Raw genomic sequence first — 127,107 nt, forward strand, 5'->3', positions numbered from 1 at the left:
TGTCTTTATCAGAAATGAACTATGGCATAAAGTACCTGTATCTCCCTTAAAGTATGGGGCATGCTGGCACCATAATTCCCACACAGCCCTGGCAAAACTCTTATCCTACAGAATTAAGATATATTTCGCCGGGGTCTTTGGCTTGGTGTGTTTGATTACCATTTTATTTGTATTACAATCAACTCTAAAGCATGCCAGCTAGGGAAAATAGCTGTGCTTTCCACAACATAACCTATTAAGGGCAGAGATCAGCATTACTCAGCTACAACTACTAGAGCCCTCCTCATTTCCTCCCTCTCTCTGCAAGCACACTTCAATTTGGAGTGAGCTGGAACTATTTTTTTCACTATATATATTGAAGACAGACTTGGTGTTTGTATTGGCCTAGGGCCTGACATGGCATCTGTGAGGATGAACCACAAGCATGTGTACTCCAGCTAAGCTGAGCTAGGAAAATGTGCGCCATAACCAGAAACTACCTTCTCCCTGCACCCCTCCATTTCCAAACTGATAGGGCAAGGAGGAAAGTGCACCTCAGGCTTCTCCTTTCTAACTTCTAGCCATGGCTTCCTCTCTTACATCTCACCGCTCTTAACAGGCACACATTGAGACCACTTCACAGTGTTAGGGATGGTCAGGGCTGCGTGAGTGAGCAAGTTTTGTGGGTGCTTTTGCAGGCGTGGGAGGAACATGGAAGTGGTCATAAATGGATGGCACTTCGGCTTTTTTTCCAATAATTTGTGAGGCAACACAGCTAAGCTTTCATGAAGGAGAGAATAATATGCTCCTAATAGGGGTAGTAATTGAGCACATTCTCAGCTAGAGCAAGGAAAGGAGAATACTCCAAGGAGGCAATTATAACTCTATATCCCATTTTTATCCCTGAGTAGCTCTGCCCCTAGCCCCAGCTAGCAGTAACGCACACATTGCAGTAAGCAAAACTCCACTGCATTATACAAAGACACGTTCTGTAGCAAGGTCAATCTGAAATGGTGTGATAGAGCGGTTTGGCGCATAAAGCAGCTAATGAACTGCAGAACCTTTTGACTTGATGGTCATCAGTTCAGATCTCACTCAAGCTGGTAGCAGCCAAACTCCCCCAGACAGAGACTGTCCTGTTCTTGGGCATCTTTCGCAGAGAATCGTGGCTTTCTCACCACTACCTCCAGTGTCCAATGCAAATAACACCTCCCTGCCTGGTAGCTTGCCTGACATGGACAGGTCCTGTGCCAGCAGAGCCTGTAACTGAGCATATTTCAACAGGGACCATCTTATGGTTCTACCTTTGCTGAGAGACATCAGTGGAAGTGCTAGAAACTGAATGTCAGCTGAGACCCAGACTATTTTTCTCCCTTAGTATGGAAAAAGCTCCTGCCCTAACGGTATTTGTGCTGTACCCGTTCTAGGGGCAAACTCAAACGTTATTTTCCAATAAATTCACACACTGATGTAAGGAGGAGATGAAATTTGTGTTAGTATATATGAGCCAAACCTGATTTAGAGTGTAAGGGCTTTCCAAGGATCAGCCACTATAGAGCAAACTAGCCCAGGTTCAGCTCCTGTCCATTAACAGCGATGCTTAGAGCTGTAGAAAGAGATCAGGCTGTAAGGTGGGAATGGCTCCAGTGCACAGGGGTCACAGAGATGCTTGTCCTTGTTTGAGGTCAGTGGGAGTTTCTAGATGCCCAGGTAACTTCCATTTGCAAAGCCATTTACTTTCCATCTGTGCCTAGTAGAAGGTCGCTCATCTCCTGGAGGTAACTCCTCCAAAATACCTTCATTTGCAGTTTGACTGGAAAAACTACCATCGCTTGAGCTCATTAAGCTCATCTGACCAATTAATTCAGTGAAACTAAGTATTTCTTTTGCTAAACCAGCAAATCTAATCTGTGAAAACCTTTTTCACAATATTCCTTGAGACTATATTGATGACACTTAGTATTTGCAGTTCCACACTTAAACTGTGATAATAAAAGTAGCTTTGTGTTGAGATTTCTACCTAGATAAGGATGTATTCTATTTTCTCTGGGTTTACCCAGATGCTGCAAAGCTCTAATGAAAATTTCTTTCCTTCTTCACATTAAAATGTTCATAAATATTTTTCATCCTTACTTCAAAACCTGGAAAATTTCAGATAATTACATCTCTGAGAAAAAAAAAAATTGTTACTATTTTTGAAAAAATCTGAAAACCACTTTATTTTATCTAAATTCAAAATTTTACAAAGATAACATCATCCAAAACTTGGAAAGCTTTCATCAGCTCTGAGACAGATAGATTTATAAACTGTCATGAAGTGGGTATAGTCTGACGGGATTTTTTTTGTGATTGAAATAAATAAAAACTCTTTATGTTTAAGGTTAGCAAGAACTAACTGGAACAGTCCACCTCAGCGTCTGCTCTAAGTAAATTATTAAGAATGTAAAGGCAGATACATCGAGGAACTGCAGTTAATATGTTTCCCTGATACATTCCTCAGTCATTTACACATCCTCTTTTTGTTTAATCATTAAATCAGTCAATCTTTTCTGCTTCATGTGTGTCTAACCTATATTGTTGTATAGGGATCTCATACATTTTTTTCCCTCAGAAACCCTGCAGTGCTTAACAAGACATTTTTATAAATCAAAGAAAAAAAAAACCATACCACGAGAAAAGATGTTTTGTCAGGTTGGCTTTGCTTCTTTGGGAATTTTCTCTCATTTATTCTTGTTAAGAAAAAGTAGTCTACCTAGCTTACTGTGAAGTCCTCTTAACAAATTTCTTAAATGTGAAGGACAAGTAGGATGGTGCTTTTAAGACAGATTCTTGGACAATGTCTGTAAAGGTTGAAATAAAACTTTAAAAAGAAGGTATTTTTTAGAATCATGGATTGAGGAAGGAAGTTGGAAGCTTCTGTCAGCTCAGCGCTTTGTTTGCCAGAGGTCAATGAGGGATGAGAAGATATTAACGCAGCAATTAAATAATGTTGAGTAACGAGCTTTGAAACTTCTGAGCCTTTAAGCTTGCTTTTACTTCTTTCATTTGTTCTGCATCAGTATGAATAAATCTTCTTAATTAAAAAAATCAACATCTGGAACAAACATTCATTTGCCATGTAAACTACAGTGCTCGACAAGTCTTCTTGCCATTTCTGGCATTAGCAGAGGGCTGAGGGTGAGCATGTGGCTGTGCCTGTGCTGTAGCTGCTCAGGGGATGGACTCTATGGTTTTGTCCTTTCGCCCCTTCTTGGGATCATGTTCCCCCGGACCTAATTCTCTAGGGCTTTCTGTTGACTGGCATGTTTCTACCCTGTGCTCAGACAGGTGTGGGCGGCCCTGTGCCAACAGGGGACAGAAGGGATGCAGATGGAATTTTCTGGTTCAGGAGCTGCGTATGGCTTGATTGGGGTTTAGTTTGGGCTAGGTCTGCTGCTCTAGGCTGTGTCACAGCACTACAGGTGGCCATCTGCCCAGCACAAACTGCAAAGTTTATCTTTCTTTCCAGATCTGACCTGCTTCCCCAAAATCACCCGTCACACTTTGGGAGAAGGGTGGCAATACCAATTCTCACATCCTGCCCTCTTGCACTCCCTGTCCCTTGTTCCTGCAGGCCACCGACTCCTCCCTTGCCTTGAGTGTTGAGCCACCACGTGGTGGACTGGCATCAGGAACTGATGAAAATAATGACAGTAACATTAATATGATATGGTGGAAGTGGGACAGTCAGATCAGGTCACCAACCCAGATGGATGTGTGGCCACAGAAACACTTGGCAGCACAGGGTGGCAGGTGGGGAGGTGTGGGCCACCAGCAACCAAAAGAAGGCAGCAGGAAGGAGGGCGAGTCCTGGAGTTGGGTTCCAGCCTTCCAGCTGGATCAGCTTGCTGACTGAGCTTGTTCTTCCCCCAAGTGACTGTTAGACCTCAAACAACAGAGCGAGGGTGGGAACCGACAGCCGGGGCAAAGCAGGACTGACCCTTTCTGAGAGCTGTCAGCTCCACATCAGTCTGCAGCCACCACATTTGCCTGGCTCAGCTCCCTCAGCCAGATCATTGACAAACACCACCAGTGCAGGAGGAGGCCAATTTCAAGGCGGATAATTTAAGTCATCTCTGGCTTCTGGGAGGTACAACCTACCACAGGGTATTTACTGCTCTTCCCTCCATCCTTGTCTACCTGACAGTGGATGCCATGGGTCAGGACCAGGGCTGTGAGGCTCATTGGCAACCTCTTCTTGATGCTTGCCATTGCACCAAGGGCAATGAACAGTAAAAAGGGCTGAAATATGTTCCAATTAATGATGCCCCAATAAAATACCAGCGTACCAGAGCACAGATACGTTGCTCTTGTTTAAAGGAATATATGGAGGTCAGACTGCGGAGAATGAAGGTGTCCTCTAAAGTAAGGAAAGGAATTTCTTAGAAAGGTTCTTTGCAGATACCAGTATGCATCGATACTGGAGTAAGCAGCCCAACTCATTTAAGACTGGGAACATTGTTAAAGAGTGAACACAGTGGATGAATGTGCCATCATGTTTAAACCTCTGCTATCATTAATGGGATGGGAGAGGGGAGGAAGAAAAGACAAAAATGCCCCATTCACAACAAAACCAGTCATTCTTTCTTCCTTTACAAACAACGGGGAAAAGAGGGAAAAGTGCTCTTATGAGAACCTGTATGAATTTCTTGAAGAGGGTGTACTTTAGATGGAGAATAATTAAAATTCTAAGATATTGGGGTTACCAAGGTAACAATGCCACGTTTTGAATACAAAAGCAAATAGATGAATAAGCCAAAGTAAATCATTAATGTGCATCAGTGTTTTTGAGATGGATTGGAGTGACTTACATATTGTAGTCCCTCTTTATTTAATATTTCAAAAGTGTTCTTTGATTTAAAAGCAAACACTTAATAGACCTCTTTTCTAACAATTATGCTCCCTTTTCTACACAGCACTCTGAGAAAAGACTGGTTATTGATGCCATCTAATAGAACAAACACAGAAAGCTGATGCAGTCAAACAGCACAGAGGGGCCTTGGTACATCAAGAAACTTAAAACACCGGTGTTATTTTAAGGTTGCTAATCATCCCAAGACTGCTCAGTTTCTTGCAAACTTGCACTGTTTTCAGCAACCTGCTGAACTCAGGCTTATTTAGTCAATGTGCATTGCACTTTAATTGCAGTGAACAATTTTTGGTAACAGTATTTTTTAACTAAGTTTTTTCTATAATAACAAATAAAAAAGTGGCTATAGATAGGTTGGGGTGGGACATAACTGTTTTCCAAGCAATTTTCCTTGTTTAATACAATTCACTTCAGAAGACCTCTTCATAACTGCATGATGAATAACTCTTAAAGCAAGTTAAATAGTCAATTGCAGATTACAGAATCGTAACTTGGCCTTGACAGGTACTGAACCTCTAGTTGCTAATGGTTGTTAATGATGTTGAATGATCATGTTTTCCCAGGATCCAACCATTGTTCCAACATCTCCATTTTCATCACTATTCTAGTGCCATACTCAAAGTCTGGGCTACATGTTTAGCAGTGCTAAAACACCATCATTCAAAAATGTTTCTAAGACGGAAAAAAATAGAGCTAGAGGAATTAATTCATCAAAGTTCAGGACCAACAACAGAGGTTTATTTCCCAGAAGAAAAAGAATATACTGCACGCTTAATATTATAGAAGGGAATTAAACTATGATCTGTAGTTAGAAAATCTTTGTAACTACTTTCATTAGTCCAGTAGAGAAAAAAAGTTCTTTTCTGGTATGGGAAATGTTAAATCTGTAGCAGTTTATTCAGTGCTGGAGTTTTTATAGTTCATAATGCACATGAATGATTACAAAAAAAATAAATTCTTAAGAATTTAAGTAGTGTTGCTTCCCAGGACTATTTCTGGAAGCTCCCACTTGCTGTACATTATTTGCGTCCCTTCTGTCTTGATACCTAAGTGACAGTGAGTTTGTAAGCAGCTTCTGTTGCAGGTCTGAAGGATGCGGGTACATAAGAACTCTTCTGGTTTCTGCAAATCTGTTAACAGTCTAGTAAAATGTACTTTTCCTTACAAATCTTGACTCTTTTAGACCATCCCAACCACAGCAAGCTCCTGTCACTTCCAGACCTCTCCTGCTACTGGGTGCAAGCAGTTTCCCTGCAAAAGCACACATCTGGACGCTTCTCTCTCGGGACATCCCACTGACCATGCCATAAAGCAACATGCACATATAGAAGAGAGATGGGGAGAGCAGCTGTATGGCTAAAGCTACACACAAGGAGGAGAGGGATCTCTGTCGACCTTCCCAGGGAAGTTCCCATCCGGATGATGGTGCCACACCACATCACTGCTGACAGTTCCCTGAGCAGATTCCTTCCATGGGTAATTAGCTTTTACGAAGCATGAATGGACTAGTTTTCTATCAGGAGACTGAATTTTAGCTGACAAATTAGACAGATTCCCTGAGGCCAGAGTTATGCAGCTTTGCCAGTCTCACTGAAAATGTGATTTATAACAGATTCTTCGGTAGAGGCACTCCTTGCTTCAGGAATGAAGGTGCACACCATATTCAGACTCTTGCCTAACATGACAGTGTTATAAACTTTTGTTTTCTGCTAGGAAAAACTGACTGTTACCTGCTTTTAATCTGTGAAGTGACTCCTCTTTAGTCCAGCTGTGCATGATGGTGTTGGGAAACTACAGTCTGTATTTAGAAGTCAGGCATGTGCAGGTGTAAATAGAATCATAGAATCATAGAACAGTTTGGGTTGGAAGGGACCTTCTCACAGTACAAAATTTCTTCCTAGTACCTAATCTAAATCCACCCTCTTTCAGCTTGAAGCCATTACCCCTTGTCCTAGCACTACACGTCCTTGTAAAAAGCCCCTCTCCAGCTTTCCTGTAGGCCCCCTTCAGGCACTGGAAGGCCGCTGTAAGGTCTCCCCAGAGCCTTCTCTTCTCCGGGCTGAACAACCCCAACTCTCTCAGCCTGTCTTCATAGGACAGGTGATCCAGCCCTATGATCATCTTCATAGCCCTCCTCTGGACTCACTGCAAGAGATTCATGTCATTCTTATGTTGGGGGCCCCAGAGCTGGACGCAGCACTCCAGGTGGAGTCTCACAAGAGCAGAGCAGAGGGAGGGAATCACCTCCCTCGACCTCATGGTCATGCTTCTTTTGATGCAGCCCGGGACACAGCTGGCTTTCTGGCTGCAAGTGCACATTGCTGGGTCACGTTGAGCTTCTCATCCATCAACACCCCCAAGTCTTTCTCCTCAAGGCTGCTCTCAATCCATTCTCCACCTAGCCTGTATTGATGCTTGGAATTTCCCCAACCCATGTGCAGGACCTTGCACTTGGCCTTGTTGAACTTTATGAGTTTTGCACAGGCCCATCTTTCAAGCCTGTCAGGGTCTCTCTGGATGGCATCCCTTCCCTCCAGCATGTTGACTGCACCACTCAGCTTGGTGGCATCCACAGACTTGCTGATAGTGTGTTCAATCCCACTGTCCACGTCGCCAACAATTCAGGGAGTAAGGGAATGTTAGTTTGGGAAGTTAGACCAGATGTAGCTAGATGGAGTTTCTGGCTGGAAAAACAACTCACGAGATTTTGTCTAAGATACATCTCTGGCTTTTGATGATGCTGGCATAAAACATAAAAGCAGAGGAGCAGAGATTGTGGCCTGTGGAGTTCAGGCCCCTTACCTTGCATTAATAATACGAGAAATAACTCACCCTGCATCTTTCCCTGTACTGGGGTGCTGACCAGTGTGAATCCCCGATGCCTGTTACTTCTGAGCACAGCCCCCGGGGCGTGACAAGCCTGCCATGCTGATTCACCCTGCAGGCAAGGATGGCTATTTCATCAGTGCAGGGCAAGCATGGATAAAAGACAGAACTTAAGTTTAACAGACACAAATGCCATATTCTTATTTATCCGCCTTCTCACCCTGCCTCTAAACCAGACCACACAGGAAGGGAGACAAACGAGGTTTTCCCAAGACTAATGGGAAGACCTAGAGTCTTGCGCAGTTGCAGAGTCCCAGGTAACAAAACTCCTGGGCAAGGAGAAAGGGGAAGAGAGGAGTCAGGAGGGGCTTTAGACTAACATAATCCCAGACCCAGTTCTTGCCAACTGAGGCTCCACCTCTGACTCACCACTAGGTTTTCTCCTCATTCACCCCCTCCAGTGAAACTGGTATTTGTATTCAGTGAATATCAGCACTTTTTGAGATCAGAAAGCAGGCTCGCCCATCCCTGACAGTGTCTTGAACATGTCTGTATTTGCACCATATTAATAGTTAATATTTTTTTTATTATTAATTTATATTACTTAATAACCACATGCAGTGTTACTGAAGTACCAGGCACATTCAGAGGCTGGTAAATAATGGGAGGAGAGGCTAATAAAACCCATGTGGTCTAGATCTAGCAAGTGTGACAGACAGATGTAGACACAGTGGGCTGATTTTCTGAGTTTTGGGCTTAAGGAGGACATTACACAAGTGAACAGATGCACAATCCCCTCCTTCAAAATTTTCTTTTATCTCCATGTGAGCAGGGAAATTTATGGCTCCATAGTAAGTCATTACAGCGCGTGGGATTTGTAAATTTAGAAAATCAGAATCCTGTCATGTAAATACAAATAATGACTTTTGCAGAGGCTAAATCTTATAATCAGTACATGCAGAAGGAAATTAGCTAATTTCATTTATATCTGTGGCTGTTTAAGTAAGTTAAGATGGTGTTTTTAAAAAAAAACCACCAATCTATATATCACTTAGCTTTAGTCTACTGACATGATCTTTTGGGAAAAAACATGTAAAGCATTAACGAATCAAAGCTTTAGATACATAATTCGATGCACTTTATGGAAAGCCTTCACATACTGGTTTAAAAGAAACATAATTTTCTTTTTTTTTCAGGTCCACAGTTATGACAGCAAAGTTTCATCAGGTATTTTTTTGGTGTGTTAAGGTTTCGAAATTAAAAAGCAATAAAATATCCTCATAACCAGAAATCTGAAATCTTCTGAAGATATTACTTCAATAGCAATATTTTTTCCCTTTCTTAAAGTTTAGGTTGTGTTGCATGTTTTTTTCAAAGGAATATGACACTGGCATAGGACAATTCTAAGAAAATAAGATCTGAGATTTTTTAACTAGATCTCCATGAGTTTCATAGCATTATACCAAAATTAATACTCACAATTTTCACTACCCTTTTGTCATGACTATTAAACTTTTCTTATAGTTGCAAAAATTGACAAAGACCTAAAGAATAAGGTTCTGGGAACTGAAGTTTCAACCCTTCATTTCTCAGTTCTGTATCCATCAGTCAGTCTTAACAACTCTATATAAATTGGATATGTTTTGTCCTTAGAGATAGACAGATAATGTATGTGGCCAATTCTGAGTTACCAATAGTATCTTCTTAAATATTATTTCTTAAGGTGACATAACACTGGCTTTCACAAATGCTCCAAAACCAAACTTTGTTGGTGTTTGTTTCCTACCACCCAAAATACAAATCCCAGTCCTGTTGCACTCATCTTACACAGCTTATCTGCTGACACAGTATTGTGGGTACAGAAAACCTTCTAAAGCCTTGGCTTCATGTGATTTAGTTAGATCCCGATCTTACTTCTGTGTAGGCTAAATGAAATGCTACAAATTTACCTATCATCTCCTATGATTTTAGTTCACAATAAAGATTCATAGATGCACTGATGAAATTATTTTATATTTCACAAACAGAATTAACAAATTGAATTAACTGAACATCTGCAGTGAATAATATGAACTCAGCATAGTCATTCAGAGATGATCGTAGGTTGAGTTCTGCAGCCCATTATTTTACCTCCACTAGATGTCAGTCCATTGACAGAGCTGGAGGGGTTTAAATCCCAGCTTCATAGTAAGCAGCATGGTCAGGATCACAGCTACAATTCTTCACTTCCAATCACCAGCAGTAACCCAAAATAGGAGATACTCTGAGTCACTATATTGGTTTTTCTTGTTCTTTGCTCTTTTAGCCCGTCTTTTCCCTCCAGCAAATTTCTCAGCATTGACAAGGTCCACCAATGCTGACAAATGGGAGCAGCACCGAACAAGACGGGATTCCCTGTGGGCATTTCCCCTTGCTCATCCATCCATAAGGGGCCACACTTGACACATCTGCTCAGAACTACTTCACTTGTGAGTTCCTTGAAAATATTTAAGTGCTTGCCTTTTTAGTCCCTGCCAGCAATCAGGTGGTAAGGAGCTTTTTTGTTATTTCTGTTCCTTGGTAGGAATATTTATTTTTCTAGGAAGAAGATGTAATTCAAGAAAGTATTCTCACCACTCTAATAGTATCTTTATAAAACAGCTGAAGGAGCCAGGCTGGACTGCAGACTTAGCAGATGAATTAAATTTCCCAAGAGGCAGAATCAGGATAGTATTTCCAGTACACAGGATTTTGGAGGATTTTGCTCACAGATGCTAACCGGTGGCTTCTGCAGCCCTGAAAAGGTAAGTTTCCCCTGTGCAGCTCTACGAACACGATGCAAGCCCAGCATGTCAGGTTTAACGTACATGTGGCGAGTGACTACCCACTGCATGCAAAAGCAGAGTCTGCTTGAACTCCGTCCTGTGACACAGGGTTATTCCATGTATGCACAAAAGCCTGGTGAGCTCAGTATAGAGCACAGGAGTGATTTATGTGCACTTAGTTAATAGCAGCTTTTTGGATGCACCGTTGTCCAGGCTGCTGAAGTCCAGAAAAACTGTTGCTGCTATCAAAACACAGGAAAAGCCAAGATTTTCACATGAGAGACGAGATCCAATTGTATTTGTATGGGAAATCCGTATTATATGGCACAACTTTCAAACTTAGCACTGCTCATGGAAGCATTTTCACATGGGAGTCTAGGACTTAAAATAACACTGGATAGTTTAAAAGGTCATAAGAGGAGACTAGCAACTGCACACTCTCACCTTCACAGTCCTCCTCAAGAATCCTCCTTTCCCACAAAACTTTAAACAAAATGCTCATAACTTATTTCAGATATCCTGTCTCTATGCAGCAAGATCCATTTCTGGGCATGCCTTTCTGTAAACCCGCTGCTTACTGTTATCTTCCCCACATCTATCTTTTCTTCTTTAGTCTCATGATTAGTGCCAAGGGCAGCCTGCCTTGTGGAGAGAGATGTCCTTCCCTGCTTTGTGTATTGCCTGGAGCATCTCTGTCCTTTCCTACAGACACTAAACTGAAAAAATTATTTTTTCCCCTGACACATTGTTAAACTGTATTACTGTCAAATGACACGCAAAACGAGGAAAGATCAGTAACCTTTTTAAGGTTTTATTCAAATTACCTCAGTGTACAGGAAAAATAAAGTCTTACAGAGGGTCTGATAGAGAATGGACTGTATCCTATCTTCTCCTTTATGCATAAATTCTATATTTTGGCTTCACTGACCTCCTTAGTCATCCCAATCCATACTTACCCTGCCTCTCACAAAAATGAGATCACTCCCCATGTGCCAATTTGAATCCTGCTTTAGTGTATACTGTACGATAATAAAAAATAACTCCCTATGCTTTTTATAGGTCTACCTGTCTCTGATATGCCACGTGTCATGGTTTTATACATGTAAGCAGGTATGAACACACATGTAAGCATGCACAAACTGAACAAGGCGTCCACTTCTGTAGTGATGGGTGCTGTGTGCTGCAGACAAAAGGGATCCTGTTGTGCACATCAGACACTGGAGTTCTAAGCAGGTAAGCCCTGTATGCAATGCTGCTCCTGTAACCCAGAAGTCAGTATGGGTTTTGCCACTGTCCTGGTAATTAAATCCCAAATATGGGATTTAATGTCAAACCCTGTAATAGGGAGATTGTCCATCCATGAGAATAAATTTCTAAATGGAATGAGGCCTCTCCCTGGCCAAGGTTTTTGCTTTGCTTGTGCCCTTACTGCATGAGAATTGCTTCTTGTCACAACTGCAAACTAACCAGGAGGGAAGAGGTTGCAACGGTAAGGGAGGGAAGCAGTGGAAAGGCAGGCAGAGAAAGGCACTTGTTAGGATCTCCCCAGGACGCCCAGCCAACTCATATCCAAATTCAAGCAGCCCAAGTGGTATTTTCAGCTGGAGGACAGGAGAGATGGCAGGTGGGAAATGCGTGGAAGGTGCGAGCAGAGACACGTACAGTGTGCATGGGTCAAAATGGGGAAAGGGAGGAGGTGGCAAAATAGTACGAGCTTTTCCTGTATCTTCAGAGGCAGCTGTTGCCAAAGGCAAAGCTAATGGCAAGCAGAGAAAAAATAATCACCCTTCTCTGGCATTTCTTGGTTGATATCATTCAAAATCAGAATGTTGGAGAAGTGCAGAGGTGATGAGCCAGGGCTGGATGCAGCCCTCACACTCTCAGGGCTGACACGTACTCTGCTGATGTGTAAGATGATTTCTGTGTCCCTTAGACACAGAAAACGGCAGGACTATATAAGTTAGCATAGACACAGGCTCCTTTAAATTAGCACCATCCTTCTTACAATTCAGCTGCGTCTCCTGCTATACCAGACCAAATCCCAGCTACAAATTCTATGTTATATAAATCAACTGATACATCAATGAGCTGAAATTGATATACTATGAAATTCCCCAGTTTATGAAGGAACTAGACTTCAAGTATCAGATATCCTAAGTAGCATCTCTCCAATCCAGCTGACTAGGGCAAGGATCGTGCCCTTCCATGCTCATGCAGTTGCCCAATGTGATGATCACAGCATTACAGAATGGTTGGGGTTGGAAAGGAGCTCTGGAGACCATCTAGTCCAACCCCCTGCTAGAGCAGGTTCACCCAGAGCAAGCTGCACAGAGTCACATCCCACAGGGTTTTGAGTCCCTCCACAGGAGACTCCACAGCCTCTCTGGGCAGCCTGTTCCACTGGTCTGTCACCCTCAAAGTAAGGAAGTTTTTCCTCATATTCAGTTGGAACCTCCTGTGTTGCAATTTGTTCCTATTGCCCCTTTTCCTGTCACTGGGCACTACTGAAAAGAGCCTGGGCCCATCCTCCTGACACTCAACTTTAAGGTATCTGTAGACGTTGTTGATAAGATTCCCCTCTCAGCCTTCTCTTCTGCAGGCTAAACATGCCCAGGTCTCCCAGCCTTTCCTCATACAGGAGATGCTCCAGTCCCCTCATCATCTTCATAGACCTCTGCTGGACCCTCTCCAGTTACTCCCTGTCTCTTGAACCAGGGAGCCCAGAATTGGACACAGCACTCCAGATGCAGCCTCACCAGGGCAGAACAGAGTGGGAGGATCACCTCCCTCGATCCGCTGGCCACCCTCCTCCTAATGCACCGCAGGATCCCATTGGCCTTGGCCACACGGGCACACTGCTGATAATGCTGATGCACATGGTGATAAGGCTGATCCTGACAAAAACAATCCATGAAGATGCAGCATAAAAACTTTGTGACGAGCGGATGACAGTTACAAAATTCCCCGTTCACTCTGGAAATTGGACTGTGCCTGACAAATGAGGCAAGAGTATCTGCAGTGACTCTGAGCCTGACAACTGTACAGCAGATAGCATTTCATTTGTATTTATTTCTTGGAAGACACCATTTGTTTCCATGACAAACTGCAAGCACTTTGAACATCTTCTCCAGGGCCTTGCAGGCTTTCTTTTCAGATAGAGGGATTTCTTTCTTATGAAGAATTACATTTATTCCTGCTATTACATAACAAAGGAGCGACACATACATCTCAACATCAAATGCAACCACTCTTTTATGGTTCTGACACACGTTATCATCTCATCTGAAGCCAAACAACCTCTGGAGTTGTTGGCTTGGGACAGCAATAAATATTTGTGGGATTAAGACAGTCTGCACTATCCATTTCATACAGATTCTTCATTGCCCTTGTATATCTCCAAAAAGGTTAAAAGCTGGTTTGTGTTCAGTCTCTGACGGTTAAGAAGATGATACTATTTCCTCTCAGATGTGCTCTTACTCCTTTTAATGTAGGTGTTCAGAATTCCTCATCCAATTACCGTAATTTGCCTGGTGGAACACCGGCATGAGGGTACAGTGTGCTCCAGTGGATCTGCTGTGGGCCTCACTGCTCAGCAACAAAGGCTAATCAAAAGCATTTTCCCAAGTGCATCAATCAGTTTCACTGGATCTTATTAAATACTAGACCAAAAATAAAAGCTTTGGTCTAGAGCTTCAAAGCTCTGTGGCCCAAGTCATACTTAATCTAATACAGGCCCAAAATAAGAGTCAGAAAACTAATATTTATGCCGGGAATATAACATGTTGTGGGATTTGCTTCTTTAGTGTAAAGTAACTTTTTCCAGAGCCCAAATTTTATCTTCTGATGGAAGTTACCTCCAATAAAAAAAGGGCAAGACTAGCATACATGTGATGAGAATGAGCGGCCATCTCTCAACATTTGACATGTGAGGGATTCAAAGTCTTTGACCTCCTTTGCCTCCTGCAGAGCCGGCATTTGCTGAAACAGGGCAACTGACTCCCTCCAGAGACTCAGCTGGGATGGATCTTTTTCTACATCCAGCTTCAAATACCTGTGCCTCAGGAGACTGGCCTACCTCTTAATTTGATGCAGAACTCTTAAAAATAAGTTCTGCATAATTTTCTTTTCAGATGGAGTAATCATCTCTAGGTAGATTGTTTCCCTTCTTGTAGTTCTTTAAATCTGTGCTAAGAAAACCAAACATTTAGGTTGTAAGCCTTCTGGGGGAAAAACCGGATCTTTTAAGGGATCTGCCTACATTCACAGAATCCCACAGATCAGATGAGTTCAAGACATAGTATCTGTGAGTACTCCGGTAAAAATGACTGAATTCTATAACTGATATCCCTGAGACCCTGTAGAACTCCCTTATGAGAGGCCTATCTCAAAGTATTGCATGGCCTTGTTAATAAAGGTGGGTTTGAGTTATGTTGTTGAGAATGAATGAAAGCATGGAAAAACTAAAATGAGGAAACCCAAAACCACTGTGGCTGTTGAAGGCAGAAAAAAAATTCAAAAGAGATCACATACATTGGCAACACTGTTTTTCACAAGGATTCATGAGTAATAATCAATAATGTTGATTGAAGAGGCATATGATGAAATAGGCAGCAAGTCTAAACAGGGTAAGGCTGGCCTGTGGAAATTGTTGGAAGATCTCACCAAGATCAGGACTCTGCTACAGTTGCTAGAAAAAAAGGCTTTTCTGTTCTGCATTGCTCTCCAAGTGTTCTTAAAAAGAAAATATTTATATGTGGAGCTGCTGTATCCTATCTAACCTTGCCCCAGGGTAAGCATGAGTTATTTTTGTCATCCTTTATGTCATTTGGGGTCAAGTTGAAGCCTTAACAATGTACTAGTTTGAATTAGAGAACTAACGCATCCCTTTACTGATGTCATGGACATCTATGGTCTAGTCTGTATTTTCAGATATTTGATCCAAAATATTTTGCAGTTTAATGCATCACTACATTACGTGAAAAACCTGTATACTTAATGGAGTAAAAGCTGGTCAACGGTCACCTTAAAACATCAGATTTTTTTTTAGTTATAAGGTATATATAAAAAATTGTTGCTTATAAAATTTGAGTTTGACAAAAGACAGGCAAAACGTTGGCTAAAAGATGAAGACAGTGAGTTAAACTGGCCTGCTGGACAAACCGCGTCCTTTCCCAAATGGGGTAGGATACAACCAAATACAAAATTAGGTATTTGCAGATAATTTTCACAGAGTACATGTGACTGTCCTGTTGGATTTTAGTGTACCCTACTGCTTCCTTCCCTGAAGCTGTGATCTGCTGGTTGCCCAGACCTACCGCAATCAGTGAGAATGTGCAGAGCAACGCGGTTATGTGCTGAGGCCGTTCTCCTCGCCGGAGTCGTCACTGCTAGGCACAATGCACTCGGCCACAGCCAGGGCACTTCTCATGCTTTGCTATTCTTAGTCTCGAGTTCCACCGCATTTGAAACAAATTACTCTTTATTCATGAACAGGCAATTCTTAAATGTAGTAAGAACTGTTAGATGGAAGAACTTGCATGATTGCAAGGAGTCATGCCTGGCAATGTTTACATACTTAATTTCTACTTGTTATTTGAAGGTGGTTTTGCTCTAGAGCTGTCAAGAACGGATTGGCTGCGCATTAGTAACACACAACGATTACCAGGAAGAGGCCTGGAAATGGCACTTACCAATGTATGAATAACTTTGACAGTAAATGAAGTCTGCCCCGCTGGTAACCCCAGACATGCAAGTTTATTTCTAAAAGGATACAACCCTGGGATACCGGCCATGGAGGGGCTCGCTCTGGGATGGCAGCAAGGATGCATAGCCTCAGGTACCAGGGATGCACCGGGGACTTTAGAAGGTTTTCTGTACCCACAACACTGCGTCAGCAGATAAACTGTGTAAGATGAGTGCAACAGGACTGGGATTTTTATCTTGGGTGGTAGAAAACAAACACCAACAAAGTTTGGTTTTAGAGCATATGTGAAAGCCAGTGTTATGTCACCTTAACATGGAGGAAGGCGTGAATGAGGAGAAATCAACCACTGGTGGGTTTTCCTGCCATACGCTTTCTGTGGGAGGTATTGCTTTCAGGTTCCTTCAAGTACCTTTGGTAAACCGAGTTTAGTTCCAGTTTAATGAAGCTTTCTATAGCATTTGGCTACAATTAGTCCCTTTATCCCTGGGAAGCCTGATTTTTCCCCCCAACATGCATATGTTAACTTTCCCTATGTACATTCAGAACACGCTGAAGTATTTATTTGGACCATTTAAAGGTAAGCATCTGCAAAAACAGACGGGAGGAGGCCCAGACCCCGCAGCGTGCAGCCAGCCCTTACCCCTCTCCCTGAGAAGCGCCGGGGGGGCGGCCCCGCGGGAGGGGGCGAACCGAGCGCAGTCCCCACGGCTGCCGTTTCACGGCGGGGAAGGCAAGGCCTCGCACCCCCGCACGACGCGCCCGCCACTCCCGCCCGCGCCCCCACAGGGCGGCAGCCATTTTGCCGCCGGCCCGCGGGCCAGCCCTGCCCGCCGCACCGCCCGCCAGCCGGGGCCGGGCCGCCGCCATTTCCGCGCGGCGGGGGGCGGAGCTGGGCCGCGCCGAGGCGGGCGATGGCGGCGGCGGGAGCGCTGCCCGCTGCGGCGGCGCGGCTGGGGCGCGCCGTGGCGGCCGCGCCGGGGGCCGGCCTGGAGAGCGTGCGGGCGCTGGCGGGCCTGTTCCGGGAGGCGCAGCCCAGGTAGCGGGGAGGAGGGGCCGCCCGCCGCCACGTGTGCCGGGGGAGGGAGCTCCGGCCGTGGGAGCGGTGGTGCCGGCGGGACTGGGTGGTCCGTGTGCCGGCGGGCAGGGCTCGGCCTTGCTCGCAGGCACTGCCGCCGCTCGGGGTGTCGGCAGCGGGCCGGGGGCTCCGTGGTGAAAGCGGCCCTCGGCGCCCACAGAAGGGCGGCCGGATGCTGCCGGCCCTGCGGTGAAGTCTCTGGCCTCCCCCGTGGCTTCTCGTGTTGGGGTGCCCTGTCCCTTCGCCTCCCCGTTCCCTTGGGGACCCATGAGGAGCTGGCAGTCTGCTTGCACCCCTGTGCCCGCTGCGGGGCCAGGGCAGGAAGGAGAGCTTTGTGTCTGCCAGGCACAGGTGACAGCAGTCGCTGTCCTGGGCAGGTACACTCGGGTGGGTTGTAGCTGTGGGAGTAGCCGCAGTGGGGCAGAACGCCACAGCGGGGCCTCCAGCGGGGCAGGCCTTGCCTATGTGAGGCCCTGCCGGGATGCAGGCCCATGCCTGTGCGAGGCCCAGGCCTCGGGGTGAGGGTGGCGGCTGTAGGCCCGGGTGCCTGAGGGCATGTGGTGTGCAGCGGGGTGGGCTTCGGTGGGAGGAAGGGTTGGATGTGCCTTAGTAGGTTTAAGATAGGGAGAGAAAACATGGGGTTACTGGAGAAAGCAAGGGGCCGGTATGGAGTGTTGCTGTGCCTGTAAGGTCGGGTTGTCTGCAGTACTGCACAGACACTGGCAAAGGTTGGGCATGCAGAGGTTTGGCTGTGTGACTGGGCTTAGGGTGACGGGTTTTGCTCTTCCTGGAAGGTGGGAGGAGGCATGGGTTGGTGTGAAGCTTGTGCTCGCTCCCCTCAACAGTAGCTGTTTGAAGAGCAAAGAAATTAAACTTCTTAGCTTACCATAAAATTAGGTGTTTTAATTCCCAATGCTGTTTTATTGAATCCACACTGAAAGTTGGGGGGCAGGGGGGCGGTACAGGGCGATGTACTTACAAGTACTCTCATGTGATCATTGTGGGTACAGGAGACCTTCTTCTGATGTTCATCTCAATTTCTCGAGGAAGAGAGGAGGACCTGTGTACGTTTTGGCCTTACGTGCAGGCTCTCCCTGTTTCTCGCCTTCCTCCCTGAAACATCTGCCACTGTGATTGACAGAAGAGTAGATATTCTCCAAAATAGCCAAGTTTTGTGGATGCAGGTGGGCTGGAAGAGAGGCACTGTAATTGCCCTTCCAGAAGGACAAAGCTGTAGTGCTACCTTACATCCTATAGGATGTGGCAGAATGGATCTGAGAGCAGCTTTGGCAATACATTCGCCAAATGTAGAAAATACTGCTGTTAGTGCTGTTGAACGAGCAGACATGACCCAATGGGTGTTTGGTACTGGAAGTTGTGCTATTTAGTGACAATTCTTTTGTTATTTTGTGATTGTGCAGTACTTGTGGAAACAAAATAATGTGAAAATGGGAGTTCTAGTGGTCTGTAATTCAGAAGCAAGTAAGGTGAGAAAACAATGCCCCAGCTACAAGACCATGGTGTGGAATTTGGAAGACTTGAATTCAGCTGTGTGCTTTACTCAAGACTTCCAGGGTTTTTGAGCAGAAGACTTGACTTCTTCATGCTTCCATTACAAATTACAAAAGGAAGAAAAGGGCTTTGTTCTATTACCAGAAATATTGTGAAGATAAATACTTTGAAGACTTTTTAGGGACTTACAGGAGTGGAATTGTGTAAGTACCTAAAACATAGAGTGGAAGTCTAGAATTGCAAACTTCTGCATTGTTTGTGTAATTCCAGACTAATTTAGTTATTTTTGGAGCAGGGTTACAGTAATGTTTTTAACTCTCTGTTAACTAGGCTGTTATCTTGTACAGTTTCTGTTTGTAACAATCAAGCACTTGGGTCTTACGTGGAGTGACAGTAATCTTTCTTTTGGCATCAATACATGAATTCTGACTCTCTGTTTTGCCTTATCAAGAAATTATGCATCTCTTCCTTGTCTGAGAGCTGGGCTGTTGTACCCTTTGCTTCTGCTTCCTTTGGTATTCCTGCAGAATACTTGATGCTGAAATCAAGAACAGGTGGCAGCAGCAAATTGTGAAGATCCTGAAACAAAACATAGGAACCAGAAGTTTGTGGAATATCTGCAGAGCAGTTCTGAATGAATTTAAAGTCCTGTTTATGATAGAAGGTGGTTTTTAATCTAAAAGCTACGTAGCAGGTTCTTTGATAGTTTTACAGACTAATATTTAAAGATAGGGGAAAGGTTATGGAAGAAAAATATTTTCCTTTTCAAAAATACATTTTTAATACTTGTAGCTGCTATTTTTATCTTATGTGAATCTTTGTTGTACTTCTGGAAAAAGATTGTTTTTTTTAAAAAGGTGGTTATAAGCATTGCTGTGGAACAGTTAACGTGAAATCATTCTTGACTGATTTCTTGGTATTAGCTAAACACTTCCTGCCCTCCTCACTAATTTGAGGATTTCAGGTTTTGCACAGAAGGATAATTTTAATTGCAATTCCTCTGTAGTGAACACTGAAATTGCAGTGATGTATAAATGTATAAAGTACAGGTGTTGCATTTAAACTTCTCTGAATTGAATCCTGCTTTACCAAACAGCCTTTAAGTAATTCTTTGTTCTTTTAGAATAACTTTTGCTTGTTAAATTTTCTTTTCTGTTTTAGGAAGAGATTTGATTTCTGCACAGGAAGACATGAAGCACATTCATTTTTTTTTTTAAAAGAGTGCAAGAGAGATTTGGAGTTCTGTCTCTCCTCACTGATATTTAAAAATCCACATCTACTTCCACATTCACAACAAGGACAGGCACTTCCTTGTATACCTCACACTTGCTGTTAGGACATGCAAGAGTTTCATCTTTGCATTTTACTGGAAATATCTATGCCCTTAGGGTTTTTTTTTTGCTTTCAATCTAATAGTAAGAGAAAAAGTTGCCACAATGGCTCAGTATGCTTGTGATGTAGTATCTGACTACATCTTCTGTTCTGCTGCATAACTGAACGAGAATAGAGACTTCCAGGGTAAGAATAACTTTAAGATATCCTTTTACCAGTAGAGCACAAGAATGTGCACAAAAATGTTTGCAGCTTTTTTCATTTCTGTTTTGCGAATTTCAAATAATTGAATGTTGTACAGTAGTACATGTCTTGCACTGTCCACTGATTTCTGTATTTTGAAGTTGGGTCAGGAAATAACCGGTTTCATGTGATAATCCACCACATGGCATGGATGAATATAAAGGAAACTGCAGCTGGACTGAGTGATTTTCTATTTTAGAATAATTTCAGTGTTTTAAAACTCAGCTGACTAACTGCTGATGGTTCTACATGGCTTCTTCACTCAGGAGAGAAAACATAGCTTTTGTATGTTTGGGATGAGGCCTGGCTGGGTGCTCCTTTACCAGACTGTAGTTCTTCTGATGTTTAGAAAAACTTGTGTCTGGATGCATTTACCATGTGTACTGTGGTGTGTCAGCCACTGAATCTTCTTTTGGCCTGCATGCCTGTCATGCAGCAGCAGGAGTTGCACCAGTTCTTGTAAGTCGAAAGTTCAAGTCCCATGAGTGTCTTATATCTTGAAAACAACGCCAAATTCCAAACCTTCTTTCTGGTTATGTAAGTGCTGCTTTTTTCTTTATGACTGGGGGCCAGCTCTGCTTTTGGTCCTTGTTGTGCCACTTTGGTACTTTCAGTTCACTATTACACCACTATAAAATGCAACTGCCTCTGCCGCCCCCCCCCAGTAATTCTCATTGATGCTGTACTTGGGGTTTTTTTTAATGTTTTAATGGAGATGGAAATTGTGTAAGTGTATTGGTCTTGATCATCTTGGAAGTTGTGGAATAAAATAATCTATTTCCTGGAGATCTGAAATCTAATGTTGCAGTAATTTAATTATATTTGTGTACACTGTTGTATTTCTTAACATACAAGTGCTCTCCTTTCTTTGTAAATCTATTCCACACCCTAACAGACCTCAGTATTGGATGCACTGTACTGTCAGTAAGATGTTGCTCCAATAGTGTTCATCTACAAGAGTGGTAAGATGCTCAAAAAATGTGAACTGTGTGTGAAGGCTGGGAGAACCGGTTTTGTTTAGTCTAGGAAAGAGAATATGGCAGGATCAGAGGTGGGAGATAGGATAATCTTCGGATATATCTAAGGGTGTTACAGACTGGATGTGTAGACATGGCACTTAGGAACATGGTCTAGCGGTGGAGTTGGCAGTGTTCGGTTAACAGTTGGATTCAGTGCTCATAAGCACTCAGTCTAAAGCACAAAACCTAAGTGATTTGATGGTTTGGTGTATGGGCAATTGTGATAAAGAGTAGGTGGAATTTCTAATTGTGCAAATGTTTAGACATTTGAGTGAGCATCAGAACACAGGTAATCCACTAATGTTTAATCAAGAAATCTTTAAGTTTTCCTTTAGGAAGAGTTTTCTATGCGCACATATTTTGTTCAGTATTACTTTGTTTTATCTCACTCTTCTGTTCATAGCTTAGGAGGTATTTCTTAACCTTATGTCTCAGATCTTAACTTTCCCATTTGATCTTCAGTGCACGATAAGTCTGTTCAAGGAGACTGTATCTGGATTTCTCTTTTCTGACTCTGGTCGGAAGTACTGGATGAGCAAATTTATGAACTTTCCTGTAGCAATGCCATAAACATTTCTTTGGTGTGGCTTCTTTTCACCAGCATGTAGTATCAAAACTGAGTTTGCAATGTTTGTAATGCGTTGCACTCATCTCCTTTCTGAACATAAAATCAGGGGAGAAAGTATGTGAATAGCTATAGTTTGGAAACGTGCATATCTGTGTGGCAGATCATCTCCAGATGCGTGTGTCAGTCCTGGGGAGTCTGGTGAATCTACATCCATTCATATGATATCTTTGTATATGCATATGGTTTTGTAAATTTTTTTGCTAGGTCTTGATACTCTTAAGAAGTGGCATGGTATTTTTTGTGTTGGGGTAGTTGTCTGCTGAAGTGGACAGTTGATCTTCTCTCTTGGCTTTGATTCACACACTTCAGAATGATGCTAGTGCAGCCACTGGATTTCTTCAGGACTTCTCTTTCTCCCTCTGGTGAAATTTGTGGCAGGCTATTTTGTAATGGAGCTTCTGATACCTCCTTCTTTTGAAACTTCTAGTGCTGCACATCTAAACTGTGTTCATTAATTAAAGCAATTCCTAATTCTTAAAACAACATGCAGTGTCATGTATAAACATGCTAGCTATATGCATTAGGGAGACTTTTTTTTTTTTTAACATTCCAAGGAGCTGTTGGAAAGCTGTGGGGAAAGTTAAGGCAACACAAGTCTCCCTCAGCCCCTTTCTGAAAAGGCTGGTGTGATGACAGTGTGCATATATTTTGCTGTTTCTACTTGGAATACCTTGTATACTACGAACAGTTAAAGATTGTTGCAGAAATATCTTTGGGTTTACAATAGGAAGTGTAGTTGTTGTAATAGAGCCTTTTTGATAGCAGTGCATTTTTTTTTTTTTTTTTTTGTTCACTGCAAATTTCTTTCTTTCAGAGAAATAGCAGAAGAAAGTATATTTCGTGACCTCCTGGAAATCCTGACAAGCACCACAAGTGAAATTGAGCAGGCCTGTAAGGACTCCTGTGCATTGGTAGATCTAGACACCTGCCTGCTGCTCATAGCAGAGTGTTTCAGATGTCTGCGGAATGCCTGTGTTGAGTGTGCCAAGAATCAACATGTCATGAGGTATAGTTATGATCCGTTTTAACCGGTACAAAAATACAACCTTCAGATGTTTGTGTGGTTTTATATAGAGATTCTTATTTTACACTGCTGTGTTAGTTGATTTATTAACTGGTATTTCCTGCTTGATGCAATCACTTGAAATAAAGTATGCAAGAAACAAAAATAGCTGACCTATTTGTAGGCCAGTTTGGGGCACTGCTGAATAGTAGAACAAAGTCTTTGTGTCCTTAGTACAAGTTGATTATGTAAATGATTTAAGCCTTCCGTAAGTCTGACTGTGGAACTCTCCTTTTTTCCTCTTTAATTTCTTCTATTTTTTTGGATAACATAGTGAGTAAGTAAATAGTCTTTAACTATCACTTACAGGATTTGTATGTTTTTTATAAGGTGCGTTTCGATTTTTCTGGCACTCATGGCATAGTATAATGTGTAGAATTGTGCGTGTCCACCCTGATATATATACAGGTATACTCGTATTAATAGATAATAAGAAGTCAGTCTGGCTCCTTATTTACCCTCTTTTTTTTGTTTGTTTGCATTTGTTGCAGCATTGAGGGAATGCTTGGGATACAACCAACTGTAATTACTGAAAACCTTGTAGTCTACCTGCTGTTTAAAAAAACCCAAAACAATCAAAAAACCAAACACACACACCCCACCACACCCCCAACCAAAAACCCCCAAAAGAGCAACAAATATCCTTCCCTGTCAAGAACCCAAAACCAACCAATGAAAAACATGCTCCAGAAACATGTTACAAGCTTGTTAGATCACGAAGAATCATTGTGGATTACAGTCTTAAAATTGGATTTCTTGGGACTAGTGAAATTTGGTTTATTGAATGAAATATATTTCCCATTTTGACATGGGAAAAAGTTGCAACTTCTGCGCTGGGGCAGAATTTTGTTAATGCCACAAAAATTGTGGGACTTAGTGGAAGGCATTACTTTTGTGATAAGCTAGATCTAAGTTCAGGCTCTTACCAATTTTGTTGCTGGCAGTGCTAGTACTCATGATCGTGTTGTGGGTCAAGGAACTGGTCTGACAGAATATTTATATGCTTGCTTATAATTTTTTGCTGGGTGGATGTTCAGCCAGACTGGGTTCCTTATTGTAACTTAATGTAGCTCCACAGTTGTTCATGCTAAGTAAACTGGGGGAACAGAATTGTGTGGCTCAGAGTTTGAAGCATTGCCCTTTTCAGTAGCGTGACAAATACAACATAGTTAGAGATATCTGAATTCCATTAGAAAGTGAAAGTGAATTTCTAATGGAATTCAGTTATCCATCCTGTTTCTGGACAAAAGCACGCTGAAAAATTGTGCTGTGTGCTTTCCCTTATTAGGCAGTTAGCATAGTCTTGCTCATTTAAAAAGCTGGATGCTAATAATCCTGCTTTCCTTGAGACTGTGGAGGGAGAAGGCATGTGTGTATAGGAGGTTCTGACCATGTTTCCAACAGCGAAGGACTCAGTGGGTCACTCGTTGGACAGTGTTTTGGCTTTGTAGCAGCACAATTTATGCTCATTTTAATACTGCACTGGGTGCTTTGAGCCAGCTGTGTATTAGCTATGTGTTTGTGTTGATTTTTAAACAGTTGCAAACGTACAACTTGTTTAGGAATTAAGTGTCCTGAACAATCAAAAGTTGGGATTGGAAGGAAAATTATGTGCCTTTGGTTTGAAGTGTGTAGCATTCAGATATTCCAAACTTCTTCCCCCCCATTCCTTCCCACCCCAAACTACAAGTTGTTTGATCAAAATTAAAACTGATTGTTTCTAGGAAAGAATGCAAAGACTCTAAACAAATGGATTGTGTAACAACTTTTAAAATATTGGGGAATATGAGGCCTTGTTCCTTCCAGAGCCAGTTTTTTCTGCTTTGTGTGCTGTGAAGAAATCTGAGGTCTGAAAGAATGGGAAATGTTTCAATAGATTGTATGTCTACCAGTGTGCATGGGTGTATTATATATTTATAAACGTATCTTTAGCTTCTCTTCTGTGTTAGAACTTAATGAGAAAGAATATGTGTGTATGTTTAGAAAACATCTGCAGAAGGCAATTATTCAGCATTCATATGTGATACGATACCTTTTAAGTAACTTATGCATGGGTGTTGGAGGTTTGGTAGAGATGGTATTGCTATGTTCTGAAGTTTCAGCCACCGTCTTGGCTGATCTGTTCTCAAAAAGCTTGACTACCAAAGTACGAGCGAGTTAAAAATCTGAAAACTTCATCTGTTTATACTGTATTCTTTGACTTTGGGTTTTTTTTTATTCCTGTTGCATGCACATCCTGGCATGTATGTTATCTGCCTCCAGGATTGCTGATCTTCAGCTGTAGAATTATTTTGGTGTTTTTTATTCCAAGTGGCTTCACTAATTTTCCTTTACTAACACCATGCTTTTCTGTGTCTGGAAGTATTCAAGGTCAGGCTGGATGGGGCTTTCCACTGCCTTGTGTAGTGGAAGTTGTCCCTGCCCATGGCAGGGAAGGTTGGACTATGTGATCTTTAAGGTCCCTTCCTATCCGAACCGTTCTGAGATTCCAACTATGATTCCTTCTCACTGGAGAAAGGATAAATGATTACTTGACCTTCCCTGCTTCCCTCTGAGGATTTTTTATTTTTCCCTTTGAACTGGCAGTGTTGTTCGTTTGATGGCTGTCACTAACTGCTTTGTTGGTATTTAAAATCCTCAAATTTTATTACTAAGTAATGTACATTGACACTTTCCCTGAGTACTTGAACTTCAAAAAAAAAGCAAAGTTTTTACACAAATAAAGCTGTTTAAATTACAGGAATAACCTGCAAATTTTTAGCATCTGATTTAGAAGAACAGCAAAAAGAGAGGAAAGAGTACTTAGCTATGAAGGTACTGTGTACAAAGTCGTTAATATGCAGGCTGATGCAGTAAACCTGTTCATTTTGCTTCTGATGGTAGTAGTGTAGCTACTGATAGTCAGGCACAGTTAGGTGGGAGAAACTGCTTTTTATGTCAGTTTCTAAAGGTGTTAAAGACTAGTTGACTTCAGTGAAAAGCCTTTTCACTTTATTTGAGTTTATTTCATATCAAGTGATTATTTTTTTTTCCCCAATTTTATAACAGGAACTTGGGTCTCATCTCTACATCTGTCCATTTGATCAAATTGCTTCATGGAATACAAATTAAAGAAGAATTGTTATTGACTGGTAAGGCTGTGGATCTTGTTAAATATATAGTCTATGCTATATGTTTCTTACATGGCAAGTCTTGTGGTGGTATGATGTCACCTTACTGATGCATTTTTTTCATAAATAAGCTTAATTGTATCTTGGATTACAGTTAATAATTGGGAGGGGCTTCTCCTACGCTGCTGTAAAAAAATCTTGGCCCCAAGTCTAGTCCAGTTGTATTTTCCCTCAACTGTTCCCTGTAGATTGTTAAAGGAAAGGTATGTGGAAACTTCTTTAAAATTAACCATTATATTTGAATTGCAAAAAGGAAAAGTCCCTGTAATACCTCCATTCAAAATATGTTCTGAATTTTCACGGTCGTCTTACTTGATCTGAAAACAAAGTGAAATGAAGAGATAGTCCTTTTTTTTATTTATTTGGGTGATGCTTTAAATAATTTAGCTGATTCCAGGAAACAAATTTTGGCTGTGACTTTTTAAAGTAATTTAAAAATTTTTATTTCTCTGCTGTAGTTATGGACCACTCAGGGTAATACCTGCCAAGAGCCTTATAAGTGCTGATTTGAGCAGTGTTCACATTTCCTTAATGTATGAGGCGTTTTGGGGATTTTTTTTATGCAGTGAAGAGGAAATATGACTATAGTATCCTTCCTCCTTAATGGCAGTTATTGCTACCAATTTCTACCAAACTCATTTCACTGGATATTAAGACACTTACAGTAATTCTCTTCATAATCTGCATTTCCTTGTGTGTGCGTGTAGAGCTTAATACAGGGCATTGGATCTCAGTCTTTACCGTCTGTGGTTGCAGAGTAGGGAATATTTGGTTTCTCTTGCTGCTTTATTTCTTTTCACTCACATTACTTGGATGAAGTTTTTACTGGGTTCCTGTTGCTGCTTTTCTATCATTTTCTGAAAGCAAGTGAAACTACTGTCATACAGTAACTTACCCTCAAACACCTTTATGAAGCTGGGAAAAAGAAGTGAAGTCCAGGATACTGTTTTTCCTTTTGCTGCTACATTTGGCTCAAAATGAAGCCCTTCAGGCATGTGATGGTATTATGCTTAAGCCACGTTCACTCCTTCACCCGTTGCTGGAATCCTTTTTCCAGGGAAGGATCAGTGATGCTAGTACAGCCCTTTATTTAGTGTGGGAGGACCAAAACTAAACCCTGTGGGGTGGCGAAAAGAGGGCTTGCTCAGTGACCACGAAGAGGAGGAACTGATAGTATACAGAAGTGGCTTTCAAGCTGTGTCACAGGGTTGGACAAGGAGGACTTGGAAAAGCTATGGAGGGCAAGAATGTCCTGCCCCACAGTTGTGAACCGTTTTGTAGGCCTGTAAGAGAAAAGGAAAAGAGATGGGAGCTGAAATGCTGGTTTTGTCCAGCCGGACATTGTCCCGGTGAGGGTCCTTGACAGCAGTGGGCTCGAAAGGCTGTTCTGGGCAAGTAGACTTGGCCACCTTCAGCTTATTCAAAGCATCAGGATTTGTGGTGTGACAGTACCACCTTTCAGCGGTGCCTCCTAGCATCTGCAGGAGAGTGAGCAGGATGTACCCCTTGTTGGTTACATATGTAGCCTGAGGTTTGCCCTTCTGACCCCTCCTTGGTGGGTTATCATATGCATGTGTGCTGTTCTCCTGCTGCTGGGATTTGAAGAAGCAGTGATGAATGTTGCTCAGCAAAAAAGAAAGGAGAGGATGGAACCCAGCAACTTAACTGGTTCAGGTTCCTTTTCCTAGCCAGAAAATACTGTAAAATCTCTCTGTCACCACTGAAAATTAAGGGGGACATAAAAAGTGTTTTGTGACTATTAGCCATTCAACAAATGAGTTAGAGTTATAACCAAAATTTGATGTATTGTCCCAGGATAGGTGATTTGTTTGATACTGGGTGTAGTATTGATCTGATCAGGAAACGTCTGTGATGAGCATGGCTTAGGTATTCTAAATGGAATACAAAAAATTTTCTAGACAAGCGTTGCTAATCCTTGTTGAGTGATCTGATGAACTTTGTTGCTAATGCCAAGAGCACCAGCCTCTATAGATACCCTTATACAGGGTATACCTCAGAAGTTAAGTTACATGAAACTGTGGATTATTAGTTGTAATTTCAAAAGCGAGACAAATTGGACTTGGATAGCACTGTTGAAACAAAAGAAACCCATGAAATTAGTAAATGTTACTGTGTTTATTAACTATATTTTTGCTTCATGATTCTCCTCATATTTCATACAGGAAATGAGGTCACAAAGCTAGAGTAGCATATGTGTTTTGTTCTAGCAGATAATTAGGTGTTAAGTGGAATATTGCAAGTTGTTCATTTGGATATGCGTTCTGTTTCCTCCCTTAAATGGCTTCTTGGATTTGATGATCTCTCTCAGTGCCTGTTTATATCTTTAAGGCATTCTAAATACCATCATGTTCCTTCCATAGCAACAAAATCCAAGGTTGAAGAGGTACTGCTGTATTGCAGAGTGAACACTAAATAATGTTTCAGTTCATGTCCCTGTGAAAAATTCCCAGAACAAATCATTGTAGGCTAAATAAACTTGAAGTTCCAACATGATTGTTTTTATGAAAAAGAGAGATTGAAAATTCTTTGTACAGACTGAAAAATTAGTTTAACCTGATCTGTGGTATGTTTTCACTCTCTTATCCATTGGTAACTGCCAAGACTGGTAAGTTTGAGTGGTGTGGTAATTTTTGTAGGGAAGTTTGGTGTTGTACAATTTGTAATTAATAAAGCCAGAAATGAAATAAAGTATATATTCTCTGGCAACTACCATGACCAGTGTGGTGGTTCTAAGGAAGGGGACATGATCGAAGCAGCAAAAAAGGAGGTACTGTGTAAAGTGGTGTGATTAAAAACTGTTGCTAAGATTTATTCAATTAAATTCAGATTCCTTTTCTTCATCTTTGCTAGGAGAAATACTTTTTTCAATAGTTCATCTTAAGCTGAAGTGCTATATACATGGTTAATTTGGCTCCTCACTTCAGTGTGTTTATTGAAATAACTCTACTGCAAGTTTTCAGCATTTTTTTTAATCCTATAAAAGGTTAGACAAATTCCTGTATGCTTGTAATGTACTTTTCCCAGCCAGCTGTAGAAAAAGCTGTTGTTTAGAGTACATGATATGGCACTGCGTTAATGGGCCAGAAAACCTGAAGGTAAGTTAGTATGTCTGTCCTGGAATAGCTCTCCAGGTAGGTTTAAAAATAACTAGTTAATTCATACATATGGCATTTGTCCAGCCCCACCTGCGAGCCAGCTATTCCTGTAATAATATTCTCCTTTCTTTTTAATACCTGTATTAAAAGAACATTTTTAGGCCTTTCCTATATGATACTGCTGCAGATAGCTGCTTGTCCCTGCTTTTCTTCCCTGCTTATTTCCCAGGTTAGTTTCAGTTGAATTCCATAGTCTAGTTTCTCTTCTTGTAATTGCTTACAATACATAGTAGTAATTTGTCTTGACCATTTAATATTTTGTAATACTTGGGGAATCTGCTCTAAGAAGTTGCACAGTGAAAGCACACAGCTAGATGAGCACAGGGGTTTGATAGGCAATGATGCTGAACAAATGTTTTAACAATTTATAGCTCTTCTTCTGGGCACCATCAACACTGGTTTGTGACAGATAAGTCACATATACAAGTATATGTGCTCTGTTTTCTTGCTGTTCCAGCAGTCATCCCTCTTGCTCTCTGCAAGAGGTAGAACTTCCCAGTCAAGTAGAGAAAAATACAAGTGCTACACTTCCTGGACAGTATCTGAAAACTGGACTTCACCTCAGTGTTCTTAAAATTATACATGCTGAAGGTCTAGGAAGCAGATGATTGTGTAAGGAGGTACTTAACCTTTTAAATTATGGAGCTTGGATATTCCTGGTGGGAGGACAGACAGGATGACAAATGCTGCCCGCCTCTCCCCAGTTCAGAATTAATTTGAATAGGGATTGAAGATGCAGGAACTGAACCTACTTGTGTGGAAATGTTGCATGCAGGAGGATCTTATATTTCTTCACTAACTGATTTGAGACCACAGTCTTCCAACATACAGCTAATAAGATACTCAAATTTTTACTTTGAGTCTTAGGGGGGAAAAAAAGTCTCTGCAGAATATAGATGTAATGGAATTTTCATAGTACCCTCTCCACATCCCTTTTGTTTTAGGTTTGTTTTGAAAAAGAAAAGCCTTTTTTTTTTATTTTTTTTTTTATTTCCCTCTTGCTGTGGGTACAAAGACCAAGAACACTTGCCACAGGAGCAGGCTGATGAAGTTGCCAGATGAACTTTAACTGAACTTAAGCCAGACCCAGATCGCTTAAGAGCTAAGAAGGGTAAGAAGTAGTTCAGTATGGTAGGAATTGCAGCAATTGTAAGAAGTGTCCTTGTAAGAAGCCCAAGTAGAAAATCTTCACTTCATAGCATGTGTCTCAGTTAGGTTGTAGGGTTAGGATTTGGCTGTTTTTTTTTCTTTTCCATTTTCCTATGCCAAATCTTAAGCTTTCCATCAGAATCTAGCAGCCTTTTGGAAGCTACATTGAGGTTTGTGAAGGTGATGTGATATTTAGATTCCAGAGTGTGAGATCTGGGTTTAGGATTCATCTCTGAAATCTGGAAAAAACTGATAGCTTTGTTTCTGCTATGATAAATTGCAAGCAAGGGCATGCCTGTTTTGAAGCAAGTTTATGTTCTATAGGCTCTGTCCCATCCGATCCTTTCACTGATTCCCACCCTCACCCCATCCTGGACAGGAGCTTTAATCTTTTTGTTTGTAAATAGATCTTCTCAGAACTTTCACTGCTTCAAAATACTGCCCCGATGCTGAAGAATGTGCTTTGAATTCCAACATTAATTGCTTAAAAAGTGTTTATCTGCCAGAATACTTTTCTGTCCTCTAGGACGAAAAGGCACCGAATATCAGATAGCTGCTCTGCATGAAACAATTTTTAGGCAAGTTCTCTGAATGAGTTGATTATCTGCTCTGAGCAGAACTGAGCGCGACAGCACCATATCAGCAGCAGAGAAATTCTGCGCTGTTTGTGTGTGCCTGAGAGAGGTCCTCAGAGCATTGCACCAGCATTCCTCAGTTCTAGGCTGCTGGTGATAACTGGAGCTAGCTGAAAACCAAGTAGTGTAGGTATTGTTAATGCTGTGCTGATGCCATGCCTCTTAAGTTTTGAGGGGTTTTAACCAGGGTAAGCTGCATAAAAATGTGCTAATGGGAGAATGGTAACAGCATATGTTCATGCCAATGGGTGCTCCTGCAGGTCTTAATCCAAATCAGGGTCCAGATGCGCTTACTGTTACACAAAGGTTTAGCTCATTTGCAGCTCTTAATGTTAGGAGGTTGGGTAAATTGCAGTGATGATAAGCTTGAATCCTCAAACAGGAATTTGCTTCCAATTTTCTGAAAAGTGTTCAGGTGTAGTGAAACTGCTACAGATACTCTATTCAGAGCAGAACTTAAAACATTATTTTAAAAGCAGTGATGAAAGATGACTATGTAATTTTTTTTAATACAGCGCTTATTATAGTAACTTGAGCATTTTCTAGTAGGATGTTCAACATGAATATCATGTGTCTAACACCTGTTCACACCTCCTTGAGGGAGGATGTGTGGGAAAATATGGAATATCTTATTTTAAACATTTTTCAAATACTTCAAATGTCATGTACTTACAAGGGAGCTATAAAAATGTTTCTTGCTTTGAGCAGAAGAGGATGAAAGCCTGTGATGCTGTTCAGGTAGAGACAACCACAGTGAATCTGAAACTTTCAGTGCTTTTCCCCTGCCCCTCCCCTGCCTGCCAGGAGCATTAATAGTAACTTGGGTTCAGCTTCAGTCAGTGTTCTTTTAGTACTCAAACGGATTTGGACCTGATCAGCTATCATGTGTATTTTTTAGTTAATGAAAAAGCAATTGCTCTTGGCCCACTGCTGCCTTATGAGTTGAGTGTGGCCTAGGAATAAAGTGCATTGGAAAGTACATTCTAATCTGTCAGTGTGGAAGAGAAGAAGCATGGGCAGAAGAAATGGCAATGAGTGACCTTAGAATTCAGAACTCTGTAAAAATAAAAAGAACATCAGTCTTTCATAGATATTAAAAAAAAAAAAAAAGGCGTAAGGGTGTGCATGTGCTTCAGAAACAAGAAGGAACCTAGACTATATATAGATTCCAGAGATTATATTTCTTGCAAAAGCCAGATAGGGTGGCATCATTTGATCTTTGATGAAATAACAAGGTCTGCAGGAGAGCATCACACGTTTGAGCAAAGAAGGATACTTGATTTCTTTGTAAACTCTTGGAAGGTGAAGGTATACTGTGTTTAAAAAGCCACTGAATTATAAGCTGTAGGAGTTCATGCAGTACTATAAAATCATGTTGATACTTTGTTATGAGAGATCCTCTGAAAAGAAGCAGGGAAGAGATCAGAAATTCCTAGCAGCTGCACTGGGTAGCTTATCCCTTCTAAAAAGTTGTTAATTCAAAGTCACTTTCAAGTGTTTACAGGAAAGGAGATGCTTAATCAAATATTTTTGTTTTCCTGAAGAAGAATCTGAGTAAAGTCGGGAGCTTTGAGGACTTAGGTTTGCAACAGTATTCCTGAAAACAAAAATGAATGGATATCAGTTAAGCGATTTCTACTTCCTCCAGAGAGGCTAGGAGGACTAAGTCTTTCAATTCTGTCCTCAGTCAGTGAAACAAAACATGAGATGTTTCTTTGCTCTGACCTGTTCCTAGTTCTGCACTCAACTGTTTGCAAATTGGAATTGCACTGGAGAACAGAGGCTGGCTAATTTTGAGGGTATAGAAAAGCAGGGGAAGGTGAGGTTCTCAAACCTGCCAAAGAACACTAAATTGATTTTCCTTTATTCTTTTTTTTAAATGGAGCAGCCATGTGTCCTTAACCATTTCTTGATTCTTGTCAATATTTATCTGTCTATTTATTTAATTTCTTCCCCTAGAATGCAATGGCAGCAGCAGCACTGTTACTTTTGGTCCCATTAAAGAGACTGTACCTTGGCAATAGGAAAATGACATGGGTAAATACTCAGACCTCTTCAGGATGCACCTTTGCAGAACCAGTTAGTTTGAAAATCAGAGCATTTAGGGCTTATGTACTGGCATAGGAGTTTAACTGTCTGTGGCCTATTTTTGATACTTTCTTTTTTTGCTCGTACCTTATCATTTGGAATGACTGGTCATTCGGCAACATATTTTTAATTAACAGGAAAGAGAAACAGTTGTCAGCCATAGAACCTAAATAGTCTTTAATGCATGCCGATATTGACTGAAGGAGTCACTCTTTCACCTTTTGTGCTTCTCTTTTATTTCCTGTTCAGTATCTTTCATGTTGCTGTTTTATTCTGTAAAGAATTTGCATTCTGCTTTCACTGCTTTTTGTAGTTCTTAAATCATGTTGCACTTGAATGGTGTAATTTCCAAATTGCCCCTTGTATTTTATATATGAAAAATAAATATTATAAATATGCCTGGAAAGTGTGATGGAACAGCAAATTTTTACTAGACAGACATCATAGCAGAGTGAATATCCAGAGCTCACCCAATCCATTTAGGAAACCATTGCTAAGTTTTATTGCCTATAAACAGAGGTCTCTTACTGTCTGAACAATAAGTGTCTCCACACAGGCTTGGTTGTAGGGATTTGATTGTAATGTGACTACAGTTGGAGAAATGTGTAGCTTTTAAATTGTATCCTGGAGACTTTCAAACACGATGGCTACTAAAATTAAACCAACAGGACTAGGAAGGAAAGATAATCCTTCCTCTCTTCCCACATCGGTGCCCTCTATATTTCTGGAGGAGAAGGCATACTGTTTTGTTGGAGATATTTTGTTGTTGTTGTTTTGTTTTTGAGGGTTTTTCCATGAGCAAATCCTGTAAATTATTACACTGCATGGAATGAGAGTAAGTGTTACAAAGCTTGAACCATTTTCCTTGTCATGCAGGGTAAAAACATCGTGAACTGTTAATAGGTGACATTTGTCAATTGAAGTTCATATTCATATTAGCTTTTTGTTTCCTAAGGGAGAGGAAGTGGGAGAGAGTGGTTCTTGAATGGACCCACAGTCCATGGGGTTAATTCCCGAAAAGCAGCTTGAAAAGTGCATGCCTCAGTTGCTTGGAAAAAAATAAGAGAATTTAAAAATCTGAACTTCCATTTATTTTTGTATTTGGGGTTTCTGTTTGCTTACTGCTAGCATAATTAAGCTACTTATGTTTTACAGCTTAAATAAACCAGATGTTAATTTAAACAGACTTTTTTTAGCCATATAAATAAGAGACAGCCCTGATCTTAAGAGTTGCCAATTTCCATGTATGATCTTTGCTTTGTCAATTAGGCTTTTTTGTATGGGGGATTGGTGCCAGTACTTTGCTGCCACTGTTGAAGTAAAAACTATAATTACATTGTCAAAATAATATTTATAGTATTTTTGGGGAATAATTGTGGGAGTGTGACAAATATATTATACTCATCAAACTTTTATGTAAACATAAGCATAAGTTTTTTATTTGAGTTATTGGTGTTGTTTTTGGCCTTTGTGTTTTTCCAATCTGTAAAAATAATATTGGGATTTTCATGGTCTTCGTAGCAGTTGCAGAGCATATGCCCTAACAATCAGTTGATAGGCTATCTGGTAGAAGTAAACTGCTATTTGCACTTGTATTGGGATTTTGGTTTCATGTTTCCATAGCTTAAGAAAATTCTATGTTGTTTTTTTTTAGTTTTGCTGTCCCCTAATTATTATTACTCAGATCATTTTACTACTTTATGAGACAGGAAAGTTTTAAATAATTGGGTTGTTCTCTTGGTACCGTTTGGGGTTGTTTTGGTTGTTTTGCTCCTTTCTGTTTAGCTCATTAATTTTTTTTTTTTTTTTAATTGAAAGTGAGCCTGAGTGCTTTTGAAAGGTAACTGTGAGCATCTTCCAGAAACGTCTGTGCTAGGAAGCAAGTATGAGGTTTTCTAACAATAGACAGTTGCCCCTTAGCTAGTTAACAGTTCAGACAGAACTTAGGCATTCTTGCTGCTGGGTGATGGTAAATTACCAGAGGCAAAAATACTTCAGCTCTGCTGCTATTTAATACTGCAGTTTAAAGTTTACAACTTGCTCTGTCTGTACTGTGTTTTGGTGAATATTGCTACAGCTTTTTAATGAACTGTCTGCCTTCAGAACATCTACAGCAAGGATTACAGTTGTACAAGCTTCACCCTTCCTAAGCATGCCAACCTGATGCCACCTTCTGTGAGCAGGAAGGTTCTCTTGGTCCTCATAGTTTGGTCCAAAATCCATTAAAGGCTGTGGAAAGACCCTGATTTGGGTGGGCCTTGGTTCAGGTCGTTGTTCCAGGTCTTTGTTCTTTGGCCTTTTTTCAGAAACTACAAAATAGGGAGCCAACTTTTACACTCTTTCAGCTGTCCACAGAGAAAAAGAGCCAAACCTAAGACGAATCAAACTGATGAATTGTCCTGGGTTAGCAAACACTGAATTCTCTTTAGCTCTTGTGTGTGTAGTATTGCTCCTGTCTGCAGTGGTTAACTCTTGCTCCCTGCACTGACAATCCCACACTTTGAATCTTGTGCAGTGTGTACAGGCACAACTAACTGTGACCCGCAGGGTTAGTACAGTGAACTGTATTTATGTGATAGCAGTAACTGTCATTTTGAGTAAATGCCAGTGTTACCATTATTTTCAGCCTGACATGTCTGTGTTCATGCTCATGGCTTGGCTGTGACTTCTGGCATTAATATGGAAATTTTACATATGCCTGAATTTGTTTTTCTTATTTTATAACACCTGGAGTGGAGGGAGGTTTGAGGACAGCAAGTTCAGATCCATGGAAGAAAGGCAGCTTTAGGACCAGGGACGCTATTTAAATGCAACATTTTCTTATCTTAATGGAGGAGGGAGTGGGCCTCCAGCTTACAGCAGGGCCTGGATCATTATTACTACCCTTGAATAACACAGCAACTGTAGTTATGGGATCTCATGACCGAGTATATTAAGCTCCAGCTTGCTGTGTTTCTCCCTTGTTAGTCCTGTGAAAGACCCCTCTTATTTTAAAACTTTTTCCTAACTCTAGTTTAAGTGTCCTACTGAGTATGAATCCAGTGGTTCTTGATAGTGGGGGTTTTTATACCTTGGGCTTGATTCTCTACTTCAGTCCTGATGCTTCTGCAGTGACTGACTGATTTAAGTGGAGCTGAGCTGAATTACTTTATTTACTGTGGACTGCGAGTATAAAAGTATTTTATTGCTGCAGCTCGTTAAGGTACAATTTGAACTACAGACCAGATCCTGCCTAAATGAGATTCATCTGTCTGGTACTGATGACATGGATGGCATTGGAAGAAGACTTTGAAGTAGTGACAAAAAAGGTGATGCTTTCCAACAATTCAGTGTTTGTTGCACTGATGCTCAAAACTCCCCTTTCCATGGTACTCATGGAAAAGATTTTGATGGCTGTACTGGGAGACAGTGACTGTTTCAGAGTCAGTGTAAATCATTTTGCTCCTTCTAGGAGAGAGGCTAACTTGAGCTGATAGCCTTAAGCTTTAAAAATTACTAGGTCAGTGGGCTGTCTTGTAGGTTTCCCTTTTCTTGGTGCTGGTACTGCTTTTAGGCAGTGTGTATAGCTGTTTTGTTTTTTTCTCTTGCTCCTGCAATTTGGAGGCTTTCTAATACAGCCTGCCAAGATGTTGCTGATTTATGACACATGCATAGTGGTTTTATAATGTGGACTGATATCCACTTGGAGCACAAAGGAAATGGGAGGTTGCTGATGCCTATTTAATTAGAATGGGTTTTGGTTACATTGGCTGAGTCTTGAAATGAACAGTGATGCCTATATTTCTGTGGAACTTTAAATACAGTGTTCTGTAAGCTCCCTCCTTCCCTCCTTCCCTCCTTCCCTCCTTCCCTCCTTCCCTCCTTCCCTCCTTCCCTCCTTCCCTCCTTCCCTCCTTCCCTCCTTCCCTCCTTCCCTCCTTCCCTCCTTCCCTCCTTCCCTCCTTCCCTCCTTCCCTCCTTCCCTCCTTCCCTCCTTCCCTCCTTCCCTCCTTCCCTCCTTCCCTCCTTCCCTCCTTCCCTCCTTCCCTCCTTCCCTCCTTCCCTCCTTCCCTCCTTCCCTCCTTCCCTCCTTCCCTCCTTCCCTCCTTCCCTCCTTCCCTCCTTCCCTCCTTCCCTCCTTCCCTCCTTCCCTCCTTCCCTCCTTCCCTCCGATCAGCTTACCTTGCAGCAGCTGCTCGGTGGCCGTTTCCAGCTTCCCTCTATGCCAAAGGCAGGAAGAGGAACTGCTCTGTACCTCGTAACGTGCCACCAGGCTTTGGCCAGGGAAGGGCAGGCATCAGTGGGGCTTGCCAGTTTTATATACTGACTCTTACAGATCCTGTCGTTATTCACAATTACGGGCATAGTGCAGGTCACATGCTTCTACCCTGTCTCACTGCTGTGATGGAGGAGAAGAGATAAGGGGATACATTTATTGTAAAGATTTACATTCTTACAGGATATGATGGGATCTAGGTTGGGTTTGATTTTCCCAGCAGAGACATTGCGATCATGAGATCAAGGTGGGAAGAATGGGGCAAACAAACTTTAAAGCTGACACCGTCCTAAAGATAAGCGTCCTAAATATAATGTAGAGGGAAGAGGCTTAACTGTTTTCACATGTACTGAGAGGAAATGCCCCTACTAGAGAGTCTCCCACAGAGGCCCAAGAATGCTGTACTTCTTCCTCCTGAGAAAGTGAAGATGGAAGGGGGTTGGAAAGGAGCCAAAGGAAGTTCTGGGCAAAGAGAACAGTATGAGGCATCTGTTTGTCTCTGAGTAAACTGTCACCTGTTTGGATAAAAATCCAAATACTGTATAATTGTGTAGAAGTTCACCATGGCATTCTCTCAGCCTTTTGATTATCATTGCCATGGCACAACTTCCAGGCTCTCCAGTTACACGAGCATTCTTCTGGTAGAAAAGGAGAGGGCTGTCTATAAGCGTGGCTTTCCAGTCACATGCTACAAAAATATTTTTTTTTCCATTTTGCGCATCCTTTTTTGTTAGCAGCTTTGGGCTTGGAGAGAAGTGCCTCATGCCTATCCTTAGCTTTTCAGTGAGAATTTTAGGTAATACTGGCCGTGTAGAAAGGAAAAGTTGCAAGATTTATACCAGGAGACATCAAGTTCTTTCCTTTTCTTCCATCCTCTGGGCATATGTCACGTGTGATACAGAAGAGACTGTAACAAGGCAATGAGAAGAGGCAAGCTGCCTTTATAGGTATAAAAAATATATAAATAAATGGTAATGCCCCAAAATGTGGATGATATAACTGTTGCTGTATAGTAATGTGGATATGCAAGTAAAAATACTAAATGTAAGTTTATTTGTTGATCTCTGTCTATTGCAAAAGGACCACAATCCGTTTATTGGGCAGATAGGGAATATAAATGGTCCAAGGTGGGGGAAAAAAGGTCTGGTATCCTTTCCACAGACTTACAGAAAAAGATCATTTAGCTTTTCTAGGGAAAATATAAGCTCTTCAGTGGAAATTTTGGTTTATATGAAACAACATCCACAGTATGCTATCAAAAATAATTGGAGAAATTTGCTCATAATCATGGTTAGCATTTTACATGTTAATAATTTTTTTTCTGTGTTTTGGTTTGTGTTTTTTTTCCAGACCTGTACAAGGTATCATGTAGTAGTGTCTCATATAGTTAGATACCACGAATAACACATAGTGGGTGGCCAATCCTTTTTGTTGTTTTTTTTTGGTTTCCTGGCATGGTTTAAGTCCAGATTGAGACTCCCCAGTACTCCAAACCTGCTGATTTTGCTACAGCAGGGTCTTTAAAGAGATAGTGTCTGTTAGATTTAGGCGTGACTTATAGGTTGATTGAAGAAAAAAGATTTTACATCCTAATGCATTCAGGAAGCTTATAAATGCAGTTCCCAAGTCTGCAAGGACTTAGACATGTTTCACTTCACGTAGGAGAGTACTCTCTGGCATGTGTTTTTGCTACTTGTGTGGATGTAACAGGAGTCCTATTTATTATGCCTTTAGACTTTAACAGATAATTTATTAAAGAAATGAACACACTTATGATGAATACTTTCTAAAAATAAAATGATTCAATTAAAGTACCAGAAGATAAAGTGAATGGTCCTGTTGCTGTATTTAATAAGCACTGCTAACGCTGTATGAATTTGACTCAGTATGAAACTGATCTCATGTCAGGCAGTAGGCTGTCAAACTGACTTTCTAGTAAATGCACAAACTGACTTTCTAGTAAATGCACAAATAAATTTTTTGAATCTACCATGATGAGATCTCATTAGAACTTAGTTTACATCAGAGGCTAATTTGATGAGTGGTCTGATGCTTTTTTCCGTCTTCCTTCTAATTCATTTGTATTTCCACATTTTTAATAGCATGGTGGGGATTTCTCTTGCCTTTGAGTCAAATCCTCCTTTTTCGTCAGAACAGTGTTGATATTTTGACTAGATGTTGATCTTCCAAGAACAGAATGGTTGTTGAGTCAGTGCATATAATGTTCTGTTAATGTTAGAGCTGACATTTTTGAAGGGAAAGAAAGAAAAATTGTGTACTTTCGTTTGGAGGTAGAGGAGATGAGGAGTGGGAACAGAAACTTACTAAACACAACATTCTTGGTATTCCACAGATGATAAAAATGGGTTACTAGTCTGCACTGCAGCAAGTGCAGTGTGATCAAGGTGGAAATATAATCGGTAGCAAGACGTTCATTTTATTTACAGAAATGAAGTACTAAGCACTATTTTAATAACTGTAAATGACAGAGCCCGTATATATATTGTGCATTCAATTTGAGTAGTCTAGACAGACTATTTTCCAAGGAAAATACGTTTTCATCAGTATTTGCGGTATGATTCATGGTGGTGAAGAGGCAAATAACTCTTTATGACTGGAAGTTGCTTTAACTCGCAGCCACAAGGAAACAAGTCAATGACCGGATGATAGTGGTGGAAACTAATGTTTTATAGTAATAGAGGTCTACACCTTATGCTGAGTTGAAGGTTTTATTTTTCCAGGGATGGCAATATAACACAAAACATTCTGCCATTGTTTACAAACAACCAGGGGTGGTCTGTGTAATGGCGTGCAGTCCACAGTTTAGGTTTGCAAAGCTTACAGGCAACTTAAAAGGTGTACAAGCTGTTGGGAGGCTGTAATTTGGTTTAAGTACTTGTAAATCTTTGTGCATGCTTCCCCCCCAGTGTAGAGGGAGCATGCCAGCTTTATCTTTCATGCATAGTTAATGGTTAACAAAGCATTAAAGAGAGATATGCAAGTTCACTAACCTTGTGTTTGCAGTCTGGCAGGTGATGTTGTACAGCTTAGCTTTGATTGGATTTATTTTGTATCTCTATGTAACTCCAATAAAGGCAGAGGATTGTGCTTATGACTATCTCTGCTGTCTGCCCCAAGTAAAAAAATGTCTTTTCATGACTGTTGTTAAGACTCTGTAGCTGAGGTCAAAGTGATTTTTCAAAGTGATTGGTGAGCAAGTTCACAGGCTCCTCCCGTTCTTGACGAGGGAAAACGTAGAGGAATTTGGAAGATAAATCTGATTATTGTTAACTCTATCAGCAAAAAAACTCATCTTCTGTAAGGAAGACATCAAAATGTGTATGAATATAAACATTTAAATAATACACACTACAGCAAAATATGTTTTACAATAAGGTAAAGGTTGTGTGTAGACATGTAATCAGGAAAGACAGTGGAGGGGACAGATTGCAGCTGATAGAGGCCTACCAGCAATAAACTCTTCTAACTTTAGTACTGGAACATCAATAGATTTTTTTGTAAATATTATCACCTAACCACGTGGAGCCGAAAGAAACAATGTGTTATGTTTTAAAATCATAATGCTTAATATATTTGTCATAATAACTTCAAGGGTTTAAGTTTTCATCTGATACACAGTCTGATTCAGCAAATGATACTGTGTGAAATGATGTCTTTGTGAGGAGCAAGACACAGGGCCAGGCCTGTGAAAGGTTCGTGTGTGTCCTTCAGACCATCTGGGTAGTACTGCAGTATAATTGTGAAATGAAAAGTGTGTGCTAGAGCTTGGTTCAGTTAGCATGTGATGGTAAGAGATTGAAATGAACAAATGGAGCTGTGGTCTTGAAGGTACTGAACTGCTGGAGTGCGTTTAAGCCATCCTCATGCAGCACCATAAAGTGTCAGCTGCCTCACCTTTTGCATGGGTGGCATTGAGCGACTCTAAAAGGTCATTTTACATGTAGCCAAAAATTTAGGTACCAGAAGTTTCCCCTTAAACACATTACCTTATTGTATAAAGAGGTTATTTTTGTAGAACCTAGAAAACTCTCCATAGCCCATTACAGGCTGGTTATGAAAGCAACATGTAATCTGAGTATTTGCATTTGCTAAAGGACATCCTGCTTTTATAGGAACCATTGACAACTCAATGGGGAAAAAATGTCTTCAGCTCTAGGGTCAATCTATATATCAGAAGTTACATCTTAGTATGTGTAATTTGACAGTGGTTGACCATCAGGTTAAAAATAGTCTTGCTGACCACACACAGTGTGATATTTTTTAAATTAAAATTTAGCTGTGCTGATAGAATCATTTGTAAAAGTCAGTGCTTATAGACAGCAGCAGCTATGGAGTGGATTAAGATGTTAAATAAATCAGTCCTATGGAAAATAATACTTTTTTATAATTATGAGTAATGTTTCCCAAATACTAGCTAATGCAGCTGGAAAGAATACTTGACAATTTATTTAGCTTCATAAAGATCTGTACGTTTTCAGGGAAAAAGTGAAATAGTCTTAGGGTTTTTTTTGTTTAATTCTTTTCTGAAAAAGAGGAAGAAAAAAAAGGAAAACACATGGCTTATTGAATGGATGGCAGCAGTTGCATTGTATTGTGACAGAGCACATAAATTGATTGGACAGATTGTGAGCTGCTGTGTGTAGTCTATTCTCAGCATAGCTCCGTTAGTTACCTCAGACGTTTGTAGTATCACATCTTTTGAATTGCCAAGATTCATCATGTGAGACTATACTTGCATGGGGAAATGTTGCATTATCAAGGCATCTTTTTCTGCTTAGTTGTGAATAGATACACTAACTTTTGTCTCACAGATTATTTGCTTACCCATATATTGATATGTGTCCTTTAAAATAAAAATGTTAACCACTACTGTTAAAAAAAAGCACTTACAGATGAAGCTGGTTTATTTCCATGGTACATCCACAGAATCGTGCCCTTTTCTGGGATCCTTATTGCTTGTTCAGGACATCAACGACTGAACAAGGGCAGTGTTAGTTGCTTTCACAAAAATTAAGACTCCAGTGTGTGATGGCTGGAGAACTTCTAGATATTTATTATTGTATTGCAAATGTGTTCATAGCATTTCATCCTTGTCACAGTAAGGATGGCTACTTTTAAAAGATCTTTAACTTTTTATATATATATATATATATATAGTTTGTAATATTTTTTGAGACCTTGATCTTTTAATGACCAAGGTGTAATTGATAGCTGAAGAAGATCAAGCAAAATTCAGGTAAATATTGGAGTAAAATCAACCAACCTCATGTGTCTCTGAAAGATCTTTCTCATAGTAGAGTAGGTAAGGAGTTCACTAAAAGAGCTAATACACTCTTCCTAGGAGTGACTGCCTTGTTAGTTTTTTCTAGAAGGGAAGTATTTACATAAAATGTCTGCTAGAAGAGTTGCGCGCCCATGCTTGCTGTCCTTCAAAAAAATTCTGAGTCAGCAGGATGGGAGCCAGATGGATGGGAGAAGCGTAAGCATAACGACAAGCAGAAAATAATAAAAAAGTGCAGATGTGCAGGGAGAGGGAACAGAGATATTAAGAACTAAAGCATAAAGGAGGACATGATTCAAAATACATTATGGAGAGGACATACATATTTTGGGATTAAAAAATATATATGGAAAAAAAAATTACTATTCCCTACTACCAAGTGACCTTGTTTTAGACTTGCTTTCTTTTTGTTCTCAAGAGGACATATGCCAAGACCTCTGTAGGAAATCTGCCTGCCAGCTGGCACAGCACCTTTCAAAGAGACCTAATTTTATATTTGCAGAACCTGGGAATATCAGCCACCTCCATCTGTAGTAGGCTGCTGTTTGTAATATCTGTTAAACTGCATTATAACATTTAATTTTATTTCTTTTCCAACCTATCAATAATGGCCAGGCTGTTGAGAGCTGTCAATAGGGCCAAAGAATTGTTTTGATTTTGTGACGTTTGTGGGTTCATGCTTTTTTTTTTCTCATGAATTATGTACTGGCTTTAAGTTTTCAGGGTTAGAAATGAGAAAGTACTGAGCACATCATCATATTATATAATGATTTGTCCGGCCAAATAGAATTTAATGTGGCTGGCAAGGGAACAGATTCAGTTCTTTTGCTGTGGCTTTACCTGCTGCAACAAAATTTTCAAGCTGTCTCTGGCCAGCTTAGGGAAGGTGTCAGGGGAATTCTCTTAGCAGTAGGCAGAGCTGCTCTTGCGGAGTTCAGGTGATGACAGGCAGACTATTTGTGTTGATTTAATATGACAGGGAAAGCCACCTCAGGTCTGGAAGAGGCAAAATGGCTACTGCTATGTGGCAGGCACTTGTTCAGCATGGGTCTGCTTCAGTTTCTACTGACTGTAGCTCCAAGCTTTCATTGACTTCAGCCTGTCTTAAACCTTGACAGTCAATTAGTTCTTGTAATCACTGGTAACCAATGTTTCATATTTGTATAAGTCTGAGGAAAAAAAAATGTTTGTTTTGGGTATAACTCTAATACATAGCGTACAAATTATTCTAGAAGAGAATGCAAGTATTTATGTACAGTAGCAGTGAAATACTCTGCCCAGAGCCTAATTGAGGTGGACTCTGCAGTGCATAGCTGTAATACTGAAGTTTTGTCATTTATATGAAATTTATTAGTGTTTCTTTGAATTCCTGTTAATATATTTTTCTGGGTTTTTTTCAGCTCTTCGTTGTAGTCTCCAGTTTCTTGGAAACATTGCAACAGGAAATGGAGATTCCCAGAATAGCATTTGGAAGTGCGCTTTCCCAGATCTCTTCTTGTAAGCATGGATGCGGGTTTTTTTTCTAATGTAATTTCTGTGGTTATAGTCAAATCTTTTGTACATGATAGCTGTGCTTCCACTAGCACCATGAAGCTTTGAAAAATAACTTTGAGAATGGGATGGTTGAGACCATATCCTGTAGATGTTTTTTTTGTTAGTCAACTGCAGGGGTCAGGACCTTTAAAAAAACCTGCTTGTTCTAAACTAACAGTAAATTGATTTCATTTAACAGAAACGTGAAGAAAACTATTTAAAAGTATGGGCTTCAAACATAAGCTTTATTTCAGATGTGTTTTCAAGTAGTTATATTACTTTCCAAGAACACAGCTTTTTCTTTGTCCACTTTGCTGCTGTGCAGACCTGTCAGTATTTGTGGGTAAGCTGGAATCTACGGAGGTGACTTAATCTTTGTCTCTTGCAATCATTTTGCTTCCCCTCCTAACCTCCCCAGAATATATTTCTGGAGGTTTGATGACATATGTGTAATGAAATATTACATAAATGATTTTGTGCAGATGCACGACAATATTGTTTATGAGTTTGGCCAAATTTTTCATAGTGAGCTAGTAGCAAAGACACATTCATTCGATTTGATGACCATTCTGTGTGTTTTTGGAGCCCACTTGTCAGCACTGCATATAGAAAGCCCTTATGATAAGAGAAGCAGACAATTATTATGGTTTCACCCAATTTTAGATCTCCAGTTAGCTCAAATTGAGCATTAGTTTTGTAAATTGCCTGTTAAGTTTGACCTTCACCTAAGAGTTGGATGTTTTTCTTTGCAGATGACTTCTGTCCCTCTTAGGCAATGACAAACTCATGATCCTCTAGAAGACAGTAAAGAACAACAACTCAACAAGCTGAATGCCACTAGTCTGTTTTTCCAGGCTCGGTTTTAACATGCTGTCTTCACTCTTCTCTTTAAAGGACATGCTTAACGTATAGTGATGAGAAAATTGTTGCCTATTGTTGTATGGTTCTGTTCACCTGCCTTAATTCGGAGAAAGTGAGAGAGCTACTGGATCCTGGGAACTTGGCTGTGGCTCTTCATGTCCTGAAAGTCTACAAAGAGCAGCTGGAGTCTGAGTGGTCGTATGTATCTTTAGATTTATTTTTTTCCCCTCTTAATTAGGTGTTTCTCTAGTGCAAATCTCTGTATTAAAATATCTAAATTTGTGACACTGCTTAGTAGTAAATGAAGATCTATTCAGAAGTTAGTAATTTGGTATTATGTCCAGGCTACTTTCACTGACTATTTTGATTGCTGCTAAAATAAAACTACATTTTTGTTGAGGATATAGACAGGAATTTTAAAGTCATGGTCTAGAATGCAAACGAATTTGTATTTGTATGTTGGTTTGTGGGGATTTTTGAAATAAAGTTAACACAGAAAATGGTCTTACAGACTTCAGTTAGTGGGTCATGCTAGGAAGACTTGTATGACTAATGGTCGTGAGCACTAAATAAAATGTAGTGGGTTTTTTCTTTTTTACAGGTCTGTTGTCTAGTGCAACATGCAGTCATTTTTATACCATAACAGAGGTGTTTTGTTTTGTTAATATTGCACGTTTCATTTTTGTACTTTAAGAGCACCTAATCGGTGGTTTGATGCCAATGAGGTTTGGTGTTTTGTGCTAATGGGCACTCTTGTAACTATTGCTGTCAGTTACACATCTGAGAAATTCTCTGCCCTGCATCAGCAAGGACACGCGTTCAGTTAATTGTTACATCATGCATTCCAGGGAGAATAAAAAGGATAGTTTGTATGTTCTTGTAGCATTGTTTTGAAGGTCATGTTTAAATTAAAAACTTTAATTAGGAAGAATTATTGGTGTTTTACTAGCTATTTGGAAGGTCTCTAAACACAGTTAAGATGATTGAATGCAAAGCAAATGCCATTTAATTGTTTGCTTTTGTACTGAAAAAATAGTTTAATATTTGTTAGTGGCTGGGTTTTTTTCATAACCAGGTCAATTTGCTTAGGACATAAATAGTTTTCAGAAAGCAAACTCAAAGTTTGATGGGCAGGTGACCAGACTTTTTCAGAAGTGACAAACTGAGTCTTTAGTTTTGCCATCTGTCAATATAAACACGTGAAAGATTGCTTTTCAGATAAATATCTTGATTATCCTTCTTTTTCTTTGTATTGAAGATATACCGAAATGAATTTTGACTGAGATAAGAAAGCCAGGGGGAGCTGGAAGAGGTTGTCATGATGTTAAATTTATATTTTAAAGGTGATTGCAGAATAAATGCAGTATCCAAATAAATGCGGAGGTATCAGTTTCCTCGATCTTTGTCATCTGAAGTGCATTCTGTTGATGTTACAATGAAAATATCTTACCTCCACTATGAATGTTTGTTGTGGCTGGGAAACTGTCTCTCTTCAGCATACTCTTGAAATTAAAAAGGGGCAAACTTCTATACAACGTGTAAGACCATGATGAAGGAAAAGAAATGGGTAGAAAAGAGGAATTCTACCATAAGGCACTTGCAGAATGTTTGCCCTCTGATTCCTGTCAGAACCTGAGTTCCTCATAAAGGGAATATACAAAAAAGCATTGGAATATCTTCCAGGCATTAATTAAATAATACATTTGGGGTTTTTTCATGGTACTTTATCATTGCCTAGTTAAGTCTCAAACTGCATTAGCGGTTTTCCCAACTGAAGGAAAAAGTAACAAGTTTGTAGTATAAGCTTCTTGGCATTTTATACAGTCACCTTAAACTGAAGTATACATGGAAATCTTTTAGTAATGTTGGCACTGTTTTCAAGTCAACACAAGTAACATGCATTCACAAGTGCAAAATCTAAACCAAAAACTGTACTGCAACAGTGCAGTATCAGACATTGAGTAGGTATTCAAATGGTGTTACCTTAGAAATGGCAAAGATAATTCCTTGCTAGGAAGGGGCTGATTTTTCTGTCTCTTTGTAGCTCCAGAGCCCTTTTGTGATTCATCTTGTTCCCATTTCCCCCATTTCTTGATCCCAACTTCATTTTTTCTTCTTCTCCATTATTTTTTTTTTTTTTAATATCTCCCATCTCAAGAAACACATTTACTCTCTGGTTCTCCCTCATATTCATCAAGAAAGTGATTTCCATCCTGAAAGAAACTATCATATTTATGTGTTAGAATACTTTTAATATCTTTGGTCTACTTGGTGCAAAGAGGAGGTAAGAAAGTAACATTTTCACATACTTTTTTATTTAAAAAAAACCACCTGAACACATTGGTGTAAGAAGTTTATTTTTTGTATTTTCAATGGAAATCTGCTAGCGTGTACCAGCCCTTATGCAGCACTGATTTAAACAAAATCGATTTTTTTTCCTGACTTTAGTTATGATTTTTCTTTCTTTTTTTTTTTTTTCTTTTCCTCTCTTCCAGTTGGCCATAGGTCAGTATGTTACACTAATGTAATGCTTTTTATCTTAGACCATACATGCATCTTGTGAGCATGTACTGCATGGTGTATTTCTGTGTAGTGAAGGGTTTGGAGGAGCCTACAAAGTTAGTAGTCTTGATACAAGTAGAACAATCATTGTAAAGTCTTGCAATACCTTTTTTTAATTTTTTTTTTTATTCCCTCCCCCGCCCCCCACTCTCAAGAGGTTTTCTCTTGTTGGCAGTACTAACACAGCATGTATTTCTTAGGCAACAAGTTGTTCTTACTTTAGCTTTAATTACAGAGGGTATTTGTTTAATCCTATGAATGACTACATTTTCACAAGGTACCTGCAGCTTGTGTATTGGATTCTTCTTTGCATTTTGCTTTCATTTTCCCATTTGTAAAGCACATACTGTAAGAGTGTTTTAAGAGTATTACACCTGATGTCACACAGCTGAACCTCCCAGTCCAAATAGTCTTCTTTTTTTCTGAATTATTAGAATTGGTTTGTTTTGAAGGAAGTCTTGAGTTGAGTCTGAAAGCCTGTTTCTTTTATTAGCATGAGTCTTTCTACTGTGAGATAAACATGGATGGTGTCCTGGTTTTGGCCAGAATGGAGTTAACTTTCTTCTTAGTAGCTGGTACAGTGCTGTGTTTTGGCTCTGATGGGAGAACAATGATAATAATGCACTGATGGTTTTAGTTGTTGCTGGGTATTGTTTATATGAAGTCAAGGATTTTTTGGTTTCTTGGGCCCTGCCAACAAGAGGGGTGGAAGGGCACAAGAGACTGGGAAGGGACACAGCCAGGGGAGCTGACCTGAGCTAGCCAAAGAGGTGTGCTCTACTGTGAGATACAATCATGTAATGTAGTGATACCTTGTGTTGCTTGCTTGCTTGCTGTTTTCCTATTGCTGAGCAGCAGGAAGCAAGCTAATCAGCTCTTGTGCTGTCATGTCCTGCCTACTCGAGCTGTTTTCTCTGCTGGTTCAACAAATGTAGGGTAAAGCTCTACAGATGTCAGCCACATTGCATCTATTTTCTGTAGGAAACTGTTGGGAACTTTTTACTGCTCTCCATTTACTAGCATGAAGTGCTGCTCTGTTCCTGTGATCAAGCAGAGCAGGCACTGTCCAGAAATGGCTAACAAATACTTTGCTGTGAACAGAAAACAGGATTTCTTGTTTTGGTAGAAGTAATGTTATTCACTTTGGCTGTGACTTGTCTTGACTGTAAGATAATTTCTTTTTTTTACAATAGGTGAAAATCTAAGGTTTGTCCTTGGGTCAGTGTTGGTCCTGACATGTAGTAACGCTGTCTCTTTAGGACAGCTTTTGAAATTGTCAAGGTTTGCATGTGCCTTGTGCTGATAATGCCTGTTCTTTCATTAGAGCCTTCTATTTCTAAACTAATTTTGGATATTGAATGGATTACAGTTTTCTGCGACTAGGTGTTTGAAAGAGAGACACAGTTGTTGCTGCTTTGGCGATATGTTTAGAATAAGTTTAGACTCTGGTATATTGCTGCTTTTGGTTTGGTGTCGATTTTTATCATCACATATAATCTTCCCGTTTTTAACTAATTCTTGGTTCATTACTAGAACACTTCGTTTCCCCTCCTCATCGCAGATCTGTGTTACTTTCTGATCAGAAGAATACGCGTGAGAGATAGTTAAGTAAAAGTGCATGAAAAGGTTTCTGTCCCTTTTCTTACAAAGTCAAAGCTAAGCTTTGGGACGCCTCTCTGGCTGGACCGTAGAAAAAATATTTGGTCAGCAATTCATTGAAAATTTGGAGCTGTACTTTAGTTCTCACTGAAGTACATACCACTAGGATTGCTTAAACGAATTTACATAGCCGCGGTATTTGCAACAGAGCCAGTACTCTGTTGTAAAGATTTGGGTCCCTTGCACCACAGCTAACAAAGTGCACAGCAACCATATTTAAGCAGCTGTGATGGCATTATATGGTTAGAGCTGAAATACAAACTGTTCTTATTTCAGGAGGTTATTCTCGCCACTGGACTCACAAATTACTGAAACTAAGATGTTCTTACTTTTAAAGTTAAAAATATTACTTAATTCCTGCCTACCTTCTTGTCTCTCAGCTGGAGCATCCGGTTTCTTATTACATGAATAAGAAGTGAATGCCATATGTGTTTATTCCTCTTGGCTGGGCTTTCTTGCTATCAAATGCTGCTTTTAGGTATTGAAAACCTTTTTTGAATAACCAGGCGAGTTTTGGTTATAGCAAAACTTTTATTCACTATTTTATTCCCTTTTATTGTGCACTGAAATTTATGACTTAATGTTCCACTAAGTTAGTATCCAATGAATTCCACAAATAAACACTTACAATGCTCAAGTTATTTTTGCAATTGCTGCCATGAACTGTTAGGACAGACAGAGGACATCCAGGGCAAATATTTGAATTTAAGTCCACTGGTTGAACTGTAGTCTCTGCCATGGGGTCCTCACTACTCCTTTTGGCTAGCTCATGTTGAGTTTTCTATTCTTCACCTATCACAGGAGGGCAAGCACATCTTTAAAGTCTTTTTTGGTGAGTTGGCAATTCATCCTCTGTTCGTGATCCCACATTCATGGTTAGAGTCCAGTTTTCCACCTCCAAGCTGGAAAAGTCCTTAGGGAAGGTTCAGGAGGAATCTCTTTCCAACTGTGACGCCTTTGGATTTTCCCTCCAGTCGCACAGCAGTTCTGTAGGGAGTTTTTGTCAGAGGAAATGTGAGATTATTCTGAGCAGTACCTCAGCTCCTTTTTTAGAAGCAGCTGTGGGTAGCAAAACTTTTGCAGTTCCTCTGTCTGCCATAAACCCCTCTCTTAGTTAAAGAGAGCAGAGGAAGCATCTTTAAAGGCAGGATATAGCTTTTTAGAACTTTCCTGTTCATTTGCCTACTTTTCAAATCACAAGACATTCAGTAGAAGACAAGGATTTTCTGCAGGGGAAGAGGGAATAGCTGAAGTGTTGGCTATGTTTCCTGAGAGGGGTGAGTTAAGGGAGATAAGGCCTCAGTTTAGCAACTTCTGAGTCTAATCAGTGGTGGGAAGCCAAGCCATCCACTTCTTAAGCAGTTTTTGAAACAGAGCTATTTTGCAGATCAGCATAGTAAAATTTTGAGACTGTAAGCACTGATGCATTTTTTAAGAGTTTGTGATTGACAATGTAACAAAAATTGCCTCAGAACTTGGAAGAAAGGGAGGTAACAGTGCAGTGGTGTGCATCTATGTGTGTCTTCATGAGTGTACACTTTTTGTTATTTTCTGTGGCATGCTATGAGCTAAGAATAGGTAATAAATTTAAAAAGGAAGTCAGTTCTATACGGATTGCCCTGGTCAAATTTTGTATTCAGTCCTTGTATGATCATACCTGTTTATTCAGACCATCTGGTCTGAAGGCTCATTTCATTAAGCCTGTGGTTACTTGTAAGCATCATTAATTGCTACTATCTTTGAAATCTGTGAAGTTGCAGAATGTAATTCACACATTTAATACATACTGTCTTGATTTAAGAACTGATAGCTCTTCCTCTTGCTCTTTTAGAAGCTTCATTCTCTAAACAGCTCCAAGATTTTTGTTAATGTTGCTACCTTTGCCATCTTTAATACTAGAAGCTGAGTGGCTTTTAAAAATAGTATTAATTAACATATATTAGACAATGTATTTTTAAACTCCTTCTAAACTTCTAATCAACACAGCTCCTGAACTTGGTTCAGGTTAGCAATCATGTAATCTTGAATACTAGGAGCTCTTCCCAGTTTGCTGCTGCTGGTCTAACTCCCAAGAGCAATGATCTGAGGAGGCAGATTGTGTATCTCCAGCTGAGGTTCTTCAAAACACTGCCTGCCTTGGCTGTATACCCCTTTGTTTTGTAGCTTTTGGCTAAAATCTTAGAGCAATAAGAAACTGGAAGTTTTCAGGACTGAAAGCCGTTGAAACTTACCTGTCTTGTCCTGAATGTTTGGATCTGTAGTTGGGCTTGCAAAGTGCCCAGAGCTTCCTGCTTTCAGAAAGTTTCAGGGAGTATGATGTTACAGAATATACTTCAAAGCATATGTCTTTGCAAAGACACTGGCTCTGCAGAAACAAGTTAGTTTCCTTTCTGTGATTTGATTTATGGCATACACTAATTAAATGATCCTATCTCCTTGACAGTTCTTTGCTGTGCAGTTGTCTTCTAGAAAACATGTTGTTCTTTGCAATATGCAGCTGCTACCTAGGCTATTAGCTTAAGAATACCCTCTAACTTTGGTGAAAGACTTCCATGCTGCTACAGCCTGGTGCATGGGTGACTGACCATTCCTGTCCTGTTGTTAGTCCTGAGACTGTCCTTTAATATAGACTCGCCCTTTCAGGGGTTGGTTACGATCTGTTGCTTCCAGCTTGCCCTGCTCATGATTGCCGTTGTGGGATTAGCATTCCCTCTGAAATACTGCCTTGCACATGGAAGGTTTTTAAACCTCTGAACTTCAGTTCTGTTGCTTCCACCTTCTTGTGATACTTTTTTTTTTTTTAGTATTACTTAGTTCCTTTCTATCTCTTCCCTAACAGCAGAAGATCTGTCTCTTAAACTGTGATTGGTTTTTCTGCATGATGCATCATTTGTTTCTGCTTCCTCCACCCTTATGTTTTCATCCTCTTTCTATTCAAAGGGATGAGCACAGTTTTCAAGCCCTCGTGAGACAATTTATTTCTGTGTATCTTCCATCTTTCCAATATACCTCTGTAATGGTGTGCTGACATACTAAGTTGAACATATCTTACAAATGTAAGCAGATATACTTACTCCATAAGCTAATTCTCTTTTTTCATTGCTGCTTGCTTTCAACAGTTGCTGCCTACCGAAGGATGCTATCAGGGAGTCGGTCATATCCTTCATTTGGGAAACAAAGCTGCAATACACTGTTCAGTAACTGAAATGTATTTCCTACGCACTCTATACCAGGGTCTGAAGAGTCCAGAGTTCTCTGTAACAAACTCCTTGCAGTTCCAAAGGAAGAAGCAAGCAAAGCAATATCCTGCATCATATGTGCATTGTGCTGAAAAGGCAGTGCCTTTTTTGTTTCGTTGTGTTTTTAGTAAAAACTCTTTCTTAAAACATGCAGAGCACTATGCCTTAGATCTGGCAAATTGTGGATCCTTTACAGAAGTCATTCCTCTGTTTTCCCACACATCCACATCCACTCCCTTTTGGGTTGGTATTAATCAACAGCAGAAAAGTGTGTGACAGTTTAGAAGCTACTGTATTTAGAAGAGAAACCAGCACAGAATGCCACACGAGGTCTATTTTAGAATATTGAACCTGCAAACATATGTGTTTTGTAAAATAATTAGGAAAAAGTAGTACAAAATTACATTATAATTTATCCTAACCGCGACCAATGTGTATTCTAAAAGCTGTTTATTTTAGAAATACTTTGGTGGTTCCATTAGAGATGAGAGTATAGCTTGTGTCATCAGTTTTTCCAAGCGTGTGCATGGGGCAGCGTAGCTACTATGGAAAGAAAAAACAGGTTGTATTTTTGATTCCTAAAGAGCAAGGAACAAAAATCCTCCATTTTAAAATAAGAGCCATAATAACGTTTTTCTGGAAGCCAAAAGAGTATTAAGAGTGTGGTCAGCTGTTTGGCATTGGAAGTAAGATTTTCTGAACATCCACTTTCTCTTTTTGAAACCACAGCTCAATGATGACTGTAAAGATTAGGATGTCGGGCTCCCCCTCCCCATTTTTTGCCTTTGGTGATTTTTGTCCTGGCTTATGGAAAGAAGTGTGGACAGAAACTAGTGCTCCTGTGGCAAGGAGTCTCGCCCATGGGCACAGATTTAAAGGCAACGATGGATCTCCTCAGTAGAGTGCTTGTTGCTTAATTGGTATGCATGTGGTAGAGAAACCAGAAAATGTGACTTTTTTTTTTTTTTTCTTTTCATTTTGGGCTGGCAACTCTCTCTCCTCTTTGACAGTTTAGGGTGTCCCCCACCCCCTTCTTGTACTCTTCAGTAAGTAATTCTTTTTTTTAATTCCAGGAAAGTTGGAGTTATGTTGCAGGTTCCAAGTTCAACTGTGGTTTTAAATAGTAATGACAATTGAAAAAGTTTCCTTAATTGTAAAGATCTGAGCAGCTTCTACTTTCTCTTTGCAGTAGCAGTGTCTTGGCACAGATGTTCTCTTGTCTTTCAAAGCCCAGTCTCACATGTTTGTCTTGTCACCCTTTCTTGTATATTTTGTGGAGAAGGAGGAGCAAGAAGTGATTGTGTTTCTAATAGTCTTCTAGTTTTTTCTTGTTACCTTTTATGAAAAAAAAATTCCAACTTCACACGTAAGTAAAAATCTATTGTTAGTGCCTTTCAGATGTAGCTATCAGATTGAATGGGAGTGTCTTCTGAATCAAAGAAATGTTACAGACAATCTGAATTCAGTCTTCTAAACCTGAGAGTTGACTTGGTGACCAGTATCGTGGCCTGTAAGGGGGATGCATTCATTATGGGTAATGCCTTTTGAGGATGGCAGGATATTCACTGTTGTGCTTGATTCAGCTCAGGAGAGGAGTATTGTGGTCCTTGATAACTTTGGGTTGAGCCTTAGTATGGAAATGTGTTTCCTTGTTCTTTTGAGTGCTGGTGTTTGGGGTGAATTACCTAGTTTCTTTGATCTTTGTGACAGGGCATGTGTTCCTTTTGTTAATAAATAGCTTTATACTTGTTTCTTAGTTTTGGTAGGGTGCATATTTTCTTGTACAAGGACAAAAAATACCTCTGCTTCTAATATATGTTCTGGTCCCAAACCATTTCTCATGTGGCATAATTGCTTTTTTAGCATCTAAAAAGGCTGGTGATTATGGCTTTGAAAGGTTAGCTGTCTTAAGTTTGTGGGTTTTTTTCCTCCAAAAGTGTGGATGATTTGTTGCATTTGTTTGTTAAACTACAGTAAACATAGCTCTTTTGTTCTTACTCAATATTTTGGACAGAGTGACATTATTTTAGGATGATGAAAAATGCTTTTGGTTTTGAGATTGGAAGAGAAGTTTGCTTATCAAATAGAAAAAGACATGATGATTCTCTTCTAAAAAATTCCTGGGGGTTTTCTTCCTCATTTTCTGAGACTGAGGACACTGTTCTCTAGACTTTTAATGGGATCAAATCAACTTAATATTGAGCATGACATTTGATTATAAAGTTGATTGCTTACACCCGGCTTTGATTGGAGCAAGCTTAGTGGTCATTTGAAATATACTGAGCACAAATGTAGCTTATACTGTTTCATCTTGGCTTCTTCTCAAGTTCAATTTGGTACAATGCAGTCCTTGTGCTGTTGTAAAGTCTTTGAACTGAACATCTCCTGTGTTTATCTACTATGTAAGCACTTGATTTTTTTAGGATTTTAGCCAAACAGTTTTTAAAAAAATCAAGAAAATTGGCATATTTAACACTGTTCATTTGTTACTGTGTTACGCTTGCATAACAACTTTAATTTTCACCATTTCCTTCGGTGAATTACAGTGGTCCTCAGTATATCCCAGTGGTTCTACTGTTGGCTCCCAAAGAGAGTTTAAATCTCCTACCAAAGCCTTTTGTGTGCATCTGAAATGCCATATACAGTTAGTATCCCAAAGCTGAAGTCTCTTTTTATTTCAGAGTTGTGGATGGTCTTACTTTTCCTCCTCTTCTCCCCTACCCCAAATGAAAAACAGGAGAGCTGAGGGCTAAAGATACACTTAATTTGCTGCGCTCTTGCTTAAATGCCACCAGAATTTCTGGGCATGGTAGCAAGAGCTGAAAGTGCTTTACTGCACGGCTGATTCTGTTATCTCTTGGTGATGCTCTTAAAAGATATGCCAGTGCTCTATTCTGTGTGACACAGTAATGCAGGAAGTGGATAAGGTAAAAGAGAAACTTAAATACAGAAGCAGAAATTTCTAAGGTGTTACATCATGTCATGAAACTAAAAGTGTTAGAAGGATATAAAGAGGTCTGTGCTCTTTCATAAGCAGAAACGTTATTCTGAAATACTGCAAACTCCTCAAGCAGTAGAGGTCTAGTCCACAGAATGTGAAAGCGGTGTGTGAATAAATACAAGAGTGTAGACCCAAGTAACGACTAAAATACAGGACTTTCACTTTGCAATAGTAATCACTAATGTGCACCTAGTAACATTAGATCTTTTTGTGATAATTATCGATCTCTTTTTTTAACTACAAGACAAATAGTCAAAATCTCCTTGAAGTAATTTTAGTCAAGAAAATTAAGATTTAAAGTCTTAGTTCCAACTGCAAAATTGAAAAATCAGACAAGACTGTTTCCTTAAAAGCACTTTTACTGTACTTCATTATCAGCTGGATGGCTTGTATGCTGTGAATTGTCAGTTCAGGAACTGTAAAAGTGTTCCCCTTGACTACCCTGCTGATGGCTTGATTCATTTGTTAATGATTGAGTCTGTGCTGCTCAGTTGGAATACATTTGTGCTGTTGACTTTGGGGAAGTCTGCAGGTTCAAATTTGTGTTGAGAAACTCTTGAATCAATGTTACACTGCTCAGAATGCCAGAAGTTGATGATTCCCTACACTTACACTAATTTTTTTTCCTTGAATGTGTGTACAAATGCATTAAAAAAAAAAAAAAAACCAACAAAAAAACCCCACTGCACTAAATAGTTTTTCTTGTCCCTCCCGCTCTTAAAAAACTCTAGTTTACAGTAACTGAACCAGATGCTGGCTAAGTCCAGAGTTACTGTTAGAAATATAATAGCTATTAATCTTTTGGACCTCTTGTTCTCCTATTTTCCCAATTGTCATTGAGCATTCATCCAAAAAATACTTTATCACAGCTGGAAGGCTTCTGTGTTCTATCTTTCTGTTAGCTACGTAGTAGATCACAGATACACAAAATAAAAAGCTGTCAGCAAAGTGAAAAAGGAGGAGGAGGTGGAAGGAATATTGAAATCACTTGGTTTTCATATTATTTTAGCTATTCTTTCACAGTAGCTTCATCAGCTCAGAGGATACTCTGAGATTTTTTGACCTGTAATTATTTTATGTTTAATAGTTAGACATGCTGCTTTAAAAATGCATAATTTAGTATGCGTACACCTATGCAACATATATAACACTCTCAGTACTCCTAGGAATGTAATTTGCAGAGAAAAATATTTTTACATACTTTGTTTTTTCCGCATAATGCTGCAGGTAGGTGCTTGGGTTGAAATTAAATAGCTAGCATCTGCTGTTGACTGCTGTGAATGGTGCTTGGGAAAGTGATTGGTGTAGATACTGGCTTTAGCACAAAGGTAGACTGACCATACCTACCTGGCTTGTAGAGTAAGGAGTAAAGTTTGGTTATCAGCTTAGGTTCCTATTACACAAGGAGGGTATTTTTTGTAAGTTGTGAACAGTGTTTTGCTGCCTTGCATCTGACAAGTTTCTGTTTGCTTTGATGCTTTGTTACAATATTTTTTTTAAAGAGAAATTATTTGCACTTTTTTGACTGTTTGGTGTTCATAAAGTGTTGTGACAAGTATCATAATAGTTTTCAAGCTTGAGTTTGGGCTTTTTGCTGACGTGCATAAACAATTGGTTAAGCATTTTATTATTTGAATTGTGGTGTGCCTTTTGTATAACTGGCAAAACACTCTAACCGGTTTCCCTTCAAGCATTTGAGTTAAAGTGTGCTGAATTGATGGGAGCTGGCCATTGCTGTATTAGCAAAACTACTGCAGAACAATGTGCAATTATTTTGGGACAATGTGTATCTATTAGCAAACAGACCAGAAGCGTATCACATGGTCATCTACAAGTAAAAACAGCCATCACTATTTGGAGTAAATGTAGATGCTGTTTGTGTAGCACCAGTAACACTTTTTTTTTTTTTTTTTTTTTTTTAGGTTCTTGATTGTTACAGACCATTTGCTGAAATGTCCGGAGTTGGTAACAGCCCTCTATGCCAAACTGAGCAATCAAGAAAGGTAACCCCAAAAACCAATGTGGCTTTTAGTATTTAGCATTCCATATAGAGTATCCTGTTCACATGATTGAAAAACTGTGTGGTTTCATAGTTGGCACAAAATCTCTAAATACATGTTTCTATGTCAGTAATGGTTTTAAATTGGTTGGTTAACATTACAGCTTAGCCACAACTGGCAGTGATTTATGTAGGGTTGCAGAATCCAGGTTGGCGCCATTACTTGGTAAAGAAATACTTAAAAAAAAATAAAAAATAAAAAAATTTCATGCCTGTGTCTTGATTTCATAAGAGCACCACACCCTGCAGTGTTTTGCAGCTGTATTTGAAATGTCCTCAGCTGTTCATACTCCTGTTGTAATTACAAGAAATTAAAAGGAAGCCTTTACTAAAGTTGGAAGTGTGTCTAATACTGGTTAGCAGAATCTGAAAAATGTAGATGTACAGATGCCCATGTTTACTTAATCTTTTAGTATTTCCACTATTGAAAATATAAAATGCTTCAACAAACCTTAACCCTGAAAGAAACTGGCTAGTTTTCCTTCAGGTGTTTAAATAAATTTATGCTGAATGGATGAGAAATGGCCACTGCTGTAATTGGAAAAATGCTTGTTTACAATTGTGTTAAATGAGAATTGGGAAAGATAAAAATTTTGTTAGAATAATCAGTTTTGGGGAATCCTGCACTAGAAGTCTACAGCTTCTGCAACTACTTGAAGATTTTGAATCTTGTTTATGTATTCAGCATGGCTGCTTTTATTCCCCATTAGCCCAGGGGAATATAGCCCATTCCTCCTATAGTTTTTGCAGGTGAAAGACAAAGCAGTAAACAAAGCAATGCCTTAGTGGTTTATTTCCCTCTGTGTTTTGCTGTGACTAAAGCTACAGTGTTGTTACAAATGCTGATCAGAGATTACAAAAATGAAAAGGATGGCAGGCAAAGACAGAGTGTATGATAGGTTGAGAGCCATACATAAAATATTACTGATGTATAGGTAAGGGATGGAAAACAAGGAGTGGGAATGATAAGAAGGGAAATACTGTCTTCCTCCTTTATTCAGGATGACTAGATAGGAGTGAGTGAGCTGTGTGCTTAATCTATCTTAAGGTAGGGGCTCCGTAACCAGTCACCCAGAAAGACTGTTTTAAGTGAACAAGCTAGATTTAATTCTTTTGGTGGATGTCATGAATGGCAATTTGTTTGTATGTTTTCATAAACCCATTGAAGACAGCCAGGACTGGGTTAGGATGTTCAATTGTACTTAAAGCAGTAGATGTAATCAGTTTTTAGAAAGGATTCGTTGCACACGCTGTGCTACAGATGGTGGTTGGCTACCTTGACTGAAAGAAAGGCTTTTGGTGTAGGTATGTCATGTTTAACCCCAGCTGGTAGCTACGTACTACACAGCCACTTGCTCACTCCCCCTCACCCAGAGGGATGGGGGGAGAACTGGAAAGGAATGTAAAACTCAAGGGCTGAGATAAGAACAATTCAATAAGCAAAGCAAAAGCTGCACACACAAGCAAAGCAAACCAAGGAATTCATTTGCTACTTTCCACAGGCAGGCTGGTGTTCTGCCATCCCCAGGAAATCCAGACTTCATCAGGTGTAACAGTTACTTGGGAAGACAAATGCCATAATGCCAGATGTCCCCCCCTTCCTCCTTCCCCCAGCTTATATACTCAACATGACGTCATATGGTATGGAATACCCCTTTGGCTTGTTCGGGTCACCTGTCCTGGCTGTGTCCTCTCCCAGTTTCCCGTGCCCCTCCAGCCCTCTCACTGGCAGGGCCCAAGAAAAAAGTCCTTGACTTAGTATAAACATTCCCTAACAACAACCAAAAACATCAGTTTGCTGTCAGCATTGTTCTCACACCAAATCCAACACACAGCACTGCACCAGGTACTAAGAAGAAAACTAACTCTGTCTCAACTGAAACCAGGACAAGGTATCATACAGACGATCACATACAGGATAGCTAGTCACAGTGTATTTACTGAATTTGTTATCAACCCCAAGAGTTCTGCAAATCAAGTAAACTCAATTAAATTTTTAAAAAACATAATCACAGTACAGTTTATTATGAATTTGATACTGCTTAATTTACTGTCAAACATACGTAAAAAGTGGTGTAGAAATACTCCTCTTGCAACTGAGCTATAGAAGAAAATTCTGCTGTGGCATCTTCCTGTATAATGTTAGGATATTTAAGAATGCATTCTTTTTGAGATATATGAGGAGACAAATCCAATTCAGATAAAAACATTTTGACTGTCATTAACTGGAGAAAAAAAAATAACCGTATAAACCAAACCATGGGGCATTCATTGTTTCAAAGCGAGACAAGGAGCCTTCACCGCAAGAGTTGCTGCACTGGGTGTCCAGTAAGGCTGACTAAGTCATATAAATGAAGAAAGGACAGATGCGGTATTGAGGTGTCTGGGGAAAGCAGCTTGAGCTCATGAATATGGTCACTCGCTTACAGTATTCTCTATCATGCACATTAAATACGCTTATTTTAAATGTATTTACTGAACGACATGAACTGTGCTGAGAAAGTTTGCGAATACATACATTAGTGGTGACTCTTAAAGTTGGCAGTTGTCTTAGATAACCAAAGTGTATGCAGTTGCATAACCGCAGTTATTTGCACTATTCACAGAATTCGCACTATTCAGAGTATTTCCTGTAATTGAAATCTAGAGCATTTGTGATACAGTGGCCATGGTGCATGCCACGAAGTAGTTCTTGTAGAAGTGGATCTGGAGTCTTGATTTTTCAATTAAAATTCCTGACTTTTGGACAACTTTCCCTTTCATTTCCAAACAAATTTAAGCACTTTGGAGTTGCATGTCTGAGTTTGCAAATGGCCTGAAATAAATACTGTGATAATATGATCAGCTTTTTTAATGGTATTCTGGGTTTGAAAAGCATATGATGATGTGACGATGCCTGTTGTTTCTCTGCAACTGATTATTGCAGAAACATACGGCTACGGTATTGCGCCAAAGGATTGTAGATTCTTGAATTCTTTGCCAGATTTGAGATTTCCCTGCATGTGTGTGTAAGTATTTGGCAGAAATATTTAGAACAAGCCTGTTTTGCTTTAATTCAAGTTAGCCTTGAGCATGGACAATGTAAGTTCATGCCTTGATAGTCCTAATTATTGTAAAATCTTCAAAATTATTACATCTGTGTTGTCCCTTTCAAGAAGGGGTCTTGCTTTAATTAACAGCAACAAAAATGCAACTGAATTGCTTCAGGCATTTTTAAGATGCATCTTTGGTTTTGATTTTTGCGTTATTTCATGTGAAGTGTGCTCAGTGAATGACGTAGCCGTTGATTGAATTACCAGCATTTATGGGGTATGGAAATGGGCACTTAAGTGGTGTAAGCGGCACCACTTCTTGTTTATGTTCAGCTGCAGGGCTGCTAATGACAGTTTTGTGGTGTTTTTTTGTTCTTGGTAATGTTGACAGACACAGAATAGTAGAAGGTAGTGTGGGGTTGTAGTCCTTTGCAAATTTACCAATTTTTGTTTAATAGGATGCTTACAAGTATTGTTCAAAGATGAAAGAATTGGAAGTTTTGAGGAAGGACCTGATTTGTCTCATAGAACTGTTGCTGCCAGTGAAGTTTTTCAGGAAGAAGTCCAGTCACAGAGAGATAATGTTTCAAGTGTCTGGCACTTACTAAGAGGTTATGTAAACCAAGCATGCTTGATACAGAATTGTTTGGGGATAATAAAATTGGTAGAATGTTACAACAGTATTTTTACACAGGCTTAGCAAGACTTCACTTTATTTTGTAATGATGAACATCCAGAATTAAATTGCACTTTAATGCTGTGGTTTATTTGCAGACTGTAGGAGACAGAAATGTGTTTTAGTGATGATTGCGTATTTTCTAAGTTCTTGCCAATTTGTTCAGCTTCAGAAAGAACTGATGGAAATTTGGTTAGGGGGAAATAAAGCAAGAGGTCGACAAAAAAATCTTCTTAAGTGGTGCCTAAAGCAAAGGAAGATGACACTTAATGCATGATCATTTCCAAATAGAAATACAATCATAATTATAATATACAAAATTATATTTTAGATGTTGAACTGAGGGTTACAAAAATTTTTTATGAGACATGCTAAAACTGTTACTACCAGTTGTCGTATCTGTTGTGTTTAGCTATGGGCAAACAAGTAGGAACTGTCATCTGAGTGGCTGACCAGTTGTGAGATTATTTAAAAGAAAAGAGTAAATTGCTTTGTGTGGGAGAACTAACTTGGAAAATTTTGAGTGTCTTGGAAGAAAACTGAGAGAAACAATAGAAGAAAAGAATGTAAGGGAACTTGCACCAGAACAAAAAGAGTTGCTCTCAGGAAATTGGTGGCTGAATGGCAAGGCTTGCTTGAAATTCAAAGGAAAGATGGGCATGTCCTGAATGACTGTGCCTGGAAGAAAACTCAGGAAAACAGTTTTGACATGAATGCCTAAAGAGAACAGCAAATTTTAACACACAACCTGTATGTAATTTCTTTTAATGCCAGTCCTGCTTCTCTGGAAGGATTATGGTTGTCCTAAAGGGCACCCCAATGATTTTGCAAGAGGAAGCGTAATGCAACAGTTTTCCCTATTGGCAACAGTTTCATCTCACTAATACAGTTTATGGAAGTATGTTGTAATCCTCCAGCTTCTTTACAGATGGATTGCTTGTCATTTTTAAACATGTATTATTTGGATTATTGGTGCAACAATAGCTGACTAGAATTCTGTTATGCAGAAAATATTTTATTGGATTAATTCCTGTAATCATAAAGTCTGCGAGCAGCCTGTTTTCTTAGCTGAGCATATGCTTGAAAGGCTCTAAACCTGGTAAAACTGGCATGTAAAATCTAGCCCTGTCTTGGGGATGAATGACGCGTCTGTGCACTCAACTTGATCTTTGTATAGTAAGCCAAATCTGAAAGCTGTCATTCAGTTAGGGGTGTTGGGTAACTGGACTCTGGTAGTTTGTAGATGGGTAAGTTATGGTACCCAGTTGTAACCTACAGAACAAACAGAATGACTGTTCTGTGTCTCTGCTGTGTTGCATACATAAGCGAAGCCTGTGAGAGAGGTTACCAGTGTTTGACAGCTTTCTTTCTGGAGTCCACCCTTTCCCAAATGTGTTGAGCACATTTCTGTGCTACTGTGTTGAAAAAGCTTTTTTGTCGTCGTTCAGATAATTGTTTGCTGCAGCTGTCTTAATGACATTGAGGGTTGAGTTTAGCAAGAACTGAGTAGCTGTTATGTGATTAATAGGGGTAAGTTCTTGGAGGTTAATAAAGCAGTGACCGTGCTTTTTCCACAGAAAAAGACATCTCTCTTCCCCTTGTGACAACCTGCTTGGTAAATTAAAAAAAGAAAAAGCATTTGAACTATTCCACATGTTTAAATGTCAGTCCTTCCATCTGAATTGCAAATATATTAGTGAAAGAAAACCCCAAGCCTGCTCTTGAATTCATTCAATAAATAGTGCTCTTTCAGGTTGAGAGAATTACAGTGGGACTTCACTAACCCATGTGCTCCTCTGCACTGGAGTTGAACAGGGAAGCTGTAGGAGGGTCTTTGCCATGTTAAAGTCCTACTTCCACAAAATACTCCTAGTTTGCCATAACAATACGAAGGTATATTGGTAATAAAATTACATTAACGCTGTTAAAATAAATGACCCCAGTACATTTTATAGGACAGCTTTGTTTATATATCTGCTTACTTGCTAATTTAATACACTAAGGCTTGCTGGGTGTATGAGTAATCAACTTGGCTTTATTTTAGTCCATCTAGCGGCAATTATAAAACAGTTATAAAGAATGCAGTGTGCATATCAATTTTTATTTCTTCTGTTTCTGATCAGAATTGCTTTGGATTTGGGGACGAGAATTAGTGAAGGACTCTGTGCAAGGCAAGGGCTGTGAAAAGCTGGTATTTTCAAACGGAAGCTGGCATATACTCTGTGTTTGTTCTGCTGAACTTAACAACAGCTTTTAAGAGCTGTTTTGCTGGAAATTTTAGACATACGGAATATGCAGTCACACTAATGTTGTGTTACAACATAAGAAATTAGAAATTTAAATAGACTTGACTGTCTGGCCAGATTGTATTAAATGAATGATGAATTAAATTAATAGCGTGCAGAAATAAACCAGCAAGCAGGAACTGATTGCTGTTCATAAACATTCTTATTTTTAAAAATCAGCTCTGTTACTAGCATGCTAATTGTTTGTATAGTTTTTAACAACTGTATCTGCTTATTTTCCTGATAATTCTATATGGCTTACTGAATTTGATTAACAGGTTGTTTTCTAATTCTAGAGTTACTTTGTTGGAGCTGATGATGGAGAAAGTAAGTGAGAAGAACCCAGTTACCAGTGAAGAAATTAATGTGTTTATGAGACATGCTGACTTCCTTGTAGGATGTTTCCAAGAGAAATGTGAAGCAGTGCTCAAGTTAACTTCTGGAGAAGATGAGGTATGACTGATAAAAAGCCATTATAGTACCAGAATCTGAAGTGGTGAGTTTTCACTGCCACAACTACCCAAATGGCACTTGTGTACATTCCTAGTTTATATAGGGAAAGTAGTAGCAGAGTTCACAATAGAATCTGTGAGACAGAAGCCCAATTTTGCTTTTAAGGATGACAAAGAATACAGTACTTTGAGATAAAAATAAATATACCACATTGTTAAAGAATGTTCAAGTTGTCATGTGTTTGGATGTTTTATTATGTTCTTTCTAAGGATCACTTCTGTAACTTATTTGGGTTGTGAATTACATTTTACTAAAATATGAATCAAAACCTAATATGTTTATTTGTAGGTGGGAAGCAGCATTTCCACACCCAACTGGGGTAAAAATGGAGTAAATGCCTTTTTTTTTTTTTTTCTTTTTTTTTTTTTTTTTATCTAGAAGTACTAAAGTAAATCTTGGGGGAGTTTTAAAACAGAGATAACTGATGATAACTTGATAATTAATACATCATTAAGTTCCCAAATAGTTGTTCTTTGAAAATGTATTTGGCTGCTTGTAAGGCAGGCGCTCCTGATCTGTTTGTGATGTGAACATCAGGTTCTGATCATGGAGAACCTGATCCAGGGTGTGTGACTGGCTGAGCGCAGGGGAGCTGTCTGAAGTATATAGCCATCCTCCCTGCAGGAGGGGGCTTTTGTTATCGACTCTTCACCATTTCCCAATGATTTGGGGCGCTCTGGTGGACCTTACGTCCGAGAAGGCAGCAGTCCTGGGGCCAGCTAGCATCTGCAGCATCGAGTTGCAGAGTTTGCTGGGCTCTTAAGTGGCAGACAGCTCTTGTCTCCTGAGCACCCAGACACTTGCCCCAATTCCAGTCCACTTGGAAGAAATCCGTTATTGCTTCACACTTAATGAACTGGTTCTGTTGAGGGTGGCCACAATGAGGTCCCTTTGCAAGCTAAATAGGAAGGCTTTTATGGGTCACAGATGGTTTGTGGGTTGCACTTTGGGAACCTCTGATGCAGAGCTCTGTCCTGGATGGCCTTATTTTGTTTCCTCCTTACAAAGTATCCAAGAGTTGCTGGCTATTGCCACACCATACAGGGCAGTAAGGAGGTTTAGGCCATCTAAGGGTAGAGGCCTTTTTAATATGGTGTTCTGTTTTTCCTCTTGGTACCAACAGCCTGCTTGAAGATCTAACAATGCCTTTGGGAATACAGAAAGCAACTTGCACCATAACTTGCAGTGGCCTTATTTGTGTGGTGTTAAGTCATCATATTGTTAGCAGGCAGTGCCAGGTTGTACTGGTCTCAGTTCTTGATTACTCTCATAAAGTTTTAATACTTTCAGCTGATTCGGGGGTGAGTCTTTTTTTTTTTTTAAAGACAACTACCTAGAAAACAAAAAGCCTGAGAAATCTAGTATGTTTTAGTCAGGCGTAGAATTAGTTAATGACTGATTCTCACTGATTAATCATGCTTAGTTTCAGAAGTGTAATTAACACATTGTCTTAATAAGATATTTTAAAAGATGTTTCAAAATAAGTCACACCTAGCTTCTATCTTGCCAAGTGACCACAGTGGTATGTAGAAATTTTTTTACCCAATATAAATGTAGTAAGAAGCATTTTCCTGTTAAAACAAAATTAACCTATAATAGTTTAATTTGTAGAAACTCTTGAGAATGGCTGTCGTGATTTACTGAGTGAAAAAATACTGATCTTTAAATGCTCTTATGATAGTTACACAGTGCTGTACATGCCAATTTTTTTTGTATTTGTTTAAATAGAAGAATTTTAAATTATATTGAGAGGTGTTATGAAAAGATATTAAAGATATTAAAAAAAAAATTTTAAAAAAACCAAAACAAACCCCCCCAAAACCCAGCAACCACACAGCAGTCTCTTCAATCTCTTCTTATCTGTCCAAGAAGCACAGCTTCCCCCAACTGCTTAGGCAAAGTTACGTTGGAAAACTTAACTGTCTACTTCTGGAAAAGTTATCAGCTTGGCAGTAAGAGGACATATACTGAGATGATTCCACTCCCGCTCCCACCACCTTTTTTTTTTTTGTTTTGTTTTTGTTTAATCCTGTATGGTTACTTTTCAAGTATTCTGTGGTTTCAGTTCTTGGAAAAAAAAGTTTGTTTGCGCCCAGCAGAAGGAGGTCTCTGTCCAACTTGAAGGTGCTGGGACAGCAGTATTCAGAATATTACTGTATAACTTGTCTTGGTCGACACTGACTTTTTATTCTTCTCTCACATAAACATGATGTATGACAACTTGAGTTTCACTGTTTGGTGGGAAATGTGGATCATTTAATGAGCACAAAATATAAGTCATAATAGCTGAATAAATGGAGAGCAATGACAAAATAGTTTAAAAATGGTTTTTTAAAAGTGTATTTAGTGTATAGATTTATTCATAACATGTGCTTGCCTTGGGAAAACAGAAATTCCAGTTTAATTTATAAAACTATTTCTTTTCCTACTGGAAATTATCAAAAATTGCACCAATTTCTCCTTGATTATATAAATATTGTAGTTTCTGCACGAGTTGTATTTAACTGAAAAAAAATCAGTTGCACATGTAGAGTCTGTCATTAGAAATGCTTTAGGCAACAACTGTGATATTAAACTAAGTTCTGCCTGGACTTTTCTGTGACTCTGAAGCCAAGTGCCTTGGTCAGGCTATGTCTGTACTAGTAAGCTGTCACACACTTTAAAACTGCATGACCATGTTTGAAATCTGCGTTTTGGGACAGTCCTTGAACTGGCCTGACTCCCAAAAATGTTGTCTGGGTGTCCCATCCACTGTTTAATTTATTATATGTAAACACTGCCTTTTTTCCCCAAGGAACCTCAGGTCGTCTTGCTTCCATCTTAAGCCAATGAAAAGCTAATCATATGCTTCTGCAGTGCTTAAACCAGTGTTTAAAATAGCTTTTCCATTATAAGCCTGCCTTCAGCATCAGTTTGCTTTCGCTAACTTTCAACCATACTTGCAAAATAAAACCCATCCCTGGATTTTAAGTTCTTATTTCCTTTCTTTATAAGGAACATCTTTTCTGAGTCTCTCTCAAAGTAGGTTGATTTAAAAACCTCTTTAATTATTTCCTTACTTTTCAAATTATATCCACATCAAGATGGCTGTCAGATTTCAAAATGTTCCAGGTTTCAAACAGCATCTTGTCACTTAACTTAAAAAGGAAAAATTATGCTTTATTGCCTTTCTTTTGTACAGGTGTAGGGAAAAAAAAAAAAAAGCATAAAGATTGGGAAGTTGCTGGGGAGAACCCAACCAGAGATGTTTAAACTGTTTTTTGGAAGTATTAAGTTGCAAATGTGAATAAGAATTTAGAGGTTCTTTTGTCCTTTTTAAATAATCTGTTCCTCTTCTCAAATCTAGATGGAACAGTTGCTGAACTAAGCCAGATTGTGGGATAAAAGAAAGGGAGAGATTGTAGTATAAAACCCTGGGAAGGAATATGTAGAAGACGCTGAAGAAAGACATTTAAAAAAGGCAGTGGGGTGAAAAAGGGTAAGGCTGAGAAAAGAAAAGCCATACCTCGTGGTATCAACTGCTATAGAGCTTGCATTATGTGCATAGGTAATGGGGTACACATAGGCAACAAGGGCTGTTGTACCTTACTGGTGTGATTTATCGCTGCCTATTGATATTTGTGTGCTTAAAGCACATAAGCTTTTCTTGTGCAAAGGTAAGCGTTAAGTATATGAGCTGAAGAGGCTTTTGGTTAAGCTACTGTCTTGTAACAATGCAAAATGGCCTTAAAATTGTAAATACCTGCTTACTGAAACACAGTTTGAGTATTCCTACTTCATAACAACACAATGACCAAAGTATTCAGAGGCTGTGTGTGTGCTGTTGAAAGCAATTTATTGGATAACTCGGTGCAAGACTTGAACCTTCCTACACCTGCATGAGGAAAAAAAAAAATAAAATACAGCTTTAGGACCTGGATCCTATACTGATTTGTTGTCTTCAAGGAGCATGGGAAGGAGCAAAGAGTGTATGTAATTGTAGTACTTAACTGAAATAATCAACAATAGTGTTCACAAATTGTGATATTGATTATATGGATTCAAAAATATTACACTGTTGGTAAGAAAACATCTCTTTGTCCTAGACCATACAAGAAAGGAATAGTTACTGTGGCCTGTGTCTGAGCCTTTTCAAGGCTGCTTGCAGTTTACATACCACACCTTGTGTGGAATCATCTTGCAGTCAGAGTCTGGTTCTTGAGCAATATGTGGTGTTCCAAATTATGGCATACATTCTTAAGGTAGTTTCTGTAAGTGCTGGATTGTCCTTATAAGCACATATCAACACAGTCTGTGAGAAAAAATAGTTCTCTGGCTGAATAAATAATATGCAAATAAAATTGTGTGTCTCATACCTAACCAAAATGCTGCATCTATGATCCCAATCCTATTTACCCAAGAATAATGTAAATTCTCGCAGCCAAAGTTCATTTGACCACAGAACTTTACAGAATTCCTGCGGACAACAAATTGGTGTCTTGCAGGCGGTGTTTGTGTCTTTAAAGTGGGACGCTCCTACTGAATAAACTCAAAGAAAACATTTATACAGAAATAATTTTCTCAGCTAGTAATTTTCTGTATTTCTCCTTTTGGAAGCTACTGTGTTTTTGTTAAAATTTTATCCCTTATGGCTCTGTTTTGGTTTCCCTATGATTTTATAAGGCACATATAACACTGTTTGACTTTTGAAAATAATTTATTGCAATGTAATACATTATTGTTATTGTAAGAAGCTGTCCTTGTTTTATATAAATTTATTCTTGGGTGTTTAGAAGACCTGCAAGGAATCTGAGGTGCTGAGAGTTCCCGTCCTCTGTTTAGATTGTCAGTTTTATGTTCTTATGGTAATCTTCATAAGTCATTTTCAGAAATTTAAATTTCATTTACAGGAAGCACTGGTTACAGTTCGTCTTCTTGATGTTCTTTGTGAAATGACATCAAACAACGGACAGCTAGAACATCTACAGGCTTTGCCTGGTTTGCTTGAAACAGCCATAGGTGAGTGAAAAGCCACAAAGTTTATGAACTGTTGGCTTGCTCCAAATCATGTTGCTCTGTGAATGAAAACATGTTTTTCACAACTGGTGGTAATTATGATTCTGACCTTTTAATAAAATAAATAAATAGGAGATTAAGGTAATCTACATTTTCAAATATTTGATTTGTTCCTGGAATTTTTCTGCTTCTCTACTTGCTCTGTTAGCTCCTATGACTCAACAGAGCCTTGATTCAACTGTCAGCAATGTGCTATTTATACAGTAAGAGTTGTGCAAAGGACAGCTGCTTCCTATGTTCTTCCACTGGCTGAATGTGTGTGGAAGAATTTCCTCAAGAAGGAGAAAAAGGATTTTTCCATGTCTGTTCCCTTCTGTTTCCCAGATTCCTGAAAACAAACTAAGTACAGTCTGAATATTCTTAACCAAATTCAGTGACTTGTAAAGGTCAGTTTGAAAGAAGATTTCTTCTGCTAAGAAACAACAGGGAAAGAAGGGCTGTACACAAAGAAAATTAAGCCAGGATGGTCCAGAGAGACACTATATACTCAGGGAGTAAAGAGGAGGAAATATACATGTACTGACCAGTGCCTTCCTAAATTTTAGCGCTTTGAGACTGGTGCATCCCACCATTTTCTGAGAAAATTATAAAAAGTTATGGATTTTAAAGAAAAACATGTAATATTTTGGCTAAAAAAAAAAAAAAAAAAACCAACCAAAAAAAGAAAAAGGCTGTTAACTGTGACCATTTTGATATAAGGGTCCTTGTTGTAAAAAAAAAAAAAACCAACCAAAAACCAAAAACAAAGCCAAAAAAAACCCTACCAAAAACAAAATCACAGAAAAATCCAACCACCACCAAACAAACAAAAAGAAACCCCAGCCAAGCCTCTGTTTTTTTATGACAGGTCCATAGTTTTATTACTTATAGTAAGATGATGAACAAGATCTATCTTGTGTCTGGTGTTTTGAGGAAACTCAAGTTACTCATTGTAACATCTGAATACTTGTAAAAGTCTTTCAATTTAAATGGGAATTTCAAGGAGCTGCAGATCAGTTAAGTCTGGAAGCCTACAGGCCAGTCCTTTCCGTAGCTGTGTGCAGAATGGCTTTTCTCTACAGCTGTCTCCAGGCTAATGAAACCGGTGCAGGCTAGAACATTGCTACCATCCCACGTGCTCTCAGCCAAGAGGAATTTATCAACTCCTATAGTTTCTCTTCTTTAAGACTACGTTTTGGCTATAAGACTCCAGACTTTAATCCTGGATTAGCAAAACCAGCAAGAAAAATCTGTATTGTGTTACATCACCTTCAGTATTTAGTTCTGTAGACCAAAAAAAATAAGGATAGATAGTGCAAAAGATTTTCATCTAACAGATCTTCTATTGGAGCGGTTCTTTTCAGTTTATATCATGAGAAATTTCTTTTGGGGAATTACTAAAAGATTGATCAAAAGATCTGAAAAAATATCTGAATGATCTCCTAACTGTCAACTAAGGAGTGTGTTTTGCTATTTTCATTAATCTGGGGATTAAGTTAGACAGTAATACTGCAGTGTTAACAATATTTTTAGTGCTGTTAACAGTTTGATTGCATGGTGTTTGGGGAATATCACCAGGGGAGGTAAATGTTTTTTTGGGTTGGGAGGCATTTTGGAATAATTGCTTTTTGGGTTAATGAGAGAATGGCAGACTGAGGTGTCCTTTAGTTGAGAGTATGTGTGACATCCTGGCAGCAGTTGCTGTGTTGTGCTGCTGTACAATGTGAGAAGAGCACTGTTCTCTCTGTGTTGGCATCATGCATGGACGGTGGCTGTTTGTCTTCTACCTTCTCCTGGACTTCTTTTTCCAGTAACATGCACTGCTCATTGCATTTTTGTCTGCACTGTAATAAAATTTCAAGGGTTTTATTATACTTTTTTTTTTTTTGGAGGGGGTGCCTTTTTTTTATCCTTTTGTTCAGGGGTCCCTTTTAAGGGCAGGCAGAATGTTTGGGAGGACCATGGAATTCCCTCTTACATGTTTGTGTGTGGGAAAAGACTAAGACGATAACGCAAGGAAGCACATGAAGTGGAATGCCATGAGAAGGATGTGAGACACTGCCAATTTTCATGGATTTAAAACACCAAACAAATTCCAGTGAGCGAAGATTGTGTTCAAAGCTATTTTATGATGATATTTTTTAGGTGCAATCAGGAGATTGTTTTTTCCTAGTAGTTCAAAATACGAACAAATATAAGTGGTAGCTGTCATACGGGAGGCCTCTAGGCCCTATTGTAGTTTCATATTAAAAAAAACCAACCTGCCAAAAATGTAGTTTTGTCTTTATCAGGACAGAGGTGTTTTCTTTTCTTCTCCTGTATCAGCTATCTGGGAGTGAAACTATGATATGATGACCTGTGAAGTTTCTTCTAATTTAAATCCAGGAGATCTAGTGCCCATTCCAATATGGATGTTACATTTGGAACAGAAGGAGCACGGTGCAGAATTACTGCCCTGTGCTGTAACTTGGGTTTGCTATATCTTTATTGTTTCGGTGTAAGTTGCATGAAGCATCTTGGGGACAATGGCATGCCAGGGCATTTATTAGTATTGCAGGTCACTTAGAGGAGAAATTCTTCTTAATTTTTAAATATAGGCGTGGCCTTTATTGAATTGGCTTCTCAGCTGTACAAGCTCTCAGGCATTCACATGATTCCAACTTTTCTTCTGGGTGTGCTCTCTTTGTGGAATGTTGTTTTCACAGATTTTAGTTTCCCTTCTCTCTGATTTCTCTCTGGAGCACTGTAGAAAAAAAAATCCTGGCTGCTTTAAGCTAGCATTTAACATACAGGAACACTAGTGTTTCTTGATTGCCAAGGTTGTGGCACTGAAGGATTTGTAAAGATGTGTCAAGGTGCTAGATGTACTCAAAATCTATTCTTATACTACAGAGCTAGGAGCAGACTGGAGAAGAGAGAAAAAAGTAATTCTGTGATTGGTATGTGTCGCTGTGACAAGCTTGAACTAAAGGAAAAACTTGGTTTTAGCGGTGTATTTACAGTGCCAGAATCATCAACAGCCCACAAGTTCTGATTCTTCAAGTAGCGACCTATAGCACCAACCTTCAGACTTCATGTCTGAACTACGAAAGTGTGTCAAAAAGATGTGAAAATACCTTCTGACCTCGGGATGGCCTTTATGGTTATACTAGCACAAATTAAGAAATACAGAAAGCTTTCAAAGTTCTTTTGACATATTACTGAATATCTGCAATTGTTGGTTAACTTTGAACCTAACAACTAGTACTAAAGCTCTGTGCAAAGTGAATACTAATTTTCATCTGGTAATTAAATAAAGTGTTCTTGTTTTCTATAGATACCCTGAGATTAACTCATCTTGCTGGGAAACAGTCTGTAAATATTTTCACTGCTACACACGCTATGGCAGGGCAGGAAGAAATTTCACATCCAGCTGTGGATTTTAAATCTCATCTCATTCGTTTGATTGGAAATTTGTGTTACAAAAATAAGGAAAACCAAGATAAGGTAAGTTTGTACATTTTTGTGGCAGAACTCTTACATGTGAACAGATGCGTTATGGCTGACCATGACCTTACTGATGAAAATATATATTGTTGATCTACAAATAGAGGTTAGAATTGGTCATGTAAAGGAGTTTTTTTTTTTTTCTCATGTCTTTGAATTACTATCACAGGTATGCTAACTTTTTAATAACTATTTAGTATGTGCCTGTCTTCCTTCTACTTCAGTCCTAGAGAATGCAAACCAGTGCCTAATTCCTTTGTTTTCACATTTGCACTTACTTGAAAAGAAAATGTCTGAGACTAAACCTCAACTTCCCTTTGAAGGGAAATGGATGGGAATTGTTGCATGAACTTAATGTTTGAATTAGTCCCTAACGCTTCCCCTCAACTTAAGATTTTTTTCATGCTGCTTTAAAAATGTCCATCTATTTCCATCAAATCACTTTGAACAATTTAACTTCAGAATTCTGGTGTGGAAAATTAGTTTTGTTTCCACACTTAGGAAAAAGAGGAAACAGCAGCATGTTTTTAAATACAAAACCTTTTTTTCGTAGGGTGATAAAAGATGTGGCTTTCCTCCAGGACTTGTTAGACTAACCTAATTTCAGCAAGAAAAGAAATCATGAAATAATGTTGTCTTACAGTTCAACTGGGCACTTCCAAATACCCAGCAGATTACTTTTCTCATTTGGCCTAAGCAACCACGTAGCATATTACAGTAGCCTCACCTCAGTGAGAAGCTTATGTTTCTCTAGTTCTTCCTTGTGAGTTTCTGGTAGAGAAACCTGGTGTTCATTCCCATATCTTCCTTTTCTCTTAGAAGTGTCTTTCCTTATGGCAGCCTTATCCTGGAAGGAAATGGTCTTGAGTAGCTTCTAGTATTGATATTTGTTATTGAACAGGGACATTTGGGATTGTTTTCCTTTCTTTATTTTGAATCAGTTTCACCTGCTCTCAAGGAAGTAATTTTTAGGCTGCAAAATGGAAAAGACAGAAGAAAGACTATATCAAAGTAGGAACAAAGGAGATAACGGAGTATTTTTACTTCTTTCTTGTGTTGGCAAATGAGGCCCATGTCAGTGAGTACCCAAAATACAGTAATTAATACTGGTTACTCTACAGGACGTTCCATATGATGAGATACTCTGAGTGTAATTCTGTGTTGCCAAAGAGTGATTGAGACACTGAGTACTGAAAAATCAATCTCTTAGGAGCTTCTCTGTTTCTTAAGTTTTAAAATGTTTTATTACTTTATTTTGTGGAGATAATAGATTCTTTTGTACTGGTGCTATCAAATCTGGTTTCAACTGCTTCAGTGTCTACCAGGTTAGACTTTTATAATGGCAGCAGGGCATTTTCATAGCAAATGGGAGGAATGCTCCCATTTCCTTGTATTTTTTGTCTGCAGAGTACAGAAATGTAAAATCTGAGGAATGCTCCCCTCTTTGTCTGATAAATGCTAGTAATCTGGGCATATAGATGGGAAATACAGGAATGATCCTCCCTTTTCCCATTCATACTACAGTATATAATAAAATATTTCAGTATTTCAGAAAAATACTATTAATCCTGTTAATCATTTTTGCATAGCTCTGTCTCTGACCCGTTATGATGTAATATGTGTTTTATGTTAGTGAAATACATTTTTTGTGGAATACCTTATGATAGTGGAGGGGAGCGGGTTGCTTTCATTTTGAAAGGGTTGATTTACTGCTTATTGTTCATTTCTGCTGGGATTTTCAAAGGCCCCTGGAGCAATTAGGCATGCAGGCTTAGTGTTTTCAATGGAAGTTGGGTATTAACTTGCCTTAAACTGCCTGCAAATATTATTGCTTCATGATGTCTTGAAAATTACTTAGATTCTTGTGTGTGATATCATGGAACATTATTTAACTGTTGTTGAAACTTTAGAAATGCCAATATTATGATATCCCATCTGTACTTTCAGTTTATTTCATACATTTAAATTGGTTCTAATAAATGCACTTGTCATCTTTAAGGCATTTTCCATACATAGACAAGTGTTTGTGAGGATGGGGCAAGCAACCCATCTGAAATTTTGAAATGATCGAAATGTTCAGTGATGCATGGGTTAGACCTGGACTGAATGAAAACAGGCTTTGTGGGTTCCCACATCTCTTTTCAGAGAACTGTCTCACAATATAGGTCTTATTTTATATCCATTATTTGGTTTACACACAGTTTACTTTCTGTATTCAAGCAAAAATAACGTAATACATAGTAGTTGTGTGGTTTACATAACAAGCAAACTGACCGTGCATCTGAGAGACCTTGGGTTTTTACCATTAGCTGTTGCTTTTGTGTGACTTATGTGTGAGTTGTAGGTACCAGCTGGGGAAGGGGCTTTCTCTTCAGCCAATGTAGCTGCTTGCCTGGCATGAGAGGGTTGCACATAACTTACCAAAGGCTCTTTAACAGCACTTTTAGTATCCTGACTCTTTAATGAACCGAGGCTTTCACACTTGTTTTCTCTAAAATTTTTCTCTTAACTTCCAGTCCCAGTAGAGCTTTTTCCCAGTAAAAATGATAATGCGCTAATAAACAGAGTAATAGTATGCTACTAATAATAAAAGTATAGCCCCTGTTTTTATAATATAACCTTAGTGCTTGGTATTGGTCTGCCTGACTTGTTCTGAAAACATAAGTAGAGCCCAAGCAGTGACTTGGGCAAAGCCCTCCAAGTCGACAGAGCTGCATCACTGTCTTCAGGAGCTTCTTCAAGAGTTGAGTGACAACCTGTTTGTTCTCTGGGAGGTGCATCTTGAGCCAGGCTACGCCTTATGTGTGCGTGTCTCCTGAAGTACAGGGGTGCAGTCCTGCTGCACAGGGTGCTAGCGACAGAGTTAAAGCAACAGAGAATGCCTGGAGTGGGAGGATAATTGCTCTGCAAAGGCTGCTTCTCTGTTCATGGTCTCCACCTGCTATAAGAACAAAAATTTCAGGGGATTAGTGCACTGGTTTGTTGGCAGTGTTGAAAAATCTTGTAATGCTTTGGAACAGAGAGTAGTGCTTTATTGCTTCTTCACTTTCTGTTTAAAATAATTCTTTGCTTTTAAAAAGAATTCTTTAGCTTGTACTCTGGTAGCATTAGGAATGCGTTCTTTACATCTTTTCTTCCTCATAGTTTTATTTACACAATTGTGGTAAGTTCTTAAAGATACAAGGGAGTGGGCAGACCTTTAAGCTGTAAACTGAGGTGCAGTTATTAAAATAGGTCTTTCCAGGCTTACTGCCCACTTGCATGTTTTGAGAAGTTGGATGGGTTGGTATTGTAAGAAAAGTGTCTGATAAAATGTTTATTCTGGGCTGATAAATGTTGGGTACCTGCATGTCCTGAGTTGCACGCACTCTTGCATGAAGAGAAGAGAAGAACAAATAAAAGTGCTGTACTTATGACACCAAGTCTTGAGCTAGTTCTGTGTCAAACCCACCAGGAGCCTGCAATGCATGTGCAGTTCTTCTGTGCTTTCTTTCCTCTGTAGGAGGAAGAGCTGCAAGAATTATTATCATACATGTGGGGCAGTCCGGTGGCTTATATTTTGGTATGTGTCCTTCACAAAGATGCATTGCATGTTTTTATTAAATATATGGCAAGGAATGAGGTGGGTTCTCAGGCTGAGCAAGGAGTGGAGGTTTTGGCTGGTGCTTGAAGAATGAATTTATCAGAAGGGAAGGTAAGAATTCCTCCATACTCCCCTCACCTTGTTTGACTTGCCTCCTTGAACACCTCAGTTTTATCATCTGGACAGACGTAATGCAGTTTTTTCAGGGGGAGGCTTTGTACACTTATTTTCCACCCTTAAAACTATGAAGTGATGGATTCAGCGCAGCTCTTCCTGCTGGTTTAGTGTAATAGAACCATTTTATTAAAGAATAAAACTTACAAAAGAAACCTAATGAATGAAGGGGTTATAATCCTTTATTATAGAAATGGAGCAAATACAAAATAGGTCATAGCAATTCATCTGCACCCCTATTTCTTTGTTCATTTACGAGAATACATACTGGAAGGTGAGATGACTGCTGTCTGCCTTATTGTGACAGAAAGCACTGCTCTGCACAACCTTACTACCTTTTCCTAAAGCGGTATGACTAGTTTAAAATACTTGATCTAATTGCAAATGTCATCAGTACTTGAACAAGCGACAGAATAATCTAGACCTTATTCTGCAATGTTTCCTTCCTCCTGTACAGAGGAATTACATAGACTTCAATCACATAACCTTGCTGGAGTTAGCAGACAGGGAATTGGGAAGTAGAAAGCTTGACAAAGTTTAATTGCAGTCTTTATTCACTATTCGCTTTAGTTCACTATTACCTCTGAGATCAAACGAGGGAATCTTAATTGCCAGGGGTTTCTGTCCTTTGAAAACTATTACGGAAGGATGCAGCGTTGTCTGGAACAAGCTAGATGTGACACACGAGCTGTGTTCCTTGCAACGGGGGAGCAGCCAGCTGGCAGAATTGGCACACTGAGGTCATGCTGTACTGTTGCCTTTTGAGAGGGATGCGGAAGAGAAAAAATGTGATGTTTCTGAATGCAAAACTGAGCCTAACTTAGTAAGAACAAAGCATTTAGCTTGGGTTTGGTGCTGTAATCTGATTGCATTGGCTTTTCTGTCTTTGACTCTTGTTGCTGATAGGATAGGTAGTTTATTACCTCCTTCTTACTTTGTCTAGCAATACAGTTAGTATGCTGGGACAGAGATCTCTGTCCCCTGCAGAATACTGAATATGCAGAAGGATGTTTTTGAGATGTCTCTTTACTTAATCAGCCTGTTAAAAGCAAAACCAATCCCCTCAGGTGAAGAAAGCAATCTGTACCCTTATGTGTCAAGGACATTTTAGATGATGGGGATGCTGATGGACCCAGTGATATGATATTCATCTCAGAATGTGTGTAAAGTTGTTCTGTTTGTTATAGGGGGAAAAAAAATTAAATACAGAGTTGTCTTTGGTACTGGCACTTGGCACCTTCTTACCTAAATGGAATCATTTTAATGAGGTGAACAATTTGAGGGAATTTTTTTCATGTGCTCTTTTATTTGAGGTGGCAGCAGTGCTTCCTTTAATGAAATTATATAATGGATTTTGCCAATGCAGAGTTGAGAAATGAAGTCTTCTGGGAGAAAAGGGAGAAGAAAAAGAAAAGCTTCTACAGTTAAAATTAGTCTTAAAAAAAGTAGCAAGTAAAGCATCTGGATACCGTTTAATGTAGCTTAGATTTATATATATATATCTCTAAGCCAAATTGTTTTATATGGGATTAGCTCCCTAATTTGAAGACTGTTCTGCCTGAAAGTATGAACAAGATGTGACTTGTGTGGAATTCAGTTTTTCATATTTTTTTTTTCACTGGGGCAGGGTGTGCAATGAATCCAGTTACAATACAGTTAAGAAAAGGTGCCAGCATCCATAGATCAAATTATCACCATTCAGCTCCTTAAGTTACTCTTCTTGCTGTAGTGAACATAAATTAGAAATTTTCAAATTAAGGACAAATACTTTGTTTTATTTAATAATTGGCTCTTTCTCACCTAAGGTTTTCAGAAAGACTGTATGAGTCTATATGTTGTTTTCCTTCAGGATCAGTTTAACTTTTAAAAGAAGTAACTACATTCTTTCTAGCATGGCAGGATTTGGAGTTACTTGTGATGAAGAGCATCCTGCATTTATTTGCATATGCTGTTGAGAGCGGGAGGAGAAAAATAAGCCACTTCGATTTCCTCATTAGAAACCTGCATAACTGTGACTATTATGTTTTCCTAACATTAAGCATAAGCCTAAAATGAAAGAGATTCTTGGTTTAGAGTTGAGTGAAAAAGGAGGAGCCTTTTGGATCTGAATGCTCTGAAGTGATGAGCTTCTGCACACCTAACTGTAAAATTCTACATGGTTCCACTGTTTGGATAGTGTTGTTCTCATGTTGTAGCTATCTGTGTGTTTTAATGCTTTGCTGGATAAGGACAAAACATTCAGGGTGTTGCAGGACCGAGCCCGTTAACTGGTGAGTTTTCTCAAAGTATAGCACTGCAAAAGTCAGCAGTAAAGCTGAAAATGGTCTTTCTCACAGAAGTGCTTTAAAAGCCTAGGTTTTGCTGTTGAAATGAGATCTCTACCTAACTATAGTGATACCCCAAGTAGAAAAGTTTCTTTCATTCAAGAGTGTCTTTTAGAACTATCTGTTGTGACATATAAGTAGTTCTGGTCCCATATATCACGTGAAAGGGGGGATGGGGGTGGGTGGGAAATCCTCTCAACCCCAGGTGTTTGATTTATCTGTTAGCGCGCAGGAAAGCTGAGACCCCTGTGCCTGACGAGTCTGTCAGCATCCCATTACAGGGACCCTTATCTGAACAGTCCCACTGGATTGGAGGGCAATTCAACTGCCTTGTTCAGGGAAACACGCCAACAGCATCAGGGGTCCCCTCAGCAGGTCTTCCCACTTTATTTGAATGTGTCACACACTGCCAGCAACTGCTAGCACCCACAAAGGACTAACACTAACAATTTATGGACTAACACTCTTTATTAATATAAAATCATGACAAATTAAGGTTTGTGATTGCCAGTGATAGGGACTGTCTGCAAAAACAAGCTTGAAATCATATACAACCAAACTACAAACAATTGAATTATAATCACTAATAACAGCTAGTGTGAGTTATTTAGCCTGCATCAGAAAAAGTTCTTACCCAATAGGTGTCCCTATGGGGGAGAAGACAGGGTTCAGCCCATCGACTGATCACAGAAGTTACGATGGAGCCTTCCCTAACTTCTCCCCTCCTTTGTCCACTTTTTATACTTCATAGCATGTTGCATATTCATTCATCATACACAGCATTGGTTACAAGTTTCACACTTCTAATGCAAATTAGTGCACATCCTCGGATAGCACTACTGAAGTTCTTTACTAACTATGCATTATCCTCAAGAGGGGTTTTTGCCCTCTTTCAGGCGGGCTGTTTGTTAGTTGGAGGTCGTGATCTCCACTACCACAATTATCTTTGTCTTATTTTCAACTAATTTTCTGTTGATGCCAGTGGATAGCAACACCTGATCATCTTGTTTCCTCTCATAGCCAGAACTTTCCGCACTTAAAGGCTTCTTTCTGCATAACTTAGATAAAGGTGGTATCTTCACTATCTTTTCTTTGTTTCTCAGCCTCCCCATGGCTGACTACCTTGATTAGAAGTCCCTTCATAACAACTTTAGAGAGTGAGTCAGCTTGACCACCATCACATTTAGGTGGAGCTTGAATGACTCTAGTCATACATCTTGTTGTTACTAACTGGTATGGTGTGCCCAGTGAGGTGTAGTAGTATCTTGGAAACAGGTAACTTTGACATAGAGGTGTGTATTAGTATTACAATGATACTATTTCATCTGAGGAAGTTAATTTTGCCACAGTGGTTGGCTCAGCCATGGACATCTCATGGATTCTTGATGCGACAACTAATATGCAGCTTATCAGCTGTGTGGTGCCATTGAATTCCCATTCCTGTAGGGAGCACAACAGAGCATGGCTGTGGTGTCTCCACTCTACTCCATCCTCTGTCACTCCTACGCTCCTATCAGCATGTGCTGAGCTGGCAGGATGTGTTGCTTGGGGAACTGTGGTGATGTAGATTCTGTGCATGCCAACCATCCTGAAGGTGATAGCTGTATTTTACCCTAAAAAAACTTTCTCTAACACTATGCTTCTGTTAGGACCCAATTTTCTCTAATTCCCTCCCCACAAGGTGATTTTCCCACACCATACGAATTTTATGTTGGTCTTCAGCTCTGTTGCAATCATGAATCCTTAATGAAGTGCCAAGATTTTCATCAGTGCTAGAGACTATTAGAGAATTGTGAGATGTCTTAAGTGGTAGGACAAGAGGAGCAAAAAAGTGTGGAGTATTTTTGCCCTGAGGTCAGAAATGTATGCCTAATGCAAGTATAGTTTGTAAAGCACTGAATTATTTTTATAACAATGCAATTCATTTGTTGTTGGAGAATAATACAAAACTTTATGCTGTTGTTCTGCCCTTTTATAAGCAACAAGTTAATGTTCCCTCTTGTCCTGCTCCTGTGTCCCCTTCTGCCCCACCATTTTTTGGCAAGTGATACAGTTGTTCCTTGTAATTTCTCTGGTTTGACCAATTTCACTTGAAGCCTCGATTATACAATGCATAGAAAGTTTTTATTGTACGGGACTTAGATGCACTTAGATACACTCAAAGTTTCATATTAAAGGTAGTTTTAATAGTTTTAATAGAGTATAAGCTTTGTTTATTTGTTTGTTTTTCCTTAGGTTTTATTTTAAACAGCTTCCATTTGATACTTAAATTACATACTACGTAGACACATCTTCACATACTGGTTATCTGGATATCCCCAATGGTTAGGTGAAGGCTGACATAACACACAGTACTATACTTCCCTGCTAGTATATTATTGGCCTGCTTCATGTGGAGGATTATTACCACAATTACCATGTAACAGATAAAGGGGTATAAAGATCTATCTATATATTATTATGTTCTCATGAATCATAGGCTGAGACCTTGACCAAACCTTGAATACACATAAATGTAAACTACATTCACTTCTGCCAGTGTGAAGATGTCTGTAGAACGATGATTTTATGCATCGTGTATATATATATATGTACTTGCCAAAAGCAGTAACATGGTTTTGGCAATTTGGAGTAAAAGATAGATTGTGGGAGGAGGATTGTTCTTGTGAAGTTTGTAGTGTATTAAAATAAGATATTGGATAGCTCTAGAAATTATATTAATTGCTTTGATTTATAGTGGAGAGGGAATATAGAAAAGAATAAGATGAATAGATATTTTCTAACATTCAACATTAAAATGAGTTGTCTCTGCATACATTTCCAAACAGTCAGTACCAACTTACAGGCTTGTTGGCCTCTTCTTGACTCTGAATGGTTTTTTGAACCCTATTTGGTTTTGAACCCTATTACTGTCATGGCACAGCACAGGACTCAAGCCCTTTTTAAAGGAAAGCTCAGCATGTCATTGTCAAACAGCTGTTTCCAGACCTTTTTGCAACTCATAATAAGCACTTTGTCTAAGTGTTGAAACTACATCTATAGCACTGATATTTAATGTGCCTGCTTGAGATGAGGAGCTCATGTAAAAATACTCATTTTAAGCCAGAATGAAACCTAAAAATAAGGTATAGACCATTACATGGAAGAATTTTCAGAGGTACTGCGACTTTTTTCCTGCTCAGATGATCTGAATAGTGGTTATCGTACATGTGGCAAACATGAATTAAACTTGGTGCTCACTAGAGAGTGCTTCATGCTACTGCAGGCTTTTTGACTTGCTGGGTTGCAGAATGGCCTGATGTAGTACTTACCTGAAGAGTACCTTGTGTGGCAGTCCTTGCTGCTTGGAGTAATTTCTGTAAACACAGTGTGAACCATATAACGAAGGGGTTACAGCTGTGCTGTGGATATTGCAGGTGGTTCTTGAATGTTATCTCCTTTGTAAAACAGAGGAGTGTTCTCCTGGGCTTTGCAGGTGCTTTCTGTCTTCAAGAATAATGTCAGCATCTGTTGGGCAAAAGCCCTGGTTTAAAGTCCACTGAAATCAGAAAATGTCTTTGCTTTCCTCAGTGATCTTGATCAGCCTAGTCATTTCTTTCTTTTTTTTTTTTTTTTGAGGCCTGTAAAGATGGGAAGCAATGTGGCCTAGCTTCTAGAAGGAGGAGTCTGGGAGTCATGACAACTTTTTTATTCCTTTCTCCAGCTTGGATTCAGATGCTTCAGTAAGACATGGGATATTAAAGTTTCAGTAGATTGCAAAATGTTCTGAGGTATACAGAGATCTTTTTCTTTGCTTGTTGTTCCGTATATCGTTCTCAGTTAAGTGAAGAGCACCGTATCCACCAAAAATGCCTCTTGCTAGTTTACTAGATGGTAAAGAACCGAATTTGTTGGGGTACCCATTGTTAGGAAAACTGTTAATAACCACCTTCTGATGTGGCTAATTTTTGATTAAAAAAGGCTCACAAGACATGCTGTACCCTGTCTTGTGGGAAGGGGGTTTGCCTGTGTTTTGTGCTTCTTGCCAGTGTTCATATTGCTGGGAGCAAGCCCACCATGTGTGTAAGAATGTCTGCCTTTCTAAATACTCAGATCTGAGCTGTTAATCCAAATTCTTTCTGCTTTTACTGGTGTCAGGTACAAATGACATGTATTTTCCATTACTATAGCAAGGAATTTCATTAGTTTTCTATGTTGTTTTTCATTTTTTTTAACCTCAGCATGAACTTTGAGTTTCCCTGTCTTTTCTTAACTGCCATCCTAGGTACAATTTCTTTGGGGTTTTTGTTTGTTTGTTTTAAAGCTGCACCAGACTTCACAAAGGGCTGATGTTATAATGCTGTGTTGAATGTGATCCCTTTTGGATACTTAAAACTTTCTCTTCCTTTCCACTTAAAGAGATTTTTTACTGCTTTAATTACCCTGTGAGGCACAGGAATCAGTCATCATTTCATCTATTTCCTGGATAGTTACTGAGTTTTGGTTACTGTGAGGTAGTATCTCAGCATGTATTTTTATGGCAATTCTAAAGCCTATGAACATAGGTACAAGCAAAAAAACCTGAAGATTTTCTGTTTTGTTGGTGTTGAAATTTGGCTGTCGCTACTTGTACTTTGTTAGTTCAGTTCACATTTTGGAAGTGCCAGTAAAATAGTTTCATAGAGGAAAGAGTAGAGCATGAAATATGTGATAGACTATGATTTGTGATGAATTTACTGCTCTTGGGTTTACTGGTACTCTGTGCTATGTTCAGGGTGAGAAGGACATCAAGGAAACTTCGTGTGAAGGCTGGTGGAAGGGGCTGGTGGAAGATCCCTTACCCAGTGATCAGCAAGCAGGATTCTGAACGCATGCCACTGAGTCCTGATACTCACTTTCCCACCAAAATCAGAGAAGTGTTGAGCTAGACAAATGCTTACAAATGTGCTTACAGAAGTCTGGTGTCCAGTTTCTGTTTCATCAGTGAGGTTCAGTTACTTAACTCCCTCCATTCCTGTGTAGCCCATCATCAGGTTCAGCAGAGGTGTAATGTCTTGCAGCAGTCAGCTTGGCTTTGCCTTAAAAAAGCAGCTGTGAGCCTTCAGTTCTCTGCCTGTGTGCCTTCAAGGCAGTGTAACTTCTGTAACCAGCCCTGAAAACTGTTCGCTGAAACTCCTGTCGAAGCACGTGAAGCTGTATCAGAGCACCTAGTCTTCAGGCCAAATACTTGCTTTTTTTAATTTTTTTCCGCACTTTCTCCTGTTTTTCTTTGTGTCTTTGGGAAGAGAAAGTGCAGCGACTGTCATCTGCAGTTTGGAATGTCTGCCGTTGGGTGATGCTGTTTCTTCTAAATTGTAGGCGTGCGGTATTCTGCTCCTTGCTGTTCAGCACGGCAGTGCTTGAGCGAAGTTTGGTGATGCCAGTGCCCAAAGGGAACCAAAGTTCTAATTTGTAAAGGCTGCAAAAGCAGGGGAAGGAGGGAGAGAGGGAAATGAGAATACACATGTCCCTGTAAGCAAAGGTTCTGCCTGTTCAGCTCTTACTTGCAAGATTCTGTTCAGTTATCTTTTTGGCTTGAAATGCAGGGCTTTTTGAAGAACCCTAATATATAATATATATATGCTACCATAATGTAAAAATAAGTAGTGATCACTTTTGCATCCTCTTCTTAACTATAGAATATCTACTTTCCTTGCTGTCAACAGCCAATGACTGGAAGAAACCTGCCTAGCTTTTCATGCTTTCTTTTATATATGCAATGGTAAAACAAATGACAAGAGGAGAACTTCCTGTAATCTTTAAGGAGGTTTCAGAAAAATGTCTCGGTTCTCATGTTGTTTAAGAACTTCATAAATAGTGAGGATCTTCTGTCTGTATTTTGAGGGAGAACAGACTTTAATAATATCCCTTTTGAAGTCTACTGATATCTTTGTTTTAGCAATTCACAGAAACTCTGCTTTTTGAAAAAAATTCTATTATTAAATCAAAACCCCTCAATATTTCCATAAAGAAGTGGCAAAGATAAAAATTGCCTCATTAGTGGGCGTTTAAATGTTTAAAACTGTATGTCTCCAAGTTCACACATCATAATTGCAGTCAATCAGATTTGCTTAGATTGTTTTGGCAGAAGTGATTTGCTGGAAGGATTTCAAAGGGACATTGACCAAACATCTAGTAAAAGACAATTGGAAAAAACAATTGAGTTTTAGTTCCTTAAATGGAGCACTGCCTATATTTAGATATTGTAGCAGTGGGAGCAATGTTAAAGTGCTGTGTCAGATCTCTGTGCTGGAAGTCAGAGCATCAAGATGTTGAATTAATCCTCTGCTGTTTGTGAAATGCACAATGAACTAAATCTGCAAAAGCCAAGATCATGGCTTGATTGTATGTCCTAAGCTTAGTTGATTACTGACCGCTAGAAATATTCCTTCCATCTTCCCTCCAAGCATTTCCACTGGAAAACACCACAGGACTGATTGTTCCTATCACATATCTTGATGCAAAGCTCTTCTCTAAGGAAAAAACAAACCTGCGCCTCCAATGTGATTTTTCTTCTTGCTCAGAAGGTTATAACTCAGTAAGGTAAGATTAAGTGCTTTCTAATAATCTGTATATTCAGGTGGAGGATCCCCATGGGTTTAGCGTGAGAGAGAGCAACTGAACAGACAACGCACTGCACATCTGTTTATCCATGTTCCAGTCACTGATACAAGCTCCTGTGGACTCTAGCAGGGTTGTATCTGCTTGGAAAAGAAAAGTAATAATACAAACGCAGCATGTCCAAACAATCCAAATCTTCTCCAAGATTGACTTACTAGATTTTCAAGGTGCATCCTCACAGTCTGAAATGCACTTTGCCAGTGACTGAGGATTGAGAGAAAACAACTGTGTGTGCAGGTTCCAAATGGCTAAAATAGGTATAGAAACTGTTGGCAGTTGTGATACACAAATAAAAGGATGGTTTTGACCAAAGTCATTCTTTGCAAGGCAAAGTAAGATTGAAGTTCAATATAATAACCCACCAAAATGATTACATATTACTTACCATAAATATCCTGTAGGTGTAAAAGTTTAGCAATCTGAGGAGGTACAGAAGAGACCCCTACTTTGTTTTGCATGTATGTTGAGCACTAACCCACACACCTGTAACAATTTGTTTCTGAAATAGCAAATACAGCCTTTCTGTCAAGATGGTGTTCTTTTCTTGTTGTTCATTGTTCTCATTTATGCATTTGAATCTTTTCCGTAATCCTAGAGAATAGGGAAATCGATAATCAACAGAAATTGGCTATTTTCTTGTTTATGATCTGTAATTTGTATAATTATATATATAGACATATGCATATTTTTATATCTATTTTTATATATTTTAATATATAGGTGTCTGTGCACATATGCAATATATAAAAATGCACATTAATATAAATACATAATATATACATGAAAAAGAAGCATGAGCAGCAATTACGGAGCTCAGTGAATTCATGTTGAGGTTGGCAACATTTCTGTTGAGTTTTACTAAGGGTACACGGCAGCGTTTACCTCAGTTTTTTTCCTGCCCTTTTAGAAAAGGAGCGGTGCTACCCATGGAGCTGTTCAGGGCTTGCAGTTTTCCCTAGGACAGTTTCCAGCTTTTCTAAAAATCCTTTCACACTTTAGTTAAGCAAAATTAAGGTTGTGCATTTGGCTTTGGAAATACTGAAATGCTTTATTTCAGGCAATTGTTCAGTATTGTAGTAAAAAAAGGAAATAATTTTAAAAAAGTAAATGTTTTACCCACAACAAAAATGGAAACGGTTCACTGAAAATTAATAATAAACTGGGAAGCTCGCTTGAACTTGCACCTAACTTATGTTCCCTTGAACTTAATTAGATGTCACTACCTTGATATTTTCCAACCAGGTCTGTTTAGTTGTCTCAGCTCTGCCTGTTCCTGACAACTCCAGTTATGAGAAGCTGATGCAGTTTGAGAGAGCATTAGCTACTGCCAGTTCTTCCAGAACTTGCAATCCAATTGGAGTATTTGGTGGTTGGTAGTGTCACCTTTTAATTCAAGCTCTTGAATCATACAATTTCGAGAGCGCCTCACCATTCAATGCATTTTTTGAAAGTGCTTTTAGGATATGTAGCTGCTGAGGGGAAAAAAAAAAAAAAGCTTAAAAATGCTTTCTTAATTTTAAAAGTAAAAATGTCATTTTTAATGCCCCTACAATAGATCAATCTGGTGGCAGCTGATTGAGGTTCTGATTCAATGCTTTTACTCCTCTCACCTTCTGACCCACCATTACTGTCAACCTGCTCCTGCAGGCTTTTCTATAAAAGTGTCGACTTGTCCCTTTGAAAATCAACTTCAAAGAAAACAGTATTTATTAATAAACTCCTATAGAAGTTTTCTTTGTTCTTTAAAGAAAAAAAAAATAGTGACTTGCAAGAATCATTTAAAAATGTTTCTAATTTTATGGTTGCATTTATTTTGGTACAAATTTCAGCTACTGAAATGTACCCTCCAGCTCTGTTCATATGAGATCTTTTTTTCTTTAAAGGACTCACGAGGAAGAGTTGCTGTGCATGTGTAGTTTTCCTTTAATGACATTTTATAACATGGTGTGTATACATATTTAATGTAGAGTAATGAAACCATGTCTTGAAACAAGAACTCTTTCTAGTTCTCAGTTAGAACCTGCAGCCTTAACTTTATAGGTACAGACCTGTAATCAAATAAATGATCTGTTGCAAGAAAGGAAATAACAATATAAGTAAAGCTAAACAGAACATTTAAAATTTTATAAACAGCTTAGTGCTTGAGGATATTTATTTTCATGTAAATAGACCATATGGAAAGGATACGTTTATTATGGATTTTTTAAAACAATTTAAACCACATCTTTACAAATTTAAAAATTAGAATTCTCTTTATCATGAATATATGAGTTCAGCTAGAAGCTGGGAATTTTACTTTCATAGTATCTGCAGTAGTTGTTACCAGATTGCAAGACACTGAGACACAAATACTCAAAAATCCTCTGGTAGTTGTAGCTTAGAGGTAAATTAAGAAACTACTATGCAGTCTCCTTATGTACAGCTTCATGTATCATCTCGCTCAATAGCCTGAGGCATTAGCAAGCTTTCAGCATGAAATTTAGTGCTAGAGCATGCATACCTGAGTTATTGTATATCATGCATACTAAATATATGGCTTTTATAGACATATAAATCACAACATCAGGATTCTTGTGTTTGCTAAATGTAAAGTTGATCTTAATCTCAACAAGGTGGCTAAATTTATCTTAATAAGCGAATCTGATCCTGTGCAAAGGTTATGCTTGGTGAATCATTAAAGGAAAATGCGTATTCTTAGAATTTTAGGTAGTAGAGAGTAACTGCTGAACTTTCTGTAAGTCTTGGATCATCAGCAAATAAACACAGTCAATGTCACGAGGGCTGGGCCAGTCCCTAGTGGGTACAGCTAGTAAAATGTGTTAAGGACCATTTCTAGCCTTGAGGGCAAGTTGCAAAAATTGGCATGGCTCACATCCCTGTGACAGCATTCTCCTTTATGGGCTTCTCTTCCTTCACTTTAATCTGCCCCCACCAGAATCAAATCACAGAATTCAGTTTCCCATACATCTACGCATAGAGCTCATAGCCTATACTACATACCAAACCATTCCTGAATGTTGTCCAGAGGAGTGCTAGTCATCATGAGTCAACAGTCCTTCAGGGACCGTCTGAAAACTACAGCAAGAAACGGCAACTGCAAGCAAGTGCTGAAGCCTGGCATCTCGTCTCTGCATCTCTCCTGATGCAATTAGAAGCTCTGCTGAAATGATTTGGAATGACCCAGTTTTGTTGCAGCTTTCAGACTGCACTAGTGTATTGTTCACCTAGGATGAGGTTGATATTTCTTTTCCTTCCACCTTCTTTTCTGCATCGCCTGTAATGATTCACGTACTTACTTTATATGACAGTAAGAGGAATTTAGACCTTTTATCCCATTGGCTTGGTCCACGGAGACCCCCACCTCAAAGACTTTCTGTACAGGTCAACCTTTGACAACTCATTGCAAGTTCATTTGCAGATCTTGTGAACTGCAGCACGGGGTTTTGAAGATGCTATGCCCTGCTCTTGTATTAACCTCATGACGTTTTCTAGTTCCTAACTTTTTCAGTAGTTTGTTTTCCTTGAAAATGGGTTTCAAAACACAGATATCTCTCAGCCTACAGGAGAGGTTTAAGTATTAGTTTTATCTGTTTGTCAAAAGGTGATCTGGGTGATAGGCAATTGGAGTCAGCAATGGCAATTCAAAATACAGCTGGGTTATGGAACAAGTGGCCCGTGTCACTTAATAACTGATTTTTCTCAGCTATCATGGGGGTGTAGTGTAAGGCACAATGATTTATTCTGCTCTTATATATTGGTATGTTTGTAGATAACTGCTGCAAGGGGACAGGTACTGTACTATTATGCTACTGTAACCTAGAGTATCATTTGGCTTGCTTTCTGAATCCTTTTGCAGTTTGGCAATTTGGGACTTTCCAAAACTATAATGGAAAAGTTATGAAAAATTCATGCTGCCAGAATCACGCTTTGTAATGATTGTCAGTGGGGGAGCGCTAGCAGTTATTTTTAACTGCAGTTACTAGCAACCCCTTTTGCTAACGTATCAAGAATGATGAACGGTCGTTAAAAATAGCAACATTCAAACTTCTTTTTCCATTAAAAATGAAACACCATTATTAGCAAAATCCTGGAATGGTAAAGATTTGGTCTGTTTGTGTAAAAGGTGTAAAAAAGACCCCATATAAAGTAAAACCCTTTCTGTTCTGCAATGTGAGGAAAGTTAAATGCTTGAATAGTATTGTGCACAGGGATTTCCCCCACTTACTTAGTTAAGCTGATAAAGAATAACACCTTAATGCAACTATACTGGTTTACAATCCTTAGGTTAATATTTTTCTCTTTAAATGACAGAAAAAGCTGGTTTGTCATCTTCCCATACACTGATATTTTCAAAGTTTCATATTAGCGTATGGTGCTGCTAGTCACTCCGCAATAGGTTGGCAGTTCAAAACACCTTCATCAGTACATTTCTATTTCTCACCAAGTTACTAGTTTATATAAGACACAGATAATGAGAAATCAGTTTTATTTAAAAAAATAAATTTATAAAATAACATTTGTTGAAAGTCAATTGTTTTTCACAGGGTGCCATAAAGTGAGAACAGACACATGATGTTACTGATTAACCTGAATATAGACTCTCAACATATTCGAACACCTTTTCCATTGCACAGTGTTTCTCTCATGCCACAGCTTTCCTTGCATTAATACTATAAAATCTTTTAAATACGACACTGAAAGTCTTCTGTTTTCTTTTAACATTTGATTTCAACATGTGAGAAATCATTTAGCCTGTCTGCAATATTCTGTTTTCAAGAGAGTATCTTCTTCAGGCAAAGTTCTTAACCATTGAGGGGTTTTTATTCATGAATTTTGTGGCTAATCTCAGTAAAAATGTTGCTGAAGTAGTTTGTGGCATTGTTTCAGTCATGAAGAAATAATACTATCTGACTTGCAAACAATGCTAAACTGAACCAAAATTTTATTTTATAATTACTTAATTTATGGTAATTTATTCTTTTTGATACTGCTTACAAACAGTTTGGTTTACTTTGCAGTAATGCTTTCTACAAAATCATAATAGCAAAAAGAGGCATAAGAAACTTAAATGCGTGAACCCCAGCACCAGTCTGTCAATCTGTTATTGCTGCGTATGAAGTAAATGTGGTAGCTTTTGATCACTGTTCTTCTAGGTGACATGGGCAGAAACTGATAGTTGAGTGTACAGAGCTTGTGAAAGAAAGGAGCTTAGTGTTTGATCATGTTTAAAAGAGGACCTAGACCTCATTATGAAGCTGCACACTTCAACCCTGTCTTACTTTTCCTGAATAATGAAACAGTGAAAGTTGTTTGTTTTTTTTATTTACATTTATTTTTGTACTGAGCATTGAATACATTAAAAAATTGAATACATAAAAAATGTGCTGAATTTGATTATAAAACTACTTGGAGGAAGAAACGTAAAGGGTTTTCCAGGGAAACATAGACCAGGGTTGATGTTTTGTACAGATTATGGAATAAAAAGGAAGCCAATTAATTATTTTGGAAAAATGAAAGTAAGTGTATTTGCTTTGGTTGTGTATTTGAAATGACATGTCACCTGTTCTGTTTTGGATGAAGAATACTCTGTGACTTGAAGGTACCACAAAGGAAAAAAGTTACTGGGAAGAAGATACGAATCAGCCTCAGTAGAACAGTGTATGTCTAAAGCTTCTTTCCTCCTGATGCAAGACTTGATTTGCACCTGCATTACACTCCTTTGAAACCATCCCCAGTAGGCTGTACGTATTGCTCTGCAGTAAATTGAGAACACATCTGTTAGTTCTGAAACAAAACAATTATTGTAATTGCAAGATTGGGGTGGGGGGTGGGGCGTGTTTCTTTCAAAAAGACCATAGTTCTGTTATTTATGTGTTTCTCGGAAAACATAACATTTCATATAAATTGGAGTGTGAAGTTGGCATTGCTCAGTGAGAAGTATTATTTACTGCAGCATTAAGCAATGGCGTTGTGTGGCTGGCTGAAGCCTTCTGAAGGCTTCCCTGATTGGCCTGATTTAAAACACAAGCAGCAAATACCATTAAACTGTCTTCCAGCTTTAGTAGTCAGCTGGATCCTGCAGTCTGCCATTTACAATTTCTGTAGAGTTCTAGAAAGGCATTTTACAGTCCTTTCCTGAAACACTTGCTCTATTTTACTATGCTTTAACCTAGTGAAAAATCTAATTATCGGTAAGGTTAGTTTTATACTTAACATGTAACAGAGTGCACATCCTTTACACACATACTAGAAAATTAATGGTTTGTTCTTTGACCCATCACTAAAATCTTGGAATCTTTGTGTACAAGGGAGTGTGGAAAAAGAGACTAGTGAATGCCATTAATAATGTCTCTGCGCTGTTTCCAATCTTGGAGCCTACTAGCTTTCTCCTTTTTTTTTAATTTTCTTCCATCCCATCCTTGGCTCTGAAGTTTGGGTTATATAAACATAATAACTTGATCCTTACGGTTCCTTAAAAACTTTTATCACTACTAAATTCACTTAATAATTGCAATAGGAAACTGGGGAATTATGGAAACTGCCACCACTTGGGTGGTTGTGGTACTTGGCTTCCGTCTTGAGTCTGTTGCTGCACTCTAAGCGCTGCAATTCAATGTGGCATGCTGTTCTATTTAGCTGCAGAACTTTACCATGAAATGCACCAATCATTATACATTTTGAAATAATGCTAGGTCTTTTCTCACACATTATTTTAATTATTAGAGTATTTTGTGTTGCTGTTTTTGCCACAGATTAATTTATATGTCTGACATTTAATTTTTTTTAAATCCTTCATTTAAAGTGAAATGAGACTGCTAAGTAATGCTGGACACAACAAAAGACATCAGAGTGCAGAATATCTGACTGGCATTTAGTTTTTCTTGCTGAATTCAGATGTTTCCAAGGAAGAGTTGTAGTCCCTTGACGTTGGGAGTGGAAGCAATTTTGGAATACTGTAGTAATGTGGGAGAGTGATGACACGTGGCTGCAATGAGGGTGTGTATTCATCAAAAGAGGGTGTGAATTTGAATTGCTTTTCCTCCTTTTCCATTCCCACTTACTCTTAAGTTGTAAGCAGCTGCCTGTTTTGGGGAGATATTTCAGCTGAACTGGGATTCAAGGACTAATTGGAATGTTGAGAGAAGGTAGCAGCAAAGCAGGTGTGCAGGCTGTTGGGGCAGAAGTGAAGTACCAAAGTTGGCGTGAGTAGTCGAGCAGGGATGTTAATAAAGAGTCACAAGACTGTTGTGCTGGTTTTTGGCTGGAAGAGTGGGTTATCACATGTAGAATCGTAATGAGGAAATAAACAGAAACATTCTGTGGTAATCTTTTTTCTGTCAATATCAGTGATTTTCAAAATCAGGATATTTTATGGAATGCCTGGAATTTTGTTCTAGAAGAAAAGCTATTCCAACACAATATAAAATGTGAAACTCAAAAGAAAAGAAACCACCCCAGTACACACAACCAGCAAAACTAAGTCCCTCATTTTAATTGAGAGATGCTTAAAATGCTTTGTTAAGCTTGACATGGAAGACAGAAATACTGTAGCCACCAAAACAGCGGCAGCTTGCCAGAATGGCTTGGAACTTCCTGTTGCAATGGTGATTAAAACAGCTGAAATGAATCAGCCTTTATATCTGTATTTATTTCAAAGTTTGGAGTAATTTGAAGTCTTGCTTTGGAACAAAATACAGTTTTGAAACGTTGATGATCTTGTATAAGTTGTATCCTCAGCCCAGTTCTAGTCACATGGGTAATCTTTACACTTAATTTCCAAAAATTAAAAGGACCTCTTTTATAGCAATGATTTGAAATCAGCAACTCAAAGCTGTCCAATTACTGGTTTTAGGGGACTGAGAATAAGACAGTGAGTGACTAGCAGAGAAACATATACTCTTGTGATGCAAATTTGTACAAATTCAACTGATAGAAAGCACAGGGGTTTAATACTGGATGATGCTTAGCACCATTGTTTTCTCTTGCTGTTGCTGCCAGGACAGACAAAGACTACACGAGCAAATACTGTGTGTTTCAAGCAAAATCTGTCTTGTGTTGGACCTTACTTCATCCATGTTAAGTAGCAGATCTAAACCTAAGAAGGGCTAAGAGCCTGCTCCTCATAGCGGTTTCTGTTTGTTACGGAAAAGTGGCTTCTGTTTGAGGAACTGTACATAAGTGAATGATGGAAGCTGAACTGTTTAGAAAAGAAATTCAACCAATTGTGTCACTGTCTCTTGTGGGAATCTATTCTGAATTTTGAAGTGTTTATGTTGTCTTCTCAATGGCTGGAAACTCCTGTGTTTTGCTCTTGGAAAGACTAGTGGAAAAAATTATTCAACAACCGAGATGGCTTGTTACCCTCTACTCATAGCTGGACACTCTAACTTCTGCTTGTTTTGGCTCAGGCCTGATTGTGTGCTTGGTACCTTTTGTCTTCTCTTCCCTTCCCCCTTAGTAAGGCCAAAACTGTCATCTTCTAACCAGTTCTCTTCAGAGGGTTCTAGGACATCACGAAAGAATTCCACTTTTAGTTTCTAAGATTTTTTTTATTATTTCTAAATTTTTTAATAGCCAAAAAAGAGGGCAAGGGTCACCTCTTTTGGGAGAGTTGAAATAAACTTTGTGTCTCTCCAGGAAATAATGCTGAAAGAGGGAGAATACATTTGAAATCAATGTAGCAGGAGCAACAAGTTTTGTTGCCATGATTTCTGAATTTCAAACATTAAAATGTTAAATATATGCTTACCTAAACAGCAGAGTAGGCGGAAGAGTATTCTGGGGACACTGCCTTGGCTGAAACGGGCATAAAGATCTCTATTAGTTCTCAAAAGTCATTCACACTGGTGCAAGGAGCTCTCAGACTAGCTAAGCAAGTCTGCTGTGATGTCCTGGAGAAAGGAGTCTCTGTCCACAAGTATTTCAGTAGATCTGCAGGATGTGGTGAACTCCAATAATAGACTTGATTGCCACAAGCCACAGCTGCCTCTATTCTAAGCCAAAGTGCTTGTAGTCTGCAGTAGACCTAGGAACCCACTAGCACTAAGGGATTAAAGTGTTCTTTTGTCCTTTGAAGTATAATCTCCCGTGTATCTCCTGTCACTTCTGCTGTTTGAAAAAAAACAAACAACATAAACCAAAACTGAGACTCACAAATGAAAAAAGTGAAGTAACATTTTTTTCAGTACCATCACAGCTGCAGAGGAGCCAATTTGTGAACCTTACCAGTTGATATATTCCTGGTCTTATTAAGCTGCTCTGTTCCTCAAATCGAATGCTGGATTCTGCTCACATGTCTAATTCCTAATTACCTATCTCATTGAGCAGGTCTTGTAGGAAAATTGACTCTTGTTGGTCAGCCTGTTTGGTGGCAGGCTTGAAGGATACATCTCTCATTACACAGTCATGTAGTCCTCATGTAGCACATTCAGAAGGAATAAGATTTAAACATACCTTTAATGGTGAACAAAGACTGGCAACAAGTCCCCAGTATGTATTTCATTGCATCGTTTTTCTTTGGCATGATTCATTCTAGTATGATTTTCTAAGAAGGTCTTGTAAACTTAGAGACAGAAGGGGTTCAAAAGGTTTCTAACTATTTACCTGTCCAGAGCAGGACTGGTTAGAGTATTCATCGTTAAGATTTGTCAGGTCATTTGTGGAGACTTACTGCTGCAGGAGTCTTTGAGACAGGTGTTTCAGTGTATTGCAGTGCTTGACTAACCATTGCTGTTAAAAATATTTTATGAACATGTAATGTGACCATTCTATTTTAAGTCCATTACTTTTTGTGCTCCTGGATTTAGATAATAGAGCATACTTTTTTCCTTGAAGTTGATTAAAGGTTACTGTGTTCACTAGCAAGCTTCTGCCATAGGTTAGTAATGTTGCTTATGCGTTCACTGGTTTTCGCATGAGATGTGGGTTTTAGACCTTACTTTTATTCCTTCCTTTACTTTCTTCCCAGCCAGCCCAGATATTTCTTCAGTATATTTGATTGTGCAAAATTCTTACCTTTTACTCTAGAAAGCCAAAGTTGTCTTACTTTGTACAGTTGAGGAATCCTTTTTGTTTTCTCCCAGGCAATAAATAGGAATAAATTTATATGAATGGTCTGGCATCAAAAATACAAATTATTTTAAGATTTCTCTGTCATGTGAAGTCAGTGAATATGCAGGATTATTCCACCAATGGGCAAGAATAGTGTTGTGTTTTTTTTCTAGAACTGTTTCTGTTTGTTACATACTCTGATAAATTGTTTCTGACAACTTTTTCCAGCTTTATAACCAAGAAGAGGTCTTACCAGAGTAGAAAGAATCTGGTCTTGAACTAATGTGAGGACAAGAATGGACTTACGCTTCTTTCCATGGTCTTAGTCCTTTCATTTTTGTTGAGAAAGATGGAAGAATCTTAGACGCGCACATTCAGGCTGGAAGGGATTTCAGGAGACCTCCTTCTTGATGTTGAATTCAAAGCAGGTTGCTTGAGGCTTTTCTAGACAAGCTTTGAAGAACTCTGAGATGGAGATCCCATGATGTCTGTGGGCAACCTGCCCCATATCCTCATAGTAAAAAATTTTTTCCTTGTATCCAGTCAGAACGTTCTCAGTTTCATTTTTATGACCATATTTTCTCAATTTAAACTACTGTGAACCTGAGTCAGGAGAGCAGCTCTGTCTTTTTAGTAACCTCTCCAAGCTAAAAAAACCCCAGTTCCCTCAACCTCTCTTTGCATGGCGTAGCTGCAGCCGCTTGAGTAGGTTGCTGTCTAATGAATATCAAGGAGAATAATTGCTTGCCTTGATCTTGTGGCTATGCTCGTCTTGATACAGTTTAGGATGGTACTGTTTCATGTAAGATGGGTGTTAGTATCCTGATGATTCAGCTCTTGTAGTATGTTGAAATGTAATAATTTCAGTAATGTGGGGTGCTCAAAGAAAACAGAAAATATAGTCGATACATGTGTTTTCTGCAATTTAATATACTCTTTATTTTTTCTGTGGTCATGCCATCCCAGTTGTGTTATTTTTCCCCTTCTCCTTTACTTCACCTCTTCGAGCTTTTGTATCCATTAAGCCAGTTTTAATCAAATTTGTCAGAGAAATATGGGTATCAGAAATATTTGTTGTACTCTTACTTTGTGCTTTATGAGAATCAGCAAATAGGTAAATGAGAAACGCAAAGTAGTGCTCCTGAGCAAGGAGGTAGGGTAGTGGCAGTTTAATCCTGATCCACTGCAAACTATGGCTGACTTCTGGCACACCTGCACCTCTGAACCATGTGCTGCTACCTGCATGTTTTTCAACTCTTCTAGCTGTATGACAGAACTAGGAGCATTGCAAAGAATGCAGTAAAGGAGCCAAGTCCATAAAAATGTGGTTTGCCAGTTTTGTTCTCCCAGAAACCTTTTTTTCTTTCAAGTTCCATAATGTGAATTGAAAGTTAATACGCCAGATCTAAACATTGTTGGAGATGACTTTTACTCTGGTAGGAAACAGGTGATCTGTAATGAAGGTCATATCTGCAAGTTTTTCCATAAAAATAGTTCTTGCTTGTTCCTGTTTTTTCACTTCTCTCTAGCATATGTGTTTCCTGCCCCCAACCACTTTTTAAACTAGAAATTTGTCTATTTTTAGATGTACTTACCAGCAACAGCTGAAAGGGACAGTAAGTGTTAGCATGGATTACTCCAAGTGTTAGTAGTCCACTTCTGTTTGTGAGAACTCATTTCCTTTTGCTTATCTATAGTTTGACCAAATAAAACTTCTAAGAAAGAGAGGTATTTCTGGGACTGAAACACATATATTTCTCATTCTGTTTTCTGCATCAGTTGAAGACTGAGAATTGGTCATATTCTGATGGAAGGATAATTTATGATTAAGCTGTTGTTATCTAAAGGCATAATGGTTGTTTTGCGTAATAGTACTGATTAGGTAATGTTTCTAATGCCTGAAGTGTTAATGATTCTTTGAAGAGATCATTTTTGCTGGAGGTTTTTTGTTACAGTCTGTATAGTTGCCGGACGTGGAGATTGTAGTTGCATTTTACTAGATGCACACAGATTGAGCAACAAGCACTGTCATGCTCAGAGAATTTGCATTCTTACCCCTGAGCTTGGCTCTGTTGCTGCTAGAGGGAAAGATTCAAGAAACAGTCTATGGTTAATTTATATACTTTTTCTGGGCTCTGCTGTGAATGATTGTGTTAATGATAATTACTTCTGTGAACTTCATAAGAAAATACCAGGAGATTATCAGAAGTAGGTCTCTTCAGGCAAATATCCTTAATTATGTTAGTGACCTTATTTATATATTGGTCAATAAATGTGAATTCTGTAAGATAACATAAAAACTTTAATTCTGGTCTTAATATTTTCATTGGTTATCAAGGAAAAAAGCATAGCTTTTTCCTCAGGACTGACATGTCCCAGACCATCCAAGTAAAACCCTATATTGTTCCTTGGCCATGAGAGCACTGGGCATATATAGTATTGGCTGGTCACCTTCATAAGCTCTTTTTTAAATAGCATCTCTGCCTATATGGGCTTCTGTTTAGCATCTGGTTTAAGTAGTCAAAATAGATTATTAAATTCCATGTACAGAGAAAAAGAAAAAAAACTAGCAGTTGCTTTGTCACTGGGGAAGGCATTTTTTTTAAAGTGTAATGCATTTAAATTTCGCACTGGCATGATAACCAATCTTCATTATGTTTCAGAGGCAAGTACAGAAAACAAGTCGGACAGCAATATAAAACTGTGTTGTGAAAAACACCTTTTTTAACTGGCAGAGACTGGTACCTGCCTTTGAATGCTGAATGTTCTGTTTTCTGCTTTTTAGAATACAGTTTCAGAAATTGACAGCATAACATTAGGGTGAAGATTTTGGTACTGGCTGGACTGAAACACTAGTCCAGAGCTGTATTTTTTTAAATTTTAAACTTGTCTTAAGTAACTTTTTTTGTAATTAACTTAAATGCAGTTGAGATTTCAGCCTACACATAGGTTGCAGCTTCATTTACTGTTTCAGCATAGTTCAGAATAAAGCACTATAGTTCTTCATAAGAAAATACCTTGTGGTTTTGTTACAGTACAGTGCAGTTCCATGTTATTGGCCAGCTATGTTGTCAGTAATGTAAATGAAGAAAAGGTTTAGTGACCTTTTGTAACACAGGCCAATGTGAGTAATTATGTTTACCACACAGAGACCAGAACTTCCCTATTGCTTAGGTTCTGTCTATAATGTTTTCTAAAATCTGAATGAATTGCAGTGAATTTCATACCGACCACTACATATTTTTCTTCCCAGGATATTTTTGTGCCCTATTTGAGGCTTGTGCAGTAGACTTCTTTCCCAAGTCCTGCAGAAGATCCCTGCAAAAGGTCTGCTGCCTTGCTCTATACTGTCGCATTTCAGAGATAATTCTCTTCAAAGGAAAAACTCTGAGGCCAATAATTAGTTGGAAAAATTCACTAACTTTTTTATATCGGGCAGTATATTAAGAAGTTGAGACCTAGGATGATGGTTTCTTGGTATGTACAAAATCTGCTGGCATGGGAGATTACAGGCAGGTGAGAGTGAGATTTGAGAGAGACTCAGCATGCAAGTGGGACAGCCTGGTTGGGGGACAGTGATTCCTTCCTTTGACTATCTGTGGCACTTTTGTTGCAGAAATGGCGCCGCTACACGTAGAGCAATTCCAGACTAGCTCACATTGCAGCCCAGATCATTACAGTACACTGGCATGAATTTTAGGTTACCATAAAATGCTATTTCAGTGGATCACTGGTGGTACAGGAACAGCTGACATGCACTGGAACTTCTGTAGTAGTGGTTGCTCAGGAATCAGAGCTTTTCGCCTCACAGGTCACTCTAGGAAGTATATAGGTTTGTCTTGGATGGGTTTGTTGTAAACTTTCTTTTCCTTGCTTCATTTCACTGTGTAGTAAGTCCTAGGTGACATACTAAAGCTGGCATCATGGTGACAAAAGCTATACCTAACTTGCTCAAATTATATGCACAGTTTAATTGTATGATGTTAAGAGACTCTCAGTGGGTATGTAAGGCAGTGGTAGTTGACGTTTGGGTTTTACATTAAGGTATCACTTAGGCTGTGATTTGCTGCTTCTGTTCCCACTTAACTTTGAAGGAATCTCATCATATTCCTGAAGTAACTTTTTGAAGCATGTGTGGATTCTAACTAAAATTTTATTTTCCCCAAATGCTTACTTACTCTGTTAAATGAACTGAATTGAATTGAACTGGAACAGATTGCATGGTTTATTTCAGTTGGCACGCTTAATCTAGATTAATTTGTAGTGTTCAGCAGTTTGAAAATAGGAAGCAACGTTGTAGGCATATCAGAGTTCGACTACAGTGTGAAAATCAAAGAACTAATGTTTCCCAAGCATGCAGAAGTATTGTATTAGTGAAAGGTCACTGTTCAAGGTTTGAAGTATGACATCATACGTGATGCATGACCTGTGGAGAAAACATGAAAATCTTGTGGAAGGAATGGGTGTTTTAAAATTTGTGTTAACTGTATTTTATGTAGATATAATTATGCATGTTAGCACAGGTGTGCCAGTTAGATATTAAAAGCTGGCAATGATCTCTGATTCTTTACATGTAAGCCTTGCCTGTCTGTATATCTATCTCTGTTACCTTCTCATTTTATATCTTGAGACTCTGCAACAAGATTATATGAAATGGAGCTTGTAAGAGTGCTCAGATTTGCCTCTGAATTCAGTTTTACTGATCAATAGTCTATTCTGGATTTCCCATCTAAATCTCCAACTACCCAACTTTCCTCTCTTGCCATACAAATTGCATTTTGGGAAGCTGATTCATCCTGCAGTGTAAACTTTATGATTTGTTGATTTACATGGTACATAAAAAAGCATCTTATTTTGGGCAAAAAAGATGGAAGAGAGAAACCCATCATCAAGCCACAACCTAAACTGACATTCTGTCTAAATTGCTTTGTTTGCCAGTTCTTGGTTTGAAATTAAATTTTAAGGGGATAAATGATTTGGGATTTGGACAAGTATGGTTTCACTATCACAGAACAGCTGGGAGGGACTTCTGGAGGGGAATGTCTTGTCCAGCCCCCCTGCTTAAATGCAGATCAGGTTGCCCAGGACTGTATCTGGAGTGGCTTAAACAATGTAAATAATGTATCACTATAAGAATATAAACAATCTTTATGCTCGGAAGTCTTCTTAAAACTACTTTTGTAATGTAAAAAAAAAAAACAAAAAAAAGCTTATACGTCTTAAGAAAATATTTCCAAGGTTGAAATTTTGCAGATAATTTAAAACAGGTTTTCATGTAAATAAGTAACACTATCTAAAGCTATAAATACGCATGATGATGTATGGTGTTACAGTATACCTTAGAAGTCTAGATAAATTTCTTATGGAATATACTTTTACTAAGATAATTATGCTACATATTTATTGTTAACATCAGCTTCTGAATTCTTGGTAGTGTTGGTGTGTTATGTACATATGACTATTAGGATTATACATTATTATCTTATCCACACACACAAATGTATTAGTGTGATTTGTGAATTCACATGTGTATATATGTATCAAAAATAAAAAATTACAGATCTCATCTTTGCTAGTTTGCTAATAACATAATGAACACCTTATTAAAGGAAAAAAGTCAGTGGCTCTTGATATAAAGAATTTGTGCTTAGGTACATACAGGTAACACAGTGCTTTTAAAGTTTGCATAAATTCAGAAGGTACAGAAGACATGTGACCCCATGCTAACTTGTGTGCATGTTTATAGGTTTTTTTCAACTTTTAGTTTCCTATTTTTTCACTCCATATTTTTTTTTCTGGTTCTTCCTTCTGGAAGCAAGCATGAGCTGTCAATAAACAGCTTTTCTGGCTCAGTGCGAGAAGCACGACACAGAAAATACCTCAGTCAAACACATGCTAAATGAAGGAAGAGTGAAATTTTTGTCCGCTGGTGTTACTGTTTTGTGATACTTACTGCTGATAATACCAGATTCACTCTGCAATTTATGTTAACATGTTTAATATTTTTGATGAAACACACATCCCTGTTACGTTTTTGCGCATTTCTTGCAGGAAACATACTTGGTATTGTTGAGACATCCATTAAATTAATCTTTTGTTTTTATTTAGGTTTATGAGTTAGACGGCATCCCCTTGATCCTGGATAACTGCAGCATGGATAGCAACAATCCTTGTATCCTTTACAAAAGAATTCTAATTACGGAAGATGACTCATAAGAAAAGTTGTGGGGGTTTAATATGTTTTTGCCAGCATTGCTTTCACTTGGTACCTAAGTCTAACTTGTCATGTGTTTCTAGGTTGTATTTAAACGCTTGGTTCAGAAGCGAGCAAATTCATAAAAATACTTTCAGGAACTGGATTCTAAGGAAGTTGAATTGTGGTTATTCAGTTTCTTAAAATGATATTACTGGTGTACAAATGTCAATTCAAAGAGCTAACTGTGATAGAAATCTGAATTAAGACTGTGTTTGGTCATTGCATCAGATCTTGGAGCTTTTGCTTCAACTGAAATCTATTCAGTAGACTGAAATAAGTATTCCATCAATTCTATACACTTATTAAATCTGACTGGAGAACTTATTCTAAGCACAGAGACAAGGCCAGCAAGCTGTGATGAAAGTGTGTATAATTGAGAGAATTAATGATGCAGATTACTTATATGTTAAGGAGATTTTAATATAAATGACATTGTGCTTCATATTCGGGATTTTTTCTCCTCGGGTTTAAGTGCAGAGACTTTCCAAGATAAATTGCTATTAGAGGGAAATAACTTTATATTGAAGATAAACAGTTGTTAAGCAGACTTACCAATCTCTTCATGAACTAAATAGTAATCCTGCTGGTGTGTTCAGTGGGTGAGTGACTATTTTCTGTCATCAAATCATTAGCTTCTTGTAAGTTTCTGGTAAGTGCATCTGGAAATCAAATGCCTTTCCTGTCCAGAGTAATGTCAGCTTTCTTATACGGAACACGTGAAACAGGTTTTATAAATTAATTTGTCAGAAAAAGCTCACTTATTAACAGGTATCATAAAAACAAAATAGAAGTTGTGAAAATGTTACATGTTCCACAGCACACAGTTATGAGAATATCTGCATATTAATATATCTTAAAAGGATAAAATAATGTAGGGACAGATGATAGCAAAATGTTAACAGTCTGGGGGGAGGAGCAATGGGTGTTAAGTATCCTCTGAGTTATTCACTTTGTCGCTTTAAGTGCAAGGTGTTGATGTTCATCACTGTTCCTTTAGTTGGAGACCTGACAGTGCACTGAGTAGCAGAGCTGTACTTCCCCAGTCTGCTTCTCGTAAGGGGCAATGCTGGATGTGGTGGGAAGGGCAGGGGAAGTAACCTTTCCCTAAGCAGAAAAGCAGCCCTGAGAAAACCTCATAAGCAGTTTTGGTCCTGAGTTATTCTTCCTTTGCTGGAAAACACAGCTGTGCAACAACTTTTAGAATTTCTTTCTAAGATTAATCCTTCATTTTAGCCGTTAGTAAAAGAGGATCAAGTCTGAGGCCTTCAAAGGGTAGAGTTGCAATTTACAATCTTGAATGAAATGAAAATAAAATATCATGGGAACCTTTACTGCATTTTGAGCAATGTGGAACTTCATACCTTTTGATACAGGCTGACATTTTATGGCTGTACTATAATTTTTTTACCAGAGGATAAAACTTTGCTTACTTGGGTTTTAAAGACATTGTGACACCTCTTAATATGAGCTTTCACCACTGGTCCATAGCGTACAGTATTCAGGTGTATGAAAAAGTAAGTAGCACTTTGGCAGAGCCAGGGACTAGCCTGCTGTGATGGTTTGCTGCCATCAGCTTTTTGAGCACAGCTTCTGGTTACTACTGTGTTTATTGTTTTGACCTAGAGCTATTTCAGGTGCCCCTGTGCTACGTGAAGTTAACGCTTCCTGCTTCTCTCCTGCCTCTGATCTTCCTCACCAGCTGTGTTCTTCGTATGTCTTTATGCAGGGAAGCAGAAGAGTTTGCAGTTTGTATCTTGTTTCTACTTCTAGACGCTACAAACCAAGTCCTTAGTAGCGTGTAGGTACCTGACTCCATTGCATAACATTCCTTTGAAGAGATTTGACTGTTTCTCTCCTCCATCTGTGCACCCAGTCCTGTCTGGCACAAATCCATTTTATAATGCTTGCAAACCAGAGCAATGGTCTTACTAAGATTTGAAAGCCTGCTTGCTTAAAATTGAAACATCCTAAAATTGCCTCCATTGTTATAACTTTGTGATCCAGAGTGAATATATTTTGTCTCTTTTCTATTTTCAAGGAATATTAATTAAAAGGAAATATTTAGGTAGCTCTTGAGCAGGGTGTTGAGAGAGTTGCTGAAATTTGAATATGATCACTCAGTGGTGCTACAGTTTGCCAAGGTGATGTGGAAAGCTGCAAGGGAAAGCTCAGTGTAGCTCTTCAGCCACAGTTCCTTTGGGGAGTCATGTCCAGAAACTTCTCTTTACGTTCTTGTTTCTAGTGCCTCTTTTTGTGGTTTCAGGCTGTGTTACTCAGATTTCTCCTTGGATAAAGCTGACTGGAAAAAGTTTCATCCAGATTCCTTTTATATAAGAACTTCTTAGGTTTCTTTGCAAAGTCTTTGTAGATGTACATTTTTGTTTGAACTTTATCTGTTTTGGAGACACCCAGGCTCTACTGTTAAGATGTCATTATGTTTTCTACTGAAAACAGAGTTGATATACCAATTTTCTACATTTTACTAACTAATTTCTGCCTCCAAATTACACATACAAATTTTTCCAAAGAAAAATGTCACTTTTGTGGTAGAAGTGATAAAATTGTATTTTTCTAGACAGAAAAAAAAAATTACCTAAAGTATGCAATTCATCAGGAGAAGCTGGACTGCCATGTTAGATGTTAAAAGAGCTCTTTATTACCTTTGAGAGGAGAAATCCTTTGATAAATCTTTTTATTTGTAGTGTATGGAAGCATACTGAAATAGGAAATGGGTCTGCTCTTACCCTAAAATAAATTCCTTTGTAAACCTGTCATTACCTTAAAATTGCATCCTTTGAGATCTTGAACAGTTCTGTAATGTGCGTAGAAATACCAGGAGGTTCATCGCTTGCGAGTTTGCTAGCTGAAGTTCAACTAACATGCTTGCATTGCTTTAACTTCTTAGGTTTGAATTCATCTTTCAGTGATCAGTTTGGGAGAACTGTTATCTAATTAGATCTTAGACTTCTATCCTTTACACTTATACTAACAAATAGCATTTTTTTCCTTCAGGATATTTCATGAGTAAAGGCAACAAAAAGCCTTCACCCTCATTAGTAACAGACATGAGGATGATTATGGACAGTTAAGAACAAATTTGCTTTATCTCTTGCAATTATCTGAACTGGTATTTAAAATTTTCAGCTACTATAACTTTGCATAGTTCCATGTAAATTCAGTAGAGAGATGCTGAAAGATGCTATTAGGCTTTTAGCACAGGGGAAAAAGATAAACAGTGAGACTGGGGAGATGCAGTTCACCTACAGACCTTGGGGTCTTGAAGAGTTAAATGTCAAAGAAGGTTGAATGTCACTTTAATTTTTTCTATACCCTTCAAATCTTCCATGTTGGATTGGCTGTATCCTAATCACAACTGTCCTTCTGTATTCAAAAGGAAAAAGGTGTTTCAAAATGCAAGTGGAATTGTTTGCCTTTAGATTAAGGAGACGTTCTTTCATGAGATGAATTTTTGGGTTTGAAAATTCAGTTTCATGTTCTGCTTCTGAAAAGTTGGGAGTGTTGTGCTTTACTTATGTAACCTGTGTTTAAAAAATAAATACATTAAACATGCCACAGGGTAGGAGAGTGAGTTGGAGATGCCTATCTGGTTAATACCAGTAAAAAATTTCATCCAGTTCCTGCTTTTCAGGTTATTTGGGTTGAAAAGGTGTTCTAAATTAACATATCTTGTATTTTGCTCTCTGAACCACCATCTTCCTCAGCTCTGACAGGCTCTAGCATCAGACAGGCCCTTTTTGTTCTTGTCTTTTACGTCGTCCTAAGCTCTTACTGCTCCTTCCAGCTTCCACTTGCTTAAGGCAAACATAAGGAGAGAGGCCTGTTCTGATCAAGACTGTTGACCATAATCATACAAAAAAGGTGCTTATGCAAGACTTTAAATAAACTAAATAAACTAACCTGTTTATTATTGAAGACTTTAGTTTAACTTGGCTGTTTTTTCACTACTTCCTAACAATTGTGATTGTAACACACAAAAATGTGCCTTTTTTTTTTTTTTTTTTTTTAAATTTAATGGCTGTCCTTAGAAATATTTTAGGAAAAAGCATATTATCCAAAGTACTGCAATGTAATACCTGTTATTTAGTGGTAAAACTTGAAAATCAAAAGTGAAGTGCTGTTTTGAAGATGAGATATTCTTGTTTTTTCAGGATGCTTGCCACTTTTTTGAGATTCCCGTAGTAGGTCTCTTGATAAATTTATTTTGTGAATGTCTGAATCTAATTAGAATAACCTTAAGTAAGTGTCCATATTATATTAACCCCTAATCAGGCATGTTTCTCTGTTAGCCGATAAAGCTATCACAATTGAAGAAAAAATATCCTGCTGGAGGTTGTGTGAGTGTGAGATACACACACATGTATGTTTATATATATGAGTAAACACCCAGCTGGCTATGTTTTAGGAGTAAGAATTTTCAGCTTTTGTGAAGGGGAAAACCTGTGATCATGGATATCCATGCATAAGCCCCTTGGTTTGAATAGTAGATGAAAATGTAGAAAAAACAAGTTGATTTTCAGATACTCCTTCCCTAAGCTGCTTCTATTATATTCAGTCTGAAAGTCATCTGAGAGGTAGATTGAAAATACTTTTGACTTCATGGCAGCAGCAAGTATAATTGTGGTTCATGAAACTTCTGGCTAAAGCTAGAAGAAATCGAGTTGCTATGGTCTACAACAATGGCAGTTTGTTTTTGTGTGATGCCAGCAAAGACTTTTGGGGGAGCTGACAGAGATTTTATTTCTAAGTTACAGAGTGCAACCTAAAACAGGCCGCATGCTGTAAAAAAGCCTCACAGCTGAATAGAAGCCAGTAGAAAGCAAAAATAGGAGTGTGAGTTGACTTTTTAGAGTAAACCCTCATACGGCTGAGCATTTTCACATAAATGTGGCTATCTCATCTATGTTGGCAAGAAAATGCAGCATAACGTTAAATCAGTAATGGTTGTCTGTCTTTGGAAAGCTCACTTTAGGCACTGCCAGTGTATTTAGTAGTTTGAGGTGACCTATTTGATTTTGTATTTTCATAAGCCTACATAAAATCATTTTATTTCAGTGGATATGGTCAGTGTAGAGGACCTAGACTGCTGATGAAAACAGTAATGACCTTATTATGCCCAATCAAGTTCTGCCCACTTGGAAGAAATCACCCTGTTCCTCATTGCATTGAGACTAACTTTGCTGCACAAGTAAGTTTAAAGTCTGCTTGGGCTAAATGGAAGTGTATTCTTTGGTAGAGGGCTTTAATTTTGCATTATCACAGGTTACTGCTGCTGCAGCACTTACCCCTGGACACAGAGCACTATTAGAATCTTATTTTCTGTAAACCACTACTGATTGTGTCACTATAACTTTAACAAAAAAGGTAGATGGTAAGTTTTTAGTGACCCAACAGTGATTGAGGTCGAGAGTAAAAGAACGGGACTTGCCAGCACAGGTAACAAGCAGAAAGTTGTTGGCCTGAACCTTTAGGTGCATAGTGCCAAATACAACACAAAATACCAGCTGAGGGGGAACCAACTACCATGGATGGAACTAGGATGAAAAACAATGGTCAAGGAAGAAGAAACACTGTATTGCCATATTCCTGTTCAGACTAATTCAACTCCCAGTGTGCTGAGAATTCTTCTTTAAAGAGAGAGTGCAGGATTTCTGGCTTGTGGCATGTGTGCAGACCTTAACTCCTCCCTGTCTTACAATTATATTCAGATGAACTGGTCAGACTGGAAGCTGGAACAGGTACAAGTGTGGTTATTCATTGAGCAAGAACAGTCTGAGGGGGGCTTACTTCTTTTACCTTATTCAGCAGACCAAATCCTATCCTGTTCCTGCAAGTTGCTGTGAATTCTTTATAGCTGTGTTTTGTTAGATACTACTGGAGCCTAGGGGTCTGTGTGGCTCACAAGGGAATCCCTCGGTATTGTATGATAAGGGTTGGGGGGTGTTGGCTGTAGTATTGGGCCAGTTTCCTAAGTAATTCCCAAGAGGCTTCATCCTTTTCTTTATTTCTCATGGTGAAAGGGGAGAAACACAGCTATTCCCAAACACTGCTTTTGATTTTACTTGGGAAGGTCATCTGCTCAGCAATGTCTATTTCTATGTATCAGGGTGTTTTGACACTCTTGAAAGAAGCATTACAAGTAACCGGTCTTGTTCTTACAGAAGTGTTAATGGACTAAAAAGGTCTGGATTCCATTCTAAATAGGATTTTTCTGTGCAATATTGAATAAAGTGTCCTGAGTGGGATTATTATAAAGCTCTGAAGGGGGGAGGATATAGGTGCACGCGCCCTGTTGAAAAGGTTACAGGAGTCATTTGTGTAACCTAATCTTCTTTTATATCACTCTTGACATTGGCTTCCCATCTGAAGAGTTGGGATAATACAACTTCCATGTCTTAACCCATTGTTTATCTTTTCTGTATGTTGCAAACTCTTTGGAACAAAACTCAGTTAAAGGTGGAGAACCAAGTAAATAACCCTACCACAATTAAGCATGGTAGTAGGTAGACCTAAATTCTGACTCAAAAGACTGCACTTCTGAAATGTTAATTGCAAGAAAATGTTTACTTTAGAATGAAAACAAAAATGTTAAGTTTTCTTGTGAGGTGTTCTCCATCTACCAGCTACCTCAGTAATCCACAGCTACCCAAGAACAAATTTTCTCTTGTCAAATGCAGTATTCTCCTAATACAAAAAAGACTAAGACCACAGAATGAATGTGGTGTGCAGCACAGGAAGAGATACTCTGAGAAATGAAAGTGCTGTCCCTTTTTTTTCCTTCTAGAAATGACCACAGATTAAATTTAGTGCTTGGACATTTAACAAAGTTGTAATTCCTAATGGTATATTTCAGGTTGCTGATTCCATAATTTCAGGATGCAATTTATTTAGTGTATCTGCAGGATGATTAAAATAGTGAAATCCAGTGGGGTTGGGGGGGTGTGTGTGTATTAATTTTCTCGAGAATATATAAAATTCTAAATCAAATTGGGAGAAATGTAAATACAAAGACTGTTCTTCAGTATCTTACTTCTACCCACCTCCAGTAAGTGACAACTACCATCATTAAGAGACTTGTGTGATTCACAGGGTCCCTCTTAGCGCTGGAGGAAGTTTAACAGAGGTATACAGAATGCAAGAAGGCTCTTTCAAATGCTACATTATAATATTTCTAATCCCTTGAGAAGAGTAATCTCTGTAGATACCAACTCATGCATGTAAAAGTGAGGAATTGAAGTTAATAACTCTTATTTCTAAACCAAATATTGTCATATTTGTCCTCTGCCCTAATCCTCTTGGTGGATTTAAATCCATGACAGGCTTGAATTCTTGAAAGAAAGTGGATCTTTAGTTACCAGGAGCACCAAAAAAAAAGAGAGAGAAAATATAATATTTCACTGCTTTTATAGCTCAAACAGCTTTCTTGATTTTTGTGTAGACTTTCCTTTGAAAAATTCCCCTCTGGGCTGAGACAGAGCACTAGAAATTTGAGACACAAAGGTTTTTGTTTTTTTAAATAAAGCTAGGAGTGGTTCAGAAATATTGTTGAGAATGGAATGCCTTCTGCAACTGCCTTATCATATTTCAGTCTGTCTTCTTGACATTGTTTCTTGTATTCTTATATTCATATGTCATATGGTCAGTGCTTTGCATAATATCTTTTTTCTGACATTTTTCTTTTGTCCTGTTTCATTATTATTAAAACAATCTGTAATTTCAGCTGGCAAATGCATTGTCTTATGTAGCTCTTTTCTGATCCCTAAATCATTTTCCCTGACTTTCCCAGATCTGTCTTTACACTTTGTTCTTTCTATTTCTGTAATGGTTTCCAAAACATAACCTTTCCTTTCTCACTAAGGATACATTTGCAGCCCATTCCACTGACCTTGTTGATTTGTTCTTGTCTCTTGGTGTTCTGAGTTTCCTTCAAGGAGATGCAACCATTTCCTGAAATTGTAGCAGATATAATTGTGGCTAATGGCTATTTTGCAAAACATGGGAGAAAAACCTTAGTTGGTTATAATTTAGTTGCATCTTTCAAAACACCCATTTATTTAACCATTGTTATTTTTGGATGCACACTGAACATCATTTGGTGTCTATGAGAATGGAGCTGGAGTTTCATTTACCTTCATTGTTTTGATTATTTGTCATAAAGTGATGTTTGAAATTACTAAAAGCAGCAGGGGTGAGAGTTATGCCACATAAATTGTTTAGAGACCTTGAATCAATGAAATGCTCAAGTACAATGCTGAAAGAGAAACTGGCTCACAGATCCTTATAGAATCTACATGAATAGTCTCTAGAGATTATAAATAGAAAAAGAGCTTCTGTTCAGGTTGTGATTCAGTTTATCTTGTCATCTACCTTAGAGTGATAAATTATAATTAGCTTGACCACATCTCGGGTATTAACTAGGTTGAGCTTTTAAGTCTAGTGCCAAATTTTTGAGAGTTTTATTTGACTTCTATGATTTCCATTTTAAAGCATTTTAAAGCTCTTTATTTCTAATATGTATGCATGTAAATGCACTTGAATATATTTCTCTGTATAGGTGACACTTTTTTTCTTTACATTTCCAAGGAAATTTAAAATTATTGGAGTCTGCATGATATTTAATTAGCTTGTGAACACAGTTGCCATCGCTTTATGCTGTAGTGCTTTACATCTCTATGTTTGCGGTAGGTTTTAATAGTAATTTGATATACAAGTTTCAACTTAATGGAATTTTGCATTTTTTTCTGTACCTGGAAAAAGAAGATAAGCTAAAGCATTTTTAACAGCTAGGTCACAGCAATTGAAGCTTTTTCTTTTTAATGTAACAACCTGCTAACTCTCTGGTACCTCTTATAGATAATAACAGATTTATTTGTCATGAATTCTTAAAAGGGGATTAGTGTAATAGAAGGCAGTGTAAGAACAGAATATTGTAACTGTGGAGCAGTTAGCTTGAGATTGATCAAAAGTGTCATTCTTTCTGTTTTAGAACCAGATGATTTATAGCTACTTATAAATTACGGGTTTCTATTAAAAATGTAAGTCACAACTTAAAAAAAAAAAATTGGCAGCCTAAGCAGCAAAAATGAATGTGTCATATTGATGGTTTTTAGCTAATTTTACAGGTCTGAGTATAGGAAAAAGTGAAACAAACTACAGGTTATGGCGCTTTTTTTTTTTTTAAGTTCTGTAAGTTTTGGCATATGAGGCATTATAATAAAAATAGCCTGACATAGCTGAACATGTACTACGGCTTTTGTAGCTCTGAAGTACCTGAGTGAAATTTTGTTTGGTTTCATAGTATACTAAGGTGTGTTGGCACTGTACTTTTAAGTCCCACAGAGCGTGAAAGGAGGCACATAGAATATGGATTAAATGTTGTTTAACTGGCAGGCGTTAAAGACTAATAGCAATCTGGGCATGTAATACTGTTCAATGATGTCTTGTGTGGTCTGTTAACCTTGAAATACTGGTGATCTGGGGAGAAAAATCCCCACATTGCTTTAGGTAAGAAATGTCTTAGTAACCCAAATTGCTGAAGTAGTAAACAGCACTTTGATGAACATTGGATACCATTTAGGTGGACATCAGTGGAGTATGTAGTTAAATACAGTCAAGCCTAAGAAATGAGCTAAGAACTAAGAGTGAGCCTCATAATTTGGCTCTGGATGTCAGAACTGGACACTGCTGAAAATGTTTCTCTAAATGACTTGGAGAACGTGGACCTTACTTGTGGGGCTATAGCTAGGAGTGAGAGAGCAACTGAGTATTATGAGCTTTTGTTTTTCATTTTTTCTGAATTACTAATAGCCAGAAGGAGCAGGCAACTGTGTTGCACCTGCAATCAGCCTTATAGCAAATTTTGGCAGAATTTGTAACATCAGCTCTGGTGCCTATACTTCAAAAGGGATGCTGGAAAATACAAATGGAGGGAAGAGGTACAAGAACTATGCAAAGCTTGGAATATCTCCATTGGTTTCTCTCTTTAGTTGATGCAAAAGGTGCTTACCGAATACCTTGATTATGACCTGTGAATTATTTTTTTTTAATCTACAGTGAAAGTCAGTGTTTCAAAACAATTCTAAACAAATCTAAATCGGAGCTAGATCACAGATTGTAATGAATGAGATTCTTACCCACTGGAACAATTTATTTAGGGACACAGTGAAATCTCCTCATCAACATTGGATGTCTTTCAGAAGGAGGCATGAAAATATCTTGTACATGAAACAGAATTGACAAGCTCAATTTCAAGAATGGCTGACCTTTGGTCGTCTGTGTTGTGTGCAGAAATGTTGGGCAAAAGAGGTAGAATCATCCATTCTGGTCTTAAAGTATATTTCTTGGCCATAGATACTTAAAATATGTGAATTTTCACTGAAACTTATAGCTGAGCTATAACATGCCTGTCTGTTGATTATACAGAAGATATCAGTCCCATTTGAAAGAAACCTGTATCCCACAAGGCACACTTCAGGAAATGGGTTCATCATTATAGATGATGGCTAGAATATCAAGAAACTGATACAAATACAGGTAACCAGAAAGGTGGTATTTGCTAGAGGAAGAGATAACTACTGGTGTGGGAGGTTAGTGGAGGCTTAGGAACTGGAAAATATTATTTAATGTACAACTTTTTTCTGCTATGGATGTTTCCTAATTTCAATAGGCTGTGAATTACAGAGAACGTCGCCTTGGTGTTGAAACTGTTTTGATCCCATTTGTCTGTTCTGAGATGGTATCGTTTGAGATCTTTCTCTGGCAAAGCAGTGTTCTTGTACAGAGTGGAATTCGAGCTGGAAACCCCAGCTCAGGTTTTTGGGGATAGGGTTTCTGTCTTTACCAAACTATTTTGTGGAAGCCAGTTTGTATGGGGAGTGCTTGCAGTAAGCATCAGCAGCCCACCCTGGGCTTCCTGTCCCAGTAAGGAGCAGGAAAGGGCTGGCTGCAGGCAGCGGATTTCGTGCATGTCCAGTGAAGCTTTGCTGCCACGTAGTGGTGGAGACTGCAGCTTGTTGGCCGTGAGTGGTCCAACCCTCCAACTCATCCCTTGGACCAGTGGAGAGTTACCTGTAGCAGAAATGAACCTTTGCTTTTTAGGTTCCCCACTCTTACAAATCTTAGCCCTAAAAAATGCGATCAGGAATAAATGCCTCTTCCAGCATCCAACGGTACCTCTCCACCTTGGAGGCTTCTAGGGTTAGGTGCATTGTGCCGTCTGCTCTGCAAGGCCCAGGTCAAGCAGGGGAAGGAAGGAAGGTCGTTCCCAGCTGATACAGTGCTGCCTGTTTCTAGCTCCTAAACCCAGAATGTGGTGACTGCGATCATAAGTGGTAATAACTGCTGTGGAATAAATAAAAATGCAGGCAACTAAAATATTCTAAACGTTTTTATTCTAACTTCTAGGCAAAGTATCTGAGGTTTGTATAGGCTGAATTCCTGAAGTTTTCTAATGCTGATAAGTTAATATCAGGTATAAATAAAGTCCAGGCATTAATTCTAAACCCATGAATGAACTTCTTTAGAATAAGTAAATAGATTAAGATAAAACTTTTAGTTCTTTACATTTTCTGTAATTTACTTTTTTTTAGCAATGTATTAATATTAAGCACAAGTAAAAGTTACCCTGAAAAGGTAAAAAGTTGTAAGGAATTGCTATCGTCCTAAACAGCTTCTAGGGCTTCATAAAGCTACTACAACCCCCAAGAGGAAGAAACTTAGAGAACTGTGTAAGCAATCTGGCTGACCGTGAGGGACGAAAATCCTGACTTTCTACTACGTGTAGTCAATCACAGCACATTGATCCAAACTCTGATTAACAGTTGTGGTAGCTGCCTAGAGACCTCTTTTAATGGTGAGAAGAATTATCTTCAAGTTGCTGTGAAAGAAAAGTACTTAAAAGGACTGAAAGACTTGAAGGGGAAATAGTTTATGTCTTTTCAGTGTGGTCCAGTCAGATCTGTAAGTGGAAGTGATTCATCTAACATGACACTTCAGTATTTCATTCCTATCTGCAGAAGTGCTAGTGGCAATTGGATTACTTGTTGAAGACCAGAAAGAAGTATAATTAACAAGAAATGTATTTTCATTATCTAGTTTTTAGCCCTATAGACTTGTTCCAGAAGAGCTCCTAGAGAAGTTGGGTGGCTTTAGGTGTTGCATAAACAGCTGGATTGAGTAGGGTTCCAACCAGTGTGGGTTGTCTTTCTTGATAAGGTTTTGTATCTTTCTGTATTTGGTTAAAATATGGTCAATATTTAAATAGTCAAAAATCTGATTTAAATGAGGTACTGGAATTGGGCAAAGGATATCCTGTCTTTCTCATTATGCCAAATACTCTTAAGGAAGAAAGTTTCCTAAGTAATCATTTAACCATTGAAAACCAACTGTAGTGCAGGAAATGGTCTTAACTAAAAGAAAAAAAAAGTATCTACACTATGTAATAAATCAAACTCTCCATCAAGGATGTTATATTTAGAAATGGCTCAGTATTAATAACTATCAAGGGGACTTAAGAAAACAGATGTATGTATTTCATTCTCCTTGTCACCACTCTTCAGTATCCTATACTAGTTAATGATAATACTTAACTTTTAACACTTACTACATGCCTTTTTCAAGCAACATAGTTTCCAGTTTACTTATGCATTGCTGTATGTCTACCTCATCAGATTCAAACCTCATTAATAGTTATGTCTACTATCTTTCATCCGTAGAATCCACATCATTTTATAGAACAACTTATAGAGGTCCTGATGGCTGCAATAGACTTGCCAGTAACATTTAGTCCAAATTGGACCCCCTGATATGAGAATGAAAAGCTGGAGTACTCTCTTTGGGAAATGGTTTGTAAGTCCTCCTCTCCAATAATGCATCACAATAGGATATTGGTTAGTGGCTCCTGACAGTTTGCAGTTGTGTTTTCACACACCACTAAATTTACAAAACAGTCACTGTGCTATTGCTAGCGTTGACTCTGGCAACCTCTTGTAGTAGAATCCATGTGAAAAGAAACGAGAATTGTGAAAACTTCCCTTTGCAGTCAATGGCAAAATTTCCACAGGATTTAGTGGCATAAAATTCATGGTTTATCTTGATTTCAGATAGTAAAATTTTTCATCCTTTAGGGCAGATTGCTAGCACATTTTCTCCACCTCTCTTCCTTTTTTCCTGTATTCCCCCCTCCCTGACAATTGAAGTTACGACCTAGAGGAGTGTAGATGATAAATTTTAAATTGCTGTATGAAAGTGTTACACAAGTATGGAACACCAGGCAAGTTGATTCAGTTTTGTTATTGTTTGTGTAAATCAAAGTAATACAGGAATCCCATAGCATACAGTGCTGAAGGATTTTGAAGAGTTGCTCTAAAGGTGTACAAATGTTTGCTTTCGTTCCCTAAACCCAGGTAGTCTGGTAATGAAGCTTCTGCAAAATAATAAAAAAAAATAATCTTTCTTTTGTGTGCCCTCTGCACTGTGGCAGAGATATTGTAATCTACACTTGTCTGTAATATTAATTTGAGAATGCAGTATGTCCTGTTGGAAAAATCTGGACAAGTCTACGCAATCAGATCTACTATGCTTGCTGCATTTCTTTTCTTTTATGCAGTTTCACAACAAACAGGCTCATGCTCTTATTTTGTAGTAACTATGGAAACTTTAGAAGCTCTCTTTCTAAAGCTGAGCATACAATAAAGTGCTTAAAGTGTTGGTAGGATTAGAGACTCTAGAATATGTTTAATTTTCTCTCTGTGTCTCTGTCTTTGGAGAGAGGAGCAAGAGGGTAATGTGAATATTAGCTGGGGACTAGCTTTAATCTCTGCTGACACTTAAGTCTGTCTAGGTCTACACACAGCCATCCAAAGGTCTTAGCCTCACACAGCATGCGAACAAGGGAAATCATGCATATTCATGACTGAATTTACAATGGAAAACCTACATACAGAAAAGGGTTTTTGAATGACTGAAAATGTTATTGAAACCATTTTGCAGCTTCAGCTACAGTAGTCAGTAATGACAAATGCCATAATGATGATAGAGTTCATAAGATAATGGGGATGTCTTAGATATTATGTAAGCATGAATGGATATGATAATAGGAAAACATCATTTGCTGTGGGGTTTAGCAGTTGTTTTGTGTTGAAGGACATAAAGATGATGGTAACAGGATTATTCCCAAGGCTAATACACAAAAAAAATATTCTAGAGAGTACTTTTTTCTCTGTGTGGCACTTCGGATGATTGAGAACTGTCACTCTTTGAAAATCACTTTTATTCTTTTCAAAGGTATTCTTTTATGCAAGTGCTGTATTTCATGCAGAGCTGTATTTTAGAAACACAAGAGAAATCTGCTACTCGTTCCAGGAGCAGAGCCAGGGAGGGTGGTAGCATGTTTCTCACAGTCCATTGGGAGAACTTCATGTTACTTTCTGGCACTCGTGAAATGCTCTGAATTAAACCTCAAAAAGACCTGCTAGGTATCAGCTTTTGTTCCTCTGCATTCATCAGCTTGCATATTTTACTATGCTGAAATTTATTCTTGCTGTTGGAGCTGATGAGTGAAATTCTGCTCATATATGATTTTATTTATTTGGTATTTTATTGTTGTTTTATATACTTAAATGTAATCATCAGTGGAAGTATTCAGTTTATGTAACTTAAATGTAGCTTGGCACTTGTCTTTTCATTTAACTACAGTAATGATGCACTGGCAGAAGAGAATACATTGATATTCTGTCATGTTCGCCTATTAAGGCTTTGTTGTGATACATGATTTTATTTTTTCTTCTGAATTTCTCTCGTGTCATGACCTCATGCCAGAATTTTTTATATGAGGGAGGTGTGCAGCAGGTTTCCTGACAAAAAGAACGCTGTCAGAAGAAAAGTGCTATAGTTGTTACTGCTTTGCTATTTTTGATTTTTCAGTTTTGGACTGCTTGAATGTGAAAATAAATGTAAACTACTATTAAAAAGCAGGGAGGGGGTTGTTTCACTGATGCATGCCAATGCAGGATTGTTCCCTAGCATGTGTGTTTTCTGTGATGTTTGTCCAAGCTACTCTTCATTTAAACCCTTCCCTCTCTGTTGAGGATTCCTCATGTGCTTTTTATTTTAGTCCCTTCTGTATTCTGTTTTGGCATCTAAGTAGTGCTGTGGTTAGGTATGGTCATAAGCTGCGCTTTTTTTTTTTTTTTTTTTTTTTCCCCCCCCCAGTCTCTTGCACTCTGTTTGTCAGTTCCCCTCTCTTAAAATGTGAGCTTGTGAAGGCAGGCCCTGGTCTTGCATTAAGAAAGCTGCTTCTGCTACCTGCTGTTGTTCATCCATGTTGCCTGGTGCATCCAACAAGCCAGCATGAAAGACTGCTTCTGCTGAAACCGTATAAGCCTGAAGGGTAGTCAGAGGTGGTGATAAGGTAGGCACAACAGTCGGTGCAAGGTGCACAGAGAAAATGGCAAGATTGCCACTGTGAGAATGTGCATGCAGGGGTACTGGATTTTCTAAATGCTGTCGTGATAAGTTGTGTCAGAAGGTCCAGTTCCTGCTTTTTATTATTTTGGCTGAAGTTCCCATCTTCCTGAAGGGAGAAATTTTCCCCTCCAGTCACCCCCTGGCAAATGCCCATAAGAATACTAACTTATCTCTGTGCTTAGACACTGTCCAACTCTAAAGACGTCAAGGACATGAGTAAATTATGCATATTCCTCTACTGGATGTGAAGCTACATGTAGTAAATAATTGGTGCCCTGCAGGCAAACCACTTCTGTGTGATTCAGAATGGCTTGCCTCCCATATGGGTAACTTGTGAAAGATTATATCGTAACATAGCTTTTCAGCTGCAGAATTGGGACTAACATCTCTGACACTTCATAAAATGAACACTGTAGTTCACTTGGAAGATGCTTGACTGATAATCCTGGGAATTTAAATCGTTTGTCTGTGGCCCTGACATGTGCCTCAATCCTGGCCTCAAGGGACCACCTTAGAAGGTGAATGAGTTGCAGCTTGTGCCCATTTAAACATGAGCAGGAGCTACCTACTGATGATCTTAGTGTCTGTTCTGTTTGCGAGTTTGTAAAACCACCAGGCACAACGAATCACATTTAGATAATACTAGAAGTATTTTTAAGTGTCTCCCATATTACTTGTGCTATTTTCAGTTGTTAACCTGCATAAGATGTGTTTTTCTACATTTCTTCAACTTTTACAGTGAAAATAATAGTTGTCTTCTTTCTTGTACCAGATTTACAGCTCCTTTTGTTTGCCAGGTCTTGGAAGCGTAGTGTCCAAGTGTTCAGATCGTAACACAGTGACTGACTTTTTGTCAGTAGGAAAATCACTGGAACATTTCAGTTAACTGCAATTTCAATTTAAAACAATACATCCTTTTAATTCCTGCCTTTCGATTTTATTTGTGGGGTTTTTCTAATTCTAGATATAACCTACTAAATTTGCCTGAAGTTAGTGGCCATATGTCATTTAAATTTAAATTACCTCATATGCAAGTATTTTCAGGTTCAGAGTTATTGCCTCTAAATGTCTTTTTCAAACCCTTGATTTCCACTGTTTTTCTGGGTTTGAAGAACTGGGGAGGGAGAATGCAGTAAATAATTAAAATAAGCATTGTTTTGTCTTTAAATAAATACGTGATCCTTAACTTTGTCCAACAGTTGTGAACCAGTGGGCAGTATATGCTATCCGAAATCTCACTGAACAGAATGAGAGAAACCAAGAGCTTATTGCGCAGATGGAGGAGAAGGGGCTGGCTGACAATTCTGCCCTTGAGAGGATGGGTTTGGAGATAGAGAAACGAGATGACAAGTTAATTCTGAGATCTGCCAGGAAAAAGCCGTCATGAACAAAAAATTAAGAACAGTCAAATCATGAAAGGAGGATTTCTCTTTTAAAATATTTACCCCTGCCTGGGCAATCAAGATTTCTTCAGTTCCAGTCTGCTGGAAGTGTTACGTTCGTTTTCAGAAAAACTGCTGAGTGATACTTCTGCCTCACTCTTGTAAACAAAAGGACACCTATATATTTTCTAAATACCTAGGTAAATTAATCTATGGAAAAAGATCTTTTCAGATGGTTTACATTTCATTACTTATTTCATTAATAGAAAGATGTCATGCGTGCAGTATTGGGTTGTAATTTCCATTGCTGAACCTGGAGATAACTGTCATTAAAAACTCAACAAAGAAATAACTGCCTTGCACTCTGCTTTCTCCATTTAAAAGATCTGTGCTGAGTCAGGGCTAAACAATGAAAGTTACTCATTTTCAATCATGGTGCTCAAATATCTCTACTTACATAAGGATCAGCGGAACACTGCATGTACATAAATATTCAGTGAATTAAATGTGGCATGCCTTCTGTGTATTTAAATTATTACTAAATTGTCTTTTCTACCTTGCTACCTTTCAGTCTTCATGACAAGTATATTAAAAGCAAAGCTGAAGCTGTTGTGGCAACAGATGCTACATTCCTTTGCACTGGGGCATGTCTCTGTTTTGGAGACTTGGGTGTTTGTTTGAATTTTATTTGTTCCTTTGGATGGTAAGTCAGCCCACTTTCCTTTTATTTTGCACTCTTCATGGGTTTTCTGAACCCTGGCAGACTGCTGAAGAGGTAGTTTCTCACTGTGATTAATTCTAGCAGTTTCTTTTCACCCCTCTGCCTTTCCAAAACATTGACAAAACTCATTTCCAGTTAATTAATTCAAGAGAGGCAGAAGAATGGAAGGCCCTGCCTCTTCATTTTGGGTACCCTCCTATACTGTTGTTGGACCCTGCCACTGTGGAATGTGGCATGAATGAGATGGGGGGGAGAAGGGGGGTGAAGAAAGGGTGGGGAGGCATGGTTAACTCTGTGTGTGCCATAGCTTTCCCCTAGTAGCTGAGAAATGTGATCCTCCATGCATAAGGAAAACAAGATTTAAAGTTTTATTATTAGTGCTTGTGTATCACTGCTGTCATTAGGTTATCTTCAGCTGTGTGTAACAGGAAGGTCCCAGAAAAGTTAAATTGTCCGTGGTGTTGTCATTTAATCCCATTCTTAAATGGAAAGGCAAGTTTATGTCCTAAAACTACACGTACATGTAACAGACATTCAGCCATGTACATCAGCTGTTGCACCTCCAATTGATTTTTTGATTAAAAATGGAGGGAGGGGAGGGAGAAAGAAAAAAAAAAAAAAAAACAACAACAAACCCATGATGCTTTGAACTATGAGAAATACACAGTAATACTTAAAAATGATTGTGACTATAGCCAGCCTACTATTACCTTTTCAGGTTAACCATAAGATTTCAGTGTCTGCCATGCAGACCAGGTGGGACAATTGAATTGACCTAGTGGGATTTTAGTCACCTGTTGGTTTTAAAGGCAATGACACAAAACTGTTGACTTCAGTGGTTTATTAAGTAAAGGATATATATAACAGGATAATGACAGTAGGAACAAAGACTGTAAGATTTGTTGGGTTTAGTGATATCTTTCAAAACAAATGGGGGAGAAAGTGTTCTTTGTTTTAACAAAGAATAAATATGAATATAAGCAAAGTGCTTTTAAAAATAATTTGATAAGAACATTTCAGTGGATATTAAAAACTGTTGTGTTTAAGTGTTGGTTTATAAAGTAATTTCTTATACAGGTAGGTATCTTTTGCTAGCTGAATGGAAAAGGATATATGGTTTTGGTTCTTCTTGAGAACATCGTCAATGAGATTGTAGTTTCTCAATGATTTCTATAAGCCTTAATTCTGGTGTTTAGGCCAGAATTCATCTGGCAGTTTAATTACTGGGTCACGTAAGATTTACAACTGGTTTTGTTTGGGGTTTTTTAATCTTCTTAATACAACAGAAAATTCATATGTCTAGCACCTAAATGGCAAAAAAAAAAAAAAAAAAAAAAAAAAAAAAGAAGCTGCTCTTAAGTTTAATTCAGAAGGCTGCATCATTCAACTTTAAAAGGAGAGAATTAAACTTTTCTAACAAAGGACCATCAAATATAATAGCACCTAGAAATGAAGTTGTTTTCAATTGAGTACTTATAAAACTTCAAACATACTTATTTTAGCACCACTACTTAGGAAGCTCATGTTAGATCATTTAATAAAGTGAGAAAAAATTGTGTAATTATCCTGAACAGAAAATTAATTTTCTGTGTAAGGAAAAAAAATGCAAAGAATTTTCTTTTATTTAGGGTAATAAAGAGTTAAAGTCCTGTTCACAAAGCAAATCCAGAAAGAACTTTGGTTGTGGAAAAAGCAGTGGGAGTCCCTTTTTCCTTTTAAGCATTTGGGAATAGACAGGGTTGTTGTTTTGTTGTGGTTTTTTGTTGGTGTTTTTTTTTTTAACTTGATGATGGTTGTATACCCACCGATGGAATAGGCACAAACACATAAATATAAACCGAATCAATAACAAACACAAATAAATGAAAGGGTTTTGTGTGTTTCGGTACATCTTGGAGTAATAGTTGTGTTTTCTAAATGGGAAATGTAGGGCTTTCACAGTGGAGAACATGCTGATTACTGTATTGTGAGTGGCTGGCTTTTGATTTTCCTAGATGGATTAATTCTCAGAACACAACAGCTTCCCTGTCCTCCCCCAGTTGAGTCCCAGTCTCCAATAGGCTTGTTTTATATGCTAGGGGATTAATACAGCACAGCAATCAGTCATAAAAAGCAAGCTTTATTGAGTTTGTAAAGGGGCAGAACAGTCAGATCAAGTCTTGTGACCATCTTATTGCTTTCGAGTGCTTTCAAACAATAGTGATCAGGTCTTTTTTTTTTTTTTTTTTTTTTAAGGTCTATTTTTTATTAAAAGGGAATAGGGAGTTGTTTTTTTGTCGTAAGTGGATAGATTTTCAAAGAGCTTTCTTGCCAATTGTGAGAAATAGGCTTAAATGTTTGCAAAGCTCTGAATTTTTGCTGCTTCTAATAATTCAGTTTTATTTTGCTTAAAGCACTTCTAAAATACAGTTTTAAATGTAAAATCAAAATATAAAATCCTAGGGAGTTAATGCCATCGCCACAATTTTTATATAGTAGTTGGTTTTATATTTTGAAGTCAGTGTGCTTGCATAGTGAGACTCTGAAAAAAACCTTACCTTTATTTGCAAATGAGAAAGTAGTAAAAAATATGAGGCTGTACCCAAAATGACCTTAGATCTTGCCCAGCCCGATCCGTATCGTGGCTCTATGTTGGCTGAGAGTTTGCTGTCGTCTTACAGTGCTCCAAGTAGAACTTCTTCGTATTAAGTGTAGGGCGGGGGGGGGGGTAGGGGGTGGAATTTGTGTGTTGTGTGGAAGACCGCGTTTTCCCTTGCCTTTTCACTTCCTCCTTGAAATCCCAAGGACTTTCTCATGCAAGATGCACCCGCGGAGGTGCAAGGCGAGGTGCAAGGCGGGGTGGCGGGCCCGGGGCGGGCAGCGTGCCGCGGCGGTGGCGGCGGCGGTGGCGGCCGCGGCACTGTCCAAGGTGCTGACGAGGTGCCCGTGGCCCCGCGGGGGCAGAGCGCTGCGAGCCCGCCGGGCGCCTCCCGCCGAAAGCAATTTCATGGTTTTATTGCCAGTGTTCTCCTTGATTGCCTTTGGAGTTTCTCTGCAGGATGTTGAGGCCACAGCTGGGCAATACCGTGCATGCGTGTCCTGGTTTCAGCTGGGATGGAGTGAACTTTCTTCTTGGTAGCTGGTGCGGTGCTGTGTTTTGGCTCTGATGTAAGAACAATGTTGATAACCACGCTGATGGTTTTAATTGTTGCTGGGTGATTTTTATACTAAATCAAGGACTTTTCGGTTCCTTGGGCCCTGCCAGCGAGAAGGCTGGAGGGGCACAAGGAACTGGGAGGGGACACCGCCAGGACAGGTGACCTGAACTAGCCAAAGGGCTATTCCATACCATATGACATCATGCTGAGTATATAAGCTGGAGGAAGAAGAAGGAAGGGGGGGACATTTGACATTACGACATTTGTCTTCCGAAGTAACCATTACACGTGATGGAGCCCAGCTTTCCTGGAGATAGCCGAACACCAGCCTGCCGGTGGAAAGTAGTGAATGAATTTCCTTGCTTTGTTTTGCTTGTGCATGTGGCTTTTGCTTTCCCTATTAAATTGTTCTTATCTCAACCCTCAAGTTTTACATTCCTTTCCAATTCTCCTCCCCATCCCTCTGGGTGAGGGGGGTGAGCAAGTGGCTGCGTGGTGCTTGGTTGCCAGCCAGCTTTAAACCATGACGGTGCTGTTTTCAAAGTCTGCTTGAAGACAAGTATTCCTTACCTTGTTACATGGGGAAGATAATTAGGTCTTCGTTGTTCATGGGCAGACCTGTTAGCAGTGTCTCTGTTCAGGGTTAAATGATGATTTTCATATTAAGATCCAGCTCTGGTTGTGTGTAGCTTGGCCAAATTGTAACCATTCAAGTGGAATTTTTCTATGCTGCTTTAGGCTTAATTGGTTTCTTTACAGGAGCTTTCTCTCACAGTGATTTCTGACAAAATCCAGTAACTTGAGGATGAGGAACTGCCATTGGTTTTTGTACAGTTTAATAGTATCCTTAAAATGTTGGTTGGTTGTTGTTTTTTTTAATTCACAATATAAATGAGGGTTATGCACATTTCTTTATCATCATCTAGTCCAAATCTGGCCTTGTTGTAAACTCTGGAAGTCCTTAGTTTTTGCATTGTAAGTAGAGACTTGTGAGAGCTGAGCTACTAAATTTGCTTTTGCATTGTCTTTGTTCCAGTCATGAATCCAGGGTCTGTACAGGGTGTTTTCAACAGCTATTGCTCCTCGCTAGTGTGGTGCTGGTAAAAGAAATCAAGAGCTGAGAGATTCTCTGCACTTCCCTGAGAGCTGCATGGTGGTGTCCATCTAATGTGGAGTTAGGAGCTGCTTAGACTGGAGAAGGCAACAATAAATAAAAATGGATCTCAGAGGGTGAAAGAGGGGGTAGTTCAGGTCCAAGAGAGGACTACTGGAAGATGGAGAACATTTTTATCAGTCCATTTATAAAACAAATGAAGTGTGATTATTTTGCATCATTCCTCCTAGGCTCTGACCGTTGCAGAATTTTGCTGCCCAAAAGTTATCCTTTAGGAAGAGCCTCCCCTCTCCAGACTAAGATCAAAGCAATGTCTACTTTCACCCCAGTTTTATTCCCAGGATGATTGGCTCTGTACTGCTTTTAGTTGCTTATCAGAATCAAGGATACTCTACTGTCTGCCTCAGTATATTGTCCAGCCTGACAGCTTACTCTAAAACTAGCATGTAATTGAAAAAATACTGAAGTAGTTAAAATATTTTAATCAAAACCAGAAAATATATAATCAAATTGGAGCATTCTGATTTTTCATATCTTGTTATAGGGAAGGAAAAAGCAGCTGGAGGTAAAGACAGATGGAAGTCCAGAGCTAATGCCTCACCAACAGTGATGCAGGGACATCACAAAAGCTCTGTTAATAAGATGCACTGTAATTTCTACTTGGTCTTGCTTAAACTTCAAGTGACATCCGTAACACATTTATACTAAAACTAGAAGTTTCCTATCATTTTTGAGTACAAGCAAACATAAGTTTAAAGACACAAGTGCACAAAAGGGTTTTCTGTTTGAATATTCACTTTGTCATTCCTGTCTGTCCATTTGTGGAGTTGTTATGCAATATCTTTAGTTTTGCTAGGGTGTTTTGTAATAATTCAAGAGTTCTCAGTACCTTCACACTTTTTGACATATGTTCATAGTCAGTATTTGTTACAAGACAAACAGTCCAATCTCTAATTTGTTCTCTGGTGGGGTTGTTCTTAAGATATTTTATTCTCAATGGGTTTTGAAAATGTGATCAAAGTAGGCACAAAACCTATGTTGCCTTAGGAAAATATCTGAAAAATTTATCTGAAGTGTGTGAACTGAACAGGCCTCTTAACAGTGGTCTAAAACGTAAGCATAGCAAATGTTGGTGATGATAACTATTTTACTGTTGACCTCTTTTTCAGAAATACCTGATTACGTTGTATTCACAACACCGTAATAAGGAAACAAATATGGATTACATAATCTATCTTAAACACTAAGTCCCAGCTGTGGGTGTAGAGGGAATTTTCAAGTGTTAGCCTGGGAATTTTGGATTTTGAAATTGTGTTTACTGGAAGTTATTTTAATCATAGAATCGTTTAGATTGGAAAAGACCTTTAAGATCATCAAGTCCAGTCGTTAACCCAGCACTGCCCAGTCCACCACTAAATCATGTCCCTAAGTGCCGCTACATGCCTTTTAAATACCTCCAGGGATGGTGACTCAACCATTTTCCCGGGCAGCCTGGTCCAATACCTGACAACCCTTTTGGTGAAGAAGTATTTCCTAATATCCAATCTAAACCTCCTCTGGTGCAACTTGAGGCTGTTTTCTCTTGTCCTGTCACTTGTAACTTGGGAGAAGAGACCATCACCCACATCACTACAACTTTTTTCAGGTAGAGATCATTAAGGTCTTCACTCAGCCTCCTTTTCTCCACATTAAACAACCCCAGTTCCCTCAGCCACTCCTCATAAGGCTTGTTCTCTAGATCCTTCACCAACCTTATTGTCCTGCTTTGGACGTGCTCCAGCACTGCAGTGTCTGTCTTGTAGTGAAGGGCCCAAAACTGAACACAGAACTCCCCAGTACTGAGTACAGGGGGCCAATTGCTTCCTAAAATCTGTCCTTTGTGAGCTGTTTAATGAATGCTTATAAAAGCATTTTCTTGGGTTTTCGTGATAAATGCTTTATGTATTGCTTTTTTAAAATATATTTAAATAATTTTAATGAGAAATCAGTTTAACACTGAGCATTAGCATGTAATGTGTTGTTCGACACATTTCTCACTGAACCAATCATGAAACTCGTTTTTTGTTTCTTTTGTAAGGTAAACTGCTATGAGCAAATTGGGGAAAAAATAGGGAAGTAAGCATTCATGACAAAAGGACGTTTTTGTGGCTTATTACTTATATAATTCACAGCTTGACTAGCTAAATGGTAAGTGATGATCTCTTGCCAGTAATTCCTGAAAATATTTTGTTTACCGGAAATGGCAGGAAGTGATACTGCATTTGGATAGAGCAATGCCTAGGAAGAACAGTGGAAAGAGTGGTAAGAACCTGTCCTGTTCTGTCCGGAGTGCCTGAAGTTGTGGTCTTATGTTACAAGATCAGTGTGTTGCACTGGGCTTCGCAATGTATTTAATTTTTGTGGGGTTTCTTTGGGAAGTGGAGTGGAGAAGAATCCATTAGCTGCTTCAGGTTACCTATTCATTAACTGTGGATGAAGTTGCCTACGTTTGCTACAGAACTTTTTCAGCTGTTAATGCTATATGTAAGAATTAAAGTGGAAGAGGTGTAGAACATGCTGGAAGAATATATAGAACAAACTGACTAAAAATGATTAGACCTAGAAATACAGATCTAAACAGTCTAAGCTGTCTGTGTTTAAAAAAAAAAAAAAAAAAAAAAGAAAAATAGTTAAGGCAACCCTTGCAGATCAAAGCCCTTTGGAAGGGCAAAATAGCTTGTTATTTTGGGGGTGATGTTAAAAGAAAAAGAGAAACAAATTGTGACGTAGGATGTAGAGCAGGTGATATTTCTGGTCAGTTCCTTACCACTTTTATTCTGCATCATGCATTTCTTGTCTTCGGCACATCATAGACTATTCCTACTTTTGATTTAAAATGAGGTTCAGTAAGCTGTTTTACACAAACAAAGGAAAAAGAAAAAAAGGCAGCATTGCATGTGCACTAACAATGGGAAAATGTTGGGCCACCAATATTAATGAAAAGAAGCATACAGCTGTCTTGTATTACCCCATATTTCCCTCCAAATTTCTGGGCCAGCCCTCCTGTTCTGCTTTTTACAGCCCATCATGATAGGTTCTGCCAGAAGGGTTAGTTTGTCAACAAGACTGAGCACTTTGCATCAAAGGCAGCCTTCCAGCCTTGCTCAGAAGACTTAAAAGATTTAAACCCAGCTTCCCTGTGAGATACGTATATTCCCCCTGCCAGTGGTTTCCCTCAATTCAAGATTTGTTTTCTCAAAATGTTTTGAGAAGTCTTGGCTAAAATGTCAACCACTTTATAAGGGAGTAATGGATGAAAATGTCTAGGTCCTTGCCAGGGAAAAAATAATCCTTACTGACCAATACCTGTGAGGAGTCTCGTGCTTAATGTCTTTTCAGCTGGACCAACAGGCTTCAGTACATCACTTTTACCACTCGCTGAGGGCAAAGTGCGTG

General features: G+C 38.8%; 1 protein-coding gene across 3 annotated transcripts; it reads left to right on the forward strand.

Moving 5' to 3' along the window:
- The first annotated feature begins 17,089 nt into the window (after positions 1–17,089).
- Positions 17,090–119,362, forward strand: ATXN10 (ataxin 10). Of its 3 annotated transcripts, none has more exons than XM_056340634.1 (11): positions 17,090–17,258; positions 22,846–23,037; positions 26,143–26,225; positions 44,270–44,366; positions 45,297–45,461; positions 57,647–57,727; positions 64,073–64,229; positions 69,179–69,287; positions 72,640–72,809; positions 101,688–101,751; positions 107,562–107,710. In XM_056340634.1, the coding sequence occupies exons 1-11, from the start codon at positions 17,134–17,136 to the stop codon at positions 107,612–107,614; spliced, it is 1,296 nt and encodes a 431-aa protein (XP_056196609.1). In that variant the 5' UTR covers positions 17,090–17,133; the 3' UTR covers positions 107,615–107,710. The 3 variants fall into 3 exon arrangements, with proteins under 3 accessions (XP_056196609.1, XP_056196607.1, XP_056196608.1); XM_056340632.1 differs by lacking the exon at positions 107,562–107,710 and adding an exon at positions 118,518–119,362 and having other exon boundaries at positions 17,092–17,258; XM_056340633.1 differs by lacking the exons at positions 17,090–17,258; positions 107,562–107,710 and adding exons at positions 17,348–17,674; positions 118,518–119,362.
- Positions 119,363–127,107: the final 7,745 nt, after the last annotated feature.

The sequence above is a fragment of the Falco biarmicus genome, chromosome 5 (genome assembly GCF_023638135.1).
Source record: "Falco biarmicus isolate bFalBia1 chromosome 5, bFalBia1.pri, whole genome shotgun sequence".
Taxonomy (NCBI): Eukaryota; Metazoa; Chordata; class Aves; order Falconiformes; family Falconidae; genus Falco; species Falco biarmicus.

What these genes read in the sequence shown, in the direction of transcription:
- ATXN10 (XM_056340632.1), top strand. Translation starts at nt 17,134, where the DNA reads ATGGCGGCGGCGGGAGCGCTGCCCGCTGCGGCGGCGCGGCTGGGGCGC. An exon ending in TTTGCTTGAAACAGCCATAG is followed by an intron (nt 69,288 to 72,639) that starts GTGAGTGAAAAG and finishes TGTTTTCTATAG; the next exon opens with ATACCCTGAGATTAACTCAT. An exon ending in ATAAGGAAAACCAAGATAAG is followed by an intron (nt 72,810 to 101,687) that starts GTAAGTTTGTAC and finishes GTTTTTATTTAG; the next exon opens with GTTTATGAGTTAGACGGCAT.